Source organism: Molothrus ater, chromosome 2, assembly GCF_012460135.2.
Source record: "Molothrus ater isolate BHLD 08-10-18 breed brown headed cowbird chromosome 2, BPBGC_Mater_1.1, whole genome shotgun sequence".
NCBI classification, from domain to species: domain Eukaryota; kingdom Metazoa; phylum Chordata; class Aves; order Passeriformes; family Icteridae; genus Molothrus; species Molothrus ater.
The window spans coordinates 29,364,976-29,509,154 of NC_050479.2; the positions used below are offsets into that span (position 1 = coordinate 29,364,976).

The window sequence follows — 144,179 nt, forward strand, 5'->3', positions numbered from 1 at the left end:
TTAATAATTATTATTAATAATTAATATTTTGATCTCTGACCATCAATTTTTTTTTTATTTTTAGGTGGGGCATGGACATGCACAAGCACATCTACACTCACACAAAATGGTCAATATTAAAAGCTAGGCATTGCCAAACAGTTCAGTGTTGACCAGGAAAGTGTGAATTCTGAGTATAAGGGAAAGTCATGTTTAGTCTTGCTTTGGTTTTGGTGACCCATATATTTCAAAATATACCAGTAATAAATTTTTTGGCAGCCTCTTTTTTTTTTTTTTTTCACTTCTCTTTGCTGCCTAAGGATGACTTAAGCCTTGTGCTGCTGCCTAGCATAAATCTCTTCCTGCTTCTTCCCCTGACTTCCAGCAATAAGTATCACTTCAGCTTCTGGCTGATCACAGCTGATTGGCATCCAGGGCAGAAGGGTCTCTCCCAGAGACCACATGAAGATACACTTCAATATGAAAGCTCAGCAGTCATACTGAGCTTTCTTACTATCAGCCATCTTCAAATAAAAGCTAGAAGGTGCTTAGCCTGCATCCTTCACTGCTCTTGCCTTCCACTTGAGACTGCAGCTTGTACCCTCACTGGTGTGGAGAGTTTTGGGAGACAGCTATTCATCAGCCCTCAGGCCAATTCCAGAGACAGTCCTTCCTCTCCATTCACATTAATAGGCTTAAGAAAATGATCTGAGCAGTTCTTGCCTTCTCCAGTTGTGAAGTGTGGGCTCTGGCTCATATTACATCATTTGCAAGACACAGCTCTTCCTCTGTAAATCAACTGGAAAAGGAGCTTCACTGTCAGAAAAATATCCAGGCTTGAATCTGACTTATGGCTGGTTTTATTTATTTATTTATTTATCTGTTTTGGAGGCAGGTTATCTTATGTTGTTTTGGTTGGGCTTTCTTTTTTTTTTTTTTTTTTGAGCAGGGGAAAAACACTAAAGCAGTACTTTGAAAAATGTTACAAGGTATAAATAGCACTGCTGAGAGCAGAACACAGGCTTTGTTGTGTTATCACACAGCAGATCCAACAATATACTACAGATCCATATTGTCAACTGAAATGGAAAAGGAAAACAGTTCAACAAGAATGCTTCTTAGGAAAACTACCCAATTTACTCGTGTGTGTCTCAAGGCCAAAGCATCTTATCTTTGTACAAATCATTCTTCTGTAGTGAGTAACAGCAATACTTCAAGTGGCTTTTCTGTTGTGTGTCATAACAGGCTTTCTATTGATGTTGCTAAAAAAAAGGCTTGTACCATGATTTTAAACTAGAAAGTGGTACACAGTTTTATTCTAGAAGAAAAAAAGTTGTATAGCAGATATTTTAGCAGTATTAAGCTCACAGAACCTGAACAAATATGTTTTCTATATTAGCAATAATGTTTTTATTCTTTTATTATAAACTGTAAGGTTGAACCTTTTACTGCACTCTTTGTTAACTTGGGAGATTTTTTTATTTTTGAGGTTAATTTTATCAGAGAGAGCAAATCTTCCCACATCAATGGAAGAAAAGTATTCAGCCAATAGTGATCACTTTTTATTGTGCAATCATTACTCACTTACTCTAGTCAATGCACAGATATTGGCTCAAGTATACAAGGCCAATTAAAATAGGAACACTGGCAAGAAAACATAATGATACTTCCTTCAATTTATTAGTTACGGTAAATGGCTTACAACAAACCAAAAAGCCAGTAACATTCTGAGATAGATCCATTGCTTCTGTACTGTGGATAATTAAGTCTTTTGGTGGGAATTTGTTCATAGGACTGATATACAATTAGACAAATTTGTTCACATATCATGTTTCATTGAAGTCTGTATGAGTCTTCTCTGCTTGGCAATGGGTCCTGATCCTGGATGCTTTTATGCCTGATTAATTGTCAATATTAGGCAGGAGTTTGCTCATTAGCTCCTAGCAGGGCACATCTCAAATTGCAGTAAGCTCCATTTAGAGATGATATGCTAACTGTTAATAAACTGCATGGATTGCATGTGTGTGTGAATCTCAGCTGACTATATGTATATACATATACTCATACTCATATATTATGCATGAATGCACACACACAAACATGGACATACATATATGTGTGTGTATATATATATATATATATATATACACACACACATGTATATACATAAGTTAGCTCCATGGAGGAAAGAAATAAATACAAATTATTCTCCTGTATACAAGTTGTGGCTGCAAGTGCTGCTAACTTATTCAGGGCTCCCTAGTGAATAAAAACATCCCAACATAAATTTACTGTGTATTATTCATGCTACATTTTAAGTTTTCAATCTGTCATGTCAACTGCTTTAAATCATATCTAAACCAATGTGCTAAACAGACATCACTTTTAAACAAAAGGAAGTAAATTAAAGAACATCTTGCTGTACAACAGACATTTGTTTTGTACATTCATTTTCCAAGGACTTCATTTCTTGATCAAGAGAGATAGAAGGTTGACAGAGAAGTAACTGATAATGCAAACTATTTTTTTCAGGATCAATTTTACCTCCTAACTAGTAATACTGCTGTGCTCAACAATTCAGCCTCAATGATAAAATCTGACTGTTCCCAGATCATAAAGCACTTATCATGTCTAAAAGTAAATATGCTTTATTAACATAATTGTTTCTGCTCCTAATTTTTAAAACCCTCCTGTCAGCTGAAGATGAAGTTTTTATGACAGTATTAGTAAAAGTCCTTGTCTGTGAAGCTCATGGGAACCAACAGGAAGTAACAAAAAGAATCAGCAAACTTCCCATCGTAAAAAATGATGTGTGTTGAGCATGAGCACTAAAGAAAGAAACCCACCAAAACAAACATGGCCTATTTCAGCCTCAGGTGTGAAGGAACAAAGGTGTGGAATAATAGTAAGGGCTAGTATTTAGGTATAAAATCATGAACAAAAGCTGTGATCTAGCTGGTTTTATTCTTCAATGAGACAATGCTGCCTCCACATTCTCTGGTGCTGTAACTACATTTCAGAGATGACAATGAGATACTTTCATCAGGAGATCTTCTGTCTTCACAGTACCAACTGCGAGTTGTTACTCACAGTGCTCAAACGTGAGAAAGGGTTGTTTGTGTGCTTTTTCATGCAATCTCACTAAGAACCAAAGATTACCAAGTTGAATGAATACAACACATAAACCTTGTGTTAATCAAAAAAAGACTACAGAAATATGATTATAAATAACTATGCAGATCTCTGTTGGAAAGTACATGAAAAGACAGAAAAAATGTAAAGAAATGGCCTTTCAGAATACCCAGCACAGACCAGATTTTGCTTTGATTAGTTTTTACAGTATTTGTCAGATATAGTACTCCAGTGTCAACGAGAAAGGGTATTGACTCACATTTCAGTAACTTCAGTTTATAAAACCCAAACTATCTTGATAATAGCATGAGGAGTTGAACATTTAAAGGTCTGTAATGAGTCCTCACATGCTAACACAAGATCAAACGTCTTTTGAATATGGTTCTCTCAAACAGGGGCCATTAACATGTTACTCAGACATCTCCTAAAGCAAGCAACTGCAGCAGATTGCACTCCCAGGCAGAGCTCACCAAACCTGAGAATAAGTAAGGTGCTGTGATTATCTCTGACACTGAAGCAGTTAAAATGTCGTTTTTCAACACTATTAGGTTTGAGGCAAAACTAATACCAATTAATTAATTTCTTAATTTAAACCGGCTATTTCTTTGCTTTAGACTTTAAATTCTGCAGGTCCTATGACACTAAAGGAACATATTTGTGTGTAATGCAAAAATACGGGGTATGATTTTTGATTTTACAGAGAAAACCTTGACTGATCATTTTCAAAGAATATACGGCAGCATTTTGGTGACAGAGAAAATGTTCCTAGATTGGAAACTCACAAGTCTCCAGTGACCTTCCCCCCATGGTCCTTCCATTCCCTTCACAATAAAAACAGATGAATCAAGGCACAGTTTTGGCACAAAGAGGGATCAAACCACATCTGTTGAGGAGCAAGCTAGAGAGTGGTGAACATTTCATAAATTAAGGTCTTTACAGACTATGAAGAAGCTGGAATCTAAGAGATTACTAAAACCTCATTTGAGTTTTAATCTAAGGATTAATCTAAAACTGTGACTAAAGCACTTTGGGGGCTTAATGTTTCACCAGTTATGTTAAAGCATATGCAATTTACATGATCAAGAATATGTCTAAATGCTGCACTAATAGGAGTTGGTCACTGCGGAGAAAACATGTAGAGGGAATTAACTAATTCTGGGGAAAAGCTTCCTTCAGTGAAATTCATTGTGGAAAAAATTAAATGTTTTCCTTCATAATATCAAAAGGGAGTCCCACATTCAACCACAGTGTGAGGACTAAGCATGGAAAGCATGGGTACCTCTTTACCCATGATAGTCACATGAGGATTCTGCATTTTTGATGACTAAAATAATACGAAACCTTACAACATCTCTAACCTACAACTTCAGAGGAGGAGGCTTACAGGACACGCTTTGAAAGACATTATATTTTCAAGGAAGTGTTGGATGCCTTTAAAATCATGCAAATTTAAGCAGTTTCAAGTAAGGTACTATAATCTCTCTCTTTCTTTAACAGACTGTTGTCTGAATTTTCTGTTCCTAAACTTTTAATAAACCTTATATTGGAACCTTGGTATCATTAAAACATTTTTTTTCAGAATGCCACAGTGAGCTTAATGCACAGTAATCTGTTTTAAAGACATAGATTACACTTTAGGTGGTTCTTAGCTCACTCAAAATGCTGCTGATTTGCTGGTGTATATAGACAATGGAAATAAGGTTGATTAATAGAAGCAAAATAGCAGGTAGTGTTCATCCATTACAAAATAACTTGTAATTTTTAAAATTTGCTCTGCAGAGTAGCAGAGATAATATCTTTGTCCATGTCCATATGGAGAAGCCTTCTGTTTCCTAATACCTGACACACTTTAACACTTCAGGGTTCACTATAAAGCAGAACATGTTTCTGCATTAAAGGAACAATCTCCAGCAATCCACAAAGTAAATTATTCATTTATCATACTTAGCCCTGTTTCGGAACAAAAGCTTTTATGATGACATACCTGCTCTCAAATTCCTAGTTCTAGGGTTGTAAAACCAGATCATCTGTCATGATTGTCATCATTACTGTCATGACATGATGGTCATTACAATATGAGAAGAAAGGAATATTCTCAGAAATTCCTTAGGCAAAGAATAAAGTCTTGAGCAATAGAAAGACAAAACATTAACCCTAAACCTGAGGCTGTTTCAAAAAGCCTTTGGAGAAAAGAAGGATAAGTTCAAAAGAAGGATGAGTTTTCTCCACCTTGGCTGGTGGTAAAATAAGCCTAAGCTCAACTCTTTGCATGATCAGCACTGAAGGAGACTTAAAAAAATAGAAGTGGCAAGGGTCAAGACTAGCTGGGTCTTTCATCTTCATCCCTGATCTTCTCCATTGATTTGCCAACTTGAAATACCTACTGCAGGATAATGACCGGTCCCCTAGAGGCATAATATTTTTAAGATGTGAAGGTTGCTACTCCTCATCTTCCTCTTTAAAAAAAAAAAAGAAAAAGTCAAAGGTTCTTGAATCAGATGACTTGTTGACAGCAAACATGGTATTTGAATTATGAGCACATCAGAGAAACACATCAGTGAGTTTTGCCTTAAGAAATGTGGAAGACAAATATGTAACTATAGAGCACTGGAGAATAGAGCCCTGTGCTTTCCAGCAGAGTGAAGCATTAGGTATCGAAGGTTGGGTGAAACAAGCTGATATTTGGTGCTAAGCATCAGCAGCTGCCCACTAACTGTAAGGCAAGCTCCAATACAACCAGCTGTACATGTTCAGCCAGCACGAAAAATTCTGAACAGGAAAACTTTCACATTTAAAATACATCTGAATGGAGCCTGGGGAGAGAGAAAGAAACAAAAACCAAAGAGAAAATTAGAAAAAAGGAGGCAATCATGAGCTTGTCTCTCATCTCAAGTAGACACACTTTTCTGATGTGGTTCAGCACCAAGAGGAGAGGTGAGTTCCCCCCTGATAGGAATGTTTGTTGGCCACATAAAAGACTGGAGGGTCCTGATGCAAGACCACAGTTGATTAATACCTTTGCCTGAAGAAGCATATTTGTTTCTGTTGAATACTTCCAGTGAATTATGTTTCCAGAAAGCCAAAGTACAGCAAAAAACCCAGATCATCTCCATGCCTACTAAAATTTTAATAACCTCTTTTGAATACTTTAATACTAGTCTTTTCTGTCCACCTAAGTCAATAAGAAGGATTATCTGCTACTAATAAGAGTCCATGAAGAGACATAACATTTTTCTCCAAACTACAAGAAATTGAAGGAAAGAACCAGGAGAAAAACAGTGAAAATGTTACAGTTAAATCTGTGGTTAAGCTTACTAAAATGCTCAGAGAGTTATGATAGTTCATGGACTTTCAGATACTGTATTTCATGTCAAGAGGGATCCACTCACAATCATTTTACAAAAAACTTGTTTGAAATTGGAGATGGCTGACATGGATGGCAGAATTTGGGTTTTTTTTGTATTTTTTATTTTTTATTTTTCCATGCAGGCATCATTCTCTTAGCTTCAAAATTAATCATAAGCAGTGAGCAAACCCAATATTTTTCTAAAGAAAAATTCAACAATGACTGAGAAAGCTCAGCCAGGAACTGATTTATATTATTCTTGCCAAAAAGTGAAAAAACACGCTCCTACTGTAACTGGATACTGAATTTAAAAACACAATAATAATTTTCTTCCAAGAGGGGAGGGAACTTAGACCAACATATAGGGGAAAAAACTTTTAGAGTGGTTTAAAGAAAATGTCACCTACATTTTTGGAAACAGAGCCGACAACATTTTCATGATTAATAAACTTTCACATGGCAATGGCTGCTCTTTCAAAGATAGGTTGCACAATCAAAACACCCACAGCACTTTCTGGCTCCAGAGGTTTCCAAAACTCACTGACTTGGTTCTCAAGTAGTTTTTGCCTTTCCTCTTCTCAGGTCAAAGATATAAGTGGGCAGGACAAGTTTGCAGTGCTTCTTTGTGGGCTATTATGTCTGGAATGCCTGTCTTTCTGGGAAGGAGGTTAATGAGTGAGAAAAAAAGAGAGACTGGACTACTTTATAGTGATAACAGAAAAAGGAACATAATTTCAAAATCCAAACCTCATCTAAACTGCTTAGGGATTTTAAGTTCTTTTGTATTTTATCAGTATTATCAGCTGTACTTTTATACTCTAAAGTTATTTTTAAGCCAAAGTGGAAGATAAAATTGTAACATAAATACTAAAATAAAAAGGAGACCTAGAAATCTCTTAAGATACTCAATTGATAAGACCCTTTCTTGTAATACTAACAAATAAATTGTTCTCAATAAGTTTTCCAAAATACTCATAGGCTTTAATTCATATAAACAGAGCCTTCCCCAGTTTAAATTGAAAAGTACACAGGCATACTCAGGCATATTTCATCCTTCTTTCCACATTCATTTCTGCTTTTGTAACTCCAACACAGTGAGTGGGGGCCCAATGTGTCTATTAGTGGTGAAACCACAATTCCAAATTCCAGTAAAGACACTGAAGCCAAGCAAAATTTGTCATGGTAGAAATTTTGAGTGGGTCCTTATGAAATTCAAGCGTATTCTGCACAGCTCCTTTGACCTCTCCAGAGTTTCTTCAGTTTCACCCTGTTGGAGCAGAAGTAAAGATTTTCCATTTTTTTTCTCTCTCCAGTTGTTTATGATTCATTGTCTACTATGACAAAACAGTACTCCCCAAAGAAGAATTCTTCTTTGCCTTTCTTTCCATTCTTCAGTTGCACAGGATATAACATTTTCTGAAGAGCTTACATCCTTGTGCTGGATCTAGTAGAATGGTCTCAACATATCTGCATAGGTAGAGAAAACTAATTTCTGAAAGCACAGTTCTTTCTTTCATTTCTTTCTTTCTTTCTTTCTTTCTTTCTTTCTTTCTTTCTTTCTTTCTTTCTTTCTTTCTTTCTTTCTTTCTTTCTTTCTTTCTTTCTTTCTTTCTTTCTTTCTTTCTTTCTTCTCTCTCTCTCTCTCTCTCTCTCTCCTCCCCCCCCCCCAAGATATTGAATTATTGAATGTACTTTATGTTTTATTTTGAAATTATGAAATTATGATATCGGGAGAAAAGCAATCCAAATAAGATGTGGAAGTCACTCCTCAAAAAAGAGAGGAATAAACTAATGTACATTACCTCAAGACTAACCCACCGGTTTATTCTTATATATGTAGAGGTAAAAACAGTATCCATTTATCTAAAGAATTTCCTGATGCAAAATTAATATAGCAAATCTCAAATACATGTAGCAATGAGAAAAATCTGGGATGTAAATTCCAGTGACTGCTTTACATTCAATAGACTCCTTTACTATTTGCTTCTCAGATTTCATTTATCCTCTTTTCTGCAACTTTTACCACCTGGAGCTTTCTTTCATTTCTTTATAAATGAGTCACTTGAGGTAAACCAGGTTGTTATCAAACAGCCTTCCTGCCCAGGGGCTAGTGCAATGCAGTACTTCCTTGGGAAGATTACCAAGAGGACCCAGGCTCTGGGAGTTACATCAGGGGTCAGTTTGGGCACTCACTTCTATCTCTATGCTGGGCTCAGCCAGCAGAGATACTGGCATCCTGATGAGGCCACAGGTTGTTTTCTTGTGGCTTTTCCCCTGAGCAGCCCAGGCATGGTGGGAATTGCATGGAGGCTGCTGCCCCAGCTGCAGATGTTGGAGCTGAACAAGCATTCACAAGTGACACACTCAATCACTTAGTCATGCTGACTAGTGGAAGGGTCAGACAATAATCTGACCTTTGAGGAGTAGCTATTAAAACAAGGAGGTCAAACCCATCCATTTCCAGAAACGGTCATAGTAGTATACAAAAGATGTTCAGCTGGACTGTGCAGTGGATTGTGTCCTTAAGTTCTTCCAACTAACAGACAACATGTAGTTACCACTGGCAGAATCTCCTCAGTACCACCTTCACATAATCCCACAACTAGACTAGTGTTTGTCATGAAGAATACTATGGAGGATAGTTAATAAACTTATTTTATGAATTAATTTCCTTTTCCTGGGAGAGGCAAGCATAAGCAACAACCCTAGATGCCATTTTGCACAGCAAACCACAGGTGCTCCAGAAGAGAAGAGCTCCATCGATGGGCTACAGAGCAGTGTGGTGAGATGAATTTGGGGATCTTGTGAGAAGACAGACAACCAGTCATTGCTAGTTCCTCTCCTCCAACCTCACCTAACACGGATGAGTAATAGCCAGATATTACTGGTGCCATGGAGATGGTACAAAGCAGCTGCCTGAAGACTGAAACAAGGTGGTGCATTTGTTGAATGCCAGAGATGCTGCCCAGCTCTGCACTCCAGCAGAGTTTCAGAGAAAGCTCTAACTGTAAAGAACCACAGAACTGGCTTTTCAAAGTCATGATTCATGCACATTAACTAGGAAAAGTAGGACACAACGCATGCTTCTGTTCTAAAGGACTTCAGTGCCAAGGCACAGTGATCTCTGACCTTTCTTAAATTGTAAAGTAACTGTTGGTTTTTGTTTTTCTTGATGTCCCTTTAGGTCTGAAGAATTAGAATTTAATGGCAGTCTCAAGCAAACGTAGATAATGAAACTCTGTGACAGGGCTACTATTTTCAGAACTGTCTTCTGAAAACATTTTTTTAAATTTCAAACACATATTTAAATATATATATATATATATATATATATATATATATATATATGTACACATTCACAGACAGAGGAAGCAGGCTATCCAAACTTTAATGGAATTTGGCTATTTCTCTTCAGGCTAAAGAAGAAAAAGATTTTTTTTTCTTTGTGTTTAGATATTCATCTGAGCCTCTGAGAGAGAGAGGATAATCTGGAGTTTCATAGAGTTTGTGGTCCCAACTTCCTCAGAAACCTTTAATCAGCCCACTAAAGTCATTGCACTTTCTGAGTCTGTTTTTAATTTGTTAAAATCAGGAATACAGGCTTTTTTGAAAGAAAGTCCTTTTCCCCCTGTGAAGTGGGTTTTCCTGGATGTCTTTTAATGTCATATGATTAGGTAGAGAGATGCACTACAGGGATAACACATTATGTGACAGAGGAGATGGTGACCTTAAACTGCTTTATTTTCTCCATATCAAATAAACATGATTATTATATAAAATTTATCTTAAGACACTTTCAGTGATTGATCAGTACTTCTTTTTAGAATTTCAACAGAGTCGGCTCAGATCACATAAATGGTGTTTTATTTTTAAATCTATTTTCCAGCTTCATTCTTGTGTGTCTGTCACTGTTTAAACATTTTATTTAGAGACTAAAGAATGATCTCTCACCACATAGGCAGTTCTGCGTGTATTTTGTTTTCCTGACATAGGTTATTTTATTGTGTAATTCCCCTGCTTTCTGGAGAACTTTGCTACAATTCACACAGAGCTAACCACAGATTTTTGCAAAAAAATTACGATCCTTTCACACTAATGGATAAGTATTAATTTCATGCTCCTTTTTAGAATTTAATAACATTACTCTTGCATATAACTTTTAATTTAGAATTTATCTTATGCATATATATATATAAATATTTTGAAAGCTTAAGACCAAATTCTATCTTTATTTGTAAAAATGAAAAAATATTTAAGAATGCAAAATAGTTCTTACTGACAAAGAATTTCTGAAATAATCTCCAGCTTTGTGCATTGACTTTAAGTCATGAACAATAGTGAGTAAGATAATTCAGCCTTTACAACCAGTACAGAAAGCCGAATCTGTCTCATTTTCAGCATTAAGCAATACATGAAACCCACCTGGGGATCCTGGGAAAGCCCATTCAACACTCATTTTCAGCTTTGTTTTGTTTTTCTCCTCCCACTTCCCAGCCTACATGAACACTGAAGGACATACAATCCGTCTTGTTTTCCCACCTGTAACAAAGTACACTGGGGCAAAAACCCCACCAGAAGAGCTAGGTTATAAATGGTATCTTAACCCATTACAGCTGCACCACACAGAAAAATTGGCTGCATGTGTTGTGTTCTTTCACTTTAAATACACTCTACCTTTAGAGGTTATTCTTTAAGCTATCTTCTGTTGCCATAGGCACACTAGGTTGAACAGATCTAGCTAAACACAAACAAGACAAAAATAAAATGTGTGAACCTGTGCCTTGAGAAAAAGACACCCTGCCTTTTCCAAGGATTCCACAGAATGAGCATTTTTGACAATATTTATATATGCTGGGTTTTCAACTCTACCTTGGACCTCCAGCGTACAACGATTCTACACATACACACCCACACTGTACACACATTGGCATATGGTATTTACAGTACACCTTCCATATTATCATATAACTTTCTTATTTCCCAGTATGAAACACAGAGAAAATTTATGCCGTGTTGCATACAGTATGCTGTGTTCAAGTGAACTTTACTACATACAAAGTTTCAAGAGCAGGTCTGTGCGAATCATTAACTTTTCAAAAGGCACCAGTTCCCTTCTGTCACTAATGACATGCGTAACAGTTTAATGTAATGCTACTTTTAATTATCAGAGCCCTTTCTTTAAATATCAAATTTCCCTCTCTAAATTGTCCTGAGTTCCCTTTACAGTCTCATCTGTCACTGTAAATGTCATCACTTTATTCCTTCTTTGGATGCAGTGACAGGCCCACTCTTATCCCCAGCTTTATCTCTTTTTCCATCCTTTATTGTACTACAAAGATCCCTCTTTCATAGTTTACAGCTGTATCCGCTTTCCACACGTGGCAAATGATTGCCTCGGTAAAGGTATTTTCTGTTTCAATCTTGCATTTTCCCAAGGGAGAACAAAAGGGACAAGCTTTCTGGAGTTGGTTTCACTGAGAAAATTGTTTAGAATTGCCTCATTCCTCAACAGATTAACGAATGCATACAATCCCGGCTTAAGTGCTATTGTACAGCACAATTTGTCCATTATACTTTGTCCCTTCCATTTATAAAACCCCCTCACCAATTAAAGTAATACAGCCTTCCAATACCTGCTCCCAATTAAATCTGAGCTGTATTACCTGCCTTGATGCAGCTGGTCACAGATTCCTACCACTTACTAGCATTCATTAGCCCAATTCATTATCCGGGGGCTGGTGGCAGGAATTCAAGCTACTGGCTTTATTCAGGGGCCATCAAAATTATCAGCTTTCAGCACAAGGCCCCAGTAAGAACAGGATTAAGTGAAGGGAGAGGGAATTCATACAGTAACGAAATGTCATTGTTTCTACTTTGCTTATGTCTCTTCTAGATCAGTGCATCAGGAGCATCCACTGGGTGTACAAAAGAAGACAGCTGGTCACAATTGGAAGAAAGCCTTTTGCTCATTTGCTTTCAGTATAGCTCCTAATTTTGTTTTCCTGTGCCTCTTGCCTCCCAGCCTCCTTGCTCCAAAAGACAGTCTATTGTCTGATCTGGAGCCTACTTACAGATGTGATCATTAACCACTTAAGGTCAGTTGCTGCAGAGTGGCTCACTGCAGTTTAACGACAATCTTTCACTTACTGAGATGAAAAAAACCTAATTTTTCTGACAGGATGAAAAATTGCTGAATTGCTGAGGTTTCACTGCCCAGTGTAATGGGGCTTTTCCCGGCCCTTGGTGCTCCCAAGATGCTCTGCTAGATGATAGTGTGCAACATGGCAGGCTGTGTAGAATGAAAAGCCATCGGCTACTCTGAAGTGGTTTAAGTGTCAATGTCCGCTCTGTAAGTGAGCTTCCAGATTTTACTGGACAGTGGTGATTGTAAGACAACAAGCCACATCATAAGCTTTGGGGCTTTCACAAGAAGAGGAATTGGGGCCGAGGAAAGGGGAGATTTACTCTTGCCTGGTGCTTGGAGACTGTCACCCTCCAGCTCTGCCCACTCCAAAGAGGACTGTGACCATGTCATGGCTTGCTCTGGCCTGTCTGAGGATGGTGCAAGCAGGGATATTAAAAAGAGAGGAGAAACAATAATATTTCTTGTGAATGTAGTGAAGGGAGAGGCTTGAAAAATTCAATCTAGACAATTTTGGACCAATTTTAAGCTAATTCTTTACTGCAAACACTCATCTCTTATCAAGGATCAGCAACATATGCACATCCATAGCATTTTTTAAGGTGGTGGAGGATGTATATTAGTGTTTTCCTCTCAATTAACTTCTAGGCAATTTTCCCAGCTAAATACATAACATCTTTGGCAACATGCCAACCAAAACCTTAAGACCCAACGCTAAATTCTGTACTTATACAGGCAGCTTAGATTCTCATGCGGTGAACTGGAAGAATGCCAGTAGCTCCCACCATAAACCTAGCAGTAGGAACACTATATATATTTTTTATCAAGAAACTCTACTTTACTTTTCTAAGACCACTTCAAAACTGCACCATTTTAATGTTCCTTTAGCACAAAATAAAAGAAAGATTTAACCTGCTATTAAATTAACCCAATTAGCCATTTATTTCATGTAACCTTACACTTCTGATGGCATTAAATCAAACACACCAACATGTGGATTTTTTTCTTTCTTTTTTTGGTAAGTTATAGTAATTACACACTGCCTGCTAGACAATAAATTTCTCGCTAGTCTTTTGCCCTGTTCTCTCCCTCTGGAAGAGGATTATTAGCACAGAAGCATTTAAAGACCCCTCCTCATATACCTCATATATGGAAAAAGATGTCCTGGAAAAAGATGGAGTACCTATGCACCTTGAGGCATAAAATAAAATAACAAAAAAAAACAGAGAAAAATGGGAGTGTAAAAAAACAGAAAAAGAAAAAAAAAACAGAAAAAGGAGAAAAAACAGAAAATAAGGCAAGATATTTCCAATATTTACAAAGGGTTGATTTTCCAGACTATATATGTTGTCCATGTCACTTGACTCAGATCATGTACCAAAGGCCACTGTTAGCTGGATGTTTTGGTTTTTCCAAAATCATTTTTCTGGGGGGGGTGGGGAGTGGGGAGAAGGAAAACCCAGTTCTAGTAAAAACTGGCAAGAATCTTTGATCAGAATGCCCAAATCTGTCTCTGACACATTGACAGAGAAGCCAAACAACCATGTGTGGCACAACTGCCATCAAGGGCAGGGTGGAGTTGCCTGATGCTCTGGCCCTCCTTTGCCCTCCAGGCAATGACTTTTGTGGCCAGGTTGCCTTTGCTGCTACCCCGTGCTTGCCAGTAGTCTTGTTCATTTGCTGGTGCCATTTTGTCCCATTTTCAGGCTGTCAGTGAAGCAGGTTTATGGCAGAGCAGACGAGGTTCTGCAGCCACCCCTGGCACGCCCCAGGGTCCTGCCAGCAGCACCCTGCACGGTGTATCCCAGGAGAGGGCTCGGGGTAGCTCCTCCACCTTGGAGCAACATTCCCATTGCACACCATGCCTGTGTGCAGCTCTGGCAGGGAGCTGTCAGCAGCATATTGGGTATCCTCACAAAGCAGGGAGAGTGCCCTCCTTGGTTCTGTTTAGATGTCTTCTTGGGGGCTTACTTTCAAAGATGGCTCTGACTTGTGACCCTGCTGCAGATGGCATAACTGTTGCCTTGGCAGACTGCCACTCACATCCGGTTTCCAGTCTCACGTTCTCTTTCCTTTACAACGTGGGTAACCCTGCTCCGGCTTTTGATTTCTCCTCTTTTCCCCCCTTCCCCCCTCTCCCCCCGCCCCTTCTTTTCTAGCTCCCCTGGCAGGCACAGCTCCTTGGCTCCACAGCTCCTTGGCTCCAGAAGCTTGTTAGGTATTTGTCATCAAAGATTTTACTCTTCCTTCCATAAAGTTCACCCACAATGACAAAACTAATGAATGACTGTAAGAAGCGTCACGATAAAAGGGAAGCTAAAGGAAGCAAAAAGAATGGCTGAAGTGTCTTTCCTTCTCTCTTTTTTTCCCGTGGCTGTCAATGTTTTAATTTCTCAATTAACTTCACTGGCAACCCTAGTAAGAATTAACAATCTTTGAATCTTTTGTGGGGTTTTAAATATGAAGAGCTTTGTTATCTTCACAGACTTTTAAAGATAGATTGATAAACTGTAAATAGTACAAATTTGATATGGCATCTTGAATGATATATCTAGAAGATTTTCTGAAATAAATTACTTCCAACCCTTTATTTGCTATTAACTCTTCAGGAATCACACAGTATTCAGCAATGTAAAATATGAACAGTTCTGAATCTGAAATAATCTGAAAATACATAACCATTACTGTTTCATTCAAACTCAGTACCAGAGAAGTTCTTTTAATTTTTTCTTCTCTCTAAAGAAACTTTTGCACCTCAATTCTTTACTTCACCTTTAAAAAATCCTTGCCTCTCTAAAACATGTCCTCTGCAGTTCTGAATTTACATATCTTCATACTCAAAGGTAAAGATTTAAAATTTTAACTTACGCAATACTTAAGATCACATTTTTTATGCAGAATTGCACTGTGCTCTCTGTAAAGACCCTTGGACTACCATGAGCCAGGCCAGGATTCCTGTTTTCTGGTTTCATTCCAAGGCAGGCTGAAGCAGGGAAGGAAGGGAATGAACATGTCCCAAGCTGACACACCTTACGGTGGTAGAAAAGTTAATAGAAAACCTTGGAGAAAATTGTCGTAAAGTCTGACCCACAAATTCTGACAGAAAAGGGGACATGTGTTTACACATGTGTTTTGTTACTCTGAGATGCACTGTTACAGACCATACTGTTTCTACCTTTCTTGGGATTTTCACCAATCCTAAAAAAAAAAGAGTTGGAGTATTCAAAAATAGGTAGTTCTTGAGATGAGAACAGAATTTCCTCAAAGAAAAATGAAAAACTTTATTGTGGATTAACCTTGTCCCTAATTGCTATTACCTGGAATATTTCATGTTGTCCTGTGGTCTGATTCTCAAGAAGCTAATGGTTCCCAACTAATTCAAAACATTCCCATTTTCCAGCTAAACAGATTTCTTCATTTAGTCCAAACCAACTGCTCTGCCTCTGTGGGATCATCTTTTCCAGACACTGGGTTATTCTGGTATACAATAATACCAAATACATCTGTGTCAGGTTCATCTTTACAGCACATGGATCTGTGCTATGATTGTTTCTTTTTAGATTACTCCTAGGCAAAGCACTGAGTAAATAAACAAGGGCTTCCTGTCTCTTCACCTTACTTATTTGCAATATGAGGGTTACTTATGCACAAAAAAACAAACAAACAAACAAAAACCAAAAAAGCTGGGAAAAGAGAAAGAAGGGCGCACACTTTCAGGATTCCTCTTTGCAAGAAGATTCTTCTTTTATTTGCATTGCCACAGCTGCTCACTGTGGTGAAAACAAACTTTGAGACACCTTTTCCAACCTGCCTGAATAACAGTCTCAGATGTTATGGTGCTGCCACTTTTTGGTTTTGAACTTTTGGCCTTATGTTGAGCAAGTCTTTCCTTATGTTTAGGTACACAGTAGGTCCTTCTGACATCTGTACTGCCTCCTGGCTGGGATATTTTCAGAGGTTTGTAGGATAACAGCTGGTTTTCTTACATGCTGCTGTTCTCCATTGGAGGTAGTCCAGCTTGCAGACTGTCACTCCTTGGGGATCTTTGGCCTTAGCTGGAAGGTGTGTACTTGCTGTCCATGTCTCATATAAACCATTCAGTTGTGTGCTCAGCTACAATACCACAAATTACTGGAACTTCACTTTGATATTTCAGACATTTCCATTAAAAATTTCAGATACTGCCTTAGAATGATTTTGGTCTTCTTCTCTTTATCCAGAGCAGTGGCTGTGCTTAGCAACTGCACAAGGGAAGAGACTGCTCTGCAGGTAGCATTGATGACACCTTTCTGCTCATCCATCTGTACTCAAACTGAGCAAGCGTTTCCACAGGTATGATTAGATGCTTTACACAACTGAAGTAAATATTTTTACTGTCCTCATTTTTCTTGGCTAATTTCTCCTTGAATTTTTATACAATTTTTGCTGTTGTGTTTTGGACTATCAATTTAAGACATTGAGAAAAATAGACTAATAAGTTTCAATGATTCACTCTGGATGTAGTTATTCTTTTTTTTTCTTCAGAACAACTCTGTTAATTTTGTGGGTTTGTTTAATATAGTCTATCAAAAAGTTGAAATGCTTGTAATAGACACACCAAACTTAGTACGTCTTTTGAAATCTTTACTTTGACTACTTACTCATAATTTTTTTTGTTCTAACATAGCTGCTTGAAATCTTGTTTCTGGTAAGATGTAGTTTAATTTATACATGACATTTTGAAGTGCGTGACTTTCTGTGAAACTACATGGAAAAAAGAATATGGTCCATGGTTTTCTTCTATGGCTTCTCTTCATCTTCACTTGCACCTCTCTGCGGTTTTATGATCATGTAAGATGTTGTGATGGTGCACAAGTCAGAGCCTTGTCCCAAATGCTCTCTAGGATTTTGTAAAGTTCTACAAGTCTTGCCATTCCACCACCTACAAAGATGAAATTTGATTAAAGTTGCAACTTCCAGTGACAATGAGAAACTCTTTTTTTGGTTTAATTTAAGAATAAATAATCCTGTATTGACACCAGTGGTCTCCACCTGTACCTACAAAATTGGTCAAACTGGTCAGACCAATGGTCCATTTCCCATGTCCAACAGTGCACAACAGCAGACACATAGAGAACAACATAGGAGCAGGGAAACACCTGTGATACTTCCCAGCTCCCAGCACTGGGAATTACTAAGGCATGGATGGCAGCTTTGGATTTAATAAACCTTGATGGAATTTTCTTCCAAGAATAGGAAGCAATCTAAGAATTTCATACTGGTAACATTTTATGGCAAAAATTCTACAACTTAACTATGTCTGCATTGACATCTCTGAGATGCCTGGCCACAATTCACATAATTTCACATAATTTTTGACACCATGTGTGTTCAAATACTTGTGTGAATTTTCTGCATTTTTAAATTTGTATTTCATGTACTTTTTTATCTGATAAAACACCATTTTCAGAAAGAAGTGTTGAAAATAGCTAAATTGCTGGACTTTTCTCCAGACTCACCATAAACTGTAAATAAATTTTCTTGTGGAATCAAAGGTCATGGAGTTTATTTTGTTTTATTTTTGCAAGGATTGATTCATGTTTTGACTTCCATATTTTTCTAGGGGATTTACTAGAAGATTGTGAGCTTCATAGTGTGTTCTCTTTCTCTCCAGACTTTTGAAGACATTGTCACCTACAGAGTGGTTTGCATAGGCAGAGCAGTCTTGAATGTGCATCAATATCATAGATACTACATGACTATTCCTTTCTGAACCAAAAGATCCTTTCTGATCTTTCTCCAAGGTACAATGCCTTTCTGTAATTCTAATATGAAGTCTCAGTATTGGTTTGCAAACAGAATAAACTTTTTGATCATTTTTATTTTCTTTGTGTTTAACATTTTGTTCACGCACTGAATATAACAGATGCTGTCCATCCTGCCATTCTCATGGATGTGGACAATATTTCTGCTGAGCAAAGGGGCAGACATTTCCTATAGTTTTTGCTCTGGGATGCCACTCATTCAGTCCCATTGTCAGCTGTAAAAATGAGTATTATTTCTTCCATAAACTGTATCCAGGAACATATTAGTTATAAAAACTGTAGAACCAAGGTATTTAGGCTTGCTTCATCATTTTCCTTTTCCTTATTCTGTTTTGTAACCAAACAGCATAATTGTTGCTAAAACTCTCTCCTTGTAGGTGTTCTCCAACTGTGTTACTCCCACTGCTTCACTGCTTGCCTATGTGATGTACTCAAACATAATGTCTGGTGTAATTATCTTCCTCAGGCATGGGAGTTTCTTTTCCCTTGCATGGTGCAATCCACTACTGTTGTAAATGTGCATCGATGGATTTCTGTCACTCTTTTCAAGAGAAGTACTATACAAAAAGGGGCATTCCTCTCCTCACTATGAATTCCTTTTTGGTGAAAGTATGTATTTTATCACAGCCTGACATTTGCATGCTGGTGCTTCTAAATAATGTCATATCAATTTAGATATCTGGATAAGTCAAATAATTTGAGTATCCTATTGAATTATTTTTCTAATACTTGTAATTTTCTTTCAATTACTTTTGATTTGGATCCTGTATAGTACAAATCTTATGTATTTCCATATTTTAAAATATATGGAGTTTGTTTCAATCTAGTGAGTAAACCCATTCTTAGCTATTTTACCAGGACATTTTTCTAAACTCTCTATTTTTTTTTTTTTTAAGTAGGAAATATTTCACCTTTTATTTTTCAAGGCAAACAATCTCAAATAGGTTAAACAGCCTATCTGGATTTTCTCCCTCTTCTTTACTGAACTTACTTCCAGCAACCCATGCACTGTAGATACTGCTGCCATTTTGCATGGTACATAATAGCAAATGAATAGCTATTTAGATTTTCAGATTGCTTATTAAGAAGATATGATAAAGATATAATCTCATTTAATTCTTTCTGTCCTTAGTCCTATCTTCTGATTAGTTTCAGTAAGCCACGCTTTATTTCTAACACCATGACTTTTTTTTTCTTTTGTATAATGCTCCCATAAATGTGGAATAAATAGAGAAGGGCATGCTAAAAAAATTTTAGTATGACAAATTTGAAGTACACTTTCCATCTCGCCAGCTCAGCTGAATTCATCAAAATGGGCAGAGGATAAGCAAGATTGCTCCAAGAAGAAGATTCCTTATGTCAGCCTTTGGAATCTCTTACCAGAGATATCACTGGCTATGGAAAAGCTGCATTAACACTGTCCTGGATTTGTCATTTCTTCCAGTGGTTTCACACAGGAGACCAGATATCTCCATATGTAACAGAGTAGATGGTGTGGAAAAATACTTTCTGGAACTCAGTCCAGAAGAATAGATGGTTCAAGACCACTGTATTCCTCTTAAACGACCTTTTTAATATATGTGTATGAGTATAAATATACATTCATGTGTATATATACACACATACATATGTATTGCTTACTTGTATATACATACCCAGAGACAGCATTGGTGAACTTCTACAAAATTTCATCAGCCAAAGCTAGTGGATATTATTTCACAGATGGCTGGAAGAACCAAGAATTCTCTTTGTGCTAGGATTTCCGTCACTTCCCAAAGGAGCTATACAGTATAATCAGTTTGATATACACGTGCAGTCATTTAGATTCACACATTTTATGCAACTTTGACTCACACTTCCTTTCTCCTATTCTCCATTTTGACAATTAATGTGTTTTGTTACTGAAGCAGCAAAAACATGCAGGATCATTTTTCTCCTATGACACTCAGTTCACCAGCAGTTTCAGAGATGTTGTCCTCTGACAACACATAAAACAAGGATAAGCTTTATTTAGGCATTTTGGAGTCAGTTTTTGCTTTTTATTTTCTAATTCTCCATTTCTATTTAGACCTTTAAGTAAAAATAGCTGCAAGATAGAAATGTCACTACTTCAATGTCTATTTCAGGACTGGATTTCTTCAGTCACTGCTACAAAATCTGTTCCATATAACTTTCTCTTCCGGCTAGCCAGGAGTTTTCAGAAACTCATTACTTTCCATCATCCCTTAGGCACAAGGTTTTTCACCTAACACTTAGTTTCATTCTCAAATCAGTGACATTGAAACTGCTGAGACTCAGATATATGCTTTGTATCTTTCTTTTCAAGAAAGGTGGCCACATGAAGACCTGATTAATGACATCTTGCATCTTGTATGTCCACAAATTATACGGAGTGTGACCTGATATCCTCATAAAGTTACATCTCTTGGTCATCTACCAGAATGCATGATGTGTGACTGGGACCTGAACATCAACTTGTTTGGCTTCAGGACTTCTAGACACATAAATGTCTAGATCGCACCTTTTGATTTCTGCTGCAGAAATTGCAGGAAACCAGTTTTAACTAGGTTTATAACAGTTCAAAATTATCTAAAGAGCGGAAGAAGTGTTAACTAATGAAAGACTGGCCCACTGCTGAAGGCAAGTAGCACTACATGTCAAGACTGAGTAGAGGATAGGTGTTAAAAGAGTTCAGTTCCCTGATGTGGATAGGTCTGATCTTCTACAGGTGTGATGATTTCAGTCTCTGTAGGGTGCCCATTCTATTAATCACTACTGAAGATCAATGGACACATCAGTTTTAGGCCAAAACCAGCATATGCAGTAGCATACTGAACAAAATAGCATATGAGGAGGGCAGAAGGGAAATAGAAAGGGATATTCATACCATTGAATGCTTAACTTAGGACCCAATTTTTCTAATCCTCAGTGCAAAAGACAGATTACTCTGGACAAAAATCTCTTAAGAGAGAAGAGCCTTATGGTGCTACAGAGAATGTGGCAAATGACTCTAAACTCCCATTGTACTATCTGCCCCTAATTCCATGGTGGGGACCACAAGAAGGAATAGCCCACACTCAGTTTCAGATATTCAGCAGCACAGCTGAAAAAATAACTAAAAAGAATCAAGCACACATATAGCATTAAGAAAAAGGAGACTCCAAGGCCCCTTCCTTAATCTCTTACTATAAATCCAGTTGCATATATTTTATTTGGCAGCAAGGTATTTCAACATATAACATTTTTCAAGCAAGCCAGTTCTGATTTTGAAACCTGAAAGTTTTCAAGGATGCTGGTATCTTCACCTTAATTCTTTACTTCTGATTCATTTCTATGATAGTGTGTGTGTTTTATTTATTTTCCTTATTTTTGATGCTTCTGTAAGTGAAACACTCATCTTCTTATTAAGAGTTACAAAATCTGTTAAGCACTTTCTGATATGAAATCAATGATTAACAAAACCTTTGCACACTGGTGATGCCTTTAATAATTATTTCACACGTCTGGACCCAGGTGTCATGATAATTGCAACCAATAATGGCTCTAATACCTTTTGAATTGATTACCATGGATTTGTTCATACTTGCCAAGACAGAAATAAGTCAAAGACTGCTGCAGTTATTTTGATTTGTACCTGAAAGGTTTTCAGCCTTTAGAAAGACTCTTAGAAGCAAATCTAATTGTATGCATTTTTGCCCAGACTTTCTAAAATAGACATGAGTACTGCATAGCACACACAATATTTTTTTAAAAATAGATCGAAAAAATGAATACAATTTTACATAATGAATGGTAAAAGCAAGAGTAAGCTGTGAACAGCAGCACCACTTAGGCTTAAAGCAAGATAAAATTCAGACATAGAAATTAATTATCAAAAGTAATGATTACCTTTCCTTCCTTTGATCCAAGTTGCATAGTATTTTTCCTTGGAAGTAAGCATGCTGGGTGCTGTGCAGTGAAGGAGGCTGAAAGGAGTATCAAATTTCAGTACTGTCTTATTTGCTAGTGCAGAAGAAGCAGGGGACCTTTTGCTACATAAGTGATTTCAATCATTTGTTCCTCTACAATGTTTTTTGAAGGTTAGCAGTATTCAAATAATATTTCAAGTTTTAATAGTACACAAAGCTCTTATGATTATGATACCCTCAGATCAGCTAATATGGTAATAAGTGGATGACTTACCAAGCGATGAAAAAGTATGTGCACCATGCACCTTAGAAGACGTGGGCTACAACATCCAACTGTAATATTTCTATTCCAAAAATTACAACAGTCACATTCTGGTTTCAATAATAAAAATGCCTAACATGTTTATCAGGACTTCCCAACTTAATTTTAAACACATAATGAAACAGCAGAAAAATATGTCTATAACATTAATTCATCAATGTAATGGGGAAACTGAGTCATTGAAGCCTCCTTTTATCTCATCTAAATTTAAAAACCACTTTAGGGTGTCTAACTTCAGGTTTACAACTGTCCAGGGTCCCTACACAGTCAATTTAGAGAAAGAGAGAGAGATTGGAATAACCAAGAGCAATGCTGCCATGAAGGAACGTGACATTTAGCTTCTCAGCAACCCCTGAGGAGGAACTGTTAGGTGTTACCTAATACTAGATAGATATTGTTTACATTTTGACCCAAAGCTTCAAATTTACTGTTGCATACAGGGAAGCAGTGGCCTGTGCCACTTCTAATTTGCTACCCAAGCCCACAGTTCAGCATGCCTAATGATAGTCCTTAGTAAAAAGTATTAGAAAAAGCTGACTTAAGAGCCACTAGGAAAATTAAAATCTCAGGACTCATTCCCAGTTGCTATTAGAGTAATTAATAGATTACTGAAATAAACAAAGTTCAAGTATTATAATTATAACTGTAATACTCTCAGGGTATTTGCACAGTACAAAGGCACAGGCCTCATGATTCATTCAGTTTCTTCAGCTTTTAGAGAACCACAGAGAAGATGCCACCAGAACAAACAATTAGCAGACAGATACTTCATCCTTTGCCATGACTGTAAGGTGATGATCATGTGCAAAGGCTGTCCTAGAAGAGTTATGTTTCTGGGTATTGATACAGGTTTATCTGGTGGCCTATCGAGTGACATTTGACGTTATGCTCTGCTGGGTCAGAAGAGCATTATGGAGGTGTGGGTCTCACACAGATCCTGTGCACCATCTGCCCGCCCCAGGAGAATGTCTTTGAGTATCTCAAAACAACAATAAATACCTATATTCAGGCAAAAAACTGTGCATCACTTACTGCAAGGCAACAGAATCACAGAACAAACACATAGCTACCTTATGAGAACAGAAGTAGCAGAATCTGATCCAGACATATTTTGCTATTTGCACCCCATGGGATAAATTTGTGCCAAGTATGTTTAAAATGCTGTCTATGGACTCTCTTCCCTTCTCTTGAATTAGAGTGATTGTTTATCTGAAAGGAGAAACAGGATAGATATGATCTAATTTACATTTAAAATATACCAGGATTTGTGGTTAAGGGTGTAAAACAATACACATTAAAGGAAATGTCAAAGCCATTCATAAAGTAAGATCTCTTTATAGGTTGCAATATAAGCAGAGATTGTATCAAGTTGTTATTTTTTCTACATTATGTTTATTGCAAATTTTATAAATTCTCATTTCATATTAATATTCAGTATTTGTACAGTATGTGGACACTATGTAAACATGAATGTTCACATTGTCATGTTGTTATGACAATTTGGTTCATTTTTTATAACTTCCATAAATTATCTATGAAACTGCAAACTAGCTTTATCACTGGCATCATCATTTTCAGAAGCATATTAAATATTTTGTGAAAAGTGTATCAACATAAAGGAACAAAGGGAATAGCTCATCATATTTGATTATTTTATGATATATTTATATAAATACTTAGTATGGTATGTTTGATGACTGCAATCAGGCACCTGGGACAAGATCAGAAGAAAAAGCTTTACAAGAGTGTCGGTTCGATAATGAATTTAAATCACTGAGAATTTGCAAGTGAAAACAATAAGATTATTATATATGTGTAATTTCTAGCTTTGGTGTAAGTGCTCTGGGACTGGCACCAGCATGCTTTGAACTGCTGCAGTGACCTGTTAGACCTTTTGCTCCTGCAGATTCATTTTAGTGGTCTAATGTCTCTGGATAGATTTACCCCATGAGTCAAGGGTTGAGAAAATTCATTCATGTTCATGCTTGTAAGCCCCTGGGACCAAGTACGTGTAAAGAAGAGCCTATGACGTTGCATTAGATTTTAACAGCAGGGGCATCATCACCTTCCTGGCATTTTCTCTTCAAAGACAGACAAATATACAGAATTTCATCTGACTTGAAAAGCTTAAAAATGATACAGACAGGCCCCACACCAGAGTTTGTCCATAAAAGTGTGAGTGGCAATCTCTCCCCTCTGAAAGAAGTTTCAAAGTAACCAAGCATGCCTGCTGCTTCCCAGCAAGTTGGAAAGCATGAAGCCATAGGAATAACCTGTCCAACCAGTAGAATAAGATTTTGTTGTTATAAGACACCGTTTGGCATGGGTACTTACCCACTCAAAATCGTGTTTCATTTTAGAATTTATGTTTTGTTAATTAAATTAATTAATTTGTTTTACTATGGAATGCTATAGATAGGTTCTATTGGCTTAGAAAATGAAAATACTTCCTGGCTAATTGGCCAGAACCAGTTCATACTGCCTAATTATTAGCTGATGAGACAACAACCATCTTCTTTTTTAAATATCTCACACCATTTTGAGAAGTTTTAATGCAGTTGCACACATACATATTCTTTGGCACATAATAGACAAGCAAGTAAAGTCTAACATAATTTTCAACTTTTTTGTCAATAGTAGTATAACAGAGTTCCTGCCCCAAGCATTATGCAGAGAAAGAGATGCCAATAAATCTCTTTTGTTTCTGCAGGATAAATGAATGAAGCTCTGAGGGGTTTTGGCAAGTTAGCATGGTTTTCTACATATCAGTTATTTTCATTGTAAAGGAAGCTCAAACGTCACTGCAAATTATTAAACACCAAATTAATCTGAAATCAGCAGGAAATTACACAGAATGTCACTGAAGGAAAGGTGAGGCTGTGACTTAATTTATATTATTGACATATGTTAGTTCCAGCTGGGCCTAAACAAAACCTTTCAGGATAAACAAATCTGCATTTGCTTTGCTGGAAAACTTCTGTCTAGCTTTACTGCCAATCTACACTTTTCCACTGCCCTGTTCCTAGACCAAAATATTTGACAATATGTGAGGTTCAGACATCACTTCAAACCTCTGAAAGATTATGTAGATTTACTTGCGGGCTTTTCCTTATTCCACTTTGATGAGAGATTCCAATTTGTCAGCACCAAAACACACTGATGTGTTTTGAAGGTACAGGTCTGGGACATGTGGAAGCACCATACTAATGCACACTCATTTCACATGACTGAAATGCCCTGTGAAAATGTAACCAGAGATTAGTCACCACTGCTGCCCAGGCTGCTAGGAAGTGTTTTGTCATGGTGACAAGGAAAGCACCACCAAGCAGACCTTGTGGATACAAATTCACAATGGCAATATGGGACCATCAGTATTTTTAAAAGTAATTTCTTAAGGGATGTCACCCCATGTTCAGACATGGAGTTAGAAAACATTGTACTAGGAAATGAATTATGCAAATGGTTTGAGTTATGACAAGCAAAGTAGAGTCTTATGGCTCTTAGGTGATAATATGGTAAAAACCATCACACTGAAGAAATACTAGCATGCTAAAGCAGAATACAGCAATCTTTATAGCCATCTATGGAAACAGATAATCACCTTTTAAAAAACTATGGCCAAGGAAGGTTCTTGTGGAAATCTTTACTGGTCTGTTGTATTGGGTTCACATGGTCAGGTTTTTGTAGCAGAAAGGCTACAGAGGTAGCTTCTGTGAGAAGCTGTTAGAAGCTTCCTCCATGCTCATCAGAGCCAATGCCAGGCAGCTCCAGGATGGATATTCCATCAATGGTGGTAATCCCTCTGTGATAACACACTTAAAAAGGTAAAAAAAAAGTTATTGCACAGATGCAATTGCAACCTGAAAAGAGACAAATATGAATATGTCAGAGGACAATATGTCAACGGACAACAAGGTCAGTGCAGAAGGAGGGGAAGGAAGTGTTCCAGGCTCTGGAAATTTCCCTGCACACTGAGGGGAAGTCCACAGTGAGCAGCTGTACCCCTGCAGGCCATGGAGGACCACCAGGATGCAGAAGTCCAGCTTCAGTCCATGGGGAAGACCCACACTGAAGCAGGTGGATGCCTGAGAGGAAGCTGTGAATCCATGGGAAGCCCTTGCTGGGACCTGTAGACCCATGAAGGGAGGAACCCATGCTGGAGCAGTTTTCCTAGTAGGACTCGTGACTCTGTGGGGAACCCCTGCTGGAGCAGGCTGTTCCTGAAGGACACCTGTTGAAAAGTGACCCACATTGTAGCATTTTGTGGAGAACTCTTTCCTGTGAGATGGACTTGCTTTGTAGAAGCCCATGGGGGACTGTCTCCCATTGGAGGGACCCCACAGTGCAGCAGTAGAAGAACTCTCTGAGTAGCAGCAAGGACAACATGTGATGACCTGTCTGTAATCCCCGCTTCCCATCTCCCCACACTGCTGAGGGGGAGGAAGTACAGCTTGAAAAGGTGAGAGGGGTGGGGGAAGGTATTTTAAGTTTTTTTTTTACTTTTCATTACCCTGCTCTGATTTTGTTAGCAATAAAACCATTTAAATCCCCCAGTTGAGTCTGTTTTGCCTGTGAGAGTATTCTGTGTGTGATCCCTGCTCCTTATCTCAACTCAGTATCTCAACCTTTCTTATACTTTCTCTCCCCATTCCCCTTGTGGAGGGGAGTGGTGGAGCATCTTTGATGAGTGCCTGGCATCCAGCCAGGGTCAACCCTCTATGCTACGTATGCTACACGAATTGAAATTATCTATGACAGAAAAGATTTACTTAATGTGAATAACTAGGTATATAGAGGTTAACCTTTAAACCTCAAGAAATTCAACAATGCACCTGAGTTGGAGCAATCACCAATATCAAAACAGGTTGAAAGATGAATAGATTTTGAGCATCCCTGTAAAGAAGGAGTTTGAGATACTGGCAGATGAAAAACTACAGCCAGCAATGTGGACTTACAACCAGGAAAGCCAACTGTATCTTGGGCTGCATCTAAAGTGTGACTGAAAGGGCAAAGGAGATGATTCTCTACCTCTACTCTGCCCTCGTGAGACCCCACCTGAAGTTCTGTGTCCAGCTGCGGGATCCTCAGCACAAGGAAGACATGGTTGGAGCAGGTTTCTTTGAAAACCATGAAGGTTTGATGTTTCTACATTAAATTTCTTTCCAATTTTTTAGGCTTTAAAGTGTTTGGTCTAAAGTTAAACACACATCATGCTGAAGACAAGTGCGTAAGTCAAGGGAAGAACTTGATAGTTTTGAACAGCTCTAATCAATGTTTCTACTGTTGGTTACCTTCTTTTTTTTCTTTTGAGGAATGTAATTTGATGTCATGTTAAAATTAGTCTCCTAGCTCAATGCTCACCTATATTTGCCCATGCTTTATCGTGTTACTAGTTCTACCACACACCCCAAATAAGTAATTTTCTTATAAGTTCTTTTAATAATGGAGGAATAAGTTTTTGTTTGTACTGGGCAGGGAGCATAGGGAATGTGTTGGTTTTTATTAATGAGCAACACCAGAATTCCTTTACAAACTCCAGAGAATTTTTAGAGTGTTATTAGAAACTCATTCACAACCACATATGAATCACTATGGTTTCCCTGAGCAAGAATGCTTTACTCTGAGTAGGGTATTACACATAATAACCGTGCCACTAGCAAACATCACCCTGTTATGTTTTGCTCTCTATCCACATCTGCTTGCCAGACTGTTCAGTAGCTGTTTCTCTCCCTGCCTCGGCTCAGATATTCTTCTAAGAATCTTAGGGAACTTAGCCAACCAAAAATTTACATTCCCTCTTGCTAATGCCCAGAATGTTAACCCTTTTAATCTGCTTTCAGAAATCAGGTGAAATCAATGGATGGACCCTTATTTGACATCCTTTCCTCAAAAATTTCTGAAAAAAATTAGATATTTCCTAATTTTCTAATTCCAAAATCCTAGAAAATTCTGGGAAGAATCCTCATGAGCTCAAACAAAACATCCTTCTCTATCCAAGAGGAAACAGAAATGACAGAAAAAATAAGAAGCACAAATATGCAGACTATCCCATGTTCATCCACCTATACAGGGTATCAAGTTAGAAACGGCCCTTAGCCCTTGTTACAGATGAAAATAGAGGAAAAGGCATTCTTCTGAATGTGAAGAAGGTGATTCAGTCCTCAGTCAGGCTGCTTGATTGTTAACAGTCTTTTAGCGTCTCTACTGCTTTGGGGGCCAAAATAACCCAAAAGACAAAATCAAAAAGCAAAACAAACAAAAAACTCCCAAACAAACAGAAAAAAAAAAACCCAGAAAGCAAAAACAAAGCCAAAAAGAAAAAAGACCACCAAAATTTAAAGCAACAGTTCTCTCCATTTAGATGTGATGAACCTGCAACTAGACAGGATTAATCTAGTCCTGAGTGCTGGATGTACAGCATAAGTTGAATAAACAATGAAAGACTTATTTTCCATTAAGAGCTTGACATTTACAAAGTGACTGCATGACATATCATGTCATGTATTATGAACTTTTAAAACAAAGATCCAAGCTGAGCACACATTCAGGAATTATATTAAAAGAGGTTTGGGTTTACTCACCATTACTAATTACCCATGAAGAGCCTGGAGGATGTCTTACTTTTTTTTTTCTTTTATCACATCATTATGACAAATATGTTTTTGCTCAAAATAACAAATAGAATACTGTTATCATATTGAATTGGAATTAGGTGTTTCCACAGCAACTTCTTTCACTCTCTGAGGAAAATCTCAACCTTGCTACTCCTCAAGGGAGCACAAAGATCTCTCCCATTCCTGTGCTGTGGAAACCAGGAAATGGCTAGTCTCAAGAGAGATGCTAAATTATTCCTCCCTTCTAGAGTTCACTTAAGTTCCCACTGAAGTATAATAATAATTTAAATTGTATAATTCCATTGAATTCCTCTACTGACTGAATTTTTTCACCTTGTTCTGAATTCGCCTGGATTTTCTTTTAATATATAATACAGGATCTATTTTCTTTTGCAAAATATCTTTGGAGTTCTATTAATGATTTTACTAACAACATTCATTTTACATGCTAGTCAGCCAAGTTCTTGCTTTTAGAAAAAATCATTATGGCAATGTCAAACCCATAGTTAGAGTCCTGACTAAATGAAAATAGAGATTGAACGGGAAATACTCTCTGACCCAGGTTGAAAACTTGAAGGTAGTATGACTAAGAGGAGTATCACTATGTCAGGGTTCACCAGCTCCCCCTGTCCTGAAAAGTAAATCTTTGCTACTGGGTCACGTCACTCATCATTTACAGAACAAACACTGATACCCTGGAAGATTTGTGAGAGCAAAAGTAGATGATTTTGACATTTAGGTCCTTTCCCTTTCCTGCTACTCTCTTTTCCAGGTGTGGACTTCTCACCTCTGTCACAGCACCTTGCAAAAATACACAAACCTCACATAGCAGAAACTCTGTCACAAAGTACTGATTCAGTCCTGCAGATTTGTGTGCCTCCAATGGAAGCAGCCTCACTGAAGTACAGTGTGAAGCCATGATGGGTGTAGGTGGCCTTATATCAGCCATGGCATTGTGCAAGTGTGAGAAGAGACCAAAGGCTGCCCTATGCTACACATAGATGATGCCAGACACCTCCAGCAGACTCATGGAAGGACCCAGCAGCCAAGATGGTGCCACCTATGGGAAGACATATTAAATAAATGACAAAAATTATGGACATAAGAGGAGACAATTAAAAAAAAAAAAAAGAAAAAAAAAGGCTAACCCAATGGGGAGAAACAGCAGAGGAAGCACCAAGGTCAGAGCAGGAGGTGGAAGAGATTCTGAGGTTGGGGGACAGTGGATATTTCATGAAGGGCAAGGAGCCTCATTGAGAATCCATGCTGGTTTAGATGAAAACTATGAAGAGGCAGACGAGAAACAAACGGACACGTACAGACCATAGTCCTCATTCTCCACTTCCCATTCTAAAACATTACACAAGTAAATGAGGTTGGAGTAGGAGTGAGGTAGAGCCTGGAAAATGGAGCAGAAAAGTTAAGGCTGTAATGTTTGTAATTTTATTTTATTTGTTTCTCACTATCCAAATCAATTTTAATTATTAATGGAAATAATTTTCCTGAAGACAAGTTTGTTCTGCCAAACAAACTTGTTCAGTCATAGTAATTGGTAAGCAATCTCCATATCTTTACCTTTGTCCACAAATATTCTTCTACATGGTTTTCTTTTTATCTCCTCTTATCCTATTGAGGCATGGGAAATGGCTGAGAGTTTGAGTGGGAATTTGGCTGTTACTAATGGTGAGCCCACTGCTGAAATCAAAATGTTTTTCATGTACAAGATCTGCTTTATTAAGGTGTGTAAAATCATCTGGAATATGAGGTGTGGAAGGTGAGTTGAGAAAGGTAATTTTTCCTCCTATACTTGTGGAGAAAAATATTTTGTCCTTACAAAATGAAATCTCAGTCCACTGAGTGATTCTCATTTCCTTTCTAGTGCTGGTACTATTTGACATATTCTTTATCATATGATGCTTATACTTCATACTCTTCACTACAGAATTTTCTTTACTCTTTGACCTCAGCCTCAATTATTTGTCCTTTTATTTGTTCCTTTCTCCCTTTATTTGTTCCTTTGCACAACACATCTAATTTGGCCTTGTAAAACTTCTAATATTGTGGGTTGCTCTTAAGACTTCTTTGCACACTGTTGCAATAAAAACATTTTGCATACACCATGGCAAGTACCCTGTATAAATCTAATCCTGCTGGCAATCTTCAGGACAGGAAAGGCAAAAAAAATGGAAGAAACGTAACATCTCAGTGGAATTTGTATTACCAAATTTCAAGATCAAATATATAAAACCAGCAGCAATCTATACTGATAAAATATTTTTCTGACAAAAGCGCAGGCAAATAATTAATAACACTGAAAAACTTGGGGTGTTTATATTGCTGAGGTTTTTTTGCACCAAGGTAATCCATCTAAAATTTACTTCAAATCCACTTTCCTAAGTGTCTTTGGACAATTGGCATGATTATATAACATCATAAAATAAAAGTATTAATTTCCCTTAAAACCAGAAGGAGAAATATCTTTTAGAGGTTAAAATTTGAAAAAAAAAATTATATATGTTTGAAAAGTCATGAGATGCAGAGACAGACAAAAAAGTATAAATGGGGACAAGCAATCTGAACTTGTTCTGAAACAACCAGCTCATTTTTAAAGGAAAATCAAATTAATAATTAACACTGTTTACTTGAGACAGGGAATTGGTGTGATCTGTAAGTCAAAAGCTTCATAGAATTTTTTGAATTGTCCTTATGATACCTCTGATTAAAATGTGAATGTATCTCAAAATTTAAAAAACAAACATACAAAAAGCTGAACTTTTTATTGAAAGAGTTTGTCTAGTACAGGACAGCACTATTTTTCTTAATATTCATTTATGTGAACTTCTCTGGAAAATCTTTCTATACTTCTTATTTGGAATATGAAGGATGCATGCTGGCCAAAATGCAATAGCACAAAGAAATTGAATAATAAACTTTCTGAGCACTGGGGGTGTTTTTTCATATGTCCTTCTGGGGTCACTGTGTGGTTTTTCCAAAATTGTTTGCATGTTGTGACTTGCTCCATAAAAGAAATACCATCCATGATACATTAAGATATTTTTTGATCTGTGATTTTCCAGATTGGCATGATTGGCATGTCTATGTGTTGTATTCATATAAATTGTCTGTGTCATCAACTGTTTTTGAACATAAGTCAAACATGTCCAGACTGGTCAGTCTATCCTTGAACTCCCAAGTAGGTATTTGAAAAAGTCAGTGATCATTTTCCCTTTTTTCACGAAACAAACTGAATGGGATACAGAACCCTTGATGATTTATTAAATGGCTCCATTGTAGCTGGAAGTCTTACAGCAGCTGGCCAACAGCTGCAGCATGCCCTAGCAGTCAGTACCTCAGTCTTCAATCTGTTGGAAGGATTCCACTTTATTCACAGCTGTGTTTTTGGTTTTCAGTGGGGTGATCCCAAAATGCCCAGGCAGTTTGTTCCATTCACCCAGTCAAAGGCATTAAATAATACAGCCGCAACATTCTCTTAAGACTGTCTAACTTCTCGGCATGAATGAGCCCTTCTTGTTTTTATAATAAGCCCTTGGAGAATGCAAGTGTAGTCATTCATAATGTTCTCAGGTTATTGTCCATTTAGAATTTGTGAGGTTCTTCAGTATACAATTCTGTACATGGAAATTATTTTCTACCTATGTCCAAAACAAACAGGATTGCAACAGTGGGCAAACAATAACCTGTTCCAAATCACACTAAATTTACTGGACTTGTGATTTCAGAGGAAAAAAAATAAAGAAGAAAGGATAGTCACTGTTTAATCAGATTGTTTTGGGTTGGTTTGTAATTGGGTTTTGGTAATATAATGTGAAAACCTGAAGAACATGGACATAAATCTGGTTTGAAGTCATGTGAAGCCCTTAATGTAGACAGACTTAGAAATATTACTAGTAGAAATAATACTTCTGCTATAAGAATGGACTTTTGATTTGTCACACAGATCCTGGATAATACAGACTCAAGCACATTCCCATGTGGTGCAGCATGCTGTAGCCTCCACTATTAGCTCTTCTTACAGAGTTCAGCATAGAAATCATTGCTTATTATGGGGAAGTTTGTCCTTTTTCAGATAGAAATTTTATCAGTCATAATATGCATTGATTTTCTCTCATGTACTTTATTTTGTCTAAAAGCATATGGTGGTATATGGTGTCAGACACAGCTGATTGGCCTTTGAACACTGCATCTGTGCCCATATCACTTTCAAACCCAACTTCAGCAGGTTGAATGATGTTCAGTGCTCAGCCAGGACATACTTTCTCAAGTGTAACTCAAGCTTGCTTGGAAAGAAGGTGTTGCTCAGCCATTGGTGACAGACAATTTATAAATTACCTCAGTGCTTTATCTTTAAAATCATATATTAAAGACATTGGCTTGATGGGGTTTGGCTCTGGAGCATCCTTCCCTCTTTAGAAGTGCTTTAACACAATCTTGTAACAATTTCCTAAGGGTTGTCTGGGTTGTCTCTGTAGCTTAGCATAAGTTATACAATTGGATCAGCCAGGCATTTGTCACTGGTCCCAAATGTTATCCCTGAAATAAGTCTTTACTTTAGGCAGGTTCACTTACAGTGTAATGTGAAGATGGTATGTATGATGGGACAGCCGCTGGATCCAAAACTTTTCATCTTGTCAGCCAAGAAGTCTTCCTCCTCCAAATTTTACAGACAGCAGAGGAGCAGGTGCGGTTCAGGTGCCTTAGATGCAGATCCTTCTGCTGGTCAAGAAACATTACTCATACCTGGTTATTCACATAGAATAAGAAGTGTGCCGAGGAGAAGCTGTGACTACTTGAAGCATGAGTGTGATCTAACTTTCCAAATGCTAATTCACTAAGTCTTTCCAGACCTTTTAGAAACTGCTGGAACTGAATCTGTTTTAAATTATTCTATTTTAAGTGATCACCAGAGTCTAGTCTGACATTCTGCATAAGACAGGCCAAGGAATTTCACTGAGTTCTCCAGACCACAAATCCCTTCTTAGATTCATCAAACCTTCATATCTTTGTCATGCAACTGCAAAATCACAAAGGGTTTGTGGGGTGCTTCCAGGTTGTGAATTTGTGGTTTTAAATCCAGACCTTTAGTTATTTAAGTAATAATATATTTTTGTTAAGACAATAAGTTTTATGGAAAACTGTTGCAATGTGCTAAAATTTCTTGCTATGGAGAAAGGAAATTATACCGACTATTTCCTGTAAGAATTTCAATAAAATAATCCTGTGTTTGAGCTTTGAAGTATTGTTGTCACTCAGTTTTTACACACATTTTCTTTTCACCTTGTAAGGCATCTTCAATAGGCATCTTATCCTGGCAGGACTGTAGGTGAAAAGGACTTCTGAATTCAGCCAGAATGGCCTGTCACTTTCTTGCATGACAAATGGGAACAGCAACAAAAGAGATATGTGTACTCCTTTATTTAAAATTGTATTTTCAAATCTTTATTTTCCCCTAAACATGATAAAAAAAACCTCGTAGAAGTCCAGAAATTCTAAAAAAGATAACGCCAGGTGTTTTGAGGGAAAGCTATGGGAACAGATGGCCTTACTGGAGGAGGTAAAATAAAAATTTCTAGATGCTATATTTGAAACCTGGTGAAGAAGAGCAGCTGAATCTGGAGGATGGTGCCAGTATCTACCCTCTGATTTGAGTGAAGAACTTGACAGAAGTGCAGAACCAAAGCAATAAGGTCTGTATTCTTTCTTATTTCCAAAAATCATACTGCAGGCTGAGACCAAATTAATAATATCACTTTCACATAAAGGCTGTGCTCTGACTTCATGTGTGCTACCATGCATGGCCCTGTTCCCAACAATTGTATAAGTCTAAAAGCTTCCATAGAGCCAGCACATGTAATCTCCACTGCTGGCACCAATTATGCTTGGCATTGTATCCAAACACCCACTTTGCACCAGATCTGTCAGTATCAAAGCCATGAGGCTGGAACTTTTCCTGTGCTCTGGAATACATTGATTCAAATAACTCGTCAAAGCTGTAATTACAAGTAACTGTTATATCTGCATGCTTCTTTGGGACTCGGTATCATGAGAGCCTAGAAAGTTAGGATTAAGGTAATAACAACAGCAAACATACCATACCATACCATTCCATACCATACCATACCATACCATACCATACCATACCATACCATACCATACCATACCATACCATACCATCATACCATACCATTCCATACCATACCATACCATTCCATAACATACCAAGGTCTGTTGTGCAAATGGCATCCTGTACCTTAGGCACTTAGGGGCAGCAGGCTGCTGCCCTCCTGCCATGTTGGTCTACAGTTGGAAATGTAGCATATACCTCCTTTTTAAGTCTATATGCTCTTAAGGGTTTATACATATAAAATAAATATGCATATAATTTGTAGGATTTTGAATAGATATGCACACACACTTCAATCATATTTGTAAAGACTAGTCTAGACTGTGTGGAGGCAAGCAGACCTATGAGACAGATAACAGGTGGGATCTATGGAGGAGTACAGAAGGAGCAATGAGCTGGAAAGACTCCTTGATGATCCACATAGGTAAGCAGCAGGATATTAATCTGTGGTTCACATGGTATACTTTGCTGTTCACTCACCAACCTGTAAGAAGTCCTGATGAAATCCATGGGGCAGTTATTCAGCAGGCAGATTTGTGTGTGCATGTTTTCCAAGGAAGCTCTTAGGGTTTGGTTGTACCTTTCACCCTGCCTGGTGCAAAACACAGTCACACAGCTGAACAGCCCTTTTGTTCACAGCAGGTCTGCACCCTTTCCTGCTCTGAAAAATAGATCCTGTGCAGCAACAAGCACACACATTGACTATTAGTCCTCATCACGTGGCTTGTGCCCCTGCATTATAACAATCAGGCAGAAGACATGAATATACATCAAAACGTTAGGTCCTCTCTCTGAAAATATCTTGAAATGCTCTTAGCAGAATCAAAATTTAACCATAATAGTTACGCAAGTTGTTTTGTAAATTGTTCAGAAGAATGAAAGCTGTATAAGTAAGAATTAAAAAGTACAATGAGATATGTATTTCTGAAAATAATTTTAGGGTATTCAGTCCAGCTGTGCACCTCTTTCATTGGCTCTTAAACACAAGTAGTCAATTATGTGAAATATTTAAACAAGAGACATTGTCTTTGAAACTTGTAACATCGTTTACTTACAGCTCTGTTCTTTCATATTAGTTTGCATTACTAGAAAACGGAAATAAAATATTTTTTACTACAGCTATATACCCACAGTAAGAAAAATGGGTTGCATTGCAAAAATGGACAAACTGATGCAAGCTCTTTCAAATTTCACACATGTGGCAACTGCATGTTATGGTTTGATAGACATGAAAATAGCAATCAAAATACCAGCTTAACCCTTCTGTCTTGTATTACTCACCTCTCTCCTTTGTTCAAAGCTTGCAACTGCCCTCCCCTTTTAAAAAGAACTTGCTTCCCTGAAGTTTTCCCAGTTTATTTCCTTAAATCTTGCCTCCCCCTGCTGGTTGTGCAAAACAGACATTCTGACTAAAAAAAACACTGTCCCAGAGGTAATTGATGTGAGACAATCATGATCAACAAGAAAATATAGTCCCAATTTATGTTCTAAAGCAGCAACAGCAAATCTCTAAATATGCAATGGAGCCTCTTGGACCTCTTTCAAGCTGCATCTTTGCTTATACAGAGAGAGCAAGATCCGCTTTCTTCTCAAACATGCTAGTGGTGTTTATTGGATTTGTTCCTAATTTGTATGGAGTTTTTTTGGTTTTTGGGGTGGTTTTTTTTTTTTGTTTTTTTTGGGGTTTTTTTTGTGGGGGTGTTGAGTTGTTTGGTTTGGTTTTTCTTTTTGTGTATGAAAAGGGCAGTACACCAAAGTTTCTGTAAAAAGAAGGTTCCACCTATCTTTTAATAATTGGGTTGAGTTAGAAGAAAACACCAGTGGGAAAATAATTATTTTTGGTTTCACATCCAGTGCATTTTTACTGAGTGACTGAATGCCCATACTGTAAGTTGGTGCAGTTTCTAATCTGCTAAAAATTTACGGAACAGCCAGCAATTTATTTCTGTAAAGTCTTAATTAGCTTTAATTGCCATAGGTCTATTTATACCTATTTTCACCAATTTATTCAGTCTTCCTTTATGCTTCCAGAACCACTATAAGAACATCTAGACTGTGAAAATGTTTTGCTAATTCAAACGTATATGAACCACAGGATGTATAATTTTCAGAACTATGTCTACATGGGCTGCAATTTACATTAAATTGCTGTTTTGGTTAAATGGCACCTTAGCTACCAAGCAACTCTTTGAATAGTTGTTTCTTTAATTATTATTTAATTTTGTGGTTATGACTGGTTTTCAGTTAAAGAGGGTACTACTGACAAATTCAATTAAAGGAAAATAGAGGACTTAATGGTCCATGCTAATGATTCATTTCATACATAATATTTTATCATTTTCTGTGCAAATTTATAATGAGTGCTTAGCTTGTATTAATAAAAGCTTACATTTAGTCTACATAAAATATAGTGATTAAAATATTTTGCTAATGATATCTGTTGATAAATGCTTTTAAAACAATTAGGTCCTTTACCTTAAAGTACTTTATCAGTGAAAATTTATATGAAAATGCATATTTTGTCATTAAGAAGGAAACACAAGTAGAGGAGCATAATAACATATCCATAAACAACACCTTTTGATATTAAAACAGCTCATGATATGCATCTGCTACGCTCAGGAAAACAAACTTTGAAGAATTATAGCAATCAGTTCAATATGCTATCTGATTTTATAGTATCACATGAAGAAGAAGGAGTTTGATAAATCGCCTTTTCAGGTATCTGAAATAAGAAGAAGTACTTCTCTATTTCACAGCAGAGACAGAAATTTCAGCTTCTAGGGTTTCTAAGTAGTGTGTGTAGGAGTGAAAGGGTGGGTAAGTAGCTATTACAGTCTCAATTTTACATTTTGCATCCTCACTGATGAAGATAGATTGTCTTACAAAGTGAATAAAATCATCATTTACAAACATTTAAGCATATTACATCCTTTTTTAAGATACCATGCTGTTTTAGGACAATTTTGTTTTCATGGCTTTTTCTTGCACAGAGAAATTAGTGCCCAATCATTTGCTTTAACAAAGAATGCTATTAGCTTCAATGGTAAAACAGATTTATTGTAGTTACTTCTGCAAACTGCTTGACTGGTACTATTGGGACCCAAAATATGGGGGGTTTTTCAGGATTAAGGGCACAACAAAGCAAACAGAAGGGAGGGTCCAAAGGTTTTTAAGAGCAAAACAGTAATTCTGGAACACAAGTCAATGCAAATTCAAGAAAAGTCCAATTCCTACATCACTTACATAATATCCTAGTGACTTCTTAATTTTAGGTGGTGACAGTGGTTGGAATAAGCAGGTTACAATTAGTATAACTTCATGAGTCTTAACAGTGCTGAAATTCAGTATGCCATTTGGAAGTTGCTGTCAATTCTTCTCTAAAAGGTGAAAAAAAGAGGTGCCAGATTTCTTCTTTGAATCTTAGATCCTTGCCTGAAGAAACTCTTTATTTTGTCAGTCACAGCCAAAATTTTTGTGATTTGTGTTTCTGAAACTTCAACTGCAAAATCTGTTGATTCTAAAATCTCATGTCATTTAGGTTTCTCAGTAGTAAATAATAAGAATTTATGAATGAACAAAGGTCAGGATTATCAGGATCAGTGCATGACAATCAGAAGCTTAAGCTTGTTTTCCTTTGTCAAACAGTGATGGTAACATATTTTTCAGATGTCATCAATAAGCAGGGAAGTTACATTCTTTCCTTTATATACTTCATAGCTCCATATATGGTCATTTCAGTAGTTACATGAATGTCAGCAAATGCAAAATGTTCCTTAGCCATGCTCTTTTTGTTTCTGGCTATTTCCAGAGAAAGGAGTTGAAAACTAAGATTTGCTTGTCAAGTACAAGCTAATAGCCTCCATAGCAAAACCTAGAAATGGCAGCACAATCTAGGTCCTACATGGATGTGTGTTTTTCACATAGGAGGCCTACAAATGTAGATGACAGACAAGGACTACAAATGAACTTGTTCTGTATGATGCATTTTTGCCTCCTTTTTCAAATTTTAGTTAAAATTTCATCGATTTGTTCTAATATGTAGTCTATGATTTCTTGCCAGAACCTTGGTAAGACTGACTGACCCAGTGGTATCCCTGAAACATCACCACAAGATTGATGGCCCCCAATAATCTTAATTTCAGATGACTGGCTGAAGGTGACCTAAATGGGGGCTTTGCCACCAACAGCTAATACCTGATCTGCGTGGCTGTATTGAATCTGATTGAGGCAGCTGAATGGCAGCAGAAAGGCTGGGGGAGGGTGACCTTATTGCGTCTTCTGTCTGTCTCTAGGGTTTAACCATAAGTGAGTATTATGAACTGAAGTTAGGAAGACTGTCATTACCCTCGTGTACTTCTTAAGGAAGTATTTCAATACACAACTTGTTATTTATCTGTTTTCCCACTTAAGTTATTCGCATACTGAAAGATTCCCAAGTGTTTTGCAAGTAAGGAAAAAAATCACCTGTCAAGAAAATCCAGATGTTTATTTTTTAAAGTTTCTAAGGCATGGAGTGCTTATAGCTATCAATCAGGGAATAAGCCAAACAGGTGACTTATTTTAAAGGATTCTTTGGCACTGCACAGACTTTAAGTGCTACACACTTGGCAGAGAGGTTATGTTGCATTCATAACTTGATGATCTGGGTGGATCCCTGCTGCAACTGATTGCCAAATATTCTAAGTTACTGTGAGTTCTTAAACACAGCCCTGTAGTCTTTTCTTCTCAGCAAAGGGAGATAGTGGCAGTGAGATAGGCAGCCTCTAGGAGCAAACTCCACAGAGGTACTTGCAAGCATAGCCACCCCTCCTGCTGCCACTGATGCATGATGATTATCATAAAAATATTGAAAGATATTTTTACTTTTAATATTGACCGGTACAACCACTGAGAGAGATTCTCAGTAATATTTTCCATCTGTTTGTGGTTATAATCTTTGTTACTGCAATTATATAACACAGTTGTTCATTTTGTAGTGCCATCCTCTGAAGTACTCTTTGGGGGTCAGCAGTGTTAATTGCCATAGCACACTGGTTTTCCACATCCAAATATTTCTTGATATACTTTAAGGAATTTTTGCTCATCAATGGTAGCCACCTCTACTCTGAATCTTCATATACTAAAGACTGTGAGAGAGGATTCTTATAATTTCCTAAAATGCCTTGTAAAAGATACATGAAAATGTATAGATAACCTTACATCACAGCAATGTCTTTGAAAGAGATAATTTTGAGAGAGGAATGGTAAAGGGGAATTTCCCATAAAAGTACAGTTTTGTTAAACATTTTGTCTACTAAAAGATACCATTCTAAGAGACAACAGAAAACAGATTGCTAAAGAAAACATAACCATACTAAATTTTACTACCTTTACTGAAGATTTCTAAATGCATGTTTGATACCTTTTGATATTGTTGATACTGTTTTATAGGAAAGCTTTCTGAAAAGGAAAAAAACACATGGACTCAAATGCAAATAATGGGAAAAGGCTGCAATATCTCCCAGATTCCAAACCCTAATGTGTTAGATTATGACAGATTTCACAGTCTTCCCAGCTATATGATGAAGTTAGCAGAGTGCTCATATGATCTCAGGCCCAGGGATTTTTAGAACATCTGGAATTTGGTCTTCTAAAATCTCCCGATTTTTTTTTCTTAGTTTGCAATAGAGTCATGGTACATTTTTCATTTTAGTGTCTACAGTTTAGTGGGATGAATTCCACCCAAAAATTTTCCGATTAGTCCAATAAGTAGTGCTGGGTTTAGTTCTGAAATAGCTGTTGCCTACTGATTTTTAAGATGTCCACCTCCTTTTATATCAGTTTGATAACAAGATTATGGCCTAATTTGTGCAAGGTCAGTACTTAAACTGTAATAACACCAGTTACCTCAGACTTATTTTCACCAAGACTGATAATGTGCTTTACAGAAAGATGTGGGAGAATATTGTCTGACTTTATTTTATCTTCTAAGGTATCTATCAGGTCTTTAATATGTTACTCAGCTTAGTAAAACTGATTTTTTGTTTCCAATGAGCAGCCTAAGAAAGTTGATCAAACCTGTCTGAAGGCTGCAACACAGCCTGGGTCACTTGTATAGCATAAAATTTTACTAATTATTTAATTTTTTAAACTGTACCATAAAAGACAATTTCAATTATTTTAAAGTAGAAAACAGATGTTAGTGAATTTGCATCAGCTAATTAACTTTCTACAAATACCTCACTGTGAGTTCAGAAAGCTTCGATTGCAAAAATTAAACATATCAAAAGAACACAGTCTAATATGCCCAAAACAAAGTAGAATTGTCTGAAATGTGAGCAACGTATTAATGGTTATTCAGAAATTGAATTCCACTGGGTTTTTTAATGTAAGCTGCATTAAAAAGGAAAAACAAAACAAAAAATAATACAGAGCATTTATTTTTCTTTTATAACTACAGCACCACAAAAATCAGCCCAAAAGTCCCAATGTTAATCTGCAAATAAGGTAGGGACTCCTGTGTTTGTCCCTGAGCAAACACACAGTGTTACATTATTTAACAGCCCCTCTAGTCAGTACAGTTGTCTAAGGGGTTAAAATGAAAGTTCAGGCCTTTTCCTGCAGCTAGCAGAATCTTTCTAGCAGGGTGATATCTCCACAGATAGATCTTCTCCCCTCTGTTCTTAAACCCACTTGTTGGACCAATAATGTCTAGGAAGACAATGACTTCTCAGGACTTCAGGCATGGAGTATTCTGCTTACACAATTAATTACCAGAAGGTACGTTCTCTTAATTTTAACACATAATTTGCTTTGTTTCTCATTCCTTCTTCCTCTTTCAGTCACCACTGTTCACTGCTCCTCCAAAATACCTACTGTACTGTTTAGATAACTTATGTAGAGCAAACTCAGGATGTCCTTCAAGAAGCCAGCTAGCTGGCCTTTCCATTGGCCTTGTAAAGGATGGGGGCATTCACTATAGGATGGGTTCTGCACTGACCACTTTAAGTTTCAACACATTTTTCTCCCATGCAATTATTACCTCATGTGGATGTACTGGGTTTGAACAAGAAGATTAAGCAAAAAACAGCTTAGTTGTGAGAAAAGGAAGGAAGGAAGGAAGGAAGGAAGGAAGGAAGGAAGGAAGGAAGGAAGGAAGGAAGGAAGGAAGGAAGGAAGGAAGGAAGGAAGGAAGGAAGGAAGGAAGGAAGGAAGGAAGGAAGGAAGGAAGGAAGGAAGGAAGGAAGGAAGGAAGGAAGGAAGGAAGGAAGGAAGGAAGGAAGGAAGGAAGGAAGGAAGGAAGGAAGGAAGGAAGGAAGGAAGGAAGGAAGGAAGGAAGGAAGGAAGGAAGGAAGGAAGGAAGGAAGGAAGGAAGGAAGGAAGGAAGGAAGGAAGGAAGGAAGGAAGGAAGGAAGGAAGGAAATAGGGATGTACAATGGCAGAAAACCAAATTGTTTCTTAATCATCAGAAAAGACAAAACCTGGTATTAATATTCAAATATTAATCTTCAAATTAAAAAAGGTGGCTTCAAGGAGAAAGACTGCAGATTGCTGTCCATGTTTGTTGAAGATGCAAGAGAGGATAATGATAAAAACTGCAATATGGAGCTTATTACTGAGTTTAGACATTAGAAAAGACAAAAGAAGAAACAAGTTCTCTCACTGTGAGGATGGTGAAGTAAATGAATAGATTGCCTAGGGAATTTTTGGAATCCCCAGACTGGAGGTTTTTAAAAACGGGATAGACAAACATCTGCCAGGGAAGATTTAGATACAGCTGGTTCTGCCTCAGGGTAGGAAAAGGGATTGAACATTCTTTCTATCTCCCTTCCAGCCCTACTTGCTATGAATCTATGATAAACAACAATAATACTTCAACAGTAGACACTGAGAGGTCACTAGGTAGGGGTAGAAAAGAAAGAGTAATAGCAAGGAAAATCAATGAGGATTTACTAGTCCTTGCTTTCCCAACTGTGCTTTTTTCAGGAATGTTTCCAGAGAATGAAAAGGTATTATGAAAGAACATTTTATTAATATTTTGAGATGCCAGTGCATAAGACCAAAGTGGAAACATGACATGGAAGCTAGGACAAAAGACAAACTTAATTGGAATCCAAGCAAAGATAAGATACCTGTCATAGACAAACTTATTTATTCCCACAGTGGTTTTAATTGTGCATCGGGCCAAAAAAGATAAGATTTTATACATTAATCTTTAAATGTTGCAAAAAGGCAATTCTTCTTTGGGTCACTTCCCAGAGACAATTACAACAGATCAGATAGATGATTATGACAACATTAATGCAAACATACAAAAATGGCATTTTTCCCCCTAGGATTAATATGCAAAAGTATGTAATAGTTTGCATTAAAATATGCAAGCTGAGAAGCTGATGTATGTGACTATATTTGTGAAACTGATTGTATTTAAATACCTTTATTGCTAGGCATATGCACAAAACAACAATGTTAAGACAACCACATTATTTTTTCTTTTCACGAATTTTGCATGTTTTGCCATAGAGAGCTAATGCTGTGCTCAAAATTACAATGGTATAAAACATTTTCTGTTACTTAAAAAATATTTTAAAATACCTTAAGCCTGTATTTTTGCTACATTTTAGCCTGTTAGAGATTCTCATGTTTGTTTGTTTGTTTGCTTGCTTGTTTGTTTGTTTTTGGTTTTTGGGTTTTGGGGCTTTTTTGAGGGGGAGAGCAAATCACAAAAATCACAGCATCCATGTATACACTCAATCAGCTGTCACATCATAAGCATGCCTTGCGTTTTCTCTTTCTGAAGCCAAGCAGCAATTATTTTCTGAGTTTCATTCAGATGAATGGTCAACAATTTTACTTCAAATAGCACCAAATACAATATTTTAAATTCAAATACTGATTTTTAAAAGGTTGTACAAATTTTACCATTTTCTTTGACAGAAGTAAGTTTATTTTCAAGAACACACCTGGAAATTCTGCTTAAATACATATGGTAACAGTAAGTAAAGGGTTTGCTTGATCAGCTCTATATTGCACGCTTTCTTTCTGTTCCTGTTTCACAGATAACTAATGATTTGAGGGTAAAAATGAAGAACTTGCATATGTATTAATCCTTTAAGGCTGTTCAGTCATCACTATGCATACATGTAGGTAGTATAATGCATAAATGTAAACAAGGGATGCATTTTTCTTCTCACTTATGCCATCATTTTTCTGTGCTGTTTTTTCCTTTGTATGCAGGCAAGGGGTTAATCACTGGACTTTTTAAAAGGGATTATTTCTGATATATATTAAAACGGAATTAATTTAAGTACTCAGATAAGACCATTTTCCGCTATCTGCTGCCATTTTCATTTTTTGCCCCAGAATGTCATTATCTGCAAAAATATTTTACTTTTTCAATAAAAAGATCTGAAGAATCAACATTATCACTGGATCAGCCATTATAGCACAAAATACTCTCTGATTGCCTTGACTGTTTTGTTTGATGAGAGGGTGGATGCTTTGTGGGCAAAGCAAGAGGAGAGAAGAATCATAGTAGTATCCCAGTAAGAAACAGGATTTAAATGGCATAAATAGCACAGATTCTGTGATGCAATGGAAACATCTCCTCAGCCATTCCCAGCTAAGCTTCACATCCTGCATTTCTACTCCAGTGATCCTGCAGCCTGTAATAGACACAATAAAGTTTGTCAGGAGCACCAGGTCCATGCTGACCACCTCTGAAGGCTCCAAACCTGCACAGAGCTGCTCCTGTTCCTGCCCAGATTTCTGCTGGAAATTTCTGCTGTGGGATTGTTTCCCAAATGCAGCACTGCTCTGTGCAGTCACGTGTATCCTCAAAGGAGGAATGAAAATGGGACAAAGTAGGTGTCAGTGGCAAGTGGCCGTGCACAGCTGGGGGTTGGATGGAGTGGAGTGGAACAAGGACAACAAAAATGATGGCATTTTTGACAGCAACTTATTGGAGACACTCATGTTTTGACAGCAACTTATTGGAGACACTCTCCACCCTCTCAGAGACACTGCAGAGTAAACTGTCTTTCAGCTAAGAAGAGAGCCATAAAAGTCTAACTGCAGATGAGTTACAGACCTGAGCATAACATGTGTTTGGTGAAAGAAAGTGTAAACATCACTGAATATACCAGTTAATACTTCAGATGTGCAATTTTCTCCACTATGGGTTTCTCCTTAATCCTGCTCAGTTATTGGCACTCAAACAGATCTAGCCAAGCTCAAGAAAAAGCAGAGGATAAAGACTTTGCTGCCCATGTCACAAGGAGACTACTTTCAATATTTCTATATTTGAACGAGGTTTAGATTTTAGAATATGTACCATAATTTCCCATGGATTATCTTAATTGTTTGCTATATGTAACATTACCTATGTTAAAATGGGTTAAGAAATATTCCACAGACACTGAAAACCCAGAGCTAGCATAAATTCTGGAGTACATACAAAAAAAAACAACAGGCAAACATTTACAATTGTAAAGTCCCAAACCAGTTTTATTAACTGCAGCTCTGATTTATTTCCCTATCCTACTGTTTCAAGATCTGCACCTTTTCTTTCTTCTTTGGGATGAACAAAGATCATGGAACAGATTGTAAGTGAGGCAAATTACATGGCTGTTTATGGTTGTGTTACACATATTATATATATCATTTGCAAACTATTCCCTAAAGAAATGGTATCAAACTTTTGGGGACAGGAAAGAATCTGATGACAGCCTTCTTTCATTTATTTTCTTGCAGATGCTTCATGATAATTGAATGCATTATTTTCCTAGATTAATTTCTATTACTGCAGCTACTGCTTTCCCATCATTGTCCATTCGGGGTTATTTTTGGTATTTTTTGCTTTAATGTTCATTAACTATATTATTTGATTGAATGATGCCATCACAATTAGAAGAAAACAAGTCCAAGTCTATTTGAACAGAATCATATATATAAGTCTATTTGAACAGCCATATATATAAGTCTATTTGAACAGAATCATATATATAAGCACTCTACTTTAGATAAAATATAAAGGCTTCTATATTTTTTGAGTTTGGATTTGGTTCTGGGGAGTTTTTGGTGCCTTTTTTTTCATTTGTTTAACACATACACACATTTGAAAATATAGCAGTATTCCAAAATCCCTAAGTTATGTACACAATTAATCTGCAAATTTCAGCACCATGGTAATTTTACTCTGATTTTTTTATGAAGTGACTTAGCAAGAATTCCTTTATATTTTAAGCTGCAAAATTTTAAAATAAAGTTCTGTTCTTCATATTTTCATCTTGGTACACTCTGCATAGAGTTAGTTTAAGCAATAATTATTGGACAGTTTGGACTAAAAGATAACTTCAGCTAAACAACAGATAAGTGGTCAGGAAAGAAAAAGGACAACTCCTCTGAAATGAGCAGAATTATTAGCAGCATTTGCCAATGACAGAACTATTATCAGCACTTTGAAACACCTGTTAGTTAAACAAAAATTTATCAACTTTAACAGAACTTCCTGCCTGGAAGTGTAATTTAAAATGACTGTTAAAATGAAAAATAGTATCTATTTTTTATTCCTTTTAAATCAAGTATGAAAAACCTGTAAATAAAAGAAATATCTTCCCTGAAAAAAAAAGAAAATATAACCTTAATTTTTGTTTCAATTCCATCAGCATGCAACAGAAACAACTCCTTTAAATCAATAGAGTGTCATAAGCAGTTTGAAGACAAAATCAAGCTGTTGAAAGCAGATGCAATTTAAATATTTGGTAACACTCTATGTCGTGATCTAGAAAAATTAGTACAATGATTTTTTTTTTAATTTAAAAAGCAAGCAAGCAAACAAAACAGAAAAAGATTCAGTTCTTAGCTATTTAATGGAAGGAAAAAAAGGTTAACTCCAACCCAGGGAAAATTTTCAGTCAATCAAGCTGCACTGCAGATTCAGTCAGTAAGTGTTAGGAAACAAAAACATTACAAAGTAAGCTCATTGTATTTACAGGTAATATTTGCTTATTCAGGTAATTAATCATCATGACTAATTATACTAGAAGGTGGACAGATTATTTCAGTAAACCAAGATTACTTGTCTATGGGTAGAGATCTAGGAGCTGGACATGTACACTTTCACTAATAAATGATAAGGATCACTGGTGAGGCAGGTTGCAGAGCTTAGGAAAGCAGTAAGTTACTAAGTGAAACTGCTTTTGGCAACTATTGACCTTTGAGTTCTTAAACTGGAGCATATAGAAACAACACAATGTTCTCTAGCAAGTTTTGCCTGATAACCTGCTGGAAAAGGGACAGAATATCCTCTAGCCATTTTGCATGCACAATTTAACAATTATGTGGTCAGAGGAAGGATGATTCTTTTAAGGTGTTGGTAGATGAATGGTAGATGTTCACAGGCTTTACACATTTACAAAGGAATTTCAAAATCTAACACAGCATAATCAATATCAACTCCAATTCTTCTATACTGAGATAAATGATATCGATCACTCTATTGGGAACACACACACAAAAACAGAAGGAGAGGAAGGGTTCAGAAAAGCAGGTCATACAGATCAAAAGCATAGCACTGACAATACTGGCTTAGGGACAAAATGTTAAAGGCTGTTTCACTCAGCATGGAAAATCTGAAACATTATTTTGATGTATTTAAAAGCAGTGCCTTCTAAGAAAGAAACTCTAAATTTATTTCAAGTTACTATTATAGTTGAATAAAAATTTTCAAAAGCATATCAAAAGTTAGTTTTAGATAATTATTATAATCAGGAACCATGCTTAGAATGAGAATACAAATGATTTATAATTCTACCCTTACTTGAAAATTAAATATTCATTTCAAACTTAAGTAAAATTTTTTCAAAACAAACGTTTTGTAATAAATTTTGCAAAGTACTACAAACATTGCAATGCAATCCAAATTAAGCTGTGGGTGTACAGAGTTTGCCTTTTGAATTTCTTTTGTTTGTCAGACCTTCCAAGTTTTCTGGGAGCACTCAGGAGCACAGGGTAAGAGAAACACATCCAAAATCCTTAGAGGCCATGATTTTATTTCTAATTGGTGTTTCCACACTCTGCATGCATTCATCAATCAGATGTAAATTACTGTATGCCTGATTGGGTCTCCTTCACCCTAACCACTCCCTGCTGACTGGCAGGGCTTGCCAACTGCTGTAGCAGGCAAGATGAGCAGCAGTAAGAGCACCTCTACTGTTTTGGAAGGTCTTGGCCATCAGCAGTATCATAGCTAACAACTGCTCACTTAACACCTATTGAATGTCTTGAACACAATTGTCCCTTTGAAGAATGCAGCTGTCACCTTTGATCAAGCATGAGACATCACTGGTGGCAAGAAATATAAAAGAGTAGGTCCATAAATTCAAACACTGTGGCAATTTCAGAGGAGTTCCTTTATTCTGGAAACAAGCACAGAAAAATGTCTAATCGGTGTGGAGGGAAGAGGCACAGTAGATAGAAGCTGCAGAAAAGCTTTTTTCATAATATTTAAACCTAGTGAGTGATCAGAGAAAATACCATAGAGTCAATAATCCAAACAAACAGGGGGATAGGTTGTGCACCACTGGAAAAATTTAACAAATACACAAGTTGAAATACTTGCAGTCACTTTCCAATGTAGCACCTAAATATTATTCTATAGTCTTCAGTCTGCTAAAGCACACTTCTTATGCTACATAAGCATAGATTTTATGTATTTTAGGGCAGAATGCTGTCTAAGATTACCTTCAAACTGGTATACCCACCTAGCTGGCTATACTCCCTTCGAGAGAATTGTCAAGTCCAAAAGGAGCCTGGAGATGTTTATGTGAGGGGCAGTGGGGAGAAGGACAAGGAGGAGCAGTGGGAGGAGGAGGGCAGATATGGTGTTTTTTGGCCCAGTGGACAAGGAAAAAGCAGTCATGGAAATTCATAGATCAAACTCTTTTTTTTGTTTTTTTTTTTTTTTTTATTGAGGTGCACCAGTTTAATGGCAGTATAGATGGTAGCACTGCACTTCGTTGACCCTAGCAGTATTTTCAGGGAATGGGAATAATGAGTCCTGTGGGTGTTGGTGACAGAAATGCAAGAACTGTTCACAGTTTTATTGTGTTGGGCATAAACAGGCTCCCTTCATATTAACTGGTAGATGTCATTTTGTTCTGTGTTTTTCTTGAACCAACATCTTAAATGTAACCTTCTCTTTCTGGGTGACTAAGACTGATGTTCCCTCATCGCTGCCTGTGAATACTACAGGTGAGTTTGTTGTTTCTGTGGTCAGCACTGAACAAAGGCAATGGGGCATCCAGAATGGAAAGGCAGTAGCTTTTAAAAGGCTCAGGTTTGAACATCAGGAGTGGCATCTGTAGCACAAACACCTTCAGCTTACGTGAGAGGCAAATATACCACTTGGGGCACAAATATTAGTCCTTGTTATGAATATCCAAACTGCATGGGGGTTACAAATATTGTCAAATATTATGTAAAAATGCACAGTAGAAATAATCTCATTTAATGATCCACTAACTTTTGAATACATTTAATGTCAATATGTGACCCAACAATATTTCTAACATCATTTGTATATCACAACTAAATCACTGTTATATTACAAAATACACCTTTGTATAACATTAAGTGTGTTTTGTAATCAAAGGAAGTAGGAGTGTGGGAGGAAAGAGCAAATTAAAAGTTTTTATGGGATGTGTTATGAACGTAAGATAATTTAAGAGGAGTGGTCAAATGCTGCCTGGAAGGATGAGTGCTAGCTGTGACAAACAACAGAAACCCTTGTGCTACTTCTATCTTTCTTTCAGGAACACAATTTTCAGTCTTTGTGCCTCTATTTTTCTTTTCACCCTCTGCTTTTCCTGTCAATTAAGCGGTACATTCTCCATGGACAGAAGTTATAAATGTACATCACGCTTAAAAAGCCATGAATGCGAATATGGCTGGGATGCTTTTCTCCAGATGTTACTTCACTAGTAATAAACCCTGTGACTGTTTGTTTTATCCTCCAGAGCTTTGTGCTTAAGGAGATCCCAGTTTCCTTTGTCTCCCCTCTTATCCAGTGTAGTTGGATTATTCCCCTAGGTCATGGAAGACCCATGATCAGATTGGCACGTTTGTCTGAGCAGACTGACATTCCTTCTGTCACATCTGTAAAAATCATGACATCATATGACATTTTAGGATGGGTTTCTCAACATGCTATGCTGTTAATGCTGTTCTCAATGACAACAGGAGCATCAATTCCAATCAAACAGAAGGCCACTGTGTTTCTTTTAGTGCTGCTTTCCCTCCTTGACCCAGTGGAGTTAAACAGCATCTCCTGCAGTGGTGGGGTTGAGTTTTTCTCTCTTCTACTTTCAAGTCACCTCAGACAGCTGAGCTATCTGAGCTACATGCTTTATCAGTTGGTAAAAAGCCAATGGCACTGCTTTTTGAATATTTCTAAATGTTTCTTCAGGCACAGTTAGTTCACACATTTGAAACTAAAGTTACAAACAGATCTGAGTTGCCAGAAATTTAATTTCTTCAGCAAATAAATTCTTTCCCCTCCCACAAAAGAAAAAAAAGTCACAGCACTACTCTGTTTCATCACTTTCATAGCTTTATGAAGAGAGTGGCTGAATTCATCAACGAAGCATGTTGGAAACAGATCCATCTAGGGGCCAAAAGTACAGCATTTTGGAGAAATAAACATAAATTACCTAAAAAGGTAGAGATAAGTCAAGAAATAGGCAGTATCTGTCAAGGAGTTTAGGATTACAGGTTGCCCATGAACTTGAAGAGGAAATTCAGTGCCTAAAGGAGACAACAAAATATTTAAGTCATCAATACATACAGAAGAACTAAAGACAGGTCTCAAAAAAAAAAAAAGGCTGCTACATGGTGGAAGACAATTTTTATTGAGAGGGTCCAAAGTCATGACTGAGGACAACAACATGGTAATTTGACTATTTGACTTTAAGAGGGAGCTAACTGTGGCACTCCTACCATAATGAAGAAGGCAGATTATGGGGACTTCAGAGAAATGAATTCTCAAATATATGACCTATCCTGACAATTATAAGACTAAGTAGGCAACCCTAGGAAATAAAGAATTCAAAAATAAGAAGTTCTGATACTGCATTTTAATTCATCTCTTCCCACTTTGGAGCCTGACAAAAAATGCATTATTAGAAATAAATAAAAGCAGGGAATGAAATGGCTTCTGAGAATAAACTGTAATTTATAGAAGGAAAGTAAAATGTCTTCTCTTCTATTTAAAAACTCCTGCAAACCAGAAATGCACAGAGTGAATGGATTTTGAGATATTCTTAGTGAAAGTAGAAAGTCACTAACACATCTGTAATTGCCAGGGGGCCTGTTCTTCATAAAAATTTATATTCTCAGGATGCCCATGTCATCACAGCCTGTTACAAGCAAGTATTTTGCTCTTTTGCAAAACACCTGCTTAAATACACAACATAAGTGGCTGTATTAAAGTACTTATCTCTGAATATGTAGAGGGCTTCTTTTTGGGTATGTAAATATTCACTTAAAAGAAAATACAATAGAAGAGTGACAAAAAGTTTCCATTATGGCTCAAATTAAAAAAATACCACAGTACCCTAAAAGTTATTTTCTTTGATTCCTACTTTATAGCCCATCCTTCTAGAAGGAGTCAAAGGAGAAATATGTTGGAACTCAATTACCTGTGCAAGTGAACCATGTACAGATATTTGAAAATGGGTCCCTCTCACAGATATCCAGTGTGAACCAAGTGTGTGCCTCTCATCTATCATTAACATTATAAATTGCAGCATGCACATTTTTATGCTGGTGGAAGAAGCAAAAAATGATCAATAAGACTAAATGTGACTCAGTGACCAGTAAAATTTTTTTGTGGTCACTCAAATAGTTCTCTTTGCTTTTCCTCTCTTAAGCGAGTGAATGGAGGTCAAGCAGCTACACCTCAGTCAGATACACTTTGGTTTACCTGGATGAAGCACCAATAGATGAACCTTGTAATTTTGGGGCATTGCTATAAAAGTGCCAGACATCATTAAAAGGGAAACAAAAGATTGGGGTATCACTAAAACTTGTTTCCACTTGGCATCAAACACCTGTGGAAACCACATGGTTTAAAAGGCAGACCAACAACTTTCTCCAAATATCTCAAAACATTTGACCTCCTCCAAATATCTCCAAAGTCAAACATCTGCTGATCCTACAGGCCAATGAAGGCAGGAGTCAGCAGGTAGATACTATTAAATGCCAGCATCTCAGACAACTTTTTCTGCAGGTGTTCCAATCCTTATCCAATATGGAAGAGAAACAATGGCTTATTCTTCAAAGAAAAAAAAATAAAAGAAAGAGGACAACTAGAGGGATATGCTCTTTGAAAAAAAAAAAAAGAAATTTCTTACTCAGACAATTCCTCACAATTTCTAGCAATTTCAAGGTGTGTACAGATATCATGAAACCTTTAACAACATCTCAGACAGTTATTGAAGGACTCTTATTTATAAACCTGCAGTAATGCTCTTCCTTGTCAAATTGCTTACTCATGTCTTCTATATATCTGTATATCTATGTAGATATTGTTCTTGCAATAACACTGCATCAAGTAATTATTAGTCTCATACTAAAAAGATTTTTTTTCTTGTGTCATTATAATTTATTTTATTGATATATTCCTGACTTGAAATGGCACATTTTCACTAGAATTTTCCAGCTGTATTCATGTGTCCTTAATATAGTTCCCGTTGTTTCAGAGTAGCTTCTCCTTATTGACTTGTTCGCATAATATTTTTGAAAAGGTGCTCTACTACTAAAGATTGGAATCTTTTTTAGGATCTACACACTTTCATTTCTGCATAGGAATCTCTGATCTATATTTACAGTAGCTTTATAATTTAACAGATGTTTGGACAGTTACAGTCCCCTCTGGGACAGTAGTGTGTGGTTTTGAACTACTCCAGAGTTGTTCTATGAATATTTTTCCTCACTCTCTTATAGTCCTGGGGGTCTGTAACAGATGCTAATTGCAGTTTCTTCTTTGTTTTTTGATAACCTAGTCTTACCCAAATTATTCCACTGCTGCCCTCATCATTATTGAATTGTATCTTACTGATTTTCAAGGTTTCAAGCAATAGATAAGACCACATTATCTACAGCTTATACACACACAGCATAGCTTAAGTTTCATATGTGCATATGGAGATGGTGAGAGCATTCAAGAAATAGGGGCTTTTGGCAGAGAACATCCCACACCTCCTGTCCTTTCAGAAATATGCCTTGGAATAATTAGCAGCTCCATCTCAACTTCCCAATTTGCCACAATGCTCTCAGATATTATGCTGCTGCTCCACAGTTTTCAGAGGGGCTTATCATGCTGCATGCAGATCTGTTCTCTAAATCAAATGCTTTAAGACATTAATAGCATGACCTTGAAGCATTTTTAAACAGTTTATCTTGTGTGAAGTTTGCCGACTTGTACAGGTGAAGATGCTGCATTGTGTAACGGCACACATTGTGTCCCCATGTTCACCATGCACTGCATGTTGCCTGGGACCCTGCCAGAGTAGTCAGTTTCCTTGGTTCAGAGAGAATGGAAACCTTTCACAAATAAGAGCCATAATAAATGCTCAGGTTGCACTTCATCTCTTAGTTCAGCGGAGGCAGAAGGCAAAAACTATTTTGATAAAGTAGCAAATATGCCAATTCCAGAACTTAGGACTCCAGTGAAGAATGAAGAAGCAGACAATGCTCTCTATTTATAGTAAATTTTGCCTGAATCCCTTCTTTGTACACAACAGCCATGGTCTTTCATGCAGAACCACTGTAGATGGACAGCTGTGTGTCTAAACATCTGTGATGAACAGAACTCAGATGGGAGCTTAAAAAAAGAGAAAACGGCATCAACATATTCATAAGTTGGTGTGTGAACAATGAAAGCACATATTGTAGGTCTGAAGGAAAAAGGCAGAATCAGCTTTTAAAAAAACCTACAAAATTCTCTAAGAAATTCTTTTTGCAGATGTCAGCATAAGCTTTTTTGCCTGATTTAGTGTAGCAGTAAACTCAGGAAGAGGACTAAAGAAATTGCTTTGACCAACCAGGAGTTTCAAGGAAGTACCTATAAATCTGAAAATCAAAATTTGATCATAACTTGATCCAGAAGAATTATATCACCTCAAAAAAGAAAATAAAAGGAAAAAAAAAAAAAAAAAAGAAAGTAAAGTGAATCAGCTCTGACTTGATTGTGTATATTAAACAAGATCAGCCTAAAACTGAAGGCATGCAGATAATAATCTCTCCCTCCCGAGGTTCCACCGGTGTCTTTTATGGACTTTCCATTTGTGAATAAGGTAAGTTAAATGCTTTAAAAAATTAATAAAACAAAATTAAATAGCCTATATTTTTGATCAGACATCAGCCTGAGTATCAGGCTTTGTTGGCCTCACTTGTACTCATGCTAACTTAATTTTTAAGTAGCTCTAATAATAACTGGCAGAAGTGATAACATATGACTTGAAGGATGTTATCTGGACCTCTGTTCTGCAGAGAATTATAATGAGCATATAGAATGTATGCTTCACCTGAATTTGATCCCTCTTGTTCATTTAACTGTTTACATGGTTTCTAAATCTAATATAATTTTCTTTACATTAAAATATATTGCCAAAGTAAGAAGAAGCTGTCTTCTCCTTGTCTTTCTTTAACGAATAATGAGTGATGCTCTAAGTAAAAATAAAAGACCCTTGTCTTTCAAGCTTCCCTTTCTCTGTTCATAAGCAGTTTCCTGGAATACCTAGTCTCTCCTGAGAGAGACCAGAACCCCACTAGACAATATTTTCCTTATAGGAATTTCCAACAGTCTTCAGTGGTTTTGACATGTGCAAAAATGACGGGATACTGCAGACTCCAGCACAGGCATACATTTGAAGAATACATTGCACCAAACTGCATATGCCAGTTCATTGCGCAGTTTCCACTGCACTGGATATCTGCTGTCTCTTTTGCTGTAGTTTCTCACATGCAAGAACAAGTAACAGCTTCTAGAGTAGAAAAATCTAAAACTTTATTACCTGAAAGGCAGGGTATTATAATTTTTGCTATTAAAAATTGCATGCTTCTTTTCAATAATCAAAAAATCCAAGCTCACAGTACAAAAGAATTCTGCCTTATAAACTCGTGCTGCGGAATTGACCTTAACATTTGAGAAAGGCACAAAATCATTGTTTCCAACCTTTTAACTTTCCCTAAATGAAAAAGGGGTTATCACAGGGTGGTAACTGTGAGTTATCTGTGAACAGACTCATTTTCTCAAACATATTTGTTATTCAAAATTAATGTATAAATTTCTGTGAGTGATTCCTAGCTTGATCACCAGTATGAGGCAGTCTATTGTAGAACAAAATAATGATGGGACATGGAGCTCATACATTACGTATCAGAGTCCCTAAGCAGTAATCTCAGCTCCAATACAAGCTCCAAAGTTACTTACTCTTATCTTCTTGCCTTTTGGGATTGAGACAGTCTTGATCGATAAGAGATTTTAAATAAAATATAATAGAGTAGTAGTCCATTTTCACAGACAGAAAAAGGAAATCTGGCAAATGACAATAAAGAAGATATGCCAGAAAATCATTCCTTCGTTAGCTACTGCTGGGATCTAAAGCCTTTCCTTGTTCCACTTCTTCTTGACAAATGCTGATATGATCCAAGTGTTTCTTAGACTGTCCTGGGAATCACCAAGGATGGAGAAAGGACTGCCTATAAAACCTGTAGAACTATCTTTTCTGGAAGTGGTCTGAGAGGGGAAATATTCTGAGTCCCATGTTAGGGAAGCCACTGCTATGAAAAGATTTCAGTCAGAGTTCAGGGCTGGGCTCCAGACAGCACAACCGCACATTGCATGCTTTGGGCAGAAGCCTGAGTCCCTCTTCTCTCTTATCAAATATACATCTGCCCTTGCTTGAACATGGGGACAAAAACCTCTTTTCATTGATAAGCTTTATTTCACATCATCCACACTCAAAACTGAAACAGAGGAAAGTGGGCCTCTCTATTTATATCCATCTTGCAGTGGACTCAGTCTGAAGCACAGGATGGTCTCTGCTGTATAATACTGTGCCCTGCCTTGGAAGTTTCCATAAAATGACCAGACAAGACCCTAAAAAACTTGGTTAGCCTTGCTTTGGTCAGAAGGTCATACTGCAGACCTCCAGAAGTTCCTTCCAACTTCCTTTGACTCTCATCCACACTGGTCTTGTGACCAGTAGCAAAGATTTTTGTTGGATACTGTTGAGATTCAGAAGAACACTTGCCTTTAAGAGGTAAAATTAATGGCTATGGCAAATTGATAGCTGTTTAGCTATATTAAAGCATGACAGACTTAGAACAAACATAAATAGGAATTCAAAATTATAAACATGGATGTAACTGCAAATTTACACATTCATTGTGCTGGAATTAGATGGTATCTTTTTTCAGTGAGATGCACTGACTTTTCTTAGACAGGGGAATGGTGCAGATGAATAGATCTAGTCTCAAAGAAATCATTAAATCACAAAATGATGACAAGCTGCTGATCTCATCCAGGTGCCTGAAACTTGTTTGTGATTCTGGAGTTTCTGAAGTGAGGAGGGAGATCAACAAGCAATCAGCAAGTATTAATACCCTAGACCTTGCTTAGAACAGTCTCTACAGACATGTTCATGAGAGGTAAATTTTAACTAGAATAAAAAAAAAGTTATATTAATATGATAAAGCAATGGAGGCATCACTATTTAAGAAGAAACACCAAGATAAAATGATTGAACAATAGGAGAAGGACTATGGGTCTTATTCATAAATCTAACAGCAGACAAACAAAAAAAAGGAGGAATAAAACCCCATTTATTTAAGGCAAAGCATAAGAATAAGAAAACACAGTTATAAACCAAGATAAGTAATTTTAATCTGGAAACTACCATGCTTCTCTTTGCTACAGAAATCAGCTAACACTGAACATTTTCACACATTCATGGAATATTTGAATGATTTAAAAGGGATCTGTGAGGACCATTGAGTTGAAGTCCTGGCCCTGCACAAGACCACGTTCAAAAGTCACACCATGTGCCTGTGAGCACTGTGCAAATGCCTCTTGAACTCTGTCATGCTTGGGGCAGTGGCCACTTCCCTGGGAAGCCTGTTCTAGTGCCCAAACATATTTTGGGTGAAGAAACGTTTTGTAATATCCAACCTAAACCTCTCCTGACTCTGTTTCAGGCCATTCCCTTGGGTCCTGTCACTGGTCACCACAGAGAAGAGATCAATGTCTGCCACCTCCATTCTCCTTGTGAGGAAGATATAAACTTTGATGGGGTCCCTCCACAGTCTCCTCTTCTCCAGGCTGAACAGACTGAGTGACCTCAGCTGCTCCTCATACAATTTTCTCCCAAGGCCCTTTACCATCTTCCTTGCTCTCCTTTGGACACTCTCTAATGAGCTAATTTCTTATATTGAGGTGACCAAAACTGCACATGGGACTCAAGGTGAGGCTGCACCAGTGCAGAACAGAGTATTGGGCAAGAGCTGTAAGGGGTAGTCTAAACACAGGGTTTGATAGCCATCTCAGTGAAATTGCATTATGATGTTGCTTATCATAAGAGCATTGAAATCAACAATCCAATACTCCACTGCTAATCCTATGCTCTTCCTGACAGACTGCAGTCTTGAGGATCAAAAGAGATTACCTCTTTTCTTAGCTGACTCTAGAAACAGAGACTCTCTAAACATGGAATTTCATTTCAGGACCAGTGTGGGCCTCTATATTTGTATCCATCTTGCAAGCAAATGAGAGGGAAGATAGGAAAAACAAGTTAATAGGTAAAGAAATGCACACAAGATACCAAATCTCAAAGTTTCCTGAGTAGGACACTTTCAAGAATTGCTAGTATCACACAATCACAAACGAAAAAAAAGTTATTTTCATTATTTCCACACACAGCAGATTCTGTAATAGAAAATGCTTATTCCTTTTGCAAAAGATTCTGGTCAGTAAATCCTTTGCATTCCCTACTCTTTCTACTGTTATGCATGCTTTACTGAGAAATGGAAGTGAACATGGTATTTAAAATACAAAAACTTTAAAAAAATGAAATAAAATTTGACTAACATTTTTTCCACTCCTACTTTTTGGAGTTGTTTCTCATTCATGAATAAAAGGTAAGATTATAGGAAGGATGTCAATATTTTATTTATCTCCAAGAACAACGAACCTGTAATTAGGTGCAAAACACACAAAAATTCTGTACAAATAAAAATTATAATGGTAAGAGAGTTGAACAGAAAAATATTTGGATCTTCAAAGTATCAAGTGTGAAGAACCAACCACAGGAGTTGTTTTCTTATTTGATTTTTAAAAATTTTCTTTTTAGAAATGCAGTAGTCCATTTATCTAAAGTTAAGTCAGAAGAGAAAACAGCAATCATCTGCAAGTTTACTTGAATCTTCTAAATTTCTCTGTTGTGCTGAAAGAAGAGGAGTCCAGACAATGAAGTATGGATTTACATGTGGATCCATCAAAGCTTAGCTTGATTTGGAACAGCAAAAGAAGCTCAGTTTGATCTTCTAGTAAAGAAAAGAGGACACTTGTGCAGAAACATTTTAGCTTAGTGAAAGAGCCATAAAAAGTTACAAAAGATAAACTATGTGCCACACCTGCTAGTTTATGATTCAACAAATGGAATCATGTTGGGACTAGGTTTTTCACCCATATCTTTGAGCAAGGTGCATCTAATCCAAACTTGACCATTAGGGTCAAGGCAGGATCAAGCCTTGTTTGTCTTAAGAACTAAGATTGCTGTTGGTTCTCTTTAGAGATAATGCACTTTCAGTTCACGTAATCTAAGTATTTGCACAGGAATAAGTATTGTGGTAGACCACCAAATATTCTCCAGTGCCTATAGAGTCAAGAGACCTAGTTTAAACACAGTGTTGAGATGCTGCCTCAGTGCCCTAAGGTTCCTGTGAAACAAACAATCTACTATCCCAAAAATCACTTAGCAGCATACAGTCTTTCATCCAATATTTGTCTTCACACGCTGTTCAGCACACTAAATGTTCAGAGCTTTTTCCTGATAAAGGCAGGGCAAAATTACAGTTGCTATTGCCACACATTTTAAGTGTCGTTTTTGCAGTTAAATGAGGTAACATTGTCTAAGTCAAAACTAAGACATGACAGGAGAGATGCTCACAGGAACACAAAAAAACTCATGTCATACAAAATAACTCCAACAACAGTGGAGCTGAAAAGAATTTCTACAAAACAAAAACTGAAAGGCAGTTTAAAATTTCTCTTGTTAAAGCAACCTGTAACTTTGATATACGAAGAGGAAGTCTGAAACATAATGAATCAGAGATCTGTTTCTCTTGATCTGAAGGTCAATTAAAAAAATTAAGCTGCTGGCACATAAGTGGTATACAGAAACCAATTTATAGGAGTCTTCAAGATCAAATGTCCACCTTGGTTTCAAGCACCCTCAAAAATTACTGATTTTCAGACTTCTATTGAACTCTTCTATTGTTTCTATTGAGCAAAACATATATAAGCTATATAAGTTCAAAATAACCAAGTAAATACCAATGAGCTTAAATATTGAATAATACATAGTAATACTTTCTGATTAAATAACCATTTTGTTCAGTGATTACATTCAGTTTCCCCAGTTGGTAATTATTGATTGCAGGATATAGTCATTTGTTTCTGCTAACCACTTGCCCTTGTAAGTGTAAACATCCAGGATGAGGCTTGCATTTGTCTATTTTCCATGGCACCAGGCTGCCATGCATGTTGGACAATGATCCATGGCATGGTAATGATAAACCTTTTGAAGCAAAATGAAGAGTTTGTGTTCCTGTTGATACTTGGGATCCCTTCTCTCTCCTTGCAGGCTAAGTTTTTATATGAATATTATAAGAATCATGAGTACAAAATCTTAATAACCGTGTAATAATTTTACATAAGTAATTTTATATTTCAGCATTTTGCACTTGTCATTTCCATGTACTTTAAAAACCAAAAGTTGCTCTTTCCAATTCTGTTGAGCCACTAAGACACCTTCTGTTAAAAAATAAGAAAAAAATAACAAGAAAAAATATGCAGATGTCTATTAAACGTGTTACAAACTTTGGGCGCACAGGTCTTTTTTAGATGCTTTTCTTTAAGGAATAAAAATTCAGTAAGTTGTTGTTTCGTGTGGATAACTAACTTGATTCCATGTCTCTAGTCATATGTTCAGTCAAACTTTGTCCTGAAACAACACTAGGCTGCTTTCAGTGGTTAAAAAGCATTCTCTTTTTTTTTTCCTTTTTTTTTTGTCCTTATGTTTTTAAACACAACAGCACAGGTCAGCAGTCCCCACTGTATACTTGCAGTGAGGGTAGTGTTGGGGTGTAGGAGCACACAGATATGCGCCCAGAGAGACTGGTGCAGACTCACAGCCCCTCAGTGAGGAGATCAGGCTTTCTGGAAGTTGAAGACATCTCTAAAGACATGTATGCAAGAAGTTATGCTTTGCTTTAGTTACAGTTGAGGTTGAAAAGTGATTCTGCAACTTTCTATCTCTCACTTTCTTCAAGACCCCTGGTTTTTTTTTCCAGAAAGTGTCACTACCTTTCAGTTAAATATGCTTTCCAGCCAAGATCAGATGAAATCTTTTGGTTCTTTCCATATTCTACTGCTTATTCTTTGGATAATTTTGTCCTTTCTTTGCACCTTCTGTCTCATATATTTAATGTTTCTGAATTGCTCTGAATTTCTAGCATGAAAGAATATTATACTGAAGTTAAAATTATTTCCTGTATATCATTTTCCCTTGTGAAGCTCTACCCATGCAGAATAAAATGAAAATAGTATGTATGCTTTCTTGTTCTTGACATGAAAAACCTATTTCTCAAGCACAACGGTGATTGATAAATATGATTAATAAAAAGGCTATATTTCATTTATTTTGAGTGATAGATTACCTAGTAAAAGTTTTCCATAAATAATACATTAAAAAGTCATAACACATAACATCTCATTAGCTGATGCTTCTAATTTTATGCCTATCTGAAATAGTACGCTGTCTCATTTTAAATCTCTAAATACATACGAAGTTGAAAGCTTCCTATAGGTTGTATTTTTTAACTGCTTTCCCAAACCTACACCAGAATTTAACAGTGACTGAAAAACAGTCATATTTAAATTAGCTAAAAACAGCAATTGATGATAATTTATAATCTTTAACAAATGCACCTGTTTTTAACTATTAAAATATATTCATCTTTAAAGTAACTAAGATTGATATTTTTCCAATACTAAATTTTTTGTTTCTAGTACTGATATTGCTTAGTTCTTCTTATTCAGGTCTATTTGGGCAATGTCTGCAGTATGTTTGTCTACACATTACCCTGAAATATGGATGGAAAATGAATCTTCATGCTGAGGAGTCCACAGTGAACTTTTTTTGACTGACAACTATCATTAAAACAGGTGGAGTGGTGATTGTTGTTATAAGACAAAGATCTATCTCATTTTTTTAACCAAATTGTAATTCACCTGACTTTGAACAAAATAATATTAACACTTTCAACAGAAACCTATTGCAGCCATTCCTTCAGAAAGGAATGAGATGCTTTCCTGGCCAGGGGGCCCTCAGTACCATCGTGGATCCAGGTGCCTCTGCCACATCCCTGTGTACTTTGAAGTCTCACCATTTGCCACAGATTGTTACCATATCCATCTTTTGCATGACATGGCCAGGACATAATCCTTGTTGAGTAGGGTATAATTAGCATTAATTTTAATTGCACTTGCATTATTCTGTGTGGCCTTGAGATATTTCCCTACTCATATCAATCCAGACTGTTGCTCCAAGGTTCATTCTGCCAGATTCATAGAGCTAATCCTCTCTCAACTTTGTATCCCTTCTTGGGCTTGTTATTGACCATCTAAATTTACACTCTCAGATTGCCTTACTGCCAAACTTGGGCTACTGTTTTATTTTAATTTATTACTGTTAAGGGACAAGAGTTGGTAAATCTCTGATGCAAACATTCACTCTCATTTGTTAAATTCATTGCAAGCACCAATGTGTTGTTTTCCAAGATGTTAATTTCATTTAGACTAAAAAGGATTTCTCTGGAAGAAGTATTTAAACTGATTCATTATTCAACTTTCAATTTCTCATTAAGTCACCTTCTGCAATATATCTTACAATCTTGATATGTTCACAGGGTCTACTATCACAGCAGGCTGACTGCTTCCTTGTGCTTGGTTATTTGTTTGAGTCTGTCTCTATTGTCCTCCCTGTCTCTGGGGCTAGGGCAGTCTGTCTGATCTTTGTGCACCACCTGGCACTGCAGAGCCCTCGTTCCTTTGGCACTGTGTAGATGCAAACAGTAAACAGCAACAGCCATGCAATGTTTCCAGAGGTCAGATCTAAACCATCAGCAGCTTCATGGCACAGTGCACCCTGTAGTTGCAGTACTCCAAATGTCAGGATTACAAACCTGGAAGCTCTGTAACATTTGTGGATCCGAGGGGTTGGATCCAGTCTGTAGAACACATGCATGTCGTACTTACTGAATATTAATTCTTGCTATAATTGAAATGAAGAATGCAACCACCATCTCTATCCCTCTCCCTCCCTCCAAAAACAAAACCCAATAACCCATTCTGCCCATAAATTGGAAATGTATCAGCACACTGAACTCTGTTCCATGTATCACTTAAATAGTTCCTGATCAGTACAATGAAAGCTATACATGCCCAACCACCTGTTTCTTTAAGGAGTATTATACTTCTACAGCAATAGACTTGACTCACAAATTTATAATCACACAGTTTTGAACTACTTAACATAAAATTTTAATAAAAACTACAGCATTTGTAAAGCATGTCAGCTTGAAATAAAGCTAGGTATTTCAATAACACCCAAGTGCCCTATTTAGCATTTTTTGAATTGAACGTTTATTTCAAAATTTCTTCCCAGAGTGAAATTGCTTTTAGAGAAAATCATTAATAAGGAAATCAAAATGAAATATTTAAATTGCATTGAATAAAATAATTTGGCCCAAAGCATTATGGGGAAAATTTCATCATTTTGTGAGCAAAAAATCTGCTTTTGTTAGTTTTTATTCTTCTGCAGTATAGAAATGATTTTTTCTACTTCGTTTTCATAATAGAATTTCCAAGAGAGATTTTCAGCCTTTAATCTAAAGTCTCATCTTTTTTGCTTTTTCTATAGTACCATATTTTATATAAAACACAATGTGCTGAATAGATTTCCCTGAGAGGTAATGCTAGTCTCATCCAAAAACCACAGAATACTCATTCTTTATTAATATTGATGTGACTATGTTGGGAATCTTGGTTATTTGGGGGAGTGGGACATGGAGGAATTGAAACAAGTTCATTAACTAAAATAGGAAGGGAAAGCATTCAATCTAGACTAAACAGAATTTTGATTTTTTTTTTTTTGACTAAACAGAAACAGAGTAAACAACTCAGAAATACTTTGTTTATATTTCTCCCTATCCAAAATCAGCTGTATTCATTTGGGCACTTCTACTTAAAAATTGAAAGAGTGAGCGCCTTTTTTTCAAAATTGCTAGAAGACACCTTTTCCCCATTAACTAAATATTTTAGATATTCTACACCTATGTACTATAACAAAACAATTTTAATTTCCTCTTCTACTTGAAGCTGCAGATATGCTCAGCTCCCAGGAGAAGGTCTACAAATGAGAATGGAAATTTTTCTAAGATACAGTGCCGGTAACAGCATTGATGATTAAGAAACCGTTCCAGGAGAAGGTGAAAAAAGTTAGGACCTCCCTCTGTGGGATAAAACATGGGTAAAAAAAAATGTCTTGCTGGTTCAAGAAGGTATAACCCTCCCTTCTCCACCAACACTGGCCAATATATAACCCTCTCTCCTTCACAGACACTGGCCAAGACTTTTTAGCACATAAGAATTAGATTTTGTTTTTCAGATAATTTACTGTCTAAGTGAAAAAAGCAGATGAAAGGAACAAGTCCTATGTCTTGCAAGTTGATGAGTGAACCTTCTCCATTGCAGGTTTATTTTGGGCACAGACACTCCCATTCTGGCAATTAAGAACTCCACATCTTCAGTCTGATGTGTTCAATATTCAGCATGAAAACTCTAATCTTGATATCCCCTCTGGTAGAATGATATAGTGGTACAAAATTACTGCAATGTCTATGAACTGTACTGGATTTGATTCTTCTAGAATGTACTCCCTGATTGAACTATAAATGGAGAGCAGCTAAGAGAGAGATTAATTAACTCTTCATTTCCTAACAAGGAAGATGTGTGATGTGAAGCTAAACATTTTCTGTAGAGAAATACATGCCAGGTGTTATTCTTCATCTTCTAAAAGGCAAATATAAATATATGTATGTCTTCCTAGGAAACAGTTCTCAAATAAAAAACAGGTATAAAATATATAGATTTTAACCATGGATCAGTTCTAAAAATTCATTATATATTTCTCTATTCAAGGGCAATAATATGTATGGCAAAATATACAAAGTAGAAATATTATGGGGAACATGAAGCCTGTAACTACCAGGCAAGAATTGATTTATATTACAGGTGAATGAACACTCTCACTTCTTTTCTGCTATGTTCTGAAACCTTCCCTTTAATTTAGTTCACTCTGTAATTTTATTTCTTAATCAGTTTTGAATTAAAGCATTTTAAATATCAGGGTCTGCTTTCACATCAAACAGATTGCTGTTCAACATCATTGTAAACAACCTGGACAGAAGAGTAAAGGGATACTAAGTAAGTTGGCAGATAATGCAAAGCTGAGAGGAGCTGTTGACTCCCTGGAAGGCAGAGAAGTCCTGAAGGAAGAGTTTAGACAAATTAGAGAGCTGGGCACCCACCAGTTATATGAAGTTTAACAAGGGCAAGTGCTGAATTCTGCACAGGGGATGGGACAACCCTGGGTGAATGGAGAGACTGGGGAGTGAGAGGCTGGAGAGCAGTGCCATGGAAAGGTCCTGGTGGATGGTAAGTTAACATGAACCAGCTTTGCCCTGGCAACCAGGAGGGCCAACCCTGTCCTGGGGGGCATCAGGCACAGCATGGCCAGCTGGGCAAGGGAGGGGATGAGGGATTGGGATGCCCTCATCTTGAGTCATGTGAACAGTTTTGGGTGCCACAATATAAAAAAGACATAAAGCTATTGGAGAGAATCCAAAAGAGGGACACAAGAATGGTGAAGGATAAGCTTATGAGGAGAAAATGAGGTCAATTGGCTTGCTCAGCCTGGAGGAGAGTGAGTGGAGACCTCATTGCAGTCTAAAGGCTCTTCATGAGGGAAAACCGAGGAATGGGCACTGATGTCTTCTCTGTGGTGACCAGTGACAGGACCCAAGGGAATGGCCTGAAGCAGTGTCAGGAGAGGTTTAGGTTGTCTATTAGAAAAAAGTTCTACACCCAGAGGAGGTTTGGGCACTAGAACAGGCTTCCCAGGGAAGTGGCCACAGCACCAAGCCTGACAGAGTTCAAGAAGCATTTGGACAATGTTCCCAGACACATGGTGTGATATTCTGGATGTCCTAGGATTTGGACTTGATGATCCTTATGGGTCCCTTCCAAGCCAGAATATTCTGTAGATCTGTGATTATTTTGTTCCTATATTGGATATTCATGGAAGATCTTAAACAGGCATTAAGTTGAACTAGATAGTTCAATTTGATATAAGAAGCAAGAAATTAAACAGCATGTCCTTCACCCAAGAGTTCTGAGGCAACTTAAATCTGAATTTACAGAACTTTTGGCTGCCATCTGTAAGCTACATTATGAAAGGTTACTGTGGCAGAAGACTGACAGATTGCCAATGCACCTCCCATCTCAAAAAGGTCTCAAGAAATGATCCTAGGAAAGTCAGGATTCCATCCCTACTTAAAAAAAAGGAAGAAAAAAAAGAAGAAAAAGAGGTTGTTACAAAGGAAATAGCTTGATTTCTGTAAAGAAAGTGCTACCTTGCTACCCTACTGTGCTGACAATATCAGCAGAAATGTGGATGTACTTGCATTTTCAAAGTCCTTGTCACTAAAGTTTATTAAAGAAATTAAACTGTGGCAGGATTGGTAGAGGGGGTGTTTTATGGATTAAAAGCTGATTAAAGGATAGGAAGAAAATGTCCTAACATAGACCTTTATAGACCAAATGTTCTTTAATTTTCTAGATGGAAGACAGTAGGATGTTGTCCCATCAACTGATGCTTGTGCTGCTCTTTTCCAGCATAAATCATCAGTGGTCTGGGAAAGGGTGTGAACACTAAAATCTCCAACTTTACAGACCATACAAATTTTTCCTTTTTTTTTTTTTTTCTTTTTTTGTCTTGAGCTGTGCAAATGTTGAGGACTGCAAACACTTCCCTCAAAAATGAGTGGCCAGAAGGGTGGCAGTTGGACTTTAGTGGCTAAATATAAGGTAATGCATCTGGGGAATGCCAATGAAGTCTACACAATTCTGCATTCAGAACTGGTGGTTTCAGCTCAGGAAATACATGTTGGATCCTCCATAAAGAGTTCTCTGAAAGCATTGGCTTGATGTGCAACAGAAGCCAAAGACAATGACAATGGGAATTCAGCAGTGAATAGTTTAAATAAGGCTTTTTATTTTTTTAGATTAAAAAAAATTAAACTGGTGTATCTATCAAAAATGAGAGAATTTATTTAAAGGATAATCAGAAACAATATCAACATTTTTGGGTTTGGGAGTTTTTCCCTTTTTATTGTTGTTTCTGGATTATTTTTCTCATTCAAATTTTAGCTTTCTTTAATGTTTTGAGTTATTCTTCTAGCAAAAGACCTCATTCTAGCTCTCTTACAACAGACCTTCAGAAATATAAGCAAATATATAAAAAAAGAAAGTCAGCACATTAAAGAATCCTAAAGTGAAGTAAGAACAAAAAGTTTCTCATACCCACGAATAAAGTAGAGTCCTTCAACTGCATTTCCCAATGAAAAAAGTAAATAGTGAAGACTGTTCTACTATCTTCCACACGGGTCTGTGGTAAAGCCAAGGAGATGGTAGGGAAGATCAGAGTGGTTGATGACAAAGCAGAAAGCAAAATATGGGGCAGCCCTGTTTATTTTGAGGGTAAATGCTGCATCGAGGCACAACATGATTTAGACAGTCACACTTGGAATAGCTGGGAAGCAATCCACAGCAGAAGTTGTATTTAACTTAATTCTGAAACAAGCCTTATCTCAAAAAATTTGACATCAAATACTTATGGTAAAAGAGTAAGCATACCATGTTCAAACTGAATAAATGTAAATTCAAAAAACACAGTCAAAATTCATTAGAATGGTATTTATATTATATAGGAGCACAAAATAAAAATTAGAGAAGTAAAATACAGGTGGTGGATGGTCTAAGACATTAAAGACATAATGTTATAGTAAATATAAATAAAAATTAATATTATCTACTAAAATAAAAGATTCTGTACAAGATTGCACACACAAAGAGAAAAAAAATCTATAATGAACGAAATAACAGCTATTCTTTGTCAGTAATTCAATTATAGCATTATCAGATGGTAAGAAGATGTAAGATGCTCTACTTTCTTGCAGCATTCTATGGAATGATATTAAAATGCTTTAATTTTTCAATTATTCAAAAGTAGAAGCATTGTTCAAATTAATAAAAAAACAAAACAAACTTGAAGCCTCCTTAAAAGTTAAGACAATCCAAATGGTTTTTATAAATAGCTTCCCAACTGCCTAAAAATAATAAGACTTTTTCCAACAGTAGGAGGAAGAAATTTGGCATCAAAATGACCTCTGTACAAAAGAAATGTAAAGTGGCAGTTGAATTTTTCAAAAGAATTTGGGGATGTTTGTGGAAATTAGAATCATCAAACTTGACTCCCATAAAGGAAAATCAGAGGGAAGGGAAGGGAAGGGAAGGGAAGGGAAGGGAAGGGAAGGGAAGGGAAGGGAAGGGAAGGGAAGGGAAGGGAAGGGAAGGGAAGGGAAGGGAAGGGAAGGGAAGGGAAGGGAAGGGAAGGGAAGGGAAGGGAAGGGAAGGGAAGGGAAGGGAAGGGAAGGGAAGGGAAGGGAAGGGAAGGGAAGGGAAGGGAAGGGAAGGGAAGGGAAGGGAAGGGAAGGGAAGGGAAGGGAAGGGAAGGGAAGGGAAGGGAAGGGAAGGGAAGGGAAGGGAAGGGAAGGGAAGGGAAGGGAAGGGAAGGGAAGGGAAGGGAAGGGAAGGGAAGGGAAGGGAAGGGAAGGGAAGGGAAGGGAAGGGAAGGGAAGGGAAGGGAAGGGAAGGGAAGGGAAGGGAAGGGAAGGGAAGGGAAGGGAAGGGAAGGGAAGGGAAGGGAAGGGAAGGGAAGGGAAGGGAAGGGAAGGGAAGGGAAGGGAAGGGAAGGGAAGGGAAGGGAAAAAGAGGGGGAAATAATGGCTCTCAGAAGCTACTGATGATCCTGCAGATGTCAGTGATAATGTGCAAGGGTGTGTATTGCTCTATAGCTATCTCTAGCTCCTCAAATTTCTCTGTAGAAGAAATTTGTGGTGTTATCACTGGGCACTTGACATATTTTTGTACTCCTTGGCTTCCTCCACCAGCCTCCACTAGAAACAGGGGTTAGAAAGCTTTGTTTGGAGCTGGTACAGCTATTCCTATGCTTGCTCGTGACTGTTCTTTCTTGCTGTCTCCTGTCTCTACCAGAGAAAATTTATGATCATGGTTGGCCATAGCTCAATCCTTGCCCTCCCACATGAGTATAAACAATGTCATCTGCACTGATATCTGCAGCAGACAACCCTCAGGGGCTGTGTGCAATCTCTGCTGGTACCCCCTCAAGCAATTTCTGTTCTGTATGGCATTGTCAGCCACTGATAGCACCCAAACAGGGTCCAGAAAGTTGTCAAGTAACTGTTTGCTGTATCCAGTTTTGCTTGCCAGAAGCCATCTCTGGCATCCATGACTGAAAAGACTATTGTGTTCACTTGATTTGGCAATATTTCAGTGACTGTTGGCAGGGAACAGTATAAGCACTTTAGTATGCTATTGAGGTCCTTTGGATTGATGCAGATCATCAGTTTGCCTGTCTTTCTAACTGCCACCATACTGCTGATCCAGTCAATTGGCCTTGCAACTTTTTTCAGCCACCTTGTTCCATGACAGTTTTAACTTTCACCTTGAGCTCTGCTTCAAGTGGCAGCACTAGCATTTTATATATAGCTGATGCCACATCATCTTAACCTTGCAGACCTTAAAAGCACTCATTATCCAGAAACCTGATCCCTTGACCAGAGACTATCTTTTAATAGTCAGAAAAGTAATATTTCATATGTTTCTCTCACCCTCAGTTAGCTCTGTGATGCTCTGACTTTGCAATAAACAGTCCTATGTCCCAGTACATTCTCCACCAGACAATAGATTTCTGCATCCATCCTACTGCAGGAAAGAGATGAGCCTTATCTTTATTTACATGTGAGAATTTCACAGGTTTAATACGATCCCACTCTAAAAAAAAAATCCAAATTGTTTTATTTTTTAGAAAATCTGCATCCCAGCTTCACCACAGAATCACATTCCTTTCAGTGAAAGCTTTCCTTTGCCAGTTGCTTGTCATTTCTCATATTCAGTTTCTGAACCACATTATTTTCTTGTTACTGCCATTGCACCTACTTACTCTATATTATTCAGACCAGCTTCGTCACAGGTGCTCACTTTTCTCTTTTCAAGCACTTATGCAAATTAAATCACCAGTGTAATTTAGAATCCCTTCACTTGCATGTATGTCATCCAAAAATTGTCTCATCCAAGTTCCAACTACACACAGGGTGACACCACCACTTGCTCTTAAGCAGGACTTTTAAACACTAGACCTCACACTTTTGTAACAAAAGAGGTCAATATCATTATCACAGTTTTATAAGGGTGCTGTGTAGGGGTGAAGTGACTCGCTCAAGGTCATCTAACAGCTTGGTGAGAGCAGAACTTAGGTCTTGTGAGTTCCAGTCTAGTGCTTTATCCAGCAAGAAACCCTGACTGTGCTGAAGTCTGAGGTCTCCCTGTCCTTGGCCTGTTCTATTAAAACGCTGCACTGGCATTCATATAAACCATTTACAAAGGGTAACATCCATTTGTTCTGCATCAAAAAGCAAGAGAGATTGACACATACATAATCTTTTCCTATGTGTGATGGATTGATCCTTGACTTAGGATCATTTCAGTTGCCTCTTTGTAGTCTCTCCATTACAACAAGAATTTCCCAGGCTTTCTATGCAAGATGAGAATGGAAAGCTGTTAAACAACCATTTTCTCTTTCTTCCTCAGGAAACTTTTTACTGCCAATCCAAATTTGCAACACCTGCGGTGTTGAAAATGAAGACTTAAAGGCGTTCACTCTACATTTATGTTTGTCAAACAGTGATTTAAAAACACAAAAATTCATACAGCATTTTTTAAAACACTTTCCAGAGAATTTTTCTTTTCTTTTTTTTTTTTCTCCCAAAATAACATCATGTCTAAGCACAGTGAATAATCCTCATACACAGGTTTACCTAGATTTTTGTGACATATTGGGATAAAAATTTCTGAGGACATTTGTGCCACATTTGTGTCCATCGATGGCTTCTTGGTAGAATTTCAAGAGTACAAAATAGGCCACCTTTGTACTGAAAAACCCTAATAATACTTTGGATTTGGAATATGTGGTGTTTTGAAAACATCCTTTCATTGACACATGCTGCTTGTGTTTGACAAGAACTTTACTGAAATGCTGAGGAGGGGATGCTTGCTGACCTTATAGGCAGCATACAAGAATCTCAGACTGATTTACACACTGCTTCCCTTGTTCAGGTGCTGCCTGAAATAGCAAAGAGGTGTTCCTTCTGTCATTTGGACCATGTCAGTTTGCAGTATTCCCGCTTACAGGCACACTGCCGGATTTCTGGTGTTTCCAAGCTGGGCTGGCCCTTAAAAGATTTAAACCCAGGCCAGAAGGAAAGAATGCATATCAATGTGGTCTCATACAATAAAAGACTCAATTCACCACTGAGCCTCCCCAGAGTTTAGCAGGAATTCCTTGGATTTTGTGCAAACAAATGACAAACCTAGAAGATGCACACAAACCTTTTCCTGATGTGAGAAGAAGCAGCACTGCTGCAAAGCGCACGGACTTCAGCAGAATTCATAGCCCACCGCAGACCACAGCATGCCACCTATGTACATGAACAGGAACTGATTAATGGGCTGTCACTTTATTTGTTGACTGCTGAATTATTTATACTTATAAAGTGTTTAATAATTTAGAGCTGGTATCTTAACAAATTACAGCTGAAAGTGACAAGGGGAAGGTGGCACAAGAGTCTCACTTGAGATCAATGTCCTTGTTCTCAGGGCACTTTGGAACATGATTTCTGCTGACTGTCATCAGCAAAAAAAGGAAGGGGGAAGTATGTTGATTTGATATTACGTGTTAAATAGAGAGAACTGCATATTTCAGTAATCAAAGGAAAAAAGTTGCTTTAAACCAAAAAGAACATGAAATTACTCTGAAGAAATCTACATTTCCATATGAAATGAAAATCATTGTCTTAAAAAAAAAAGACTAAATAAAAGCTAATTACAGTGTTTGTTTTTAAAATTTTGTCTCAAAGCATTTTATCCATCTTTTCTTGCCACAAAGGATTTGGATACATATTGATTTTGACCTGCGTACTACATCTTTGCAAAAAAGCAAAGTCATCTTAATGCGAAGAGGTTATTTTTTACTGTATGAGGATGGAAACAAAATTACCATCTACTGGCTCTATGTGAGTTAAACTTAGAGAGTGCATGAGAAAGAGAGACATAAATTCAGATTTTTCAACAAAATCCAAATGCTAACCAACAGAAAGGCTGGCTGAGTCAATGCACCTGAAAACAAAATTCCTGTAAAAATCCTCTATATAGGTAAATAACATTTCACTCCAGGATGGTTTTTCCTTCAGAGACACTTCAATAGAAAAAAAAAATTAATGTAAATATCCAAAATAGTAAATTCCATTCTCTAAGAAGGAATTTCCTGGGTATTAACTCACTCTATTTCCTTTAAATACCATGAGAATGCAGTGTCTAAAAGAATCATATATTGGTGAAACAAAAATTCTTAACAAAGGCACAAGGCTCCTATAATAGAAATTATGCCATCACTGCTGCAAACAAATACATTTTTCAGGGTAACCTCTCCAGTGATCAGCACAGTGCATCTTTTAACCCCAATTCTACAATGTCCACAATGGAAAAGCAAGCTGTGCTAACCACTGCTGAATTCCAGTAGCACCGAACATCCACATGCAAGATCCTGTTCACCAGTGCAAGACTGACCTCTGCTTGTATTCGGCTTGCTTCAAGCAAGCACCATATGTCTTTCCATCACAGTAGCACAGGCACTGTGGCCTTGAACAGTGTAAATCATATCCAGCTCTCTTCCCCCCCAATATGCTTAGGAGATCAGTGTTTTCTACTTTGGTGCATGCATCTTGAATCCTATAATAATGTTACACCTGCAGTGGAAACTTGGTTTTGTGGTATTTTCCAGTATTAGCTTCTTCAACAGCAATTGCTTTCTGCCTCTGTCTCCCTCTCTCTCTCTCTGTGATTTAATTGCGGTTTATCTCCACAGAGACCTTTATATGCACATGCTGCCAGCTGGACCAGGATCAGTAGGTGGCCATTACTGGACATTTGGGAGCAATGACTTGAATTAAAGACAGCTGAATCCTACTATCTGTATTTTCATTCTGTCCTGAGATACAGGCTCACCCATAGTATTTCTTCTGCAAAACAGACGTTTACAAGATGATCACCTCCAGCAGCAGTCTTCAGCATGAACAAGATCTAGTCAGGTCTTATTCTACTAATTCTGCTAATGACTTCAGGGTAGAAACCTGCCCAGCTACATAAGGGACCTAGGTCATATCTATACTGTAGACTGCTCTTAAGGAAGCCATCCTAAATTTCCCATAGAGAGCAAGTGGTGAACTACATTACAGGGCCATTCTCTTCCTTGGTGTCCACTCCACAAATCTAAAATGTTGTGTTGCCTTGAGGAAGGACAAGTAACAAATGTGGTCCAATTTTCTTTATACCTCTGCAAAATTTATCAGGAAAATAAGTTATATAGCAAGATTGGTATTTTGCATAGAGATCTCCCTATAGTGGTGCTATGTTTTGGGTGGGGAGTGTTTATGGATGACTAAAACTGCCAAACATTTTTTTCTGGTATAGAAAAGAAAAATGGATAAAGGGAGCAGAATTTTAGCATGAATAACAAATATTGGCTGAGAATTTCTTGTTTTTTAAAAAACTTGTTATCTTCAGTTGTTGATGGATACTATGTCTTCTGATGTATATTTTCTGAGTTTTCTAATATGAAAATGCTCTGTTCATCTCTTCCCAGGATAACAGAAACATTAAAATGCACAGTATTTTTCATGTTTTGATGTGGGTAATATAATAGTGAAAAACAAGGATAATTTTTGAAAATGATGAAGAAAAATCAGATTGAGTTGATACTCCTCCAAACATTTTATACTCAGAAATGCACTGTTTCTACTGTTCCAAAAACTATTTTTTCCTTTGTTCAAAATTTTCTAGTATTGAGTGTGGACAATCTATAAAAATGTGGGGTTTTCATAAACATATATGCTGAATATCTTTCACAATTTGACTAGGAGGCCATTTCTATAATTCCTTCCATATTAAATATAAATTATTAAAATGAGAGATGAGAATGAGCTCAATGAAAATTATTGCTGTAAGTGTTACGAAAGTATCCAAGGTGCATACAGATGCTCCAACATATGTAAATGCTCCAAACAGTACAAAATGCAGCATCACGTCTATTAAGGTGTACACCACTAATCCACTCAAGGTCTTCAGCCTGATCAGGATTCCCACTAAGTAAGATCTCTACTATTTGGAGGGCAGTTTTTCCACCCCTCCTCCACAACCTAGGATAGCAGGGAAGCCTGGAACTGACAGTATCAATGACACAGTGAAATCTGAAAGAGCATGGCACAGAGGTTTATTGGTCACAGGAGGTAGTCAGCTATGGCATTCCTTTCCTTCACAGTTCACATGATGCCCTGACACCACTTCCTTGAAGATAGTATTCAAAAATACCCCTGAAATCTAAGCATAACAATAACATATCAATTACTTATACACTCAGGAACATGAACAGGATATTAAAAGGGAATTAGAGAAAATGCAGTCTTTCAGGTAAGTTATTGTTCTCTGGAATGTAAATTCATGAGGAATGTCTGGGATTAGTATCAGCCCAGTAGAAATGAGACCCGGTCAGGAGATGGTACAGAAAGCATCCCAGACTGATTTCTCTCTGTTTCTTTGGAGCCCACGTTTCACTTCCCAGTATAGCACTGTGTGTGCATATTCATGAGTTAAAGTCTCAGTGACCCCTCAGCTCCACACCGCACAACAGAAATTTCAACTACTGTGTGAAATCCTAACCCCAAGGAAGTCAATGGCAGGATCCTTGCTCACTTGTTGGGGAACAGGAATTCACCCATGATATCTTGTTAGTTCTGGCAGGTTTTCAGGATTCAGCATGGTTTTTGAGATGAATCCGTAAGCGCTGTACTGCTTTCTTACACCGTCCTCTGCTTGAAACAAAAATAGTGTTGTACCGCATAGATTCTATTACCCTTGGCAGCTAATTTTCTCCTTTGTCCACTCAAATGCAACCCTCCATCCCTTACTCTTTTCCTACTATACATTTTTATAGAACAAAATAAAAATTGTTATTAAAAAATCAATGCTCTGCTATCATTTATAGTTTATGTTTAAGAAATGTGGAAAGTATCTTCCCACTGTTGGCCCAGACTTTTTTCAATGTTCCTGGACAGATGCCTTCTGAGATTTCAGAAAGCTCACACAAAACCTCTAACTTCCATTTTATTTCCTAAATTAGTAGTCTTTGTCCACTGAAGGTTTTGGTTTTTTTTTTTTTCTGTAAGATGTTGTTTCTCCAGCCAGCACGTCTAGACAGCAGCAAGTGTCATTAAAAATTGAAGTGGACAAAGCACTTCAGACCACACTATCAGTAACAAATCTCTCCTAGAAGAAGGGAGGAGTGGACGACCCAATAGGTTTTTCTCTATTTTAAACACTTCAGACTGGTGATACCTCAGTTCCCTGACTGGTCCTTGACAAATCTGTGACAGATAAGAAAAAAGAATAAAGCTTCAGTGACCAATGGTATAACATAGTCCTTCCTGCTTAGTATATGTTAATAATTCTTTTCAGATTATGCTTACTTTAACTTAAAGTGATAGTGACATGGCAAAGGGCTTTAAATCAAAATTTTTCATCTTCAGTGTTGGTTATTATAGTAATTAATATTTTTCCCTAATATGGTTTAAACATTCAGATGAATTGAAGAGACAGATTTTTGCCTTTTGAGAAGAGTCAGGGTCTTTCACTCCATACCAATCCAATGGAGAGAGATGGCTCCTTCCTGCATCTGGACCAAGGAGCTGGGCAATATTAAGGCAATGGCAATGAAAGGCATTTGAGAAAAAATAAATCTCATTCTAGAAAATCTGAGAAATTCTTCATATTAATGATAAAAAACTACTCCCTCTAAAAGTTCAAATGATCAGGTCTGAATTTTTCTTGGAAAAGGTCAGTATTCCTTCAAATTCACTGAGACTTGACATGAATAACCCCAGTGATCCCATCTCCAGGCAAAATCCAGAAGCTCCAACATAGCAGTCATTTTTGCTCATGTGTATTTTCATTTGTGGTCTGAAATGCAATGTTCTACCAAAGCAGCAATCAGTGAAGTCCCCAAAACCTGGGTAAACCACTAAGGGAGCAGTGGATTACATGAACTCATATGAGGCAATAGGCCCCTTCTGCTCTCTCCTGCTCTGTAATACTAAGGAGTCATGCTGCTTAGGTACCGCAATCTTTGCTAGCTCTTGCTTTCTCTCCATCACTTCTAAAATGACTTTCTTTCATGATACGGAAATCATTATTAGACTACTTCAGCTAAGGAAATTATGGCACCTAGACATCATCTGATGAGGGTGCCACATGCACAACGGCCAATCCAACACTCCTTTTAGGACATAATTAGTATCTGAGCATACAGTCAGGATTTGGCTCTGGATTGCAGCTACAGAACTGAGCAGTTAGAGCTTAATGAATACAAGCATTTGAGTTCCTGCGCATCTCTATCAAAAGTTGAACACAAAAATCCAGCTAAAATTATGTAACAACCATGGTAGGAAGGACTTCTTTTCTCTCTTCTTTGAAGACAGAGAAAAACAGACACTATATAGTACAGAGAGTGACTGTAGTAATTAGTCTTTTTTTTCCTGAATGCTATAGTAAACACTTTCAGAGTAAAATTCAATGCATAATCACTGCTGATCTAAAAATGACAGCTGTTCTGGAGAAGACCAATGTACACACCAATCCCTCCTGTAAACTATTCCACTTCCTTTAGTTATGTTAAGGGTTTCTTTTTCCAAACTGAGTATGACTCAGTTCTTTTATGTGTGTTTCTTTTGATTTGTAGCTATATCTAGATAGATTCCTTACTCTGTCACTTTCAGCATAATCGTAAATGGACAATTCAGTCCAGCAGCTAAGAGATCAGTGAGACAAATGCCCAGGAGCAGTTATGAAGCAAGACACTCAAAATTCTGTCATATTATTTCAACACTGTTGCCAAAATGTTTTTCAAGGACTAAAAAGCTTTTCCAATATTAAAGTACATAACAGGTACCTCACATGACTCCAATTAGAAACAGAATGATAATTGTCTAGGATATTACTTTGTCTAGGTGCCTAAAAATTCAGGTTTCACTGTGATTATGTATAGCAAAGAAACATCAGAAGAAGGAGGTAGGAAGAGCTTACTGCTCAACAGAAAGTCTAGAGTTGAATTGTTGAAACATTTTCCTATTTATGTTAACAGAAAAAAACATAAATAAAACAGAAAGGAAGAACAAATGACCAAAGCTGTAAGCATATCAGAACAGACATTGTAGTATGAAGACAGCATGAAACCTGAAGGAGACTTGCATTTTTTCATCATTCTATTACCATTGCTGGGCAACAGTTGTGAGGAGAAAAAACTACTGTGTTTTCCTCAAAATATCCTCCCTGGAATGTCAGAAACTGACAACACCAACGCAAAAGGAAACAATGGCTGATCTCATGGTTCTGCAGTCGTCCTCTTGCAGGCTTCCCTCAGCAAAACAAACCCTTCAGGTCACACAGTCCTTGGGGGCCATGCATTAAAATAACCCAGTTATATTCACAGTCTATTTGTCCCTCCCAGACACCTTTGTATGGAATAAGCATCCACATCAGAGGAGACCATTTTCTCATTCTCATCCCAGCTGGAGAATAAACTCTGCATTCGAGGTTATCAAGGGGACGGACAGGTAAAGGACGGAAAACAGCAGCAATAAAGTAACATTACCATGAAGGCGTGGGGAATACCCTGAAAACATGTAGGCTGACTTTTCTTTGGTACACTTAGTTTTGTCTATGGGCAGATTGCCACAAAGGGAAAAAAAAAGAGGGGCAAAAGAAAACCTATACTTTATTTATTATTTAAATAAATAGTTTTCTGCTCCTTCCATTTTGTGCTCAGTTTTATAACAATATGAGTCCATTTCCCCACCATTCCTTAATATCTATATTGTTTAGGACTTTATATACTGTATGATTAGTTGGCATTGGTACCGTTCAATCTGTACTAATCTGTATGCATTTATATTGTGTGAGCAGTTCTCTAATTGGTTTTCATCCAAGTAATCCCACAGAGAATAAGGTTACATGCTGAAAAGGGCTGAGGTGAGAGAGTGGTTAAAAGGGGAGTGCAAACTCTTTTCCCATCCTTATTAAGAATGCTTTGCACATCTGCATTTTCTAAAAACATTTCTAAACTCCCTCTTTGTGAATAAGCACAAAGTCTATTCCACAGCACAGAAATGCACAGAGAGAAAATGAATTTGTTTTAGAGAACCCCACCCATATCTGCTTTATTTCTCCCATGTTGCTGTATCTCTTGGTCATCTAAGGCTGTGAAAAGTAAATATTACAGTTTACAAAGGTGGAAAAATTAAAACCAAAAAAAAATCCAGAATATAATATGCCTCTTGATAGAAAACACAAAATTAATTTTAAGTAAACAGAGCAGAGAGGAAAGATCTTTTCCTAAAAGGCTAATAAAATTTAAAAAAAAAAAAAAAGAAGAAAACAATAAAAAAGCCCAAAAGTGAGCCAGCATTTTGAAGCTTAGCTACTTAAATCCAAATTTGGCTGACTTGAGTAACAATAGCCCAAATTTCAGATATTCCTCACACTGAAATTTCTGAAACATTTTGACATGTGCTGCAGGTACTCCAGGTATTAAGTTTGTAAATGCTGATGACAGCACTTGAATTTTAAGAAAATATATATTCAATAGTTTCATTTAATTGTGCAATAATTACACAATGTCATAATTCTGGCTACAGGGACATTAATTTCATTGAGTTTTTTTAAAATATTTTATATTATTGGTCACACACCACCTAGAAAAGAAAATAAGTTGTGGAAAAAAATTATGTATGAGTTACTCTACTTTTCCTTACACATAAAAAATTCTTTGTTTTCTTCATAGAACTGCATATTGAAATTTATCAGTACCTGTATATGATCACTGTCTTTATCAACTCCCAAATTAGAATAATTTTGTCACTCATATCAAGTTTTAGCTTTGATTACACTTTTTTCTTCTTTCCTTAAAAAACAAACAAAAACCCCACTTAAATCAACATACTGAAAACTTTATGTAAACCACACTTTTTATACATGCCCATGCCCACATTCTGAACAGGCGTTAGAATATTTATTTAAAAAACACAGGGCTTGCTTACCATGTTCACAACTTTCAACGGCTGGATTTTAGAGCAGCCTTTTTGAAATGAAAGCCTCCTGCTACTGTACATTCTTGCTAGTGAGAAAATGCAATTTCACTGCATACGGCTAAGCAAAACCTTTTTTTACTGCTGAAGAAAAAGATATTGTCAAGTGTTTTTTCTGGATTTCAAAAAGGAATAAAAGATAAACTTTTAGATTTTACTCAGAGCCATGTAGGTGACAATTTTTCTTCAATTAGTTATCATCCTGTCAGTGCCATGAATATTAGTCTGGACTTTAAAGAAAGATAGCTGTCCCACTAAACTTAACAATGATTTACACCGAAGGACAATGCAAACCTGCTCTTTCCCTCCCCCACCTAGGAATGCCACCATGCTTCATTTCTGCATTATTTTCTGGTAACCATCTCCGGAATATTCTTAAAAGCTGCTAACATGATACATTAGAATTCAGGCATGTGACAGATACAAAATTAAAGTTGACCTTCTCTGTCAGAAAAAATAAACAGTAACCATTAGCAGCTTTGTACCTCTGCATTTAACTCCTATTTTCTGCCTCCCTAGTTTGGGTCCATTAACTGACTGGTGCAAAAAAGATCCCCAGCAACACTGACTCCCTGTGGATGTATTACAATCTCTGGATATTACACTTGACTATAACCTTTCCTCAACCTAATTTTACACTTGAAATTATTCAATCTTGACTTGGTCACACAACAATATTGTAGTCAAGAGTTGCCAAAATTCTGTAAAAACTTCTTATGTCCACGTGTCTGTCAACAACCTATGGTTTGCCCTGGGGGCCATTAGGAATTCATACTAACAGTTGTATTTTCATTATTTTATTAGTCACTCCGATGTTTTTTTGCTCAGCCTCATCAGTTATAGTAAGAACATCCTTTAATTCACATGAAAATATATTTTAAATGTTATTTTATGGGGAAAGCATCCATTAAAGTCACTAGAATTTCAAAAGTTATTTTATGCTGTTGAATAGAGCAGAAAGGAAATTTCACATCTACAAAACTTTTAAAACTTCAGGAACCTTTAGAGTAAATAAGCTAAATGATTTCCATATTAAATTTGATGGAAATAAACACAGGATTCCAGCAGCAGATCGCACCAAAGCACCCATTACTTAGAATTAAATTGAGTATTTATACAAACAGAAAAGTGATTTTGAAAACATTGGTGCTGCATTTCTGTCATGAACTTTGAAAAACAGGCAGAGTAAGACAGCACTATTGTATTGATTCTGTCCATTTTCCAAGCACTGCAGTATGATTTCAGGGAGTCACCATAAAAGCACATCCTGAGCCCTACTAGGTCTTGATGGCAAAGTAAATGTATTCCCAACTCCATTTTCTTTCAACAGCTACAATATTTTTCTCTTGCTGTCTGCTGGGATTTCCCACATACTTTTTTTGTGTTTTCTTGTGTCTCGTTCTCTTCAAAAGAGAGAAACCCACCACACTAACCATTAGACACAGTCCATATTAAATTGGTGGTGGGACAGGGCTTATCATTTTTCCTAAAACTAATATATATATACCCCCAAGTCCTTTGACCTAGGAATTGAGAAATTTTATAATTCTCACTCCATCTGTGCTGTGGTGCATGCCATTTACCCCCTTTACATTTTGATATTTTCCTGTAAATTTCATATTTACTCTCTGTGGTGACAATATTTAAAACTTTCTTCTGTTTTTCAGTGCACACATAAATTTAAAAAAAGTAAACTCCAACACACCCTTTTTATTAATGGATGCAGGTTGCTTTGACTTTATATAAAAGATACCATGTAAAGAACATTTGAAAGTTTTCAAAAAAACCCACAAATTCAGTGTGAAAAATGTCACTGTACTGTCCCAAGATTGTAATCATCCTGGTATCCTACAGGATGAGCTTCTAACTACTTCTTAGCATCCCAGTTTGTAATACTTTATCTAACTGATTAGATACCAAACCACCTTCAGAAGGCTGGTGCTGAACAGATGTAGCAAAAAAAAGAATTTGTTTCTGCCAAAAACCTCATAAGCTCAAGGGCCGTTTAACTTAGCTCAGTCACTTAGTTTATTTTGCATTAGAGGAACTTCTCATTTAATTTACCAGTCTATAATAGGTAACTTTTTCAATATGAAGCTAAAGGTCACTATTATATGTAAGGAAAATTAAGCCAATGTTCTTGGTTGCCTTACAGTTCTCCTAGTTCAACTACTCCAATAAATGAACATGTACAACAAGCCGAAGGGCTTTTTATTACAAATTTAATTCATTTCTCTAGACAACTGTGAAATTTGCCATTGACATTAGTCATTACCCCAAGGCGAACTAAAAGATGATCTCAGTTAATAAATGATCCTTAACAAGGAACGCTCCTATCTTCTGTGATATTGGCACAGGCACATTTTATTAATGCAGGACTAGCTTCCTGCCAGAACACTAGCATTCATGACTATTTGGTGTGCTTGTTTCCTCTTCCTGCTCCTGATATTAATAATTATGCAACGGGATAATTAGCAACACAAAGAGACAGTACTATGTGCTTGCAGCTAGATTTTCAGCACGTTAACCTTCTGGGAAATAAAGAACAGAAGCAAAGAGTCTAGCCAAATAACCAATGCAGGTTGATTTCACAGTGTGTAAAAGGCTAATTATCTGTGAAAAGTCTGACCTCAAGTAACAAAATTACACAAATGTGCAGGCATTTTATCTTAAATAAAACTCAGATGCACTAGTTCATAATGTGAGGAGTCATGGTTAATAACTGTCTTTCAGAACTATTTATCTCTATATATGTTTATAAAAATAAAAATAAATCCAAGAGAGAATTAACAGTCTGCTATAAAATGTTAACCAGTTACTCAAATAACTGCAAAGGTAGGGTAAAATACACTCCCGCTATCCTTCAACCACTGCCATGCTAAAAAATAAAATAAAATAAAATAAAAAAATACCCAATATATGACAGAAGTAGGTTAAGTGCATTTTGTTTACTGGAGACAGGCTACAATAAAAAGCAGAAAATATTACTTCTTCTTTACAGATACCATGTGTAATTCATTCTGATATAAGAATATTTATCCACTAGCAGTAATAACAAACCACAATTTTTGTCATGAAAAAAATAAATTGTATTTGCAAAAAGCAAACACATTACGGAGTGTGTAAAAATGCAATATTCCCATTTTCTAGTCAGAGTTCCAATTTATTGAAGTAACAGAGCAGAAAATGCACTGACAGCTGTTACATTTTATTGCGAATTAGTATATACGTTTTATATCCAGTGAGCAAATGCATGATACATTGTATTCCAGTAATTGCCACTGGCTTTCCAAATGGAAACTGAATGATCTTAGTGCAATTACACTCAGGAGAGTAAGTGTAACAAGCTACAGTTCTACATTATAGCTCTTTAGCAATACCAAGAATTTTACTCTGTTTTAAAAAATAAAATAAAAAGGTCAACTGTATATATAAAAAAAGAAATATATATTTCTCCATCTACAGATGATAAAAAGATGTTCTGCTATTCTGGCTTAGATTTGGTTACATATAACACAGACCATATGTTTCAAAAAGTTTTTAAGAAGGATACTTAAGTTTTCTACTAGTTTAGACATTTGTTCAGCATCAATAGTTTTGGGGACGGGGGAAGGGAAGAGGGGAATGGACAGAATGATTGGAAACTTCGAACACATAAAATCAAAACTTCTCATTTCACATAGGAAATAAATGACTGTTATTCCTAGACTACACCCTAATTTTCCAGCATCCTTGCATAGAAAATTAAACATTTGCCTTGAAAGATTTAACACATTACCTTCAGACGTAACATTTTAAATGTTTATTACCGTAGGCTTTTTTCCCTCCCCCAGTTATCAGCTGAGATAGTAACCCTCCTAAGATAGCCCATGTGCTGAGCAGTTAATATTTCAAATGCATTAAAGGAAGTGGGGGCATGAGGGAAAAACATTTTATTTTTATTTTTTTACTAACCTTCATAACATATATTAAACCATTTCGTTGGGCAACCAGTCTGTTGACAGCCTCTGCACCTTCAAGCTGTAGCTGGAGCGCTCAGTAAAGCCGGCAGTCTCCTCCCCTCTAGTGGCTACCAGCTCTCTTTGCAGCAAACAGGGGAAGAGAAAGGCCTTTAGAGGACCACCTCAGGGCCATTTGTGTCATTTTTCTAAGCTTACAAGGAGACAAAAAAAAAAAAGAAAAAAGGACCACAACAACCAAAAAGCCCCCTGCAACAAAAATCCCCCACAAGCCCACAACCAAATGCATCAGAGCAGGCAGTCTATCACTGCAGCAAATAAAATTTATCAGTCATTTAAAACAATATGTTAGTAGTGACTATGACTTAATCAACACCAACCTGCTGACATAGATTTGCAATTTGAGCAGGTTATTAGTGATCGAATTAACAACATGTCACAACTTGTATCTGATTTATTAAAGAAGCTGACTAATGCAACAGAGCTATAAACAACATGCATAGAGACATTTTTCAGGCATGTTGACTACTGTTGTACAGTCAATGGAAAAGCAGAAGGAGAAACAATCTCTCTGATTTTGCCCTTTTGTTTGCAGGTGCTTATAAATTATTTCATACTGGTGTAACTGTGAAGCATGGGGATCTATGTCATAAACTTTTACCCCGGGAAGGGTCAAAACCTATGCAAAAAAAAAATTCACTCCTGTAACATGTAGTAAAAGAACTCAGTGGAAGGGCTTGGCACAGGGAAGCAATGAGAAAATACAGGATCCTGGGACATGCTGTGATCTCAGCAATAGAGTAGCCTAATCACCACCAGGGTTTTTTTTTTTGTTTTTTTTTTTTCTTTTTCTCTTTTTGCTTTGCAGTTCTCATGATGATGGCTTTTAAGAGGGCATGATGAACACTAAAAGTGAGGTAACATGGTTTTCTGGAGTTTACCCATACGTCTTTCTAAGCATGTGGGGTGGCACAGGAGAAAGCACAACTACCCTATGTAGTCCATAAGCAGCCAGCACTTGCAGGGCTTTTGCAGACATGGGCTAACATTGAACCAAATGTACAAGGCAATTTATATAGCACATGCATTTAAAATTGTTTCCCTTTTTCAAAATTTGTTTCTGAACAGGGCTTGCTTCGAATGCCACTATTTGCTCATGTATCAGGCATATGCATGTCCATCAATATAAAACTAAGACCTTTCACAGTTTTAAACAAAAAAAATATTTCAGAGGAGCACTGTAAACACAGTTAAGCAAGATCTGTACAGATTAGCTTTGATAGTGTATCCAAGTCCAAGGGTAACCTGACCAGGTTTTCATTTGCACCCACTTTTAATTCTGAAACAATTAGTTACAGCCCAACTAGAGGCTTGAGAGCATTTTCATGAGAAACAAGAATTTAACATAAATCCACATAACCAAGGAAATTCAGAATTGAAGCTGTCAATTCTCAGGCCCAATAGAACACATAAAGGGGCTTGTTAATGCTGAACTAATTGGCATTCTTGGCTTGACAGTCTCAGCAGAGAGACCAAGGAGTGAATAAGCATGGAGACTAAACTACCCTCTCACTCACAGGTGGTCCCTCTAGGTTAAGACTAAAGCACATTTGGAGATGAAGAAATGAAGAGAAAAATGTACACCAAAGGTACTGTTTAATTTGTGAACAAGAAACTTTAGCCTGCACTGAAGGCGATGCAACCAATTCTTAACCAATGTCTACTCTTGCTGCCTCAATTTAGCCTGTAAATAAGCAAAGGTTTTGATTTCCTTTTAAAAATTATGTTTCATAATTAGTGGGAGAGGCTGATACCCTCCCGTCATCTCCATCACCATGTTGACTTCTATGAAAATATATGAAAAATCTGTACCCGAAAAGCTGTTCTGTACAAACTAACCTGTACAATCACATTATTTTCAGACATGCACTTAGGGGAAGGACTTAACCTCTACCACCTTGAAGTTACTTGATACAGGCCAGGGAGTAAAGGGAGTACCTGCAGTCTTAGCCCCCCGGCACACACAACAGCTCACTCTCCAGATGTCATGTAAAAGTATTTCTCTGGCATTCACTGGGAGGTAATAGGGGCTTTTACCATGTTTGAGCCCCTATTTAGAGGCATGTCTCAATGAGCTTCAAAGTGTTACTGGTGAAATGCTACATCTGTAAGGGAGCAATAAGGGAGTAATACTATTTTTGCTTCATATAGGGTTGAGCAGTTCTCCATAGAACAGTGTAAAATCTCTCCTATCTTTCCCACTGAAAATGTTGGATTAAAAAGAGAGATATTGAAAATAAGATGCACAATATTAATACTGAGGGTAATTAATCACTGGAGTAAATTACTGAGGGGCATAGCTAATTCTCTTTCAGTGGGAATCCTTAAATCAATAATGGATAGCTTTTTAAAAGGTACGTTCTAGCTAAGCTGTAAGTTATAAGGTTCAATGAAGAAATTACAAGAAGTTCAATGACTTGTGTAATATAGGGGGTTAAACCAAAATATTGTCATTCATATTTTTAAACTTAAAATGTATTAATTTATTAGTTTTAGCCCTCATGAGAAAAAAAGAAAAAATTATGTATAAAAAAAGAAAAGAAAAAGTAAAAATTTGGGAAATAATGACCAATCTTAACAAGATAGCTCTGCAGCTGATGCAATGTCAATGGAAATTAATAAGGAGATCTTGATCCTATGAATTTTAAAAGTGATTGTTTGAAAATAACATATTTATAACACGCCAGATTTTTTCACTTGCCAGATTTTCCTGCCTTGGCTAAAGTACTCTCAGTGCAGTAGTGAAAAGTGGTGACAGAGACAGTCACAGTTCCTGTGTCCTTCTTGGGACTGTACATCTCCTTGAGCAGCCTCAGGACTGCCCTAAGTCATTCTAGATGGCAAATGTTCTCCATAGCTGTTGTACTGGCTGATGAATAGTCAGGCCAAAACAAGATCCATAGACCTCTACACTCATTCCTCTGGCAGTCCCCAAAGCCTGTTTCTTAAAAAAGACTAGAGAGACAGAGGAAAAGTAGGAAGAGTAGCAAAGAGTCATTGTGATCAGAATCACTTCTCCTTATTGCAGCTAAAATAATATATCTGAAATAAATTATTTAATTCTTACTAGCAATAGACTTAAAAAAGGATAAAGACAGGATCTTACAGGACAGAATCCTTCTTACAAATGAGTAAATTTAAAAGAAGTTATTTCACTGTGACACTTAGAGACATGAGCACAATCTCTTTTGTGGAAAGTAGACTAAAACCTTTGTAATAAAGCTTCCTTTTCAGAAAACCTAAGCCACTCAAAACAGAAGAATAAAAGCAAATCTAATTTCCTGAGACAAACCCACCAATTCTAATGATATTACTTTAGAATTATGATCATAATTTTCAAAGCTTTTCTGATCTTTTAGTGAGGAATCTTCAAAAAAACAATAAACAAACTGAATCCTCCAGTATTAAAGCCTAAAAGTCACAGGTTCGGCCACCACCATCACTTTTACTATTACACTTTTCTATGCTTGTTTAATACAAAAAATGAGATATGATATTCAGATCTCCACCATGTTCACTGTACATGTCAGCCTTTGTGATTTTTTCCAATAATATTTACCCTCTGCAAAAACATTTGAAAAAGAATTTCTGATAAACCTTGAAAATTTGGTAGCATTTTTAATAATCTAAACAAACTGCATGGTCTACTTATCAGCTGTTCAGGAGAATCTAAATGCTGAGGAGCATGTTCACTATTGTTTAGTTTTCCTGAAAAACTGAGTAAATCTTCTAATAAAGGAATAGTTATTAGAGACAGATCATAAATGGTTCAAAATCAATCCATACACTGCGTTATTCTTGGGGCCATTTAAACTCAGCAACCTACATCTATAATTTTACAGACTCAAGATCTAAACTTTCTAATACCAGATTTTCTGGTTTACAGTTTCTGACTGTTATGCATGTGAGTGCAACACCCAACTTTTAACACTCATACCGTGCAAGTAACCATTTTATCTCAGACTCAATTTTTTTTCCTCTGAAGACAAAATAATAATGTAGAAATAGATACTAAATGTTGCTCACTACTGCTTCTTTGTGCTGCACATCAAACCAAATTCTACTTCCACAGTCTGTGGGAGATAAAGGGCTTAATAATTTCAGGAATACCTTGACTGGTGCCCACTCCTTTCAGCTGAAAGCACCACATGGGATCGAATGAAAGAAATGTAGCCTGGTAACTACTGGAACACTGTTATCCTACCTTTACAGATATACATCATAACCCACCTGATGCTCTTCTTGGGATTTCCCTAATTCCTCTCTGCTTACAATAGTTGAGGGTATTCCACAGTTACTAAGAAATAGTACAAACAGGGAGCAAAAAATTTAGTGACAAAACCACTCATAGTGAACTTTCAGATGAAATATCAGACAGTCCGAGATTGTGCTCTTGTATCATCTGGCATGGCTGGAGATAATAATGGTTTTTTCATATCCAGCCACCAATCAGAAGAGCAACAGAACATGATTAAGTTAAAAGAAAAAAGTAAATTATGAATAACGTGAAGAAGTAATGTATTTTAATTAATTTAAAATACACCAGCTATTAAATCTGAGGAACTGTCTGTCTGAGAAGATAAGGAGCCAAACAGATTGCTTCCTTTAGCACTCCCTGAAACATCTTTCTAGATATGAGTCTTACTCTTCAGAAGACCAACTGGTCAACAGGCAATGCACACCCAGCAGCAGCAGCAGCAACAGAAAAGAGAAGATCCATTTCAGCTACTCAGTAAGCCGTATTATAAACCAGCAGAAATGGAGACTGCTTATTGTATTTGCCTGAGCAGAGACTTGAGGATGTTCTGCATTTTTAGCAATACACACAAAGAAATGGATCAAGTTGTAGTTATTGCTCACGGGCAAAAGAGGAACATATTTAAGATTTTTCTGCAGATGAATGCAGAGGAGGCCAAGAAAAATATAATATAGCCCTACAGATGCACAGTAAGTAATTCTTTTTCCCATATTGTGGTATCATATGCAAGGGAACACATTTGCTCCAGGATTGCCAGTTCACAGAAGGATCAACGCACAGACAGGTTTGTAGAACCCCGTGTGAACCGACAGAGCTTTCCAAATTCAGGGCAGATGAAAGGGAGCAAACGATCTATGCAGTGCCAAATTATATATGGTGCTATAGATAGCTGATCAATGCCAGCCATGTAGCAGACCCTTGCTCTGACAATCTGAAGGTCTGCTCAGGTGACTACAAACAGTAGAAGCAAAGAGAGAACACACGGAGCACAGCGTGGGCGTTATAAGTAGAGTGCTGTAAATTAGAAAGGCACACATTTGTAATTGGCATTGCTGACAAAGAAGTGGCACTAAAGTTACAGATGGAGTCAGAGCTGATGCTGGAACAAGCAGCCTAAATAGCTTGTCACTCTGAGCTCATTAAGAAGTAAAATGCAGATCAGGGAACAGCTAAGCAGCTGGGTCAGGTTGTTCATTGGCTAATTTAGTCTAAACAAGAAAGAGGGAAGGCATGAAACATGTTCTGGAATAGTGTAAAAGAAAGCAAGGAACCAGAAGGGTAGGGGTGGCCAACCACTTGCTGCAAGCTGAAACACAGCTTAAGAGAAAACACCAAAGCCAAAGGAAAAAAAAAACCTTGAAAAAAACAAACCTCTAAACTTAAATCAACCTTCGCCTTCTCTTCCTTTTTTTTTTCTTTTTTTGCTATTTCACTAAATAAACAAAATGCAAAAAATTGGGGTTTCAGCTGTCTGAAAAAATCATTGGAATCCAAGAATCAAGTAATCAGCAACACACATGCCAGTCAAGCATACAGCTATCCACGGCTGAAGACCGACACTGACATATTCATACATATGTATGAGCGTCAGTATTTGCATGTCAGAGCTAAGCATGTAACAATGCAGGTACTTGGGTTAGAAAATTTGGCAAAAACCCCTCTCTCTTCTCAGAACTGAAGCCAGACCTGCCACCGTTGCAGTCAGAAGGCTTGACGGCAAGGCAGCTCAGCACCCTCTTCTCCCCAAATTATGAACCATTCGCTCACCTTCTAAAAACCGAGGCTTGCAATCAGCATCTCCCAACAAGCACACTTGAACTGAGGACTCTGCAAGCTCAAATTTCTGCCAGAAAACCTCCAGGGACACACCTAGGCTAGACATTTACAACAGATCCCCTCCCAGCTTTGCCTTCCTTGTTGCAGTTCCATTTTGTAGGCACTCCTTTTTCTGAAAGGGCTGCGTGGAATCAGCGTGCAACAGAGAGGAAGGCTGGTACAGCAACGTTAACTAACTCTTCTTTGTAATTAAAGGCGTAAAATCTGCTCCACACACAGTCTTTATTTAGGTAAATTTCATGGCCGATAATCAGATCTTCTATGAAAGAGAAAGAAACAAATGAGCTAGAAATTCGTGATCTGTCATATTTAGAAGAAATCATCAGTCAACGCCAAGATGATTTTTATGCATGGGCATGTAGGTATGGGGATTGAAAGGGGCTCTTCTGTGATATTTACATCTTCTGTGACCCATTATCATTCCCCCAAAATAAGTTTTGTGAAAGGTTATGACTTTTAAGAAATATTATGTACTGTGATTTGGCCAAGCAAAGGAAAGCAGGTGAAGGAGAAGTCACCAGAACCCCTGTCTGCATATCATATTCTGGTTTCCTGCAGAGATCCCAGAGTCCCTGGGTGTTGCAGAAGATACATAAACTCTCAGGACAAACCCCAAAACTATCTATAAAAGTGTCATCATACTGGCAAGTTGTTGTGAAACAACAGCCTGTATAAGGATTTTGTACTCCAGGTCCTCTTTCTTGAGATTTTATTGTCCTCTCTAACATTACCAATCTCCCTGACATTTTCCACTTCATTTTCCACCCCTTTGTTTGATCTACTGTGAATAGATTTGTCAGTGCTGCTAGAAAGGAAGTTGATTTTTAGATGTAACAAAAAAGGAGCTAAAAGTTGAGGGCTTTATCTATGAGGGAACTGTTATAATGTTCTATTATCCCTGCAGGGATGGAGAGAAATTCCTGTAAATGTTACTTATTTAACAGAATATTCTTAAACAACGTATCAAACTACTTAGTGAAATCATATGAACAAATCATAAGAGACTGGTGAATTGAAATGATTAAGGCTCTTTTAATTTCTTGAAACCAGGACATTTCCCCAACATGATAATATGGATTTGGGTTACAGAGTCTTGAAATAACTGCTGGAAAAATTTTCTGTCTTTTCTATTGATGTAGTACAGAGTTAGAAGATAAAAATTCAAAACACTGAGTAGGACATATAGGACATAGCTCCTATTTTCCTTTTCTTTTTTTTCTGTTTTATTTTTCAAATTATTATTTTATTTCTTAAAATAAATTTCTCTCTGTTAATGTGCTTATTGTAACAATTGTATTGATATTTCAAATTGTCATTGCTCTCCAGACAAACACTTTGTACAGAGAGTAAGTTTTATCAGAATCTATGTCCCTTTCCAGACATATAGAGAACATTATCATTTAATTATTCACATTTCTTTTGGTACAGTGTTATAGACTAAAATAAAGAAGAGACCTGATAAATTTCTACAGAACCTACAAAAGGCAGGAGGAGGATGATATGTCTCATTTATGGTAGCAGAAACAGGCTGTCTCAATAGATATTGCAAAAAGAGTTTCCTTGGACAGGTAGCTCTACTACAAACAGCTCAGAGTGATTGAGACTGCAGACAGCTGATGTCCCCAAGCCACACTGTTGTGCTGTGAGCTGGACAGGAGGATTTGGTGGATAGAACAGGACACTGAAAATTAGCAGCCCTCAACTCTATTCTTTTCCTGATACATACTCCAGATGAAGTTCTTCTCTATTCCAAAGGACCCAGATCTTTAAGGATATCAATGATAAAAAGAGGCATTTTTATTATTGATCAGAATGTCATAAGGGTAGTTCAGTCTTCCTTTAGTCACACACTTCTCCAAAAAAGTCTCTCTAAATTGTTGGGCAGTTAAAAAAATTGAAGGAAGTTAAACAGAGATGCTAAGTCTTCCTCTTCTCCCAGTAGCCTTGCAACAATTTCATATCTGTGGCATGTTTGGAGACAACAAAATGCAAAGTGTTCTAGAAATGCAGATTATTGTTGGTATTATGAACGGATATAATTTGTATTTTCTTCAGCATTATTCTCTTTTTGTGCTATTTTTTTCATATTTATGGCTTTTGTGTATTTATATGCATCAAAAATTAATAAAAAGATTTATTAAAGAAATGGCATTGCTATAATTACTCCAATTGGAAAATCAGTACAACTTCACAGACAACAAAGCAATATGTTGAATTTATGAACCTCGCCTCACTTATTTACATTTAGCATACTGAAAATATTTGAATTGTTTCATTGATGGATTGGAAGCACATTAGGTTAATTAAACCTATTCTGCAAGTATCCTTTTCAGAGTTTATATACTTCTTATATTGGTTGTTCTATAGAAGAATATACATGTTCTGGAAAAAACTTGTGTGGTATTATACTTAAGCTCAGCAGCATTTCCAATTTCAGTAACATCTCAGTCTTTCAAGTAGGTCTGAACTATACTGAAAAGTTTTACTGTTTGCTATGACAAGCATGGGTTTTTTTTCATTTTCTACTTTAACTTAAAACCTGTAATGACTCTTCCTCCAATCTTTTGCCTTGTGATTTCTCCATTAGAAGCAGGATTTAAAAAGAACATTTTTTTGCAAATATAATTATTTTTCTTCTCAGCCTGTGGAGTTTAAGATACTAAAGATAACTAAGCTCTACCTTGCCTGGGTACCTAATTTCTGGGTTTGGGGTTTCTTTCTCAATTATGTCTTTCCCTTGGTGCCCCTAGAGAGGTCTGGGCTGATATAAGTGCTGTACCAAATATCCTGAGCTTTCCTCTGCTGTGTCTCATGAAACAGGGTCTAAACAAGCCATCTGTAAATGATGAAAATTATGACTTTGAGCAAAAAGCCTTTAAGTTATGAATTCTGCACCAGAACTAGAGGCTGAGATTGATGCAGTCACTAAAGATGGGTTCAAGTTCATGAGAATGTAAACAATGATTTTGTTACTGTCTTTTTAAACTTTTCTGTTTCTTGCTGAGAGTTTTAATGGGCAGTCAGACATCCTGGCAGTTTAGTACTGAATACTTTGGTTCCAGTTTCCTGAAATCATATATGCCTTTGTGTGGTTGTAGCCCACACCCAGAAAAAAAATTCCCTATCTGAAAGATCTGCCCTCAAAGATGAGGCCTTTAAAATTCAGTGTATCCCAGGCATGAATCTGGCTCGTTGCTGTCAAATTTATCACTTCAGAAAGATTGCAACAATGTAATGGAATTAATCTTTAATAGAATTACATGTTTGTGAATGGCTTTACTTTATTTTGCACAAAGAGACCAATGAAAATCTATCTCAATAGATCATGTTAACCTACAAATCTATGATGCTAGATCAGTTTCAAGCTAGAAAACCAAACTGAAATCTGTACATTCCTAATCAGAGAAATTATATCTGGCAGTTCAATTATATGTGCAATTACTCATACTTCAATCATAGGAGATACTGTTTCATGCTAACTCTATAAAAAGAGAATACATATTTATGAAAAAAATATTTTTATCTCTAATTTTTTTAAAGAAACTTCTTCAGGGATAAAATCCTAAACTACATTGTAGGGAAAAAAACTTGCATATACCTCTGAATCCGTCATCTAAACACAATTTTCATTACTCCTGTGCAGTGTTTTTACAAGTTTGGTTTTGGGGTTTTTTTTGTCACATATTGATGCAATGACTAGTATGTCCTGTAAGTAATGATATTTGGGTACTGTATATGTATTTTTTATGGAAAAAGAAAAGTTCTTTCTGTTTTTCCTAGCATCAAAGTAATCCGAGTAATTCTTTCCTCACATCTGGCCAAAAGCCTCCACAGTAGGAAGTTGAAGAAAGGAAGTCAGCCTGTTCTGAGGCCCCTCCAAACCCCTTGATTAAACACCATTGGTTTGTCTATTCCCCACAGAGATAATAGTTGTCTCCTACTACAAGGAATAGCAGTCTCAGCTGTGAAGGTTGTGGTTCAAATACTTGTTAGAGCACAGAATGGAGGGTTGTCACAACATATAAAAATATGTTAAGGTTTCCTCCTTTCTTCAAAAGTCAGATGGCAAAAAACAAACATTTAAAGTTAGAAAACCCCAAATAAAGAATCCTGAAATATGTGATGCCTTATGAATAATTGTGTTCTGTTTTCCAGTGGGGATCCTAATTCATTCAGTACACATGACAAATAGGTAAGGGGTATACACAATAATTTTAAGGATATGTCTGTAGTGAGCACTAGTGCACCATGAAAAGATACCCAGCTGGCTCCAGAACTGGAAACTCTCACAGTGTGAAAAGTGAGGTGACCTAATTAGTCCCAGTGCAAATACCACATTCACATCACTATACAGCTTCCTATACATGAGCTAGCATACCTGTGTGGCACAGCAGTGTGGCATACACGTATCCTCTCTTTTGGGACTAACTTGAATAAACTTATGTGAAGTGTATGTGGATTTGCCCTACAATTCTCAATTATCCCAAGTTCTTAATTATATTCAAGTGCCTTGCTATTGGAACTCAACATTTTTAAAGAAGAACTTATCAGTAGGTAATTAATATATCTGTATCTGTAGGCAATTAATATAGCCTTAAGATATTCAAGAAGAATAATGATTTTCAGCAGCCAAGAGTGTTTTAAAATAATTTGCTTTTTCAGAAGATGGGTGTGACTCATTTTCTTAAAATAAGACCTCTGAGAAGCATCAAGACCACAGCTGAATATTTGTCTGTGAATTCTAGAAGGGAATTCAAAAGAATTTTTCTCCTCTTGGAGAAAGGGAAGGGGGAGTAGAACTCCTCTACTCCTCTCACATGATTTTTTGTTGTTGTTGTTTTCTTTTTATGTTTTCCCTTTCATATTTCATTAATTTGGATGATTTCTAGAGGCTAATACTTTAAAAATACAATAGAAAGAAAGATCCTTACAAGGAAACATTCTATTTACTCTTTATATGTTTCCAGGTTTGGAAACATTCTATTTACTCTTTATATGTTTCCAGGTTTGCTAGAGCCAGGAAAGGACTATCACTATCATGATGTGTTGTTTCTTTCTAGCAAATTTTGAGGAAGTTGCAAGGAAGAAAATAGCCTACATCCTGACTAGCCTCTCTCAATTAGTTCTTTATTTTTGTGTAGCTTGGATTTTAATTTCAGTTATAAGAAAAAGTACCAAGTGTAACACCATGAAGCAAAAGTTCAACTGAGGTAAAAGTAGTCTAGATGGTTTCAAACCCCATCATTACCTTTTTTTACTGGCTACTTTAATTAATACTCTTCACAGAAAGTAGAGGGGAGTTGACTGAACCATTCTGATTTAATACAACTGAAGAGGTAATATTTTATACTGTGTTGGATTTTAGTATTTGTATTAAGCCAAGTGTTTTACAAATATGTATGAAAGATCTTACCCCAAGTGCTTACAATATGAAAAGGTAGATGGAGAATAATGGAAAAAATCCCAGGTAAGAAAACTTATTTTGTCTAAAAGTAGTTTATTAGAATCCTTACATTCTAAGAATTAGTATCTAATTTTCTGTATTATTCAGAGCAATAGAACACATGAAGGGACATCTCAGATGACAGTCTTTTTCTTTTCTGCTAACATCTCAGTTGCTCTCAGGAAGAGATTGTTTTCAGGCACTTTCTCAGTGACTAACAGCCTTTTCCATTCATCAATAGAGTTCACTTGAAGTCAGGCTGAAAATAGATATTATCTTACTGAGCAAAGTCAGGACCAACTAATTTCAGACCCTGGAATGAGGTATAATGTCAAACTGTTGGACTTAATTTTTTATTTAGTCTTTTCTATCTTATGTTTGTCATCCACAATTGCTGCTATTTTTTCTAATCCTTATGAATTAAATTAGAACTTAATTAAAGCATCTGAGCAAAAATATTTACTTATTTTACTTAAATGCATGACTTTTCCTTAACACAATAACTAGCACAATTGCAATCCACTAATAGTGGACTTTTAATCCCCCTTTGCCAGGTACAGGTATTAATTCTGATGAATATCCATGTGCTTTTTTTTTCCCAGAAAAGCATGAGGAGAGGTCAGAGGTAAAGGACACTGATTCCTTTGAAATCACCCTCCTCCTTCTAATAAGCAATGTAGGCTTTTGTTCAGCTGCTTTTGCCACAGCAGCCACAGAAGGATCCAGCAGTTTGTCTCTCACTTAGGTAGAAAGTCTTGCAGATCCCAGCCTGGCCCTTCATCTGGCCTCTGCTGACCTCCCATACTTGAATCAGGGGCACAGTAAGCCCTGAAATCTGTAAAGTATAGCAATTCCTGCTCTGCTGCAAAACCAATCTAATCAGCTAGAACTAGAAGATTTTGTTTTTCTTTTGGTCTGGGATTTTCACTATTATATGAGGTTTGTTGGGTTTTTGCTACCAGGGTTTTTTCTTCTATTTGCATGACAGACAACTAAATTTAGGCAGAACACCATTCTTTAAAACACAACAAAAGAAGGAAACCTAGAACTAACACCTACTGTTTTTTTTCCCTACTGTACAATCCTGAAAGGCCTCATACTTTTAAAAAATATTGAAGTATCTGAGAGAAAGGCATTGGAACCAGAATTTTCCATAGTACAACTCTAACACAAAGGTCATTCCCCTTATACTAAAGTACATATAGACTCAGTTGCATTTTTATATTGTAAGTAATTTTTAACCCTGCTTCTTCACCAAATGGCCACAAATCTTGGCATATTACCTGAATATATACTGGAAGCTTCAAAAGGTTTGAAGAGATTTTGTTAAGAGATTATTTTTTTATCCATAATCTCTTTTACTCTTGTCTTATCCCTTTGTTGACCTCTGCAGTCAAACTGCCATCTAACCTCCTACAGATACAGGAGAACAGAAGAGCTCCTAGAAGGCCATGTATATATTTTTGGCTGTATAATGTGCAGCATCTTAATGTATTATTAGGTCTTATTGTATGAAAGTAAACACCAATTATGTAATTTCCTAAATATTGAAAGTCACAGGCAAAAATACTCATTCCTTCCCCAAAATCTTTCTAACAATTTGTTATTAGGGAAATGCCTCAGACTTGTGAGATATAAGCTCTTGTTCTGCAAAGAAAGAAAAAAAAACCCAAAAAAAACCCCAAACATTATGACTATTAGTAGTTTGAAATGAAAAAAAGACATCTTTTTAGGGAAACTAAAATACATACAAGAAACAGAAGTAAATTTTCCCACATTTGGTTCATTCTGCCTATTTTCATTTATTGTTATTTACAGAAGAAAAGAGACAACCCTTTTCTCTACATTAACTTTTTATTCTTACACTATGTACAGTTTTAAAATTTAACTTCTGTTTCTGGAGTCTCTGCAATCAACACTTTCAAGCTTCTCATTAGCCATGAAATTTGAAATGTTTTCACATTACTTCAATTTGAAAATTCACAAAACATGTCAAAAAAAATAAAGGGCACGTTTCCTCTGGTCAGCAGTACTTTAGCTTTCTGCTGAGGAGGGACAAAAACATTTAGAAATAATTTACTACAATTTCATTCATTTTGAATAAGTAGAAGATGCTGATTGTTTTTTAATTTGGTTAGAATTATGAAAATATGAGTACTTCTACAAGAGCACATAAGAAAATGCATACAAAAGAGCCATTGAAATATAATATAAAAATCAAAATTATTAAGACCAATTGTTTTGTAGTGACCTGTTGCTTATGGGTCGACTTCAAGAACGGACTTAAGTTTTTTAGTTTGTTAAAAACTGACAAGTATTCTACAGCAAAAGAACACTCTGGGGCTCTTGGCAATTCAGTGGGATGATTTCAACGCAATCTGCTGGAAGTCTCATGGGATCAACACAAACCCAGGATTTATAAGAACAGAAAATGAAAACTGAACTGGAGACTTGGCACTATAGTTTTCTGCTAGGACACTCGCTTCTGCAGTTCAGGTCCTGGACACAATTTTTACAGACACATATGAAGATGTAAATTCCGAGACAGCCCTTTACATGTAGGTCAGAATTCATGAGAACCACTGTTAGAGTTGAAATGACAAATCTTTCTGACTGCAGAGTCCTGCTCTTAGTCTTCCCTCTAGCCCCTTCCATATCTCCCCCACCCTGCCCAGGTAAGGTGCTCCTCCAGAACCAGGCAACATTTGGATTTAAAATTCTCATTATGAACAAAGACATCAAAATTCTTCCCACGTGTTGATTAAGATGCCTAAGTGCTTGTTTAGATCTAAATTTAACAGTTTATTTATTTATTGATAGATGTTAATGTCCCTTGCCATTCATTTTGTCCTAACTACAGCAAATTAATCTGGGAGCCAAAATAAAACAAAAATGTCTGTTCGAGTAGTTACATTAATAATACCTTAATTTCAGCAGAGGACTCCTTTACTCTAAACAGGGTTTGTGGAAGAAGTAATTACATGTAAAGAATTTAAGTAATGTTTTGTAAGATGAGAATATTTAAAGTGCTGATATTTACAATCTGTTCAAGGCTATTTTCCATTTCTCCTCCCTAGAGTGATGCTATGACTCTGACTTTTAAGTATGTTCTTCAGTTATATGAATATCAGCTCCTGGTGTCCTGGGAGTTAATATTCAGCTTGCAGACTTCCTGACCTTAGCTCATTTTATGAAACTAAAGTTTTAGTATATTTACAGTTTTCAGGATATTTACAACCAAACTCTATGTGTATTGGACTGGGATAAAGCTAATCAAAGAGTCACTTTATTACTTTTTCCTAGTATAAAACACTAAATTAATAAAAAATGGGATTATAGTAGCTATTTTGAAGTACTCAGTTGTTCAGCTCATTCTTGAGGTGGATTGAAAGCAGACTGAATGGCCAGGCCCAGGGTGTGATCAACTGTAGAAATTCTTGTTGGAGGCCAGCAGCAGCACCTAGTAGTGTACCCCATGGGTCAAGAGCAGCTCCAGTTCCATTCAACACCTTCATTAATTTTGTGAATGGTGGGACAGAATCTACCCTCACTAAGTTTGCAGATCACATCAAACTGGGAGGAGTAGATGATATGCCAAGCAGCTGTGCTGTCTTCCAGAGGGACCTTGGCAGCTGGAGAGATGGCCTGATGTGGCCTCAGGAATTTTAACATGGAGAAGCGCAGAGTCCTGAGCATAGGAGGAACAGCCAGGAACAAGCAGAGGCTGGGTCCACCCTGCTAGAAAGTGGCTTTGCAGAAAAGGATCTAGGGATCCTGTTAGATACCAAGTTGACCATGAGCCAGCAAGGTGTCACTGCTGCAACAAGGGCGAGTAGTATCCTGGGGTGCATTAAGCAAAATATTTTCAGCGGATCAAGAACAGTGATCCATTTTCTCTACCCAGTGCTGGTTAGGCCACAACTAGGCTGCTGGGTCGAGTTCAGGGCTTCCCATTATAAGAGACACATGAAGATACTAAAAAGAGTCCAGCAAAGGGCCACTGAAATGATTAAGGAACAGAAGCTCTTGACATATGAGGTGAGGTTGAGAGGTTTATGTCTGCTCAGCCTGGAGAAGAGAAGGCTCAGGGGGTTCTCATCCATGTGTACAAATAACTGAAGGTAGGTTGCAGAGAGTTTTCAGTGGCACCCACTGAGAGGACCAGAGTCATTGGGCACAACTTGAAAATAGTTTCCCTCTAAATATCAGGAAACAGATTTTACTGTGAGGATGACTCTGCAGAGGATATATTCGAGGGATATCTGGGAAAGGTCTTGGGTAATTGGCTCTAGGTGGTCCTGATGAAACAGGAGATTGGACCAGACAACCTCCAGAGGTGCCTGCCAACCTCAACCATTTTGTGATTCTGTGATTCTGACATACTTCCAAGATACTTAATTGAAAACTGTAGAAAACTTATTGAAACCTAGAAAAGAGCAGATGAGGAGTGAAATGCTGCCAGACCTAACCAGTAGGAAAGGTTAAGGAGAGACTGGGTAATGAAACCTAATTTATTTCAGTTAGATAATACCAGTTAGGGTCAGAGGGAGCACAACATCTCAGATACCCTTTCACAGGCTGAATATCTGGAGCTGTCTCCATATCCTGAGGCTCAGATTTGTCGCTTCACTGCACTCTTATCACCAAAATTTTCACTCCACATAAGTCAAAAACAGCACTTAAGGAAATGTTTGCATAGTCAGCCCAAGATGCTTTCCTAGTGAGTAAAGGAGCTCACATGAACACATCTTTTGTCAGTATGGGCTCACTGAAGTAACTTGACACCAATTCTCCCTTTTGCTCGTTTTCACTGAACTTGGCCTTGTCACTTTTTGTACTGCTAACATGAGATTCCTCAAAGCGAAAGTTCTGTGCAGGGGCCCACAGCCACATTCCAGCAGTGTTCCCTCCCCACCCTCAGGAGCCTGGATGCCTTGCAATGTGAATTGCCAACTGGTACACAGCAAAGAATTTCAAATTTCAGAAATAATAGTAATTCTTAAAGAGTGAATTTGCATAACAAAATTGTCCCATAGATACTTCAATCCCTGAATGGATTCAGCCAGAAGTCACACATAGTAAAAATACACTGAAGCAAATAAAACAATCATAGCAAAATAAGCAAAGAAGATACATTGTAAATTTAGTACCCGATGGAGTAAGCGTTGAGTAGGTAGAGAAAATGAGTAGCTGCTAAATGAAAGGGCTATCACTTCATTTTGCAAAAACTCTAAATTTGCTGATATTTTGAATTCCCTTTGTGATAGTCATAATTATATTTCCTCTTGAACTTCCATGTGATCAAATCTTGCTCTCAGGAATGTTTGTAGAAAGATATACCATCATGAACATGACTAAAGAACTGCATTTACTCCAGTTTAGTGGAGGACCAAGTTTCAGAGGAAATATAGCTGGAAAGAAAACAAGTGAAGGTTTTGCAAAAGAAGAAAATTGATAAAAAAGCCCCCAAACAGGCACTGAATGAAAAGGCACAAAGTACGTGAGTGAAGAGCAGCACTGTACAAAATTGCATATATACATGGATATTTTGAAACTGCAAATACTTTGGTTATGAGTTGGGGTGCTAAACATTTTTCAAAATGTCTTTCTAGCAAAATAGAGATTTGCTTTTTTCTCCAGAAAAAATAGATCCAGGTAATTTTTTTCACAATATTTTTCAGTCCTGTTTCCTGAAAACATTTGACAGTGAACAGTGAACAGATCATAAAAGACACACTTTGCATTACTCTACCAGTTATACTGGTTTATAGAAAGACAGACAACATCTGGCTTCCATACATAAGGTAAACTTTGATGACAAAGGGGAAAAATATTTCCCCAGAACCAGTCTTTCTTTGAAGTCATAACCACACATAGAATGATGAAGGGCTGTATCTTGGGCCCTTATAGTAATGGTAAGATGAAGAAGGAAGACAAGAATTAGTTCTCAAAACTTTCTGACCAGAGACCTCCTCGTGGGCTAGTTAATTATAAAGAAAGAGTTTATTGTGGATCCTGTGTAAAGAGCTGTGTAGCAGGCAATTATGACTTGTTGGAATAAGAGCTGGCTGGAAAATGAACTGTTAACTGGCAATACATCAGGTTGAAGAAATACTCTAATTAGAAAAATTATAGAATGACTAAGTGCTAGCCATGGTGAGAGTAAGATTTAATAATCTTTCTTGTGAAATACATGAAACGGAAAAGTAAAAAAATTTGTGCAGACCTTTGAGGCCTAAATATCTTCCCCTGTAAAGTCATCCTACTTCATTTCCCCCGCTAACTCTACGAACTTATATTATTTAAACTCTGTGGGGGATTTTAAAAATTCTGTAATAAGAAAAGGCCTCATATGATTGTTTTTACTGTTATTGATAATCACATATGAAAATACTAATAGTTAAGAACAATATATTGGTTTTGTTACATTTAATCTTTAGCAGAGTTATGTGAGAAACTAATTCAGTGAAATCCCAAATGTGTTTTGGGTTTTTTAATTATTATTATTATTATTAAATATGTCTTGTTTCTTAAAAAAAAAAAAAGGAAAGGCATGAAGCTAAAGACTAGTTCTACTTTCATTTGTTCATTTTTCTCACTTCAGGACATTATGCCAACATTAACAAAATTCGAGGTATCTTGTAAATGAATATACATTTTAAGGTGAATGTTTAGTGTGTGTGTTAGTGTTTACTTCAACCAGTGAGATTATTTTCTTATTACATGGATTATCTCCCTCTTTCTAAAATATCTTATAAGTCCTTTCCTTACAGAAACATTCTTGCCTACAAAATCAGTTGACTTTCACCTTGTGATTTTCTTAAAACACTGATTACTTTGTAGGGACTTTTACCCAAAATTATAATTCCTCTTTGGTTAACCAAAGCATATCCTCTCACAATGAAGTTCTTAAAGGGATGAAATGTAAATAGTCAGATAAAAGTGTAATTTTTCTTTCCAAACTGTTGTAGAAAATTATAGCATTTTAATAAGATGTGCTGTATTCATGGATCAACTGAATGATCCTATTGCATTTTACAGGAGGAATGTGTTTTTAACATTTTTTTTGCTAATGCAATAGGATAATTTTAATATAAATGATACCAGACATTTATTCCTTTTCTTTTTTTTTCTTTACAAGATTTTCCATTTAGAAAAACAATGCTTTACATCACTTCTTCTACATTCCTCTTTAGTTTTGTTCATTAGCTGCATGTTTTCAACTTAGTTTGGGAGAGGCTTTTTTCATTCTCAGTAATTGCTCTCAATTTAATATGACTTAATAATACAATATTCAAATATCTTCTCTTGAATGCAAAGTTAGAAGTACCTGAGTATTTTTATTTGGTGGTAAATTTAGCTCTAAAATATTTAATTGTATGCTATAACTCAAAAACAACCAGTGTTACTACCAGAAATTCTGCAGCTGTATCCCAAACTATATCCTAATTTCTGAATAGCATAATAATGTTTAAGAAATAGGAGCATTCTCTTGTTATTAGACCAAAGGTTCATGTTCCCAGTCAAATAAAACTATAGCTAGTAGAATTGGCAGACATGAATTTTCTCATGATCACTGACAAGTGACAGCCCCTTTCACATGAAAGGTCCTTGGAAATAAATTGCTATTTCTGCCACAACTTTTGTGCTACACATCTGTGTTAAAATAATGTCTGGTTGGGATTTGCTTCAAATTTGGCTAAAACCTCAAAATTGCTACTGTGCAAAAGACTGGTACGAATCACCAGCTCTGCTCCATTTGCTCTTGGAAAAATGAGATGCATAAATACAGGAGCACTGATTACAGAACAACTCAGAGGAAGGATTCCCCTGCTGAGTCAACATCAGATGCTAATGGATAGCCTAGATTTTCATCCATGTCTGTTTTACTATTTGCCCTATGCTGCTCTTTATTGGGTTTGAAATCTTGAAGTTTTGCCTTGAAAATAGAGATGCATTTTATATCATCACATTGATGGCATTTCCATATGTATCCTATTAAAGTCACATCCTTAATACAAACTACTTTCTACCCTCCTCATCTTAAAAGCAACTGAGGGGTTCCATGGTTATTTGGCAAGTAGAGTTGATCTTCAGGATATATTAGAAGCAAACCGCCCATTTTCACAACTCCAGTGGTCCCATGCACTCACAGTTTGAGGTGGTGGACAGGAGTACTTTGGATTGTCCCTCTGTCTTGGTCAGGGTTTCTTCACTGAGAGTGGTTGAAAATGCCACAAGGGTAATTTTGAATAGGGAGACTGAGTGGAAAATGATAGTTAGTCAATCAGTTACATTTGCATTTGAAAAACAAGTGATGTGATGATGGTAAAAGTATATTTTCTTCTAAAGAGAACACCACGATCTATAAAAGCATAGCATACCAGAATATCTCATTGCTACTATTGCTATTAAGAAATAGTGTCAATTCTTAGAGTGGGAAAGGCAGCACCATAAATTTACATTTTAAAGTATATTTAATCAGTTTCTCAATGAGCTCACCCTAAACTCCTATCAGGTAGAAGAAGGAATTTCTAACTACTCCCATTTCTTCACTCTCATACAATATTGGAGGACAAAGAAGATATGAAGACACCTTTAAAAGGGCCTATTCTCCTCCAAGACAGTTTGATGCTGAGGCAGCTATTTAGCAGAACCATTTACCATGGCCTACTACTTACACATAATTTATTAATGTGTAAATCTTAAATTAAAAAAGAATTGAAAACAGCTAATGAGTATGAGTATTCTGGCAAGGAAGACATACAAATTATAAAGCCTAATATGAGCAATGCAGAACTAAGTGAATCATTGTCAGTGCTCATTCTGGAAAGTTATGCTTTTGCTCTTATTTCCAGTGGGTGAGGAAGTAACTTCCACAGAAAATAGAAAAAAAAAAAAAAAGAAAAAAAAAAGGGAGAAAACCCAACATAAAAGAAAATAAAGCATACTTTTCTTTAAGGTTGTACCTTTGCATACTGTATACTATGTCTAAACTAAAACAAATGTATTTAAATAATAAGACTGTGTCTAAAGTGTAGCAAACTATTTTTGCACTCCCTCACTTTTAATTACATATACTTTTGATATCTCTCTGTGACCCATTTTACTTCTTGAGATGCTTCCTTTTAGTGCATCTCCTACTTCATCCTTTAATTTTCTTAATACTAATTCAAACCCATAAACATAGAAGCCAAATGAAGGTTCACCAAACCCCTTGTGCACTCGAGCTGCCAAGTTTTGCACAGCTCTACTTAAGACTCACATATGTGATCACTCACTTTGAACAAGCTACAATCACAGCAACCAAGGAATTTGCACCAGTTTAGAACAAAGCCTGTTTCTTTCACTTGAGCCAAAGCTATTGGCAAAGAACACAAAGTACTGGATTGGCAACTCAGCATGGATTTAATCCAGAATTCAATTTGAAGCTCCATTACCTACAAGCCTCAGCCTTCATACCAATTGAGGAAATGCCTCCTGCTTTTGATAACATAAAGGACCAATTCCCAGTGGAAATACATAAAGTTGTGCAGTGGCTCAAGAGCAGCTATGCTAATGGAAGAGCCTTACAGTCTTTCATGAATGTAACAATTAGGAGTTGACAACTCCACTGCTCTCCCCCAAATTTTTTTGATGTACTAGAGTGGCAATTTCCCATGGACAGCCTGGATGACCTGTGTTTTTGTTGATCTTGGAGAGAAAACAAACTGAGGTGGGTATTATTCAGGTATTATAACTTCACATGCTACTAAACTTCTAGTTTAGTTTTGCTTATGTCACCAAGACTTGGCTGTTGCAGTAGTTCAAAGTATAAATCTCTTATCCTTGTAAGCACCACACTTGGGCTATTAAGCTGCTATGTTTATCACTGCATTTTTATAATTAAACAAGTCTGAAGAAAACACCTACAATCCTCAAATTGTCTAAGTTTCCTGTATTTCATTTGCTAGAATATTTAAGGGTATCATACTTAACTTTCTTCTTTTGCCCCATTTTCACATATGCAACCAGCATAAGAGCATGTGAAACAGGAATTATTGTACTCAAACAGGAAAAGTGAAGTTATAATCTTGACCTGTTTACAAAGATGAGAAACATCTAGTAGAAACATAATATTACAAAATATACACCAAAATAATAAGCACTAAAACTATTGCACAAACATTTACCAATTCTTTTTCACAGGACCAGATAAGAAATTTAGTAAATTTAGTTGGTTTTCTGAAGTGGTATAAAAATTAACAAATCTCAAAATAATGCTGCATGCCTGGAGGCATGAAACATTTTGAAATTATTTAATTCTCTAGAGGAAAAAAAAAAATACTGGATCATTTCATCATCAGGGCTTGGCTAAACTATTACAACCACCTATCATCTCTGCTAAGCCTGGTAGGTAAGAGTCAACATGGGAGAAGTCCTGGCCAATCAGCCTGCTAAATCAGGCACTTTTGCAGACTGAATTGCCTTGCCCAGTTCCTAACAGTGCTTCCTTACTCCCTAAAGCAAGTGGGTAAAAGCAGTCATGTACACACACAAACAGATAATTTACAGGCACTGTGGAAATTGTCTAGCACAAAGTTTTCTAAACTTTCTGGGCTTAGCAATGTATGAGCTTAGCAGACATCTCCATCAAAAATGTACCATGGAAAGGACAAACACTCTCACTAATAACTATGTAGGAGAGGTAACAGCAGGACCCCTTGACCTAGTGTTGTATGCAGTACTGACACGCAGATATGCAAATTTTGGCTCCTTTTATTACTTTAGGTTTAATGGGAAACTATCTTTTTGAAACTTGGACTTCATTCCTACCATCTTTTGGTTTCTTGTACCTGCAGTTGCCTGCCTGCTTCATCTGAAATAGTCATTGTGGTCATCTGTTTTTTCAATTTCTGTGCCCTAAGTGAAAATGCTTTTGCAATTTTTGGGTAAATATTGCCTTTTAGCTGAACTAGGAAGAAACATTCTCTTCAAGTGTTTTTAGTGATGGCTGTGTTCAAATACCACAAACTTCAATGAACAGGCAAGATTTTTCTTTCTCTATATCTGCATGTTTTCATATGTTCCTAAATTGTAACTCTTATTTTGTTGCTCAAAAATCTTAATAAAATGAATTTTTATGTGTCTGTTTTGAATTGAAAGCTACAGTGATTTTTGCCATAATAATAGTCTTCTTTTTGTGTTTATTTTTGTGTCTTTGGTTTTGACAATACTTCATGCCTGTGATGAGAAAAGGTAAATTATTGAAGTCCAAATCCTTGCAATACCTGAAAAAAAAAACATTGTGATTTTATGGCCAAAATACTTAGCTGATGTCACAAGGCACACGGTTCTTTTCTGAGTCTTCTGCATATATTTCTCTCTTTTCTCAACTTTCTCCTCCCAGTAAAGTTCAAAATACTTTCAGTAAGATTGAAAAATAACTAGACAAATGTTCAGTGCCAACAGTAGGACAATAAAGATACCTAACAAAAACAGCCTGTAAATGTTTGCTTCTGGTTGAGGACAAATATTTAAAAATTAAATATTAAAAAAAAATAAGATAGTATGCACAATATTTTTTTTTCTGGAAAGTTACAGCTTCACCCCAAAAGAAGATCTGTGTAAAACCATAGATCATACCTTTAACTATTTTATTAATATTGATACACTGCAATTGAGATATTAAATTAGCATATATTATACCAGAAATGCTTATGTTTAACCATAGACATGAAGTAGTTCATCATAATCCTTCTGCTTGAGCACATATTTTATCACAAGAAGTTGACGTGCTGTATGAGCTTGGAAATCTCAAAGATATTTTGCATTCAATAGGATTGTAGTTGAGTTTACATTTTAAGTGTATGTATAGTAGTGAAAGAGAGATTCTGGGCCCACATCTTACACATATGAATAAATAATGTTAAAGCTAATAAGATCTCTGAGAGAAAATTATGATTGTCTTTAATCACTAACCTTAAGCAGCAGCAGACCATATTATCAAACACCTTCATTTCTTATAAAACTATCTATCACACACAATATAGACCTGATGAAAAGGAAGGTGGAAGTAATCAGGACAGAATGCCAATTACCTCATTACTTGTCATAGCACATTGTAACTGGAAATTGCTTCTTTCAGGTTCTGTTTGCTCAGGCAATTACAATAAACTCTCTGCTTGACATGTTGTTTGCACAGATGTAGTGCATTAATAAACATGAGGGCTAATCTGAATTATTGAACCAGCCGCAATAATTCCAACAAAGGATTTATAATAAGTCCAAGAAAGCTGAGGTATCACTGGAATTCCCTGTAAGCAACACTGACATACTTTATCACATGTAAAATCCTCAAATTTAATGTACAGTACTGGAATATGTCCCATAGGTATTTTATATTTTCTAGTACTCTAAGCCCTCAGCAACTTCTATTATGAAGGAGACTCAACACTGCTAAAGGAAATGGCAATATCACAGACTCACTGGAAAATTACTTTATTTGCCGTATGTTTTACACACCTTTCAGTCCCTTATTACTGCAATTTGTCTCCCCACCCCCTAATTTTACTAAAGAGAAATATGCTACAGAGGAAAGCATGAAAGAGGCTACATTAAATGTTCCATATTGTCAAACATAAGAGCTCTAATGCTTATGATATGAGATGAGTATTTATTTATTTGTTTATTTATTTATTCCTTAAAAGTTTGACCAGTGAAATTGATCTCTATATTATCCTCTATACAGAACAGAACTCAGAGCACAATAGAGAAAACTACAGCTCAATAGGGAATGGTCGTTCCACTCAGACCAATGAAACTAATTTTTTATCTGATAAAGATTTTTTTTCCAATATATCATCCTCATCTTTCCCATATAACTGAAACATTATCTTTGCAATTCTAATTTGAGAAGGAGGGTATGATCCTGGTTACCTAAGCCATACAGTGAAATCCAAACTTGATCTAATTATTACTTGCCTGTCCAATTCACTTGAATCAAATCTGATATAGAAACCATTGAGCAAATAAATTTCTCTGCTTCTATAGCCTGCTGCTGGGTGAGATCCCCACACTCATCATGCCACTCACAGAGTACACAGACAACTGATTCTTGACAGCTTCTTCCCTTTGGTTCTAGGATTCTGAAATTGCACAAAGAGTGCATGAAGAGAGGGCAGAAGGGACCAAATCAGGTCATGCCAATGGCATATAGTTCTGCCCTCAACAAAGAAATCTGATACATTAAACTGAAAGAAGCAATTTCCAGTTCCAATGTGTTTGCCATATGGTGGGGTAAGAGGACCTACTTATGATTTTCTGATCCTCTTAAGATGTTAATAGACCTACATTGAATACCCCAGGACTGTTAATGTGGTGGAGGTTTACAAGCCTGAAATGTGCAAAAAACCACAGGATAAATAGAGAGTCATTATTTGTTTCTGTGGGTTGCCCCCTGTGATAGAGGTTCCTCCAAAGAGCAGTAAGGACTTCCTGGGTTTTGGTGACAGAGGAAGAAGTTCCAAGTGATGCAGCTCAAACCTACCTATGGGTAGAGATGAAAAACATTCTTTTCAGTCTGTAGGAATTTTCATATCTCATTCAGAAATGAGTGTTAATAAAAAATTAGCCTTGTGGTTGATTAAATTCATTCATGTTATAAAGTGTACTTTAATGCAAGGCTGATAGAGGGATGTAGATTTATTTTTAGTATTCATATAATTATTTCATATATATCTTCCCTCACTGCCTGTCATGTCAAGTACTCTTTTCATGTAGAAGTGAAAGTACATCTTCAAGGAACTTCCAAATACAAATGTCTTCTCTTTAGGCCTTACATTAGCGTCCACATGTTACACAAGGATCCAAAACTTGGTATCTGAATTGACAAAATTACCTGTAACAGGGTGGTGATACCTGTGAAAGGCATGAGACTGGGGAGACAGTTTGATAATTCCAATTTTCTGGCTTCAAATAAATAAAATATCACCTAAATGATGGAAGGCATTGATCTGACATACACTCAATTTCCATATGTAATTTTACCCCAAGTAGAACTGTTGGGCTGTCTTTGAACTCCTAAAGTTCCTGCAGTGGCAAGCTGGCTATGAGCACACAGCTGAACTGTATCAAAGCTGTACTGACAACTATGAATATCTCATGGGGGCACCACAATGCAACTCTGGTATTTACTGCATTGTCTTCGCGTTTGAGGCTGTGGTATTAAAATCATACACTTTATCTAAGCTGTGGGACACAGGAGTGATTCTGAGCTCTCAAGTTCTTTGAAAGTGTCTGTCTCCCTGCCACACTGGGACACAAGCATTGTACCTGCCACTCTTCCTTCCCTCCCCACTTATCTATGCCCTGATGCCTGTGACATCCACAAGCTCAGTGAAACTTGACCATGCAACAGTGAACTTCATAAAGGTCCCAGACAAGATCACTGAGTGAAGACACACCACCATAACCAGTACCCACAGATTTTTGTGTACACAGGCTGTAAAGAACAGCATAAGAAATGAAGGAGAAAAAACTCAACAGAAAACTTGTAACCTTCCAAGCCTTCTGGTGCAAAAGATTGCTCAACTTCTGTAATTCGTACCCTGAGTTTCCATTTCCCACAGACACTCAGCTGAGCTATTTTATTCTTGACTAAAATTCAAATGAATTGGCAAAAATACAGATTTTTAGGTGCCAGTCCATGTTTTTCACCTGTTAAAAATCTGGCATAAAACACTATTTTAATAGAGGCAAATAATAGTGAACCAAACAATGTTCTGGCTTCAATAGGCAGAAGAACAGCAATCAAATCAGCTGGTAATTCTCAGGCAGAAATTAATATTTCTGTAAAAACAAGTATATCCAAGACACCATTCAATCTTTGGAAATGGTATAAAATATGTCAAGTTTCTGTGGTTCATTCATACATATGAGAATTCTTCCAGTCTCCACAAGGAAAACAGTCCAATTTAATTTAATTCTAACATATTTCCTCTTGATTTCATCATCTGATGATTGAGACAGTGGACTAAGATTCAGGAGACAGGTGGATAATTCTAGTCTCTGCCACAAATATTTTCCACCATCTTAAAAGACATTTACAGAAAGTTCAACAAACCATTTTAGGTGCTGTCCATACACCAACTGCTACAAAGTGTTCTATGAAATGACCTTCCTCTCCTTGCCACAGTCATTGAGAGATCTCAATACTCCTCAGTTCATCTTTCTAGTCTCCTGGATGTGCTCTTGACTAAAGTGAATTATCAGTACCCTGATTAGCCTGCAGCTGTTATATGGGCAGAGGAAGATGGGGAGGAACCACCAGAAGGTGAGCAAGAAGTGGAGTTAGGGAGAAAGGGGGGCAGAACTAAGTGGATTGGTGGCACCTGGCTAAGAAGCACTTGGTGTTTTGCAGTTCCAGAAAGAATTCCTTTGACCTCCTGCTGGGAGTGAATAAATGCAATCATATCCTGGAACGAGTATTCAAAGCACATCTTTACCCACTGGACTCCCTAAGCACAGTCCTGATTTTGGTTTTTTCTTCCCCCAAACTTCTCTCGTTGCACAGAGACCCAAAATATAGACAGACTTTGGATGCCAGCACAGGAATAGGCAATTGAAAGGATATGTCTGAAATATGGCTTGCACTGCATCTTGTCAAACGCAAACTTTAGACTAGGGGAACTAATCATCCCAGGATGAGTCCACAAAGTGAGAGAGAAAGAAACTCCAGGGGTTGATTCAAAGCCCATCTTTAAGTACTGTAAATCATACTCTGGAAATGTCTGACTACAGCTGCCTTTTGTAAATAGTCCTCTGTCACCTTTCTAAATTTAATTCTTAATCTCTTTTCTTCATCTTTGTAAAACAGATCTAATTGTATTTCATTCCCTCAGAGGAATATTAAAAAGATACCCTTATTCATGGCCAGAAGTCAAGTTTTCAAAGTAAGTATCCATATATCAGTAGATAAATATAATATATGGATTTATCCAAACACCATTTTTATTCTTGCAGATGTCTAAATGCATAGCGCTTGTAAGAAGTACTATCACTAAAAAAAATCCAAAAAACAAATCATGGCGTCTCAGTATATGAAATCTCTAACTGCTCAGTAGATCAAACAGATAGTGACTCTATGGAGAGAATATTTCTGTCTTATTAGTAATTATTTTGTCATTGAATAACTACTACAAGATTATTAACATACAGAATTCTTTCTTTCTCTGAACAATAACAGTTCTCTGAACTGAACAATAAAAATTATATGATTAAAAAGCAGAGGATAAGACCACTATCCACCCAAAAATCTTTTGGATAAGTGTCCACTAATATGAAGCCAGGACTAAAAAACCAGGTTGAAATATGAGCTGGTGATATAAGATTTATCCTCTGTACACAGAAACAATCACAAATATCTGGCTGCCTCTAGTCTTTCAGGACTCTGAACACTTTGCACACATTTTCTTCAAGTACCCTTAGTACCAATAGTACTGATATTTTCTTTGGTAACTTTATTATTGATCTGGATGAGGGGATTGAGTGCACCGTGTGGTGGTTTGCAGATGACACCCAGTTGGGTGGGAGTGTTGATCTGCTGGAGGGTAGGAAAGCTTTGCAGAGGGATCTGGACAGTCTGGATAAATGTGACAAGGTCAACTGTAGGAGTTTCAACAAGCTGAAGTGCTGGGTCCTGTACTTGGGTCTCAACAGCCCCCTGCATTGCTACAATTTGACAGAGTGGCTGGAAAACTGCCCAGTGGAAAAGGACCTGGGGGTGCTGGTACACAGAGGCTGAACATTGTCCAGAGTGTGATCAGGTCACCAAGAAGCCAATGGCAACCTGGTTGCATCAGCAATAGTGTGTCCAGCAGGACCAGGACAATGATTGTCTCCCTGTACTCAGCACTGGTGAGGCCACACCTCAAGTCCTGTGCTCAGTTTTGGACCCCTCACTACAAGAAAAACACTGAGGTGCTGAAGCATGTTCAGAGAAGGGCAATGGTGCTGGTGAAGGGTCTAGAGCATGAGTCACATGAGGAGAGGCTGAGGGAGATGGATTGCTCAGTCTGGAGAGAGGGAGACCTCATCACTCTCTACAGGTATGTGAATGGACGTGATAGCCAGGTGAGGGCTGGTCTCTTCTCCCAGTTAACTGGGGAGAGGACACGAGGAATTGATCTCAAGTTGCAGCAGGAAAGCTTTGGATTGAAAAATAGGAAATATTTCTTCATGGAAAATGTTGTTAAGCACTGCAATAGGTTGCCCAGGGAAATGGCTGAGTCACCATCCCTGAAGGTATTTAACACAGGTAGATGTGGCACTTAGGAAAGTGGTTCAGTGGTGAACTTGACAATGCCAGGGCACCAGCTATACTTATTGATCTAAGAGATCTTTTCCAGTTTAAAATATTCTATGATTATATGAGTCTGTATTAGAAGATGAAGGCTTATGCATTGAGAGGGTAGTCTGTGCCCTGGGAGTTTTTGAGTATAGAATAAAACTGAGAACTCTTTTCTCCTTCTTTAAAGAGAAAAACTGCAATCCTTGTTGAAAGCATAGAAGTGGGTACAGATATTACTGACAGAGCTGAACCAATAGCCAAGAAATCAAAAACTGCGGCATCTCTAGTGATGTTCCCTGATTATTATTCCATTTTGAAAAACAGCCACAGAAAGAGTAATCCAAGAATTAGAATTTTCTGTACATTCTTTGAAGTGAGTTGCCACTGTTTCACAGCAGTTCTTGTATGTCAAACAGGCTTGCATTATCTTACACTCAAGAAGAAAAGCTCTGGTTTTAAAGCAGTACACTGCCCATATATCTGATATTCTAGACTATTCTAATTTTTAACCATTCCAACAGACATAAAATTGCTCAATTAAGTTGCAAAGGAAAATAACCTTTTTTTGCCCCTTATTTTATTATTCTTAAAATGCTTAGATATAAGAAATTTCCTATTCTTTCTGGCTTTCTTCCCAATCACTACCTGCACTCATTGTAATTGCATAAAAACCAAAAAAACCAAACAGAAAAAAACCCAAAAAGAACAAAAAAAAACAAAAACCCAAACCAAACCAACAACAACAAAAAACTTCCCCAAAGAGAAAACAAACAAACAAACAAACAAACAAACAAAAACAACAAAAAACCCCAACCAAACAAAAAAAAAACCCTAAAAACCCAAAAAACTAATGGTAAAAGCAAAAAAATTGCTACATCTTGAAATCTAAGTCCTGTCACTTTAGCCAGTCAGTTAAGAGTACGGTCTATAATCTATAATCTCGGATGTGATTTTGTATATATTTTTTGATCATTGTACTGAGATTTACTTAACCATAAAATGGAAACATAACAAAAAAAAAGTAAAATGGAGATCACTGAGGCATAGATAAGCTGATAAATTACTATCTTCAGGTTAGCCCGAAGGTTAGGTAATAAAAGTTCTTTTTACCATTCTATTACATTTTTCTTTTTGTACCATTCTACTATAGGATAATCTTTATTATTTCACAAATTTTGTTTATTCCTATGGATGGATGACCTTCTTAAATGGTAATGTAAGCAATTCACTTTCAGATCTCTTACTGTACTGCTCAGCTGCAACAGTCAAAAATTGGCAGTCTTTCACAAAGCTAGGCAAGGGTAGAGCTGATTTTCTGTTCTGATTTCTTTCATTTTCTCAAAACTTATTTCAGTTTTATTCTGATCTTGTAATTTTCTTTCAGAAGTCTCTGGATGATTAGCATCTTTTTCTGCAGAACTGAGATGCTGAACACATTCAAATCCCCCACTGAACAGCAGCACATGCTGAGAAAGATTAAATAATACAGCTAATTGCACAGCTAGGATACATACCTCTTAAGTGACTATCACAGCCTTTGGTCATTTAACAGTTAAAGTGTATAATCTGAACTCTTTTCTGTCCCTCTGGGCAATGTTTTCAGAAGTCAATCAATTTCCAGACCTGGGGAAATTTGCATCCCTATAGAGTTTCTTCAGACACTGAAGGCATTCACATAATATAAGCAAATACGCACAAAAATGACTATTGCACTTCCACTTATTACTGTTAGCAATATTAATCATGACTTTACAGCCTCTCCATTCCATGTTCCATAAAATGAAATGTCGGTGGTATTATAAAAGGTCTAAGCCTATTTAAAAACATTAATACCATCAATAAATATCACTATTTGCTCATAAGGCTAGACACTGTAAGTGCTAAGTTCAACTCGTCACTTGATTATGATAAGCTTCTTCAGTTTCAGTTTGCAGTTGAGGAAAGAGAAGAACCTGCTTCTCAGTTTGTTTTCTCAGCCTAATCTTCAGTTAAATACTCCTTTCAATATTAAGCCTGATTAGCTTTATTGATGTTTAGAATATTTGGGCCCAAGTGATCCATTTGTCTGAAAGAAAGGTGCTTCTCTTTAACATGAATGCAATTAAAAAAAACCAATCAGATCCTACGATGTTATTTCTAAATATATCAAATATATGTATTAATTTACTATTATTTGTAAAATAAAAAGTGGTTTGCATAATCATAATAAAAGAAGCAGGTTGGCTGCTGAAAGCCAACAGCACAGAGTCTGTTACCTCTGATTTCAAAATCAGGTGTTTCAAATCTTTTAGTGTCTTGAGGAAATGTCATGTGTGTAGTTCTTGCAAGACTTCTGTTACCAAAAATCACAATACCTGTAGCTGCTGGCCACATTCATTAAGGTTATGAAGTTGAATGACCAGCCCGGTAGCAATTCCTTTACACATTTATAAACAAACAAATATGTAAATCAATATATTGATTTACAGTTAACTAATGGACTTGTCTGAAGGCTCAAGTGATCAAAGCACATTCCTTTACCTCAACCAAATGCAGATAAGCAGCAGTGTTATACTGAACCATGTTTCTAGAATATTATACAGTAAGCAGTGAGCAACCATGATCTGATAGAAATTGTCCTCTGGTATTGCTGTATGCCATGCACCACATGCTCCTTTCCTTTGTGTAATAGAGAATATTGCATGTTTCATGTTAAAAAATAATGATAATATTATTGAGAAAAAGATTCATAAATGTTTTGGTGAATTTGGTTCCCTGTGACATGTTAGTCTCCCTCTGATGCAATTTAGGCATTTGGATGACTGCCATAGAGTAATGGAAACAGCTGTGGATTCTGGAAGTTTCACATGCATGGATGACCACTGGCACTGTCAAAAACAGGCTGTGAACTAAGCATGCCCCACTTGACTGAAATGATTAACAGCAAGAGAGGTTACAAGGAAACAACTCACAAGCAAATCACCATACTATCATAATCTAGCAGAATTCAACCATCTAATGTGGTTACCTTCATCCAAAGTGACCTTTTCATGCTCAGAAAAAAATGAAAAAAAAAATTATAATATTTTAGGTGAGGTACATCCAGCTGGACATAGACACATCCCAAATCCCCTAAAATCATGCACTAAATTCATGTAAGTAATGTGAGCTATGTCTCTGTAGTTATGCTTGCAAACAGAGACTTGTCTGTTTGCCACTCACGAAGTCCCATGCTTGGATTTTAGGTAAGTTGTCACTCCCAAAAGACTCTTGACACAGGGAACACATAGGAGAAAGCAGTGGATATTGTTCACCTTGACTTTAGCAAGGCTTTTGATGCCATCCTCACTGATAAACTAATGAAATACAGATTAGATAATCAGATGTATTTAAAAGTGACTGAACTGCAAAGCTCCAAGGGTTGTGATCACCTTCACAATGTCCAGTTGAACATTGCCAGTAGCAAGGCACCCAAGAGGTTGATAGTGAGACCAATACTGGGTAACCCCTTCATTACTGATCAGGATTAGGACAGAGTAGACCCTCAGCAAAGCTGCAGATGATATGGAGTTGGGAAGAGTGGTTCCTACACCACATTCCATGTTGTCATTCAGCAGGTTGGAGAAATGAGCTGACAAGAACTTTATGAAGTACAGAAAAGACAAATTATAAATCCTGAAATTGACTCTATGGCCAGTACAGGCTTAGGACTGACTGACTGGAAAGAAATCTTACAAAATAATAAAGACCCATGGTGTCATGTAGGACATTAGGTAGAATATGAGCCCATGGTGTCCCCTGCAGCAAAGGTAATTGCTCTCCAGCTCCTTCCTGGGCTGCATAGGGAAAGGCATTGGCAGCCAGTAAAGGGAAATGACCCTTGCCCTCTGCTCAGGCACAGTGAGATCTGGGTCCATCTCTGCACTCACAGGTACAAAAGAGACACAGACATACTGAAGATAGTCCAGAAAAGTACCACAAAGAAAATTTAGGTAGATCAGCATTTTTCATATGAGGGGAGGTTGAGAGAGTTGAGATTGTCCAACCTGAAGAAAAGAAGGCTCAGGGGGATCTTATCCATGTGAATTGGTACCTGATGGGGAAGTAAAGACTATAGTCAGGTTTTTCTTGTCTGTGCTGAGTGACAATACAAGATGCGGCAAGCATAAACTGGAATTTGGGAAATTCTACAAAAAAGTGTTTTTAACTGCTAGGAGAGTTGAACACCGGGACAGGCTGCCCAGAGAGTTTTTGAAGTTTGTATCCTTGGTGATAATCAAAACCCAACTGGAGACAGCCCTGAACAACCTGCTCTCGTTAATGCTGGTCTGAGAAGGGAAGGTGGATCAGATCATCTCAAGAGGTCTTATTCAACCTCAACCATTTGTGATCTGTGATTCTGTAAACAGATTAAGATGGAAGAGCACCTCATCATTTCATAAATTTAAGTGAACCTGTACTAAACTGAATCACTTTCTTTCAGATGCAACACTTGCTTTACAAATACTGTTTGCTCGTTATTTATGTTTTATAGCTTGCATAACCTTGACCGCATCTAGTTTTCACTGCTCTTTGCACTCCTGAGTTCTATTGATCTTGGAAATAATAATTTAGAGTGTTTATTCTCCAAAAGGTGAGTACATCCTCTAGCAAATCAGACTGGAGTCTCATATTCATAATCTTCAAACCTTCTGGCTGTACCTTTTTCTTATCACTCATTTTCCTTTTATATTATCCATTGTTGCAATTGCCTTATGGCCTCTCTATCTTTCCACAAAAAATTTCAGTAACAATTAATTGTAACTCTTTATTACATTTAGCTCTGTCTTTGTAAGATTTGTTTTTCCTCTTTTTAAACCAAATAGACTGCTGAAAAATGATGGTTGTTGTGTTTCCTTGTATTTTTAATTCCCATTGCTTTGCCTAGAGGTTTGTGCTAGCTTTTGTTAAATTATTAGGTTGGTTCCATTCTTGTGGACTTGAAAAAGTTACTTAAATTTAAACTCTTTCAGAAAGAAATCCACTCAGGCAAGAATGTCATAAAAATACATTTAGGAACAGTGGACTATTTTCAGTTCCTTTTGATATTTTGATTAGAATATTGTGATGCCTCACCCCACAAAATAAAAGGAAAAACCACAATAACCCACCAATGGCAGCCTGAACAACCAAACACTAAACAATTTAACAAGTTATTTGAGTGAAAGATTTACTAGCTACAGATAGAATTTCCATTATTTTAGTCTTAGTAAAGTCACTGAAGTAAAAACATTCAGAGTGTTACTAATTCCCTTCTCTGCTGTATATTCTGCTTATTGTATCTTCCCCAGTCCAGGACTTGAACTCTTGACCATTAGACAACAGTAAAAAGGTTTGTTTTTTTTTTTCTCAGTGGGCTTTGTTTCAGCCTTTTGGTTTGGCATCAGAGATATCAATATGTAACTTTCTATTATGGTCATTGACTCAAAATAATTTACAGTGTTCAAGGCTGGATGGAGCTTGTCCGAGGAATATCTTGATGCTGATGATTGTCTTTACATCTACCTGTCAGGAAAGGTTATTCTTGATACTCCTTACAAACCAACAAATGCTCCAGCCTACAGAAAACAGACTGTCTTCACTAAGAAAATTAATCTCCATAAGCAGAGAATATCCTACCTGCAGTTGAAGCCTTGTGCAAGTGTAAAATCTGGTCTCACTAATGATGGTGATAATGGACTGGATCAAGATCTATACATATTAGGATTAAAATGTTGCAACCAGAAGTTTCATTTTTTACTTTCAAGAGCTACAAAAATCAAATCAAAGAGAACCATCTTTCTATTGTCATCCACTGGATGCAAGTTAATATTTTCTGAAGTTCTGAAGTACTTTTATTAAGTATTTAGTTTCTTAATAAGAGGCAGAAAAGGAGAAATGACTATTAGTGTACGTGTAACAGAAGAGCTGTTAGCAAAAACAGAACTCTGTTCACAAGTACAGAGAAAGGAGAGAGAGAGATGGATAGTTCTGTGTGCTCATAAAGATTCTCACAATGTTTTTATGTAGCGTACACAGTTGTCTCTTCTCTGGGTCTCAGAAGTGTTGGTTGTAACTTGAGTGTCCTCTGTAACTAATATTTGTGATTCAGTTCTTCATCTATGAAACAGGGATACCACAAGTCACTTGGGGATAACATAGGCTACTTTGTAAGGCATTCTGAGATCACTGTTGGGAAGTGCTACAGAAGAGCAATTCACTGCTCATTAATAAAGTTTTTCTTGCATAATTTTTTAAAGGGGTTCCCCTTTTTCTTGCCAATTTTTGCAGCATGAGCATGTATGCAATTATTAAATATACATAAATGGAGTGAATTTCAAGTGCCAGGAGTGGGCACACAGTCTCCTTACTCAGAATTTCATAAAGAGTGTTAATATGCAGAGTTGGTGTGTGCACTTGGCAGCTGCACTGACATGATAGAGTGTCAGCTCCTTTGTTAATGATCCGCATAGGAAAGTATCCCACACAGGCCTTGACAATTGACATACCATTACAGTCTATTGCGCCAATAATCCATGCATTCAAGTGCTCCCCACTCTTCCAGGCAAGCCTGACACAATAGTGCTTAATAGCTCAGTGCAGCATGTGAACACGAGGCCTTGATATGAGACTGTGATGACTGAAAGAGAAGATATGGCCTAGTGTATAAATGATCCATGTATTACTATAAGTACACTGATCTCAAGGATCTCTGGATCTGATACAGTTTCAAGGAGAGCCATACTTCTAAAAAAAAAAAAATTAAACAGAATATTTGGATTTTAAAACAAAAGCTTTTCTTCTTGAAAAATTACAGCAGAAATGTAGGCTGACATCTCTAACATCTGTGCAGGGAACTGGAGCTGGAAAATGGTAGAAAGTCCTGTTCCATCTTGATGACATTAAAATAGCACGTTCTTCCTCTGTGACAGCTCTCTGTGGATTGAATCACACATGCTGGCTGCTGTGCAAAAATAACCTGTGACTCTTTTAGCGCTCCACAGTCAACAAGCCAAATCTGTCTCTACACCACCATCACTGCTGTGACCACAGCAGAGGAGGCACAACGGGATTAGTTTTTATTGCTACCAAGAGCAGTTTAGAAACTCCACACAGCATGGAGCCTTTACTGCCAGAGTGGTGGGTGAATATTAACTCAGGAAGTTCTTACTGAGCTCCCTGTTGCTCCAGCTAGGTTCGTGGCAACTGAATTAGCTAATTTATAAGCTAACTTTCATATGTTGACAGCACATTCCAGTGCGTGCAGCGTGGTCATACACTAAGCATCAGTGATGTGACAAGGCTTTATTATCTGTGCCAGCTCTAAATCAACAGGTTCCTACATTCTGGATGTTACTTTGCTAGCAACAAAAAAAAAAAAAAAAAAACAAGCAAAAAAAACAAACCAAAAAAAAAACCTCAAAGGAGTGAAAAAAGAACTCATATGCTGATACTGTCTTTGTTAGACTGTCCACAGAGAAATATACAAACTAATACCTTGTGGTAGCTGTAGGTGAAACTAAAAGTTCCTCATTTGCTTTCTATTATTATAACAAGATGCCAGTTTACTGGTTTTGCTGGAATTTCTACATAACTGTCAGTCTAGTTTGACTATAGTGCTTCTTAAGCATCTATTAGAGGCACATGGCACCTTAAGAACTTTAGTGGGGCATCAGTCCTTGATTTTGTTTAGACTTTGTGTGTATGTTCATGTATGTTTTGCAGTGATGTGATCCTTTAACACAAAAAACCCAGTATCTAAACATGGTTCATTGAACAAATATCAGCATTGATACCAAGCAAGAGCAAGCCTTTAGAACGTTGTGCAGTATGCACCCTTTAGTGACTTTCTGTCATTCAGTCCAATTGGATTGCAGTCATTTTACTTGCTTACCTACTGATTTCATAAAGTTGAAGCTTCCTGACAGGTTGGATTTTTGTGAGGTTTTTTAGTTACATTTTTCAGAAGAAATATCTTGGATGGTCATTCAGGCATACCTTCTGTGATCTGAATGTCTAGGAAGTGGAGAAAAGCCAATTTTAAAAAGCATTTTGTTTTTTCCCTTTCCCTGTTTTATTTGTGAAAGGTTCTTTGCCTCCATATTCTCTGAAAAAGGACATTTCTGTGACCCAGACTATAGAGGAAGGGAGTCAGGAGGCTTCTTTCTCCATTAATCATTCAAAAGTTTCCCTTGGTCCTTTATTTGTCAGTTACTGTCGGCAGCTTTCCTGGAATGGGAAGAAACGGTACTACAGGATCTACACCTTACCTTGGATGTTCAGCATGTATGTCTCTCTGTTCTTAAAAAGAAAGCTGAGAGAAACTGGTTTTGGTGTAATTTAATTTTATGCAAAGTGGATGTTATATGGTACAACTCTGACTTATTCAAGAAAATGGCAATACCTATTGTGTACTCAAACTGACTACCTCATTATTGTAACATTCATATGATCATTTTTCAGCAGTCCTTGGAAACAAAGGCTATTTTTAGTTAGTGACTTTTGGCATTACTTTAATATGCATCAGGGCCAGTCAGTACATTCTTCGGGCGTTTGTTGTAAAAAACCTGTAATCCTAATCATGATGGGCAGGATTTAACTCACCAGACTACAACACCCTGAAAGTTGGTTATCTACTCCAAGCTAATCTTCTAGTCTCCATTTAGAGTCAGCAGAGAAATAGGCACTTCCAAAGGACATTTAATACTATTTTTAAACAGATATATAAGACAGAAATAACTGGAAATGCTGATCTTTTGTGTAGTTATATTTAGAGGAAAGGGATTCTCTGCATTTTATTATGATCCATACACATCATGCTAGAACCTCAAGGTCCCAGCTGGGACTGAGTTGTACTGAGCACTGCACAGACTTAAATAGATGTATGAGTCATGCCAATATGGATATCAATAGACTTGGGGGGAGGGGGGGTTCACACTGTCTAAATTTAGGCACATAACTAGAGCACTTAAGTGCTTTAGGTCACTGCCTAAGAGAAGATCAGACTCATTGGAGACACTTATCCCGCTCTGTTTATGGTGGAGGGAGTCTCTTGCTCTCTTGAAAACTCTATGTGTCTATGATTAAGCACTGTGCATGCACTTTTACCCCGCCTTTAGTAGCTACTCTGTAGGACAGGTCTTGAAGATTTTTTGCTGGATCAGGGTTACTAAATATCCCAGGTTTGCATCCCAATACTATCCCAAGGAGGATCAGCAGGTCCACAGCCACTGTTTGAAGGAGGAGAGCTCGTTTAGAGCTCAGAAAATTGGCATATAAAAGATGACAAAATAGGTGAGAAATAAATACTCTCTGTCTTGGTTTGATTTTTCCCTCTTTACATATATTATTTCATGCAAATAATGATATTAATGCTACGCTTAAGGTTGAGTTTATAATTGCAGAAAGTCAAAAATTTCAAATTTAGTCTTCTTATCATAACACAATGGAATATTGAACACAAAGTGACAAAACTCCCTACAATCACTGATCCTGCAATAAGGCATTATTAGCTATTTTTGTTTTTTCTATTAGGACCACTAAGCTGACTATTCAATACTAGTAGACCTGCTTGTTATCTGTACAAAATTGTTTAGGGTGCTTCTGAGGTCTGCTTTTTCTTACAAGACCCTGCAGTTGGACCAGAATCCAACCAGTAGAATTTAAACAGAGTGAGGGGGTCTGTGGGGTGAAGAAAGAAGGAGAAGAAATGGCCATTGTGAAAGTTCGGTCAAATGGAACGGAACTGAAGATTTTTGGTGCATCCTTTTTGTTGTTTTTACTAATTTATTCTTCAATTAAAGTGAAAACATTAGTGACATGATATTATTCTAAGCTTATTGAATTAAGCATAACCATGAACTGACATTTTTGGAATGCACAACTCCTTGGCATGGTCCTTGAGAAATTAAAATATAATACAACACATATTGATGCTACAATGAGCTTTACTCAGCTTTGAGCACAACACATTTGATTTATTTTTCGTTTGAATGACATGGTGGCAGATTGGTAGGAATGGAGGAGATATCAAAATTCAATTGCAGTTAATATCATGGAGTTCCTGTACCTAAATGCATAATAGTAAAAGGTAACCACCACAGATAAATATATAGTAACCTGTCCAGCCTGTTTGCAGTTTTTTTATATTGTTATGTAACAAAGCTTCTACTATCTATGGCCTGCACTGTTTTGCTGAAAGCTTTACAGTGTCATGATAGGTTCAATGCACAGTATGAGTCAAAATAAAGTTCAAGGAAGTTATGTGATAGTATTGTTCATGATTGTCCCCATAACTTCTCACTAGGTGTGCATCATATTAGGCATGACTATTTCTAAACAAGTAAGCCCTAGAAAATGGTGGAAGTTGTAATTATTTACAAGTAGGCCTTGGCTCTGTTACAAGTTATTCAGATGATATTACGATGAACTTCTCTAGATAAAAAAGAAAACCAAAAATTATCTGATAGCTGATAAGCAAGTATAATTTATTGTCATGAGTTACAGTTGAAGCCTACTATTATACACAGAGCAGTATTCCAATTAATAGTCCTCCTCAGAAAGAGGTGTTGCCTTCATGAATTGGTCTGGATTCTACAGGAATAAATTAAAGATATAAACACAGCTCTCCCTGTTTTCTCTATCTGGTCTTTCCAGAGTAATCCTGAAAGTATGAAAGATATGAATGACTCTAATTCCATGGGTGTCTTTCACAATGAGCTTTCATACTTAGTTGGGCACTAAAGCTGAGTAGTTAGAATGCAGAACTGAAGCTTATACTAGTTCATATGTATCTGCATACAAGGATTTTGTTGTGTTCTGATCTCTACAGATAGTCTTAAGAACCTGTTATTTTTCTGAAGCTGCTGCCATATGTTCAGTGGTATCATATAAAGCAAGCTGAAAATTATTAAAACTAATCTGGAATAGCAGATGACTATATGGAACACGCACACTGATTTTCATCGCCCTCCTGGTTTTTGAAATGCTGTCAGGCTAAAAGGCTCCTAGGTAGTCATTCAAAAGGGTAAGACATAACAAGATTTCAGTATTCAGTAAGAATTATTCCAACAGCATACATGGGAATTACAGCTGAGATTTGCTTTGAACCCATAGTACAAAATGCTTGTATTTGTACTTAAAATGTACTTATTTGCTTATATTATATTGTGGACTTTGACAGAGTCCATGCCAGAAGACAATTACCTGTAAAAGATGTATTTAATCCTCTAACATATAGGAAATGTCAGGTAAATACTGATGAAAAGAGCAGCCCTTCCTCACCACCACTACACACCAATCTCAACTCATCCAATATAATTTGAAATGACAATGGTGTTTTTTACAGCATCAATCCTAGATTTCTCACCCTTGTGCAGCAACCTGTATTGAGATATAATGCACTAAGGATGCTGCTTTGTATAAAACATAGCATTCACTTGTTCATTTTATTCCGAAAATGTAATCATTTTTCTTGCTATTTACTTGATATTTATTTACTAACTGCCCAGTAATTAGTTATAATAGCAAAATATGTAGGTACACCTGCACAAATATGCATACATGCACCTATCCCTTATAAATATTAAGTAAGACCACATATACATTACTTTTTTTCTTAAAAAAAAACCCAAACACTGCAAAAAAACCCCACCAAACAGTAGAATTAAATGGACCACATATCCAAAATAATTTGGCCTATCTGCAAATGTGCTAAGGATCATATAGCATTAACTTTGAGGAAAGTTAAGTGTAGTGTAACACAAGCTGTGGAATGAATCTGGGCTAGAACATAAAGACATCCAAATGGTGGCTCACTCAGAACACACTTTCCTTAGGCGTACGCGAGGTTGGTTCCTTGACAATTGTTTACTAGCAGCTTTTAAGACACAAACAGCTGTGAGTGACAACAGTCTGTCACAAAATTTGTCTAAGTTCATGGCAGAGAGCTGCAAACTCTGACACCTACTGAAAGAGGTATCGTATTTGCAAGCAGTCAAAAGTGATTGAAAACCAGATGAATCTGTTAGGATACCTCATGCCATTGAACACTGTTGCCTATGCCAAATATGCATTCGTAATCTACAATCTGTTATCTACTAGCACTGATGCTATAAGGTAGCATTGTTAAGTTTTTAATACATAGCCATCTACTCTGAAATAAAAACTCATATTTAATCAAAAAGAAATAAACATGATTCATAAGATTCAACCAACATATACCACAGATGGAATATTTAGACTTCTCTCTCCTCTGAGTTGCAACACTTTTATGTGATTTCTAACAGAATATAGAAAAAAATCAACAGGAGGATTATACATCAGGGGAATATGCTGGAAAATCTATTGCCTTTAGTTGTACGGAATTATGCTTGGGATAACCACAGTTGTAATTACTTTACATGCATAGGCACTCTGATTGCATACCATGATGGGCAACAGATTTGGTGGTACTGTTTCTGTTATTTAATTATTAGAGTTGGCCTGGAAATGTTCCTCCTTGATTGTAGTTAGCTTAATCAAATATGACTTGAGCATCTGAGTTGGCACAAACCCTGCAGGAACCCACTGAAATGACAAGGAACTTAAAAGCTATTCTTTTATTCCTTGACATCTTAATTTGGCAATTTCTGGAAGGACCAAGGAAGCAGGACAAGTGCCAGGAAGAGGCGAGCTCTGTGAGCTCCTTTAATGGGAGTGTAAGTGATACAGCAGCGCCTGCTTGAGGGCTTCTCTTTGTGTCAGAAGGCAGTGTCAGTGCAAGAAGCCATGCAGATCCCAAGGCTTGCTGTTGCTTTTGCAGTCAAGGACATTTGCAATTAAGGCCATGGATGCCCCTACTGTGGACAGTGGAAACACCCTATAGCAGGACCCCATGCCACAGGGCTGCTCCTGGTCACTCTGTGGATACTGTGCCCCTGTCAAGCTTTCTTTGCATGGTACTTTGCATGATATACTGTGGCAACTTTGTTCCCTCTGCTTGTCAAATCAGCTGTATTTTCTTTACAGTCTTAGGTTCATTGTGCCAAACACAATCATTACTTGTGGATTTGGGTGTTTATGGCAAGGTACAAAAATTATACATGGATTTAACTAAAAATTAAAATATTTTCTTTTTCGATGTTTAATCCCAGGAAAACAAACAAAAACCTTTATTATTACCTCTCTCTTTTTTTCCCCTTCATTTTTTAGTTCATTGTCAAAAGCAATTTAGTATTTTCCCACTCTTACCTATCCACTAATATACCTGTGCAGTATTGCAATCAAGATCATTGTTATGGTCATGGACCACTCTGGCAGATGCAAAGGATGTTATTAAATAGAGAAAATCAGATATAGCAAGAGAAAACATGTTTGGTCAGACAAACAAAGTGATCAGAATAATAAATTCTTCACAGATTAGTTTCACATTTTCATTTAAAGTATGATATTTTACTTCACACAATAAGGAAACAACAGAAGAGGGTAAAAAAGGGCATCACCTCTAAAAATTGTTCATTTACTGAATGCATCTGTATTCTGTATGTTACTTGAAAAATGTTTACTACTGTTTATTATTGTTGGTGACTGGATCAGCTGGACTAATTTTGTTTGTGGCTTTTTTTTTCCCATTATATTTCCTGAAGCTTTTTAAATGGAAAATCATGAATAATCTATAATAATAGTGTGAAGGTTCCAGGATTATTGATATGTTTTAAAAAAGATGAAATATAAATATTTTTACAATAAGTCATTAGAGAGTTGCCAAGAAATGTCTTTTGGGGCACTTATAATACCCTGATTTTTCATGTCACATTTTGTTTATTAATAGCTCTCAACTGTTTGCTCAAGAGACATTTTGAGACTGTATACAATTTGCTCCATGTTTAGCAGGAATAAAAATTTTGTGAGAATAAATGCTCAGTCAGGAACAATTTTTGTGATGATGAGAAAAGTCTGATGAGTGTAGTCAGCAATGTTTTGGGGATGAGTGTTGATGTAATAGTAGTTTTCTTAGTATTTAATGATAGTGATATAAATTAGTTCAAGGTACTAAAAATTCAAGCTTTTATTTTTGATGAGTCACAAGTTGGAAGCATCATATATATTTTTAGCAACATTTTAATTAATATGAGTGTTATTAAAACTTAGAAAGTTAAAATATGACCATATTTTAGTGGCTTTTTGACTCAGGTTAACTCAGCCAACTTCTGGCATAATTTTCCTCTATCTACAGTCACAGGACAAAGATAAATCAGGTATTACAAAAATTGGTCTCTTAGTTTCATGTGTCTCCTTGAGTTCTTGTGCTTTCTAGATCACTACAAATATGAAATTATCTTAGTGCTTGGAAGGAACTTTATTTACCTAAGCCACTATTTGCAGCTTTGTTTCTGCCTGTGACTCCAGAATATTTATTAAACAGCTCAGAACTCCTTGATAAAATTGTTGTCAAGACAGAAACGAGTATTCAAAAGAGATTAATATTTTGTTGGAAAAAAATATTAATATTTTATAATTTTTATATATTTTATAAAAATATTTTTTTAATATATTTTATAAAATATAAAAATTTGGTGTCCATCATCTCATTGTTAGACGTTTGTTAGAGCATGGTTTCCAGGTCATTAATTTTTGGGAGTACTGACTGGGCTTCTTCATTGCCTTTATGCAGTTACCAGTTTCTGTCTTGCTTGTAAAAATACCTACTTACACCTCCTGCAGATCACACTCCATTTCACTGTAGCATGAATGTCTCAAAGCTAATTATTAACTCTGTAGCCCAGCCTCCCATTAATTTCTCCCTCCATCTTCCACAAAACCATTTTTACTCAAAAGTATTTTACTTGCACAAGAGTACCTACCATGATCAGTGAGGGCTTTGCACTGCTGGGCAAATTTTACCAATATCAATACAGTATCTGTATCAATACAGGGTGCACTCAATGCTCTTGGGCAGTATTTCCATTGTGGAAACTCTGACAGAAGATAATCCCATCAGAATTCTTCAATAAAACACTGAGATAAAATACTTTTAGTCTAAAAGAAATTATGCACATTACTAAGCACCACAGAAATCAGGGGGTTTAATTCTTTTATGGCTAGCTACAAATATATGATCTTGAAGGTTTATCTAGTTAGAAAAAGAAATACGTAATAAACATTCTCAAGCATACTTTTAAAATGTCTTTGCAAATTCAGTTGTGTTTCTGTTTTTGTCACTGACATATGCTGAGAGACACCAATTATTTCCAGATCTTCACAGAGTTTAATGTATTTTTTACAACTATCTTAAATGCAGAACTGCACTTTCAACCCTCAGTTTCAATGAACTATTTTAGATAATACACTAAGGAAGCAAGACTAGGAATAAGGAATAGGCCTGTCAGGTAAAAAATTTAATTCAGAGTAGTGATTTCTGCTACTTGTTTTTAAATCACTGCATTTCATTTTAAACATATGGGGAAAATTAATTTGCTTGTATTTCTCTGTGTTCTCATTAGAGGATTTACTGCTCACATTACTATCAGTTATTATATGCTAAGGTAGTTTCCATACTACCCAATCTAAATGATCTTATGGCTCTACTGCACTCGGAATATACCTACATGAAAGTGACTGTAGGGTAATTTGTGGTGAAAAGCCTCATACAGATAAGTTTAAAATATATCATACACTTTGTCAGATGTCTTTGAACAACTTGAACATCCCTTTTTATATCCCTGATGTTAGTATGCAGGCTCTCTACATGAGGAGGGTATGTCTTGTGTGTTAAAAGATATTCCAGTTTAAATTATCAAAGCTAATATTCAAACAGATCAGAACATTAACCTTAATTGACTAGTTCTGTGATTGGAGGTGGAGACAGAGTGTAGCCTTCCCTTCTTCCTTAGTACAAGCCTAGAAAGGTCTGGACACCTAATGAATTTCTAAGCATAGGATTGCGGGTCAAGGCTGAATGTAAATCTCATGTTGTATCATCTGTATTTGGATGGTTTAAAGTGTCTTTTTGAATTGTTTACATTTGTGACTTTAGCAATGGAAAAGTACACTCCCTTCTTGTCACATGACAAATAGGATAAATACAATAGAGTTCTGTGAAATTTGTGGTGTAACGCTATTTCTGTACAACGATTATCTTTCCTGGTTTATTAAACTTGTCATCTGCACAGCAGTTTATAAAATGTTTAAGCTAATGTTACAGAATAAAAAACTCAAACAATGGTACTGCAGATACATAAAGGTAAGTGTACTTCAGTATGAATAAATTACAGGAGTCTCAGGGAGCACCAAATTAAGCCATTGTTAGAAGAAAAGGGTCTAAATATTTCCAAGCAAGAATATTTTCATCTAGGTTCTCCACGGTGAAGTAAGCAGGTAAGGATGCTCTGTTACATCCATAACACTACAGGCCTTTACAGACTCATATTTCTCAACTCTTCCTTTGGTTGAAAATTGCAAGCAGAAAGAAAAAAGGTGCTGAGCAGGATTCAGGGTTCAGATCTGTGCCTTCATTCAAGTATTTCCCTGCCCCAAGGACATGATACACACCACCCCTGCTTTAAAGACAGAGCTGTAGAGACAGACTGTAGGGCTTGGAGCATCTGGGTTAGGATTTTGGACTACATTAAAACACACATTTTAAACTGATAAAGTGATTTTCCTTCATTCCACTTAACCCAGATTCTGGCCAAGGGAAATCTCACTGTCAGTTTCTTGCCAGGATGAACACCTTGGAAATATAAATAACTTGCTGTGGCTTAAACTTCTGAGCTTACTTTGCTTTTTTTCCTTTGTTCTCTTGCCCGCTTGAGTACTGTGCATTATACCTTGAACTGCCATCTGTTTGATATATGTCTCACATTATATCAAATTTATTGTCAAGCCTTTACTAAAAAGGGCAACACAGGGCTGCTCTGACCCAGGAGCAGAAGTAGTTCTGTGTCCTGACTCTTTCCCTTAATTCATTGTAGCTGTTGAAGCAAAATAAGGTAATGACTTCGTGCCCAATGGGTAGCACAATTAAGGTGCTGAAGAAAAAACTCTTTTGGTGTTTTTTTTAATTTATTTTTCATGACTATTTGTTCTCTCATCTCTTGGGAAATATTAAGTCAAAGTACCCTGACAGGGTATTTCTTTTCTCCTGAGTTATTTGAATAAACAGATCAAATAGATAATGCTGGCATGAAAATGAATTTATCAATTGGCTGACACTGAGACGGCATTATCAGTCTAAACTTGCCATATCATTTTTTGAAAGATCAGTGTCAGACTTTACCTGAGACAGGACAAAAAATTTACATAGACTCTTGGTTTTACCTACTATGGCCATTCAAAATTGTAACAAGGTTGTTTCAGTCTCTTCTCCCAAGTAACAAGCGACAGAACAAGAAGAAATGGCCTTAAGTTGTGCCAGGGTAGGTTTAGATTGGATATTAGGAAAGAATTTTCAGCAAAGGCATTGTTAAACATCACAACAGACTGCCCAGGGAAGTAGCTAAGTCACCATCCCTGGAAATATTTAAAAGATATGCGGCACTTGGGGACATGGGTTAATGGTGGACTTGGCAGTGCTGGGAGTGTGGTTGGACTTGATAATCTTAGAGGAGTTTTTCAAAATAAATTATTCTACAATTCTATGCTTGCAGTGTTATACTGTAACAAGCCATAGAAATAATTACAGATAAGCCCAGTATCTCAAGGGTTCTTTGTGCCGGGACATCACTGGTTCTTTATCACTTTTCATTTGCTCTGTTTTGTTTTATTTTCATTTGCACCACTTTCAAGACCTCCTTGAAAACTTATTTTATTTTATATTTTGCCTGGCATATTGATATTCCAGTCCAAGTGCCTGTTCCTCCCCAAAATGAATTTCAAGTGTGTAAACAAACTCTGTAAACTCTTTCATGGCTAAACACCACTGAACTGAGAAGTAGTAAATGAAAGAGACGTGAGGAAAATTGCTCAGCTCCTTAGGATGAAAAGGGTCCAGCACTAATCATTGTCCAGTTAGTTTACACACGTTCCTTGCTACGTTGTTATTACTTCTGTCCTTTTTTAAATGAAGCAAACATTAAAGTAATATTATTTCAGTTGAGGGTTGGTATCTATAGCTTATACCTTGTGATGTTAATTAAAAACATAATTTTTATGTACTTATCACAAAGGAAATATCATTTCATTAAAATCCAATTAGATTCAGACAATATCTGTAAAGACTACTGAATAACTGCTGTTTGAACATAGTCTGCTTTGTTCTATTTTCATCATCTGAATAAAAGCAACCACAACAAACAAACCAAAGGATTTCTTTTATTAATCTCTGAGGTTACAGATCCACTTGCATTTAGAACAGTGTTTTATGTGAAAAACATACCAAAGATTTTGTTTCACAGGCTGCAGCATGAATGACATTATTTTAGAAAATTCTTATTTTCTTTCCCGTATTTATATAATAAAATGTATTTATTTTGTAGAATTGATGTCTTTATATAAACAATTTGTCCATGATAAAGTAAATCAACATTTTCAGTGTTACCAGAATGCTGCATAGATTAATGAATTACTGCCTGCAAGGTAGTGGGGACTCAGGATAACACATGGGGAGTGAAAAAACAGAAGAATTGTTCCTCCATTTTGTCTCACTGTAATTAGCCTCTTGCTGCATAGGCCATTACCTTGCCATTGATTTACTCACTGAATTTCCTTGAATATCCTACTCTAGGAACTGAATGAGAAAAATGTTTTAATGCTGGATGCTTTTTCTGCATGAGTAAAATTTTGTGGGATATTTTTGGCTTTTAATCATGGGAGAGTTAACAATCAGTGGAGTCAGATTGTAACACCTCTTTCCAATGGATGAAGAAAACAGAAGGAAAGAGCAGAATGACCCAATGAAATTGGGATTTGACTAAATGGAGTTTTGTGTGTTGACTCTAGTATAAAACATTTTGATCCCAGCTGTAGCTTCTGTATTGGATTTTGTTTCTCTGCTTTCTTGCTTGTTTGTTTGTTCAGAAGTTTCTTTTCTTTCTGCTACCAAAAAAAAAAAAAAAAACCCAAACCAAAACATCCTAAGGGGAGGAAGTCAGCTAGTGAAGAAGTCTAAAGTGTCAGTGTCAGAAGGCTGTTTCTTCTGATTCAGCAGTTCAGAATGAGGGTCACAAAAACTAAGGTGCCCACAGAGGAATAGCAGTTGCAGCATTTTCTATCTGGAGTATCTGTAATCACTGACACAGGAATGCTGATTCAAGAAGTTTGCAAAGAAAGACACTGATGTCGATAAGAGCTAGAACAAAATGGTTTTGTTTGTGCTAAATAACTGAAATTTCAACCAAATAAAGATTTGAAGAAAACCTACAGAAAGATCAATGTTTGTATCTTAGTATTTTGCAGACAACAAATACAGTATTTGTTGAAGTTTGCCTTATCTTACTAAAAATAATCAGTAATTTTATTTGTGAGTAGATTGTACTTTGATGATCTAGATCATTGGGGAACAAGGGAAAAACTGCTTTTTATCTGTTACAGCAGGACTATGCAACAAAATGGGATTTTCTAGTTTTGGAGGCACTAGTCACCTGGTGGGAATGAGGTAACAATGTCAAGACAAGAAAAGATTAAAACAGAAGTTTGTGTATGCTGAGATTGAAGAGAGGTGCAAGACTGAATTAAATAGGCTTTTAGTTAAATAAAGTGTTAATGAAACCAAATGAGAAGTTATGAGACCAAACTTCCTCATGGCTAATATAGAAAATAAGGTGATAAAAAAATATGTTTTAATGGAAAAGCAAACCAACATAAAATTCTATCAGAAGATATTTTAATTGTGCATGCATTGATTTTGGTCTTGACTGAGCAAGGGCATTTGATGGCAAGAAAAGAACCCTCTTCTTCACTCCAGTACTGTGCCTTACAATTTCTGAAGTTAGAATCCTTTTTTTCTTTCTTGCAGTATTCCCCACATTTTATAAAGCAGCAGATATTTCAATTTTGGTCTCAGTTCCTAACTCCTAATAAAACTTTGAAATAACTCAGCTCTAGACCTCAGTTTGAAATCTGATGTTTAATTCAGACTCAGCAAGGAAGCTTGTAATAGCTAAAGGTTTGAGGACCATTTCAAGAACATTATGGGATGGAGCTCTGGCAGAGTCTGCTTGGCTTTTCTTTGACATCATCTGCAGAGAAACCTTCAGTGAATGAGCATGACATGTTTTGTTGAAAAGAAGAGTAACAGAGAAATATCTTCAAGGGTCAGCCCAATGCCTGATCCTGCCATCATGCAAAATGGCTATTTAGAGAAAAAAAACTCCACACTGAACTGCATATTGTTATTGTAACTCTTCATTTCTGGAAGTCAGCATGCAATTGAAAAGCTACTGCACCATTACTATATAAATAAAATCTAATAGATGGGCTTCACCAATCATTTCTGGCAAGAAAAGCTACATGAAGCCAAACGTATCTTCTGCCTTCATTTAGAGAATTGTAGCTTTTGTTTCCCTTGTAAAACTACATATTTTGCCAAAAGTCAAGTTGCAATGGATATTTAATAGGAGCCTGACCTGCTAGAAATGGTTGTTATGTATTGTCAAGGCAGAAATAAACCCTGGCAATACCAGCATAGAGCCTGATTCAGTTCTCCTGATAGTCCAACTCGTCTTTTTCATTTTTACATCAGTGGTATTTTTTCTGCACAAAACCCCTCATAATATAATCAAATATTATAATGCGGACCCCATTACAAAACAGTAGTATTCACACTGACTTCTCTGAGCTGTAGGCAATTTTTCCATTAGCAAATTAAACTTGGAGCTGTGTTAAACTTGTATTGTTCACGTATTTGTGTGAGAGAAGTGATAATTTCATTACTACTGTATTCAAAATTCGATTCAAGGTGGAATGACATTTTCCTTTCTTCAGAACTGTCATATTTTATAGGGTATGACTCAAAGCAGAAATGATTGTGTTCTTTCTGTCATCTTGTTAAATCTTAGGGTTTCCAGAGTATTTGAAAATTTTGTAAAAAGAAGATATTTTTCTCATAGGTCATACTGTGAATATAAAAACTTAATGAGAGAAAATAACATATTTTAGAAGGATCCCTTTGAATAGTACAGGTGATTGTGTTAGTTCAGTGGAGCTACAAACGTAACCTTTTTAAGAAGGACAAATTTTCTGTTGCTGTGTTTTTCTTCCACCAGCCCAAAACAATTTGTCTATTAAGTTTACTTTCTCTGTTTGTAAAAGGAAGAGGACATGGCTTGAAGGTCACAGCCACAAGAACCCAAAATCATAAGAATGGTACACTTCAGGAATCAGCTACCCAGAGATGAATCAGCAGATCTAGCCAGTTTATCTTTACCTCCTCTCTTCAACACTGACAGCTGATCTGCATTTTACTGTTGAGTTGAAATATAATCTGACCAGAATATTTAAGAGAAAGTGAAATAAATTCAGTTCAGGTCCTCTTGAGAAAGAAAAACTTAATAAGCTATTCTAGTAAATGCATTTCTGCTTTTTAAACTTTTGATTACATGGTCAGCTGGCTGGTTTTACCTCACTCTACCTAATGACATCTTTGACACTGAAGCAGAACATGCTGTAGAAAAATCTCTGAGCAGATGTAGAAATTACTGGAAATACTTCTTGAACCCTATTCCTGTGAGTTTTTATCAATTATAAATGGCCACTGATGTAAAAACTCCAGAATTTTGATAATTATCTTGATCTTTTGAGGTGTATTCCTCACTAGAGGGAAGCTTAGAAATCATACTTCATGAAGAAAAATATGAAAGAAAGTTTAAATAATATCTTAACAATAACAAAAACAACAAGAACAATTTTTTTTTCTTGCATTCCAGAGCAGTTACATAACCATTTTTTGGGATGTATTTTTCGTGGTACTGGTGGTGGTGGTGATGGGGGTGATAGTTGATGGTTCTGGGTGTTGTTTTGTTTTTTTTTTCAGGTGCCTTATATAGGAAACATTCTTCAGTTAAAATTATCATGGCAAAACTATCACCACCGATGTCAGAACATACAGGTTAGTCTAATACTGTGCAGCATTAAAGCCTGTTATTTAAAATTTTTATTAATTTTTTCTTTCTTTCTTTCTTTCTTTCTTTCTTTCTTTCTTTCTTTCTTTCTTTCTTTCTTTCTTTCTTTCTTTCTTTCTTTCTTTCTTTCTTTCTTTTTTTCTTTCTTTCTTTCTTTCTTTTTCTTTCTCTTTCTTTTTCTTTCTCTCTTTCTTTTTCTTTCTCTCTTTCCTTCTTTCTTTCTCTCTTTCTTTACCTCTCTTTTCCTCTCTTTTCTTTTCTTTTTTCTTCTCCTTTTTCTCTTTTCTTTTCTTTTCTTTTCTTTTCTTTTCTTTTCTTTTCTTTTCTTTTCTTTTCTTTTCTTTTCTTTTCTTTTCTTTTCTTTTCTTTTCTTTTCTTTTCTTTTCTTTTTTCTGAAATAAAAAATAGGCAGCCTAGAAAGAAAGAAGAGGCAATTTGAAAAGTTGACAGATGGTAAAACATTGTGTCAGCAAATTTGAAGAATTGCTGATGTGGAGAAAGTTGAAAATGCTCTAACTAAACTTGGGGCATTGCATCATAGACAATCAAACAGTTTAACAATATTTATGGCCAAGAAAGCTGAAAACATAGAGTTATATCTGAGGAAAAATTATATTCCAGATGGTAGGAGACAGATTTTGGAAATACATTCTCCTTTAAGGTATGTTTGTCAGGATGTATTCCCTGTAATTGTATTAAAGATCTCACAAATGCAAGAAATTGTAATTTCTCAAGGTTAGAAGTAAATTCAAGTGTCTATTTGGAGTATTCCTCCAGCTCTTCCATGGCCATGAGTTGAAAGATGAACTGCATTGCACAGTGATTAGAGTCAGGACATTTATAATTTTCTCAACAGTTTCCTGGGACTCCAAACACAGCCACACACTGTATCTTGATCTGTCTTTCTCTTGCCCCAGTGACCAAGGAACAGCAAAGTCCTACAGACCTCTAAGGGCCTCCTGCACCCTTGTCTGTGCTTATGTTCAGAAGCCAGGAACTATGTAAGTAGCATGATTAGGACTATGAAATTATTTTTAGGTCAAACTCTTCCCTTCACATGATTCTGGTGGCACTTCCTTACCATGACTAGTGATTGCAGCATTTCCAGCCTCAGCTGTTTCAGAACCATGAGAACCCTTACATCCTGTAAGTTACACTACAAATTGCAAGATTTTTCTGTTAGTAGGGATTTTTGTTATTGTTTTTGTTGATTTTTATGGGTTTTTGTTTGGTTTTTTTTTTTTTTTTAGAGCTTGAATAAAGGACCTTATAGATTGCACAATATTTCTATTTAGTAGGATTCTGTTTTCATTTCCTATCTGGTTTTCTTTGAGCCTTATATATTCTGTGGGGTTTTGTTTTGTTGTTGCAAGGGGCTTTTCTTGTTCTTTTGTCACACTTCTCAAGACTTAAAGCTTTGATTTTATGTATTTATTTATTTTTAATGAAAACAGAGATTCTAATGTTACTAAATGAGCATTGGAGCTAGGGTTTTAAATATCCTGAGACTCATGATAAAATCACCATAGTTGGCAACACTGCTTGAATTTGGCACAAGATCCTAAAGCTTTAAAGGAAAAAGTGTGACTCATCAAACTTGCCTGGAGAGTTAAGGGAGCTGGGGGCAAGGGCTAATGGGGGTATCTTTCCATTTCAGTACTTCAGAAAAAAATCTACAAGATACAGTCCAGTAATTGTGCCAAGGAAAAAATCTGCTTGCTATACACAGAATAACAATTTCTAATTATGTAACAAAATGAGGGGGAATGTAGAATGGCAGAGGGTTTTAAAAAAAGTACAGGGATAAACATTTCCAATTTTACAGAAATATTTTAGTCAAGAGTTAGTAGTTCCTAGGCCGGAAAAGTACCTCACCTTTATGTGATACAAAACATAAAATTCTAAATACTCTTTACACATTTGAAATGTTCTTCTTTAATGATCATTCCTTTCCAGATGAAGTGAAATTTGATCTTGTGTTTTTCTCAGGGGAATTGTATATATATTTGTCATAGTTTTGATCTGCCACCAGAATCCAGCATTAATTTACTGAATTATACATGACTAAGCATTAGATTAAATACATTTACATGTGTTAAGTCATAAAAATCACATCGGTTGCTTGCTGCTTTACCTTTCTGCCGGTGCTGTGGTCTTTTGTTAATATGCAAGGCTATCTTCCTAAGACAAACAAGCAAAGCTACACAAGATAAAAATGGACAGAGACCTTTCATTAAAGTGCTTTTCTTCATTCTTTCATTAAAGTGGTTTCTTCATTCTCAGTTCTTGAATTCTTGCGATGAAGTTTTTTTCTCTAGAGGATTGATTTTTTTGTCAAAATTTCCACTGAGAAATCTTTTCCCATGCCCAGAATATACCTTTTAGTGATAAAAAATCATCATAGTCAGGTCTTTGTAAGAGCCTTCTGGCTAAGCCATGCAAAAAGAAATCATCTCATGTTCTTCTTCTCTGTTCAAGATGGATCAAGTTATCTCATTTCTGATTTTCCATCATCATTAGACATAGATGGAGACTAGCTACAGTGGTCTCAAGGTTGGTTGGCTGTTAGTTTGCTATTTTTGTTGGGTTAGCTGGTGGTTTTTAGGGTTTTGGTGTTTGTGGTTTTGTTGTTTGTTTTTTTTTCCTACTGGACTTTTTATTTCTTTTGCAAAGTACTTCAAAATATTTAAATTTGACACCATATTGAGTGTAAAATCAGCAATCCAAGAGGAACCGTAACTTGTGGTTTCCTAACTTTTGTAGTTTTCAGAGTGCTCTGTATTTTAAATGTCTCCCCTTTTTCAAAGCACTTGAAGCACACACAGGAGCTTGTATATATATTCCACTTTTTTTTTAAGTATGTGTTTTAAAACAAGTTTGTATTGGGGTTTGTAGTTTAGTTTGCTAATGAGCACCAAGTGTTACAGTTATAGAAGTGTTACTGTGGATCTGAAAGGGAAGATATCGACCCCTGTTCCTAGCTCAGAGGACTCCCCAAAGAGTTTTAAGGATCCCCCTCTCCAGGACAGTTACCTGGCACAGGTCAGTAGTCTGGAGGTTGTAATTTAGTGCCTGTCTAGCTGTAGGCAGCCTCTTTGCTGGGTTTTTACCATCCCACCCTCTGTAGGAGCATAGCATAGCTCCTGCATGGACAGCAAGCAGCTTTTATTACAGTATAGGGGAAGAGAAGCTCTTTTTCTGGAAGGGTAAATACTGAGAGCTCTCGGTAAAGAAGTACTTGCCCTTAACATCCTGGGTTTTTTGTGTGCCATGTGTTTACTCCATGCTGTGGGCTAATGACCTGCAAAATGTCAAGCTAAATAACTGCATTTTTCAGTTGGCATTGCACAGAGCAACATTTGAACATGGAGGAAACAAACTGGTTTTTTGTAGTTAATTAAAAAATGCTCAATCAATTTAATATGCATAAAGTTTATGGGGCATTTTCTAACAGGCTAGGAAGTTGTATGTACCCAAATTTCAGTCCATTGTGAATTTTATGACTTCAGTTTTCAAGCCTAGAAAAGTCTCAGCCAGTGGAAGTGCTGATAGTCCTCTTATCATAGACACTGTAGAAGGTGCCACTGTAATAATCCCTGCTTCTATAGTCATAGTCAACTTTTTTATACCCTATAGAAGTGGTAAATAATATTGGGACAAAATGAGTTAGGATACTTAGGATTCACTGTAGCAAAGAGAATCAGAACAACAAAAGCACTCTCACTGATGAAATTGGAAATGTTTTTTTTTAATTAACACTTCTAATTAGAATTTAACATCTCACTAGCTTCGTATGGGATTTTTCGCTTCCTTAACCTCACGGAAACCTATCTATTGGCTCTAAATAGGCAGTCACTTACCATGCACCACTTGAGGATTTCAATTAATCCCAAATCCTCTAACTTTGGTATGTGAACTTGCATTTTTCTCTGCATGCTATTCCCTCCTGTTTCAATTTTCTTACTAAGACAGTATTTTTCTTCTCCAATTCTTTGCGTCTCTGTTTACCTGTCTATTTAAAAACTGTAGTATTTTGATTTGAAAATGATGGGACAATGCCATATATATGTAGGCACTGGTCAGGACTGATTAATATAGCTCTGGAAACACAAGTAGCTAGAGAAACTTCGCAGAAGCAGAAGAAACTAGCCTCCATCAACTTTAAAGTAGAAAAATTTAGGTGTCTTGAAGTTGTTTTGCCAAATTAATAAAAGGACACATTTTAAAATAGACAAATGTATATTTTTAATTGCATTTCTCCTTATCTGACTATTTTTCTACAGCCATCTTTGGTTCTGATGAAACTTACCCTTCAACCACTAGCTGGGTTTTGGATTTGCCATGTATAATCTCAGTTTACCTGAAGTCTTACTGTGAAAGAATCTAATTTCTGTCATTTGAAATAGAATTTATTTTACAAAAGGAAAAAAAAATTAATAAACCAATAGAAAATAAAGGAAATGTAAAGTATTTTTTTTAGAATGGAATTAATTGATTTCCTGTTGCCCAACTATGACCATTTTAAAGAAATTACAAATTTCTCATTCTGGAGATGAGATAAATTATAAATTTCCCTGAGGCAGTGGGGAAGGAAAAAAAAAAAACAAAAAACAACCAAAGCTCATGGTTTCCTTGTATTACTAATTTACCTTCCTAAAATGTTGTGTACTCAAGTGCCTCACAGACTGATCACTGGTTAGTCCTCTTTCTGTATTAGCTACTTCTGAAGTGAGTTTACTTTGATGGCAAACAAAGAACAACGCTGCGTACCAAGGGTTTTTTATGACTCATTATTCACAAATATCCTGGAATTTGTCTTAGAATTTGTTCTTTTGTTAAAAATGCGACCAAAGTGGCACTTAACAGCACCATTGTAGACTAACACCTAAGGTCCTTTTTGAAGTAACATATTTTAGAAAATATACTCTGTGCTATGGATTTTCTGTTTTGTTGTCACTTGAAAAACTCAATCACCCCTCCAAGTAAACCAGAAGTCCTCTAATTATAAGCATATGAACTGCCAGCTTCAAAATTCTCCATAAAAATAGTTACAGGATGTCATAGAAATCTTTTTGCCAGGTATCTTACAATTCATCCTGAAAATTCAAGAGGGAAAATTAACTACAAGTAACTGTCCATAAAACACTGATGTAAATAGATCATGAGAATGTGATTACAAGTGAAATTTCATCCTATGATAAATAGTAACCTCAGTCTCCCTGCATCTATTATAGCCAGAAAAAACCACACAGAAATACATCTCAAATGCTTATTCTTAGATAATGAAGAAAATCAAAAGGTGAGGTTTTATTCTTCTCCTGTTAAATTGCCTACAAGTGTCACATTAGCGTGGAGATTGTGGGCATCCCAGTCTATAGCCATACAAAAAGATCTTCATCTGGAGTTACTTATCTACTTAAATATATCTAGAAATACATCTTCATCTTTCCACTGAAAGTGGAAAGCCACTTCCCTGAGTCTAGATCACCATTGGTCACTACACCTAGAGACATACAAGAGATACACAAGCTTTCCCCAAAATGCCATATTAGCCTTCCATTGTCTTGTGTCACTTATGTTTTTTCATGTACAAAATACTCCCCAAGTAGGGCAACATCCATGTTCTTGTCACAAGAAAGGAAAATCATAGGATGATGTAACTTACTTGTAGCTTCCAATGCATTGTTTTGCCTTGCACTGGAGGTTGAGTTTAAAAAGTGAATTATTTTTCTATGTAGGCACATTTAGGCAGGCTGATCACAAGAAATGTTGCACTAAATTGTCTTCCATGTTCAAAAGGACCACACAGAAGTACATGGAAAGGTGCTAACACAGTGATGTGACAGATGTTATACAGCCCTTTCCCTCTGAGAGAGATGGATGACAGCTAGAGTATCATTTATTTGAATCTCCATGCAGTGCTAATTAGGCAACAAGGACAGACAACTGAGACACAAAGTGAATGCTAGAAGATACTCATCAACAGTGCCACAAAGATTTCTCATTTGTCTTTGCTATGCAAAGGTATCCATTGCACTGTGGAGTGTGGATACTCCATGTTTGCACAGAATCATACCAAAGCCAAAACCAAAGAATCTAATGGTCCAGATAAACACAATGTGGTGAAGGGAGAGACAACACTGTGTCTAGAACAACATGACTGATCTCTCATTGTACCTTCTTAATGCATATGAAGAATGTCTCATTCTATCTTTAACTTAAAGGACATTTCCCACAGGCTGGCAGAAAGCAGCTATGGATCCAGCCATTTTCAAAAGGGGTCATAGAAAGGCACAGGTTAAAGCTAGACTGGTCTTTACTGAATATTGACAAACTAGCATAACCATGAACAGAATATGATGTATTGATAAAGGATTAAGTCTGCTTCCTATTTTCCATCCAGAGGAAGCAACAGAATCATTGTGAGGATGATACAGACCACAATAAACTCTGGTTATGGAGTGAGACAACTTTGTCAGGATTGTATGGGGGTTGAAAACCTTCCATCATTATAAGCTTGGCATCTTCAAGATTGGACAGATCTGTAAATATACAGAAAAGGTGAGACATGAGGATGTTGTACAGTTCTAGTACAATGTAGAAGACATTTTTCTATCTAGAGTTTGTGAATATCTGGGTCATGGGTACAGATGCTGACTATTCAAAATAGATGGTTGGGATGCTCCCTTATGAATTTTCAAAAAGTGGTGTTCAAACTACATCAGCAAGCACACACTGATGCAGTTTGATCTGATGTAATATAACTGTCTCTATTTCAGCTTTTTTCTATAGCATTTACAGTGCCTGAGGTCAGAGAAGAACTCTTCAGTGAGCTTGGTTTCAACAGCATGCCTGTTCCTCTTGCTGTCTTCTAATAAAATTATTTTGGTGGGAGATAATCCAAAGAGGTAGGTGCACCACATTTAACACCTTTTCTGTTCACCTTGGATTCTCACAACTGAAATTAAATATTAAAAGTCTCTTTCTGACAAGTCATAGGCATCCTAGCACAAACTCTTCTCTCATCAGAGAGATGATACTGAAGTGCTGGCTTTGTTTCCCCCCCCCCAAAAGCATATGTTTCACACAATGAAACTCCTGTTTAATGCATGTTAATTGTATTTTCACAATCCTAGGTATTTTCCAGCTAGCTATCACCAGGGTGGGTGTGCCACTTAGAGATAAATAGTCAGAGATTAATAGGTAGAGTCTATTAAAGAAAGAAAGCCTTTAGCAAAGGCATGCTGGAGTCACTCTTAGAATGAACATATTAGGTCGGGAAAGCCAACCTGCAAGAACATAAGAAAGCACCTCCTTCTTTTCTCACCTTTTTCCATCTACATTCAAAAATCATTAACCTATTTCCTACAATGCTAAAAAAGAAAAGAGTAAAGAAAATAGGTCCAGTAATACTTTCATATTGATCAAATTCTACACAACACATTCTCTCATTCTTCCTCTTTCTTATTAGTTCTAGTCAATATCCCTGTTTGCTTCCTGCTCCTCTCATGGATACACAGGCCCTCTTATTGTCCCATTCTTTCATTCCATTTTGCTTACTTGCAAGGAAGAATAATTTCCAGCTTCTTGTTGAGAACCTGTTCTAACTTATACTCAAGCACTTCTAGATGTTGCAAGTGTCCCTGAGAAAGCCATCAGCAAAGTAATAAATTCATTTGGCTTATAAAAATCATCTGCATGTAAGCCTGTGTTGTCTACAGCTCTTTTGCCAGAACATATTTGTGCTCCATGGGAAGACTGGGCCCAACTCTGTGCACCTGAAGAGCAATATTTGCACATTCATAAAAATAGCTATGTGAGGAATGAGAGGTGAGGGATGGGCACTGCAAGCCTGACTTGTCTCATATTTAGAGAGTAGCCATACCACCACCTTTCCTGATTCATAGGAGGATGCCTGTGCTGTTTACTAGGGCAGCATTTCAGGCCAAATTCAGCCCTGCTGTGAATGGGCACAACTCCACTGGCTTTCTACAAAGGCTGCCTTCCTGAGAGCAGAACAGGGAAAGCTCTTTGAACAGTGCCAATAATTGCTCCTCTTTTTTTTTTTTTTTTTTTTTGTATTCATTTTTAAAAGACAGTGGAAGATCAGAGGCAGCAGCTACAATCCACTGTCTACAAATAGCATTAGTAAGAACACAAATGAAAGGCTTTGTGCCACAGTTATATAGCACATCTAACACAAATAGCTAGGCAGTGAGTGGTTGTTGATTAGCTATGAAAGAGTGTAGAGAGCACAGGCAAAAGCTCTTCTATATAAGTCTCCAGTGCTGGGGAAGTAGATGCCATTCCTGATGAGGGGCCACTGGAGGGATGGGATGCAACTATAAACAATGTTTTGAAAGAAACAGCAGAGGTTTTAAGTAAAAAATTTTCCATTGCTATTTTTGGAAGAGCTTCAGGCTGTGTCTTATTCAGGACCTGTGTGTGAAAGGCATGCTCCAGTTTAGTGGGAAGAAAGCTAGGGAAGCTACTAGTAGGAAGGAGGTGGAAATTCTTATCATGTGTCATCCATATTCAGCTACTTTGACCCAACATATAAATTGTGTAATGCAAATAGAGCAAATCCAACCACACTGCTAGTGTAGCCCACCAATCTATTGAGGGCAGTTGCACTGAACTTTTCAAAAATGCTTTAATATTTGACCTTAAAATGGCCAATCATTCTTCTTTTGCAAAAAAAAGGCAATAAACCTAAAATGTTTCCCCTAAACAACATTGCAAATGTGATTATTTTGAGAAATAAACAAACGCCTCACAAAAATCTTTCATGTATAGATCTGGATCTCAAAAAAAATTGGCATTATCATGAAAAATTAACCCTGGTTTTATACTTTTTTTATGTCAGCCAGTGTGTTATTTTGTGTAGACCTTACTCATTAAAACTAACCTTACAATGAACTTTATATGGGAGTGTGCTTTTATCAAATATTATAGCCTCTAAAGGTTTAATTAAGTCAGTGAATACATGCAACACTTTTTCATCTTTATCTGTTAATTTTTTTTTCATCTTTATCTGTTCTGCATGCTGCTATTCCTCAATCTGTCCCAGAAAAGCAGACCTCGAATCTGGAATCTCTCATGATCTTTGATACTCTAGTTTGCTGGAGTTTGGAACTCTGGGGGAAACTTTGCTACAGCCCTTGTTAGCAGGTGATTTACTGTCCTACAGTTTTCTCAAAGGCTTTGCTAAAACATACAAGGTAAAGTATTGTTTATCACAAATGGTGATGCATAATAGCAGGAGCTGACCAAGTTGTAATTATGCTACCAAAAAATCTGTCAAATTTATCAGACCATTAGTGAAGGGACACATTTGTCTGCTGTGTGTATTCATCTGCCACTGAAGTCATACTTATAGGATTGCTTTTTAAAGGGAACATGACGTCCAGGAAACCTGCACTCAGATGAAAAACTGCATGATTGCTTTCTTTGTTGCCAGCTTCCAAACAGTGGACATCACAGATTTTCATTCAAAAGCAGCCAGCAGCTCTTTACAACTTTGCTCACAGCTAAGTCAGGGTTTAAAGGAAGATTTGATGGTGGGATAAGTCATGACAAAGTCTTCCTTTTGGGAATGAATGACCCAGTCTCTTAAGTAGTACAGCTATGCAATCACACTTTTTATGTGTGAACCTGATCACTTACAAAAATTTCTTTGCTCCAGTCTCTCCCAAAGGATTATTTCTTTGTGTACTTGAAAAGCAGTAAGTGCATGTTTATGTTGCATATAAGGTGTAAGAAGCCTCAACCCCAGGTCTAGCTTAAGTTAATGGGGCAAAATAAACAATTAGCTGGAATAGCATTAAGCAGTACCTGATACATGAGAAAGGAAAAGACCCACCACATGCTGCT

General features: G+C 36.7%; 1 long non-coding RNA gene across 3 annotated transcripts; it reads right to left on the reverse strand.

The window, feature by feature from the left end:
- Positions 1-16,318: 16,318 nt before the first annotated feature.
- On the reverse strand, positions 16,319-89,603 carry LOC118689144 (uncharacterized). 3 transcript variants are annotated; one of them, XR_008508227.1, is made up of 7 exons: positions 89,432-89,603; positions 83,342-83,467; positions 71,526-71,614; positions 26,235-26,448; positions 23,704-23,842; positions 22,292-22,368; positions 16,319-17,520 (listed from the first exon to the last, which is right to left on the reverse strand). It is a non-coding gene; the product is annotated as an uncharacterized LOC118689144 (long non-coding RNA). The 3 variants fall into 3 exon arrangements; XR_008508228.1 differs by lacking the exon at positions 83,342-83,467; XR_004980563.1 differs by lacking the exons at positions 71,526-71,614; positions 83,342-83,467; positions 89,432-89,603 and adding an exon at positions 33,835-33,975.
- Positions 89,604-144,179: the final 54,576 nt, after the last annotated feature.